Source organism: Triticum urartu, chromosome 1A, assembly GCF_056163025.1.
Source record: "Triticum urartu cultivar PI428250 chromosome 1A, HENAU_Tu73, whole genome shotgun sequence".
In the NCBI taxonomy this organism is placed as follows: Eukaryota; Viridiplantae; Streptophyta; class Magnoliopsida; order Poales; family Poaceae; genus Triticum; species Triticum urartu.
In genome coordinates, this window is record NC_141873.1 from 337,149,557 (window position 1) to 337,293,735 (window position 144,179).

A 144,179-nucleotide genomic window follows, 5' to 3' on the forward strand; every position below is an offset into this window, starting at 1 on the left:
AGTCGACTTCAACGAGCTGTGGCTTCCTGACCTGGTCTCCTTCTTCACCTATATCTCCGAGGAGCTGAGCCGTCTCTGCGCGATGGTGGGGGCTGAGCTAGACAAGGAGGGGTTGCGGGTTACCTGTTGGAAATATGCCCTAGAGGCAATAATAAATTGATTATTATTATATTTCCTTGTTCATGATAATCGTTTATTATCCATGCTATAATTGTATTGATAGGAAACTCAGATACATGTGTGGATACATAGACAACACCATGTCCCTAGTAAGCCTCTAGTTGACTAGCTCGTTGATCAATAGATGGTCACGGTTTCCTGACCATGGACATTGGATGTCGTTGATAACGGGATCACATCATTAGGAGAATGATGTGATGGACAAGACCCAATCCTAAGCCTAGCACAAGATCATATAGTTCGTATGCTAAAGCTTTTCTAATGTCAAGTATCATTTCCTTAGACCATGAGATTGTGCAACTCCCGGATACCGTAGGAGTGCTTTGGGTATACCAAACGTCACAACGTAACTGGGTGACTATAAAGGTGTACTACGGGTATCTCCGAAAGTGTCTGTTGGGTTGGCACAAATCGAGACTGGAATTTGTCACTCCGTGTAAACGGAGAGGTATCTCTGGGCCCACTCGGTAGGACATCATCATAATGTGCACAATGTGATCAAGGAGTTGATCACGGGATGATGTGTTACGGAACGAGTAAAAGAGACTTGCCGGTAACGAGATTGAACAAGGTATCGGGATACCGACGATCGAATCCCGGGCAAGTATCGTACCCATAGACAAAGGGAATTGTATACGAGATTGATTAAGTCCTTGACATCGTGGTTCATCCGATGAGATCATCGTGGAACATGTGGGAGCCAACATGGGTATCCAGATCCCGCTATTGGTTATTGACCGGAGAACGTCTCGGTCATGTCTGCATGTCTCCCGAACCCGTAGGGTCTACACACTTAAGGTCCGGTGACGCTAGGGTTATAGAGATATTAGTATGCGGTAACACGAAAGTTGTTCGGAGTCCCGGATGAGATCCCGGACGTCACGAGGAGTTCCGGAATGGTCCGGAGGTAAAGAATTATATATAGGAAGTGCTATTTCGGCCATCGGGACAAGTTTCGGGGTCACCGGTATTGTACCGGGACCACCGGAAGGGTCCCGGGGGTCCACCGGGTGGGGCCACCTGCCCCGGGGGCCACATGGGCTGTAGGGGGTGTGCCTTTGCCTATATGGGCCAAGGGCACCAGCCCCAAGAGGCCCATGCGCCAAGAGATGGGAAAAAGGGGAGAGTCCTAAAAGGGGAAGGCACCTCCGAGGTGCCTTGGGGAGGATGGACTCCTCCCCACCCTTGGCCGCACCCTTCCTTGGAGGAAGGGGCAAGGGCTGCGCCTCCCCCTCTCTCTTGGCCCTATATATAGTGGGGAAAAGGAGGAGCAAACCAATCTAAGGCCTGGCGCCTCCCTCTCCCTCCCGTGACACATCTCCCTCCTCCCGCAGCGCTTAGCGAAGCCCTGTTGGAATCCCGCTACTTCCACCACGCCGTCGTGCTGCTGGATCTCCATCAACCTCTCCCTCCTCCTTGCTGGATCAAGGCGTGGGAGACGTCTCCATTCCGTACGTGTGTTGAACGCGGAGGTGCCGTCCGTTCGGCACTAGGATCATCGGTGATTTGAATCACGACGAGTACGACTCCATCAACCCCGTTCACTTGAACGCTTCCGCTTAGCGATCTACAAGGGTATGTAGATGCACTCTCCTTCCCCTCGTTGCTGGTTTCTCCATAGATAGATCTTGGTGACACGTAGGAAAATTTTGAATTTCTGCTACGTTCCCCAACAGTGGTATCAGAGCTAGGTCTATTGCGTAGATTCTATGCACGAGTAGAACACAAAGTAGTTGTGGGCGTTGATTTTGTTCAATATGCTTGCCGTTACTAGTCCAATCTTGATTCGACGGTATTGTGGGATGAAGCGGCCCGGACCAACCTTACACGTACTCTTACGTGAGACCGGTTCCACCGACAAACATGCACTAGTTGCATAAGGTGGCTGGCGGGTGTCTGTCTCTCCCACTTTAGTCGGATCGGATTCGATGAACAGGGTCCTTATGAAGGGTAAATAGCAATTGGCATATCACGTTGTGGTCTTTGCGTAGGTAAGAAACGTTCTTGCTAGAAACCCATAGCAGCCACGTAAAACATGCAAACAACAATTAGAGGACGTCTAACTTGTTTTTGCAGGGTATGCTATGTGATGTGATATGGCCAAGGGATGTGATGAATGATATATGTGATGTATGAGATTGATCATGTTCTTGTAATAGGAATCACGACTTGCATGTCGATGAGTATGACAACCGGCAGGAGCCATAGGAGTTGTCTTTATTTATTCATGACCTGCGTGTCAACATAAACGTCATGTAATTACTTTACTTTATTGCTAACCGTTAGCTGTAGTAGTAGAAGTAATAGATGACGTGACAACTTCAAGAAGACACGATGATGGAGATCATGATGATGGAGATCATGGTGTCATGCCGGTGACAAGATGATCATGGAGCCCCAAGATGGAGATCAAAGGAGCTATATGATATTGGCCATATCATGTCACTATTTGATTGCATGTGATGTTTATCATGTTTATACATCTTATTTGCTTAGAACGACGGTAGTAAATAAGATGATCCCTCATAACAATTTCAAGAAGTGTTCTCCCCTAACTGTGCACCGTTCCTAAAGTTCGTCGTTTCTAAGCACGCCGTGATGATCGGGTGTGATGGATCCTTACGTTCACATACAACGGGTGTTGACGAGCCTAGCATGTACAGACATGGCCTTGGAACACATGCAAAACACTTAGGGTTAACTTGACGAGCCTAGCATGTACAGACATGGCCTCGGAACACAGAAGACCGAAAGGTCGAGCATGAGTCGTATAGAAGATACGATCAACATGAAGATGTTCACCGTCGTTGACTAGTCCGTCTCACGTGATGATCGGACACGGCCTAGTTGACTCGGATCATGTAATCACTTAGATGACTAGAGGGATGTCTATCTGAGTGGGAGTTCATAAGATGAACTTAATTATCTTGAACATAGTCAAAAGGATTTTGCAAATTATGTCGTAGCTCGCGCTTTAGTTCTACTGTTTAGTTATGTTCCTAGAGAAAAATTAGTTGAAAGTTGATAGTAGCAATTAAGCAGACTAGGTCCGTAAACTGAGGATTGTCCTCATTGCTTCTCAGAAGGCTTATGTCCTTAATGCACCGCTCAGTGTGCTGAATCTCGAACGTTGTTTGTGGATGTTGCGAACATCTGACATACACATTTTGATAACTACGTGATAGTTCAGTTAAACGGTTTAGAGTTAAGGCACCAAAGACGTTTTTGAAACGTCACGAAACATATGAGATGTTTTGAGGGCTGAAATTGGAATTTCAGGCTCGTGCCCACGTCAAGAGGTATAAGACCTCCGACGATTTTCTTAACCTGAAAACTAAGGAGAAAAGCTCAATTGTTGAGCTTGTGCTCAGATTGTCTGAGTACAACAATCATTTGAATCGAGTGGGAGTTAATCTTCCAGATAAGATAGTGATGTTTCTCCGAAGTCATTACCACCAAGCTGCTAGAGCTTCGTAATGAACTATAATATATCAGGGACATATATGATGATCCTTGAGATATTCGCAATGTTTGACACCGCGAAAGTAGAAATCAAGAAGGAGCATCAATTGTTGATGGTTGGTGAAACCGCTAGTTTCAAGAAGGGCAAGGGCACGAAGGGATACTTCATAAAACAGCAATTCAGCTGCTGCTCTAGTGAAGAAACCCAAAGTTGAACCCAAACCCGAGACTGAGTGCTTCTGTAATAAGGGGAACAGCCACTGGAGCAGAATTACCCTAGATACTTGGTAGATTAGAAGGCTGGCAAGGTCGATAGAAGTATATTGGATATACATTGTGTTGATGTGTACTTTACTAGTACTCCTAGTAGCACCAGGGTATTAGATACCGGTTTGGTTGCTAAGTGTTAGTAACTCGAAACAAAAGGCTACAGAATAAACGGAGACTAGCTAAAGGTGAGCTGACGATATGTGTTGGAAGTGTTTCCAGGGTTGATATGATCAAGCATCGCACGCTCCCTCTACCATCGAGATTGGTATTAAAACCTAAATAATTGTTATTTGGTGTTTGCGTTGAGCATAGACATGATTGGATTATGTCTATCGCAATACGGTTATTCATTTAAGGAGAATAATGGTTACTCTGTTTATTTGAATAATACCTTCAAATGGTCTTACACCTAAAATGAATGGTTTATTGAATCTCGATCGTAGTGATACACATGTTCATGCCAAAAGATAGTAATGATAGTACCAACTACTTGTGGCACAGCTACGTAAGTCATATCGGTATAAAACGCATGAAGAAGCTCCATGTTGATGGATCTTTGGACTCACTCATTTTTGAAAAGTTTGAGACATGCGAACCATGTCTATTGGTGTGTATGCATGAAGAAACTCCATGCAAATGGACCGTTTGGACTCACTTGATTTTGAATCACTTGAGGCATGCAAATCATACCACATGGGCAAGATGACTGAAAGCCTCAGTTTCAGTAAAATGGAACTAGAAAGCAAATTGTTGGAAGTAATACATTTTGATGTGTGCAGTCCAATGAGTGCTGAGCCATGTAGTGGATATCGTTATGTTCTTTCTTCACAGATAATTTGAGTAGATGTTGAGTACATTTACTTGATGGATCACGAGTCTGAATTATTGAAAGGCTCAAGTAATTTCAGTGTGAAGTTGAAAGATCGTCGTGACAAGAGGATAAAAGATCTATGATATGATCATAGAGATGAATATCTGAATTACGAGTTTGGCACAAAATTAAGACATTGTGGAAATCGTTTCACAACTAATACAGCCTGGAACACCATAGTGTGATGGTGTGTCCGAACATCATAACTGCACCCTATTGGATATGATGCATACCATGATGTCTCTTATCGAATTACCACAATAGTTTACGGGTTAGGCATTAGAGACAACCACATTCACTTTAAAAAGGGGCACCACGTAATTCCGATGAGATGACACCGTATGAACTATGGTTTAGAGAAACCTAAAGCTGTCATTTCTTAAAAGTTTGGGGCTGCGACGCTTATGTGAAAAATTTTCAGGTTGATAAGCTCGAACCCAAAGCGGATAAATGCATCTTCATAGGACACCCAAAACAGTTGGGTATACCTCCTGTCTCAGATCCGAAAGCAATAAGGGATTGTTTCTAGAATCGGGTCCTTTCTCGAGGAAAAGTTTCTCTCGAAAGAATTGAGTGGGAGGATGGTGTAGACTTGATGAGGTTATTGAACCGTCACTACAACTGGTATGTAGCAGGGCACAGGAAGTTGTTCCTGTGGCACCTACACCAATTGGAGTGGAAGCTTATGATAGTGATCATGAAACTTCAGATCAAGTCACTACCAAACCTCGTGGGATGACAAGGATGCATACTACTTCAGAGTGGTACGTAATCCTGTCTTGGAAGTCATGTTGCTAGACAACAATGAACCTACGAGCTATGGAGAAGCGATGGTGGGCCTGGATTCCGATAAATGGGTTGAGGCCATATAATCCGAGAGAGGATCCATGTATGAAAACAAAGTGTAGACTTTGGAAGAACTACTTGATGGTCGTAAGGCTGTTGAGTGTAGATGGATTTTAAAAGGAAGACGAACAATGATGGTAAATGTCACCATTAAGAAAGCTCGACTTGTCGTTAAGTTCTTTCCGACAAGTTCAAGGAGTTGACTATGATGAGACTTTCTCACTCGTAGCGATGCTAAGAGTCTGTTGGAATCATATTAGCGATTACTGCATTATTTATGAAATCTTGCAGATAGGATGTCAAAACATTGTTTCCTCGACGTTTTGGAGGAAAGGTTGTATGTGATACAAACCGGAAGGTTTTGTCAATCCTGAAAGATGCTAATAAGTATGCAAAGCTCCAGCAACCCTTCTGAGGACTGGAGTAAGCATCTCAGAGTTGGAATGTATGCTTTGATGATGATCAAAGATTTTGGGTGTATACGAAGTTTATGAGAAACTTGTATTTCCAAAGAAGTGAGTGGGAGCACTATAGAATTTCTGATGAGAATATGTTGTTGACATATTATGGATCAGAAATGACGTAGGATTTCTGGAAAGCATATAGGGTTATTTGAAAGTGTTTTTCAATGGAAGGCCTGGATTAAGCTACTTGAACATTGAGCATCAAGATCTATGAGGATAGATCAAAAACGCTTAATGGTACTTTCAAATGAGCACATACCTTTACATGATCTTGAAGGTGTTCAAGATGGATCAGTCAAAGAAGGAGTTCTTGGCTGAGTGGTAAGGTATGAAGTTAAGACTTAAAGTTCGACCACGGCAGAATAGAGAGATAGGGCGAAGGTTGTCCCCTATGCTTAAGACGTAGGCTCTACAGTATGCTATGCTGTGTAACGCACCTGAAATGTGCCTTGCCATGAGTCAGTCAAGGGGTACAAGAGTGATCCAAGAACGGATCACAGGACAGTGGTCAAAGTTATCCTTAGTAGCTAGTGGACTAAGGAATTTTCTCGATTATGGAGGCGGTAAAAGAGTTCGTCGTAAAGGGTTACGCCGATGCAAACTTTGACACTAATCCAGATTATTTTGAGTAGTAAACTGGATTCGTATAGTAGAACAGTTATTTGGAATAGCTCCAAGTAGAACGTGGTAGCTGCATCTAGGAGATGACATAGAGATTTGTAAAGCACACACGGATCTGAAAGGTTCAGACCCGTTGACTAAAAACCTCTCTCACAAGCAACATGATCAAACCCAGAACTCTTTGGGTGTTAGTCACATGGCGATGTGACCTGTGAGTGTTAATCACATGGCGATGTGAACTAGATATTGACTCTAGTGCAAGTGGGAGACTGTTGGAAATATGCCCTAGAGGCAATAATAAATTGATTATTATTATATTTCCTTGTTCATGATAATCGTTTATTATCCATGCTATAATTGTATTGATAGGAAACTCAGATACATGTGTGGATACATAGACAACACCATGTCCCTAGTAAGCCTCTAGTTGACTAGCTCGTTGATCAATAGATGGTCACGGTTTCCTGACCATGGACATTGGATGTCGTTGATAACGGGATCACATCATTAGGAGAATGATGTGATGGACAAGACCCAATCCTAAGCCTAGCACAAGATCATATAGTTCGTATGCTAAAGCTTTTCTAATGTCAAGTATCATTTCCTTAGACCATGAGATTGTGCAACTCCCGGATACCGTAGGAGTGCTTTGGGTGTACCAAACGTCACAACGTAACTGGGTGACTATAAAGGTGTACTACGGGTATCTCTGAAAGTGTCTGTTGGGTTGGCACGAATCGAGACTGGAATTTGTCACTCCGTGTAAACGGAGAGGTATCTCTGGGCCCACTCGGTAGGACATCATCATAATGTGCACAATGTGATCAAGGAGTTGATCACGGGATGATGTGTTACGGAACGAGTAAAAGAGACTTGCCGGTAACGAGATTGAACAAGGTATCGGGATACCGACGATCGAATCTCGGGCAAGTATCGTACCGATAGACAAAGGGAATTGTATACGGGATTGATTAAGTCCTTGACATCGTGGTTCATCCGATGAGATCATCGTGGAACATGTGGGAGCCAACATGGGTATCCAGATCCCGCTGTTGGTTATTGACCGGAGAACATCTCGGTCATGTCTGCATGTCTCCCGAACCCGTAGGGTCTACACACTTAAGGTTCGGTGACGCTAGGGTTATAGAGATATTAGTATGCGGTAACCCGAAAGTTGTTCGGAGCCCCGGATGAGATCCCGGACGTCACGAGGAGTTCCGGAATGGTCCGGAGGTAAAGAATTATATATAGGAAGTGCTATTTCGGCCATCGGGACAAGTTTCGGGGTCACCGGTATTGTACCGGGACCACCGGAAGGGTCCCGGGGGTCCACCGGGTGGGGCCACCTGCCCCGGGGGCCACATGGGCTGTAGGGGGTGTGCCTTGGCCTATATGGGCCAAGGGCACCAGCCCCAAGAGGCCCATGCGCCAAGAGATGGGAAAAAGGGGAGAGTCCTAAAAGGGGAAGGCACCTCCGAGGTGCCTTGGGGAGGATGGACTCCTCCCCACCCTTGGCCGCACCCTTCCTTGGAGGAAGGGGCAAGGGCTGAGCCTCCCCCTCTCTCTTGGCCCTATATATAGTGGGGAAAAGGAGGAGCAAACCAATCTAAGGCCTGGCGCCTCCCTCTCCCTCCCGTGACACATCTCCCTCCTCCCGCAGCGCTTAGCGAAGCCCTGTTGGAATCCCGCTACTTCCACCACGCCGTCGTGCTGCTGGATCTCCATCAACCTCTCCCTCCTCCTTGCTGGATCAAGGCGTGGGAGACGTCTCCGTTCCGTACGTGTGTTGAACGCGGAGGTGCCGTCCGTTCGGCACTAGGATCATCGGTGATTTGAATCACGACGAGTACGACTCCATCAACCCCGTTCACTTGAACGCTTCCGCTTAGCGATCTATAAGGGTATGTAGATGCACTCTCCTTCCCCTCGTTGCTGGTTTCTTCATAGATAGATCTTGGTGACACGTAGGAAAATTTTGAATTTCTGCTACGTTCCCCAACATTACCGTCGCCGTTGCCGGGCGAATCCTTTCAGGGCTTCGTCACCGGAATCCATTCGTGCCATTGGACGCCGTCTTTGACGAGCTGGCTCCCGTCGACCGGGAGCGGGCTCTGCAGGCGGTTGCACCCTGCATCACCAATGTCGTGCACCTCGAGAAGCAGAGGGACTTCGGTGGTGTTTAGGCGCCCTCTGCATGGGCATGTCCATGTCTCGGCGCAACATGATCGTTGGATCAAACTCAGGTGGTGCATATTAGTCACTGTAGCACAAAGCGTGTGGGTGTGTTTGGTTGCATTCTCATCTCAATATAGTTGTTTCCTCTTCGTGTATTTTTGTCAACCTACTAGTGTGGACTCATGCACCCTTCATGCACTTTGCCAAACACCCAAAAGTGGGTCGAGAAGGGAACTTTTGCTCCCATCCCGTGCACCCTTCATACACCCTGCCTAACACTATTCGTGCTTCATATGGTTCATGTTTCGTGGAGTACTGTAGCACCATACTCTCCGTGCGCTGCAGATCTAGTTCTGTTAACATTGACCTCACCGTTCATTCTCGACCGGACAGTTGAAAAAGTGGTACTATGTTACATATAGGAGTAGTTGACATGCACACAACATCATTTTTATCGGCATATCTTACTACACTAGCAACAAGATTGTGTAGTACTGACATATGAACCACTGCACATGCCTAGTAGTAGGAGCACTGTGTATGTTCAAGTGGCTGCCGTGTTTCACACTCCTTCGTCGTAAGAGTGGAAACGCTTGCTGTAATCATTTTTTTCTTGTGAAAAACAGTGGACACGCTCTACCGTGCGGATCCTCCTCCAACCATGCACTAAATTACTCACTTTCACCGACGCGTGGGATAGCCAGCATCGGGGTCCACCAGCCATGCACTAAATTACTCCGTAGTAGAGTGACGGTAGACTACCCCGATCGAAGCACCGCAGTAATGCCCAATGAGCCGTCAAATCACAAAACCCCCTCCTTTCCAGCAGTAAGTTGGATGGACGAAGCAACCATCATTTCACTCTTCTCTCTCAGCTTCCTTTCTACCCAACCCTCGCTTCTGCCTCATCTTGTTGCTCATTTCTTCAAGAAAACCCCGACCTGCTTCTGCCATTGTTCTTCTCTCCCAAAGAAGGAAAGGTGAGTGCATCAATGGTGTTGATTCTGGCCAAGGCCCGGTCGTGCAACCTCGAGACTGATCCTATAACTCCCTCTCTTTTCTTCTTTTGGGTTTGTTATTATGGTTTATTTTCTTTTATTTCTATTTGATAGTTTCTTGATGGACGCTGGAGCACCGGCCGAAGTGATGTCTATGGCTCCGGCCAAAACCGTCGAGGCTCATGGTACGAAGAAGCGCAAGCACCCCACCGAGACTACCGCAGACAAGCTCAAAGCCATCGCCCTGTCCAAGCCCCCCTCTCCGGGATCCCTCATTAAGCAAGTCCAGGTAATATCTCTTCTTGACGATCTTTTTCTCGATCTTGATCGTGTTTTTTCATCTAGCACGCAGTACTAGTACTAGTAGTACAACTTTCTGGGTGATCTTGCATGTGATTTTTGTGTGCCAAATGACGGTTCTAAATTCCTCTTTTTACCAAAACATGCGAGAGGTTGACACTGATTTCTTATAGATTACTTTCAACTACTCCCTTTGTCCCAAATTTCTTGTCTTAGATTTGTCTAGATACGAATGTATCTAATACTAAAATGTGACTTGATACATCCGTATCTAGACAAATCTAAGACAAGAATTTTGGGACGGAGGGAGTACTTTATGAACATCAATGCTACCTTTTAAGAAGGTATATTTGCCTCAGTAACTTGTGTTATGGATATTGCATGTAATCCCTCTGCTCCCATGCCTTTGAAGACATGTTCTAGTGTCTTTGTTCACTCATTTCTGTGCGTATATGTAGTCATATATGGAGTATAATATCGAAAATCATCTTATATCTCTGAACGGAGGTAGTAATAAAATATGGTTTATGTTTGAATTAGAACCAGGTCCGCGGTGGAGATGAAGTTCTCAAATTCATGCCGTGTGAACTGGAAGACCTGATGATGAGTTCTACTGTTGAACTATCCAGCTGCTGTGTCCTTGTCGCCACGTGTCCTGAACTAGTGTTTTCCTGTAGCATTGTTGTCAGGCGTGTTCTCGAGGCTATACTTGACCACAACAATTTCCTGGCTGTGCCTTCGATTATGAAGGGTGTGGTTCTTGTAAAGCTTCCCAACAAATCTGATGCGGCCTGTCTTCATCATCATGTTTATGAGTGGAAAGACCACTCTGTTAGGTTCTCCTAGGTTGACAAGATGGTGATGGTGCATGTAGACATCTCACATGAAGTCCATGGCCTAGTCAGTTATGTGGGGTTCATCCCGTAGGTCGGTGGTAAAAAATAGTCTACAGAGTTTAGTTAGTGCAACTTTTCTTGTCTATAGTAAGTACTATTGTTCAGTACTTGATTTGTGTTTGTGAACCCTATATTGTTTATTAGTACTGCCGCTTTTGGTGTGTGGTCAGTCCTGAGAACGGTCTATGTTAATGTCTGTCCACTCAATTCAGTCTGTATATTTTGAAGTATCCATATCATATTTTTTGTGAGGATGGTCTATCAATTATGGTTACACTCCAATATCTGTATGCATTGCAGGGTTTATCGCACCCACCAGGATTTCCAGCCCCATGGATGTTCAGTCCATACGATTTGTCACGACCTTTGGACTGTCCTGCTTATGGGAGTAGGCGGGGCCCGTGCATGCCACACATAGTTGGACGATCAATCTTCTGTTTAGTACTTCAACATAGTGATTTCCTAGTAAGGATTCACTCATGTCACATCAAGTAAATCTTATTGATTTACTGTCTAAATCTTATTGATTTAATGTCATGTTTTCTTTCTTTTCCTGCAATTTTACTATGCAGGTTTTGCCATGTGACATTCATCACAGAATAAACCGTTTGGTTTGCTCTACGATGGCTATTTTTGCAGGTTTCACTTCTTATGTCGTGTCAGTAACGAAGGCACCGTCCATCACTTATATTACTGGAAAAAATTGGATCAGTCTGTTGTCTGAGTACAAGCTGAATCCCTATGATGAACTGCAGTTTGGTTTAACAAAAACGCCACAATTAGTCCTTCTCGCGTTTAAAAGAAATGAAGAAAAAGACTGGATCACGGTCATGGATCCTAGTCAAGTTAGAAAGCTGATCATAGTAGACCAGACACGATTGCCGCTGTCTCGCACAGATCGAGCACCGACAGTTGCTCTAGAACTGATAGCGGTAGTAGCTCAGTCTAATCCAGCTAAGGATTGGGCACCGACCGTGTTAGCGGATCAGTCTGATCTACCGGAGGATCAGGCATCGACACCGGCACCTGCTCCGACACCGGCACCAGTTCTACAAGGAGCACCATCTCCGACAGCAGTAGCGGCTTCGGCACCTCCACCAACACTTGCACTTGCATCTACTCCGGCCCGTGCAGTTGCACCGGCAACAGACTGGGCTGTAGTTCGCACTTGATATACCAAAGTCCTTACAAAAACCGACATGTCCACCTTCTTGGTAAGCATTGGCCACCCAAGTGCTTCGTTCTTTTTTCTTTCCATGTTTTTTCACATGATTCACTGTGTTGATCTAACTGTTTGGGTATGTCTTCTTGTTTGCAAACAAAGAATTCCTAGAGCAACGAGGGAGTCGTTCAACAATCCGAGCGATTGCGGCCAAGTTTCTCTTACCATGCGCAGCCTTGGTGTGAATGAACCTGCTCAATATACCGTAAGTACAAAGGATGGCCGCATGATGATTGATGCTAAAGGATGGTCAAGGTTCAAATCTAAATCATATCTTGCGGTAGGGGATGATGTCAAAATCGAACTTTCTCGGCAAGGAGAGCTGGTCCAAATCAACTTTGAAATTCTTCAGTAGCAGCACGCAACTGCCGAACTGATCTATCCTCCGAGAGATTTTGATGTAATAATCTGGCATGGTGAAACAAGTGTCATGTGTGTATAAGTAGTACGACAATATTATTTATCACATGGTATATCGTTGATAGAATTGCAACTCTGATTGCTAGTTAGGAACTGTCGTTCGATTTCATTCCAACAGCTGACATGCTTTATTCAATTTTGTGTATTCGCCTTGCGACAGCATCTAAAACCAGCGCCGTACCGATCGCTTGCAATATGAAAAGCGCTGAGGAAGAACACATGGGCCCCCAAACATGCAGGGTCGGCCTGCGGCCCAAAGTCCAGAACCGAGAGCCTATCTGAGTATTATATTCTCCGCTGAACCCCCATAATGCCCGTGCGTTGTAGAGGGAGTATATTTCTCGGCAAGGTGAGCCTGTGATATAAAAGATTTGTATATTTCTTTACAGAGGGAGTATCTCTCTGTCAAAATATATATTTATGTGTAACTAGTTACTCCTGTCTTTCTACTTCCTTTCGTTGATATGTGGGGCAACCGGCAATGGGGTCCACGTGCCATATGCACAAATTAGAGTGCACAACTTCACGGTAGACACACCCCGGTCGTAGCGCCGCAGTAATGCCCAATGAGCCGTCAAATCACAACCCCCCCCTTTCTAGCTTTAGCAGTAAGCTGGACGGACGAAGCGGCAATATTTCACTGGGCATGAATCCCCTTCTCCCTCGTCTGCTTGTTCAGAGAAAACCCCCTCTCGGCGATTGCATAGGGTTTTCTCATGGAGAACCAGGTACGAATTCTTCATCCATCCCTGATGGCAGCCGCTGCTGTTGATGCATTTTTCTTCCTACTGAATCTAGTGTGTTTCATTTGCAGTGCCCAAAGTGCGAGTACCCTACAGGTTTCTGCGCCCTCGGCGAGATGCCACACCTGTTCCTTCTCATCCTAACACAGCATTTTGAAACACGCATAGTATGTTCCTAGAATCCTCTTTTCTATCCGGGAGGGTGGGGTTTTTTTGAACATGCTGTGTTCTCATATTATTTTTCCTGCAGTGTATTATTTGCTCTGCCAGAACACATGTACTCAAGATGCTCGGCCTTGCCATAACTGAATACACTAGTTTAATGGTCACAGTGAAGACAAGCCATGGATATAAGTTCCGAGTTGGGTTCATGAACCAAGAAGATCGCTGCTTTTTTTATGGCCGAACTTGGATAAACTTTCTCCAGTGTTACGGACTGAAAGTTCGTGCACGAATGTTGATGGAAATAGCAGAACCTGGTCTCATCTTCACTGCGATCTTCCACCCCGACGTCGTTCCAATTGTTCATCCATGTTAGTTTTTTATCTGGTTCTTGCTTGTTGCCTCGATTACTTCTTAATCCACCTATTCTGTCTAACTAATCACAATTTAACTTTAGAAGTAGCAACGAATCTCTCACGAAGATGCTACTTCTAACTAATATTTTCTTATAATTGGTGGCACGTGTAGGTTTTTTCAGAGTTAAGCAGTCTGCTCATTTGTTACTCTGTAATAACTCGGCTGTTACTAATGGCACTGAAGTTGACTGGATCGACATCCACAAGTTCCTACACTTTATTGATCGTCTTGAGGTCCTTGTGGGGCGTTTCAATGGTGGAAGGCCACGTGGGATATGTGTGCCACTGCTGCACTCGTTGAACAGGTCCAACTGTGTCGATAAACTTATGGTACGAGCTGTTTTCTGTTATATATGTTGTTCATAAACTATTGCTTATACACAGTTTTACAGCCGTGATCTTCTTGAAACAGGAACTGCCGAGTTCTATTGTTCCTATACAGATGCCTGACCATGGTCGGGTCAGACTTGCGCTTGGTCACAACATGATGTTTATGTCGACCTACTCAATTCCCCTTGGAGGTGAAAAGATACTTATTCATGGATTGTCTCAAATAATGAAGGCCCGTCCATCTTGGAGAATATGACAGAAGATTATGTTCATACTTTTCCATGGCTCTAAAGCGAATATCCTGTTTATTGACCATGTTGCGAGATGAAGCCGCTTTCAGAAGGTTGTGGATGCGCGGGGTGGCGCCTGGGCCTTGTCCTGGGGCTTGGCGGCCTCACCCTTGGTTAACTGTAGGCAAAGTAGCACTGTTCGAGGCGTGCTTTGTACGGTTGAACCTGTATAAGTACTCATACTACTTTCAGCTTTGGTTGTTAAGTGCCCCTGCTGGTTTCAGTTAAGGTTGTTAAGTACTCCTGCTGGTTTTACAGTCTGTCGTGTTTCTTCAGTCCTGTTTTCCTCCAGCCGCCAAAACCAAACCAGCGCCGGCGGAGCCGCCTGCTTTCGCCTCCCACGGCTGGCTGCGCCTCAGCGCACGCATCGCCGCTCCACCGTCTCCTAAATCGTTAACGCCGACGTCCTCTGCGCGCTTTGGTGCGCTCGCCGCGGCGCCGCCCTCTTGCGTTGTCAACATGGTCAACAAACAACAGGAATCGGCAGAAGTACGTGGAGAGGATGATAGTAGGGGCCCACCACGTTAGTGTATGGAAAAATAAAATGCTTCCTCCTAGTGTTTTCCTGACATCTGGGACCCACGACATTGTGAGCGTATATAGTCAATAGACAAGAGAACAACACAAGATCGGCTGACACCTGGGACGTAGCTACTCGAGCAATATTTTTTTTGTTTGGTATTGTTGAGACGGAGCAGGGTTTGAACTGGGCTGTGGCCCGTCTAGCCCAGGCTTATATTTTATGTTCACCATGTGACCAGCCCAGCTATTTTTTCTTTATGAAAATGAGCACAGTTTATTTTTTCTGAAGAATACCCAATCCAGGCCTACTTATTTTTCTATGACCTGATGGGCTGCAACTCTTTCAAGACGCCTGCAAATCTTGAAAGTAATATGAAATGGGTTGTAAATATAAAAATAGATGACAAATTGGCAATTACTTTATAATTTCTAAATTTTATTACATTTTCAGATTCCTATTTCATTGGGCATTAACCTAATTTAAATATATCTTCAAAGTACATTAAATCTCGCTGGACATTTCGGTATTAAAAATAGTTTGGAACCCACAGAAATATGCGAAATTGGCCCTGGCCAACCAAAAAAAAAACGACTGCAATAAATTGCATAAGAAGTTGCCATGAGCTATATATAAATTATTAAAAAAAGAGGGAGTGGTCTGACTTGTGGGCCTGTTTAGTTGACGCGTATGCAAGATTTTTTTAGTTATTATATACGTCAACAAACGATTCTAGCAGATGTAACCGTTGGATGTCAATCCAACGGCCGTCGTGTTTCGTCAATCTCTGATCTTCTTGCTCCAGCTGCCAAAGCAGCGCCAGCGGGACCGCCTACTCCCGCCTCCCGTGGCCGGCTGTGCTGCCGCGCAGGCCTCAACGCCCCCTACTACTCCCACCGCTGGCCAGGGCATCCCTCTACTCACCCACACACCCTGTTATTCTGCGGCGACGGCAGCCTCACACCGTAGTCGAACCGGTGAACGCTCGTACTCCTCTCCGCGTGGGCATCCACTGCCGCGTCTTCCCCGGCTCCGCGTCGTCCCCTTCCTATGCCTCGCTGTCGTCCACCGCCGTGGTGCTCTCGGCGCGGCGTGGTCAATGTGGTCAACGACCGACTTCCATCGGAAGAGTACTGTACGTGGAGAGGCTGACAGCTGGGTCCACGACAGCCGCAAGGAAGTGCCTCCTTATTACGCGGAAAATAATTATTCCTCCACCTGACAGCGGGGACCCACCGGATGGGCCACCAGTATTTTGCGAAAAAATCCGTTTCCCCCTGACTGCTGGGACCCCCCGGACAGGCCACCGTATTTCACAAAAAAAAACGTTCCCCCCGCTGTCAGCTCGGACCCACCGGAAGTGCCTCCTTATTACGCACACAAAAATGAATACTCCCCCGGCTAGCTGGGACCCACCTTGGTGGGAGGCTGACTTGTGGGCCTACTACGTTGACGGGGATGAAGGGCTTTGTCAACTTAGTCAATATGAACGATTCTAGCTCCAGTGACCGTACGATGTCCATCCAACGGCCGTAGTGCTTCTTCAACCTCTGGTCATCTTGCTCCAGCCGTCCAAAGCAGCGCCGATCGTGCCGCATGCTCCTATCTCCCGTGGCCGGCTGTGCTGCCGCGGAGGCCTCACCGCCCCTACTATTCCCACCGCTGGCCAGGCCCTGCGGCGACGGCAGCCTCACACCGCAGCCGAACCAGTGAACCCTCGTACTCCTCTCTACGCGGGCTTCCACTGCCGCGTCTTCCCCGGCTCCGCGTCGTCCCCTTCCTAGGCCTTGCCATCGTCCACCGCCGTGGTGCTCTCGGCGCGGCGTGGTCAATGTGGTCAACGACCGACTTCCATCGGAAGAGTACTGTGCGTGGAGACGCTGACAACTGGGTCCACGGCCGCAGCAAGGAAGTGCCTCCTTATTACGCGCAAAATAATTATTCCTCCACCTGACAGTGGGGATCCACCGGACGGGCCACCGTATTTCGCGAAAAAAACATTTGCCCCTGACTGCTGGGACCCACCAGCTACATCTTCGCATGCAAGGAAGTGCCTGACAGTCGGGACCCACCTGGTCGATGCGTACGTAGCGTTGTCATTCTAGTCGCGAACGTGTACATACATATATACTGGTTGATGTAGAGGCGCGCACGTGTCGTAGTAGAGGCGCACACATAGCATGTACACGACGTACAACGACCAGGGTGCAAGAAAGAAAATACGGCCACGTATGTGTACATACGGGCGGGGTCTCGAACGCCTACTCGCGCATATGTACGGCCAGGGCTCATGTACATGGCTGGGTCGGAATGGAGAAACAACGTCGTCGTGTTCATGGGGAGGCAACGGAATGCTTCGTGTTCATGGGGAGGCAACGGAATGCGTTGTGTTCATGGGGAGGCAACAAAATGCGTCGTGTTCATCGGGAGGGCTTGGACGGAACATGCGATGGAAACAAGGCCTGGCGTACCGCAGAACGGAGGAAACGGCCTTGTGTTCGACCGGCCACGTTCGAAACGGGATCCTGTTCATCGGGAGGGGTCTGGCATACCGCAAAACGGAGGAAACGGACCTCCTACGGTCGAAACGGGGGTCCTATTGATCGGGAGGGGTGTGTCGTACCACAAAACGGACGAAACAGACTTGTGTTGGAGCGCTACGGTCGAAACGGGGGTCCTGTTCATCGAGAGGGTGTGGCGTACCGCAAAACGGGACTCCACGGGATACTGTTCATCTCCATCGTCGACCCCCTCTAGCCTCCACGAGCTACTGTTCATCCACCGTCGACCTCCTCCAGCCTCCACCTGCGACTGTTCATCCACGGGCTCCTGTTCATCCAACCTCCACCGTGCGTTACTCCACCGGCTACTGTTCAACCAGCCCTCTCCACGGGCTCCTGTTCAACCACCCCTCCATGGGCTACCGTTCATCCTGCCCTCCATCGTCTACTGTTCATCTTGCCCTCCACGGGGTGGTCCTATTCATCCGGCCCTCCACGGGGTCCTGTTCATCCAGCCCCAACCAGCTCGATCGATCGGGGTCCTGTTCATCCAGAGGCAACACCATGGGGTCCTGTTCATCCACCCCCCCCCCGCAACACTCACTGTTCATCCAGAGGCAGCATCGATCGGCTTCAGTTAGCAGCAGTAGCGAAGGAATCGCTCGATCGGGTTCAGTTAACAGCCATCGATCGATCGCTCGGGTTCAGTAACGCGTAGCCTGCAGTGCAATAGCTCGGGTTCAGTTAGAGCCCAACGCCTTGCTCGGGTTCAGTTAGAGCCAACGCCTCGCACACACGCGCGTACGTGTACGAGAGAAGCGCGCATCGCTCGGCCCCCGACCTCCCATCGTAACCGGGAACTCCCCAAAATTTTCCTCGCCCTCGCTTCTACCATGGTTTTTTCCGTCATGGACGGTGTCGGTGTCAAAATAGGCGGATCTTGGGTAGGGGTCCCGAACTGTGCGTCTAGGCGGATGGTAACAAGAGGCAGGGGACATGATGTTTTACCCAGGTTCGGGCCCTCTTGATGGAGGTAAAACCCTACGTCCTGCTTGATTAATATTGATGATATGGGTAGTACAAGAGTAGATCTACCACGAGATCAGAGAGGCTAAACCCTAGAAGCTAGCCTATGGTATGATTGTTGTTCGTCCTACGGACTAAAACCCTCCGGTTTATATAGACACCGGAGAGGGCTAGGGTTACACAGAGTCGGTTACAATGGTAGGAGATCTACATATCCGTATCGCCAAGCTTGCCTTCCACGCCAAGGAAAGTCCCTTCCGGACACGGGACGAAGTCTTCGATCTTGTATCTTCATAGTCCAGGAGTCCGGCCGAAGGTATAGTCCGGCTATCCGGACACCCCCTAATCCAGGACTCCCTCAGTAGCCCCTGAACCAGGCTTCAATGACGACTAGTCCGGCGCGCAGATTGTCTTCGGCATTGCAAGGCGGGTTCCTCCTCCAAGTACTTCGTAGAAGATTTTGAACACAAAGGTAGTGTCCAGCTCTGCAAAATAAGTTTCCACATATTGCCATAGAGAGAATAATATTTATGCAAATCTAATCTGCTGACGTATTCCGTAGCGTGACATCACACCATGGCCAAGTCTTTATTCGAATCGTTTTACTGTCCCACCTCAGCATGTTTAGCGAGGCAGTTTCCTTGGCACGTCTTGTCAAAGCAGAGATCGTGTCCCCTTATTCCGGGATTCTCATCAATATGGGCGTGGGTAACCCAACCGTTCCCATTGGTATGTTTTCTCGATCAAAGGCGAGTCCCAAACGGTCACGGGGAGGGCCCTTGGTATTCAACCTCTTATAAAGAGACCAAGGCCTTACTTCTTTCTTTCAATCTCAAACGAGTTCGCCCTTCGCCTCGAGTTCCAACTCCCAAGGCTCCAGATTTCAGGTGCTTCAGACCTTTGACAATGTCCGGTTCCGACCTTCGAGGCCGATGGATGCCCTCCTCCGTCACGGAGGAGGACGTGCTAAAGTTGAGAGAGGCCAGGTTCTTGACCGGTGAAATCTCGCATAGGCTGCCTGCTCAAGGGCAGGTCATTCCCACTCCCAAGCCTGGTGAGAGTGTGGTGTTCATGTCTCACTTCCTTCGGGGGCTAGGCTTCCTGACGGATCCCTTCATGAGGGGGCTCATGTTTTATTATGGGCTGGAATTTCACGACTTAGCTCCGGAGTCCATCCTCCATATTTCCTCATTCATCATCGTGTGTGAAGCCTTCCTCCGTATTACTCCTCACTTCGGACTATGGCTCAAGACCTTCAAAGTAGAGACCGAAGATGATCGAGGGACGGCATGCGGAGTGCGAAGGTGCTTTTATAAGCAAGAATGCTGGTGCTCCATGGCCCGAGGGCTCTTTTCAAGGGGAGTCCAGCTTATGGCAACGAGAGTGGTTTTATATCACAACTCCCAGGAGCGCCAAGTGGGTGGCGCTGCCTGCTTTCCGCTCGGGTCCCCTGCCACGACTGGTGTCATGGGTCAATAAGGGGCTGGACTGGGGGCCGGCAAAGGACGTGCCCCTGTTGTAGGGCCGCACCCGAGATCTCCTAGAAAGAGACATCAGTCTGGTCGTGGTGACGCATGTTATGTTAATTCGCCGAGTTCTTCCCTGCAAACATCACCCCCTCCGCCTGTGGGAGTTCAACCCGGAGGGACCACGAGTTCTCCAACATTTTCTTGGCATGACGCCCGTGGAGATGTACAAATTGTTCTTCGGACCACAAGTAGTGTGTCCGGATTCTACGGAGGACGCAGGTCTGAGCTGCAATCGTCCGGATACTCAAGTAAGTAGCCTTGTGGCCGGACTCGCTATCCGTATATTTATCATAAAATTGCCCCTAAAAGAGCTATCCTTTAAATAGGAGTGGATAGCGAAAGCAAAGCTAATCAGGTGTCCGGCTGCCCTCCCCGAGACCATGCCGGGTCCCGTGCTAGTCAGGATGTTGGAGGTTGTGCCTTCAAAGGAAAGCGAGGGAGGGGACAAGGAAGCTACAGCCTCCTCGAAGGAGGTTGTTCGGAAGGGAGGAATCGAAAATTCCTCTCCTCAGGGGAAGAAGAGGACCGCCTCTGAAGACCCGGAGACCATGGCCTCAAAGAGGGGGAAGAAATCTTCGCCAGAGGGTCTTGTGCTGGGGGATACTTTGGCCGAATTATGCCCTCAAGGGGATCAGCCCTCCACCGAGCCGTAAGTAGAGGCGAGTTTTCTTTTTAAGAAACGAGAGGAATCCTTGCTTTATATCTGAGAAAAGTAATCAAAAATTTACCTTGTAGCTCAGACCTTAGCCCTTCTCAGCAGAGCTCGTCTTCGGGGGATCTTCTTCCGAAGATGATGGAGAGCGGAACGCCTCCCCCTGCCGTACCGCCTTGCGAGGCGGGCGACCCTGAGGTATCGTTGCGGAGGGTTTCTCCGAATCCGGCAGGGCCGGAAGGTAGTCATATGCCCCCCCCCCAAAGCCCTCCGCGTTCGGCCTTCGAAAGGGGCCATCGGACAAGTCCGACGCCGTCTGGTGCACGGTCGGAGGGGCTGAAGGATTTGCTAGGGCGAGCATCTATCTCAGAGGAGCATCGTGCATTGATGGGTACGGTGATTGAGAGGATTTCATCCGCATAGAGCGGATTGCATGAGGCCGTCAGGAGTTTGCGACAAGTTTTGAGGTATGTGAAATAATGTACCCTTTTTGGATAGTTGCGCATAAATAAGATGGGCCCTGTGTAGATAGTAGCCCCTGAGACTCTGTGCGTTGTCAAAAGTGATGGCGTGCAGATGATCATAATCTCAGGTCTAATGTGCCGCCTTCATATGTAGGTGGCGAAGTGTCCGGTGTCAAGCCGGACTGATGAATTTGCCGAGCTAAAGCGGCAACTTGATGTGGCAGGTGCCGACATCGCGCTTGTCAACAAGTGGCTTGACGAGGCCCAAGGTATGTAATTCCTCCGGCGGCACCTGGTAAGAGGATCTTTATGCCAGTATCTTACAATGTGTGCGCTTGATGCAGATGGTGCTGTTGCCATGGAGAATCTTTGGGCGGAACTTGCCCGAGCCAAGGAGCAAGCCAGGAAAAGTGATGCGGGTGCTAGAAAGGCAATCGAAGAGCTGAAAGCCGAACAGGCTGCTCACTGCCAAAGCAAGAAGGAAATGGCCGAGATGGCCGTGAAACTGAACAACGCTGCTGACCGTTGCAAGCTTCTTGAAAAAGAAGATCGGGCGGAACAGACGGACCTGGAGAAGGCCGTTTCCGATGCCAAGGATGCTCGCTCTGCAATGAGAGCTATGAAGGAGGAGCTGCGTCAGGCCGGAGAAATCGTGGCTGGAAAGCCCTTTATGCTGCGGAGGAAGTTCTGTGATCCTAAACATGCTCCGTTAGACCGGATGTGGAGTACAGCAGACACCTATCTGGATTTGACAGCGAGTGCCGCGGATGCGGCCGAACACTTCCGAGATCAAGAAGATCACGAAGTGGAAAAGCTCTTTTGGTCGCAGTTCCACAATCCGGAGCGTCCACTGTCATTAGCCGATCATTTGGCCGAATGGGCCGAGCTAAATGGGTTGTCTGGACTCGCCATGAAGTATGTCATGAGTCATCTGTGGCCAGAGAGGCCAGAGCCGAAAAGTTATTTCAACTTAGTGCAGCAGTTCCTTGGTGCGGCGCCGCATATCGATGCGATGAAGAGGTCAGCGTGCATAGAGGGTGCGCGGATGGCTCTTGCCCGTGTGAAGACATACTGGGCGGAAATGGAGGCCACCGCTGTTGCATCCCCAGACTCGGATGGAAGCTGAGTACCTGCCGAGCACTATTTTCAGGAAGTTATGGAAGGCACTCGTTTAATAGAGACACAGTGCTCGAAGGATACTATATTCGAATAGCATATATTATTGTAAAACAATATTTTGATAAATTGTAGAAGCTTTTTATACTTGTGCCTGCAAGTATTATAATACCTCTTGTGCGGCCGTTTAACATATATGTATATATACTCTGAAAGATGGCAGTCGTCGGCTTCATCCCCCACGCACATAATGCGGGGGTGTTCGCAGAAGGCGCATTTTCACACTTGATCCAACGTCTTGGTCCTACAAAGGAGGTGATAGCATAGCGAACTAGGCAATCGGACTATGATGCTTTATCACTTTCACTTAGCCATAGGAGTTTGACAATGAGGCTATTTATATAGCCCCTGGTGGCGCCTGCGCTCGCCTGAACTCGGGGCGCGTATGTGCCTGGCCGGGAAGCGGCCCTTCGTTAATGCGGAGGAATCCTAAAGATTCCAGTAAGTCATCGAGTGGTTGACCAGTCTCACGCTATATCATGACAGTCAGTTTTCGGCTTTCTCTACTGAGGTGCTCGCCTGGCCGAACTGGGGCACAATCGCAGTAGTTCTCCTGGTGCCGCCTTATCCGATAGAGCGGAACGTAAGGTAGCAAAACACAGGAGCCGGGCAAACCCAACATTTGACCAAAGACATGATTCGGAGCTGATGCATATAAGGCCAAACTCGCGACGCCGAACACTCCCTAAGGTATTCGGTCTTTATGAGGGCGGGCTGGATAACGCCCTTAGTAATAAGCCCCTAGTGTCCAGGTACGCGCAAAACTCTGACATGGCCACATGCCAAAACACCAGCCTCCTCCTTGGTTATACCAAGAAACTAGGGGATGTGTATCAACAAGAGACAGTAAAAAAGGTTTACGCAAGGTCTTAATCTGAAAAGAATCCTTGGAACGGGTCCCTGCTGCACGTCTGCGCCTGTGTCTCCGTTGTGCCGTATCCTGGACGGGCGTAGCACGGTGTTCATCTGTAAAAGAGAGGAACTTAGTTTAGGAAAGATCATGCCGAACATGAGTTATACTAAATAAACAAAGTATAAATCGAAATGGGTAAAATTGAGCTTTATTGTCTCTTGTTTTATATGCGCGGAGCCCCTAGTACAGGGGTATACGGCTATTAAGCCTTTATCAATTGTATGTTTATGCCGGACTCGTCTAATCGTGTCCGTGGTCTTGACGACCTGTTTAGGTGCTTTGGCTGGTGAAGCCGCTTTATTGTGGGGCTGTCAAGGCAGCCGCACTGTCTTTCGCGCGGGGAACACTCAATGCTTTCCCTTTAATGAGATGATGCCTCGTGGACCGGGCATCTTAAGCGTGAGAGATGCATAATGCAGTATTGCGTTAAGGCGGGCGAAAGCTTCGCGTCCCAGCAGTGCTTGATAGCTACTTGAGAATGGGGCGATGTGGAAAGTTAGCTGTTCGCGACGGAAGTTATCGGGGGAGCCAAACGTAACTTCTAGCCGGAGAGAACCCATGCAACGGGCATCTGAGCCTGGCATTACCCCTTGAAAGGAGGTTTTGCCATGGTGAATTTTTGTTGGGTCTATCCCCATGTTGCGGATTGTGTCCTGGTATAACAGGTTTAGACCACTGCCGCCGTCCATCAGGACATTTGTAAAGTGGAGTCCGCCGATTATTGGATCTAATACCAAGGCAGTCCAGCCTTCGTTTCGGATACTTCTAGAATAATCCTGATGGTCGAAGGTGATCGGTTTTAACAACCATGGGCGAGACTCCTTTGGGATAGGCCGTATGGCGCGTATCTCTGTTGGTGCCATTCTGTTCGTCGCATGAAGTAAGTTTACTGTTTTGACTTCTTGTGGGAAATCCTTTTGTTTCCTGGTGCTCTGCTTGTGGGGTTCATCGTCGTCCTCACTTGGTGTGTCGAGCCCCTTGTGTGCGGCGTTCAGTTTGCCAGATTGCTTGAAAACCCAACAATCTCTGTGGGTATGGTTCGCAGGCTTCCCGGGAGTACTGTGTATTTGACATATCTTGTCCAAGATTTTGTTTAAGTTGGATAGCTCGTCCCTATTATCCTTGAGGGGCGGCTTTCTCTGATTCTGCCGCGAGCTTTTAAATCCGGCGTTGACCGCCGTGCTCTTTGGGCTGTTTCTCTTATTCCGGTGCTGGTCCTTGTTGCATCGGGGTTTTCTGTTTCCATCCTAACTTCGGATGTACTTGGGTCGCTGGTGCTACATCTTGCCAACCAGCTGTCCTCTCCTGCGCAAAAGCGGGTCACGAGGCTTGTTAATGCGGTCATTGTTCTTGGCTTTTCTTGGCCGAGGTGTCTGGCGAGCCATTCGTCTCGAACGTTATGCTTAAAAGCTGCTAGGGCTTCGGCGTCCGGACAGTCGACTATCCGATTCTTTTTAGATGTAAAACCGGCGGATCTCGGGTAGGGGGTCCTGAACTATGCGTCTAGGCGGATGGTAACAGGATGCAGGGGACATGATGTTTTACCCAGGTTTAGGCCCTCTTGATGGAGGTAAAACCCTACGTCCTGCTTGATTAATATTGATGATATGGGTAGTACAAGAGTAGATCTACCACGAGATCAGAGAGGCTAAACCCTAGAAGCTAGCCTATGGTATGATTGTTGTTCGTCCTACGGACTAAAACCCTCCGGTTTATATAGACACCGGTGAGGGCTAGGGTTACACAGAGTCGGTTACAATGGTAGGAGATCTACATATCCGTATCGCCAAGCTTGCCTTCCACGCCAAGGAAAGTCCCTTCCGGACACGGGACGAAGTCTTCGATCTTGTATCTTCATAGTCCAGGAGTCCGGCCGAAGGTATAGTCCGGCTATCCGGACACCCCCTAATCCAGGACTCCCTCAGATGGCCCAAAGAATGTCATGCAGCTGCGTCTCCGGCCCGCCCAGGACGAAAATCCCATTTTCTGTCATAGAAGTAGGAGCCCACCACATCTATGATGATACCGGGTTTTGTCACAATTATCGTCATAGAAGTGTCATATGTATGACAGAAAAAAATTTCGTTCGGCCCAAAATGTCATGGATGTGTCTGTTTTTTGTAGTGTCCCGTGTTTGTGGGTGCGCCTCCCGTGCCTGCGGCAGCGCCATGCAGGCATAGACAGAAGCCGAGGGCGTGGAGAGCGACGAGTCGGTGGCCAGCTTCTCCGTGTCCGCCGCCATCATCGAGGAGAAGTAGAACACGGGAGGCCGCCGCCACTTGGGTCCCATGAAGGCCACTGCCGAGGCGACGACTGCGCATTCAGGTGGTTTCTTTGCTTCTTCGTCTCTTCCGAGGACCTTTGTTGACCCCGCAAAGTGTCTGCCGGACATGAGGATGACAAAGGGATCCGCGGGCGGCCATTTAGATTATGTACTCCCTCTCCAGCTGGCGGGAAATTTTTGTTCTAAGAATGGATAAATTGTATGTATCTATAACTAAAATAAGTCTAGATACATCCATTTCTAGGACAAGTATTTCCGGACGGAGGGAGTATTAATTATACCAAGAGAGCCGGATTGGCACCGCTTAGTTCATGTAAATGTAATGAAATCCATCATGTTTATATGAATATCCGACTTTTTTTATACGAAATCCTTCATGCTTATATGAAATCAGTCCGTGTTTGCACGAATTTCATCTGGTTGATTAGAGTTGTGAAAATGTATGCCGCTGGCGTTTGATGTCGTCCTCCGCGGAAGGAAGCGGGAGGAAATTTGCCGGCTGCCGTTGGAGATGCTCTTATGCTGGAAATAATAGAGTGACATCCAATCCATTTGAGTTAATTGCGTGTATGATTGTCCCTCTATAAAAAGTTAATTGCATGTACAGTGTACACGTGACTTGCAGGGTGGCTACAGCTTCATACAGAAAGTTAAAAAGAAACAAGTCCATCCTTAATCTTGTATTCTAAGTACTCTGTGGGTTCCAATGTCAGTACAGTAGTTAAAGAAGTATATATTAAATAAGTAATATATAATATAAAAATCTAAAGTTAAAGACAGAATTTGAACTCATGTCATCGCGTTGCGAGCATCCGGCGCTAACCAGTCCAGCACATTTTTGTTGTAGACCATGTTGGATATATATCTCCATGTCTACTCTTATATTCCATCCGTTCCTAAATATTTGTCTTTTTGAGATTTCAAATGGACTACCACATACGGATGTGTATGTAGACATATTTTAGAGTGTAGATTCACTCATTTTGCTCCATATGTAGTCACTTGTTGAAATCTCTAAAAAGACAAATATTTAGGAACGGAGGGAGTAGAAAACAGAGTTGGTGATGATTGTGTGCGTGCCATCCTGCAATATATTCCACCCATAGTGCTATGTCCATGGCTCACGCTCATGCATTGCATGAAGATTGAATTTTTTTTGAAAAAGTTAGAGTATGAAACAATTGCTTGGCTTGTCATCGGGGTTGTGCATGATTTAAATACGTTGTGTGGGGAAGATGGAGCATAGCCAGACTATATGATTTTGTAGGGATAACTTTCTTTGGCCATGTTATTTTGAGAAGACATAATTGCTTTGTTAGTATGCTTGAAGTATTATTATTTCTTATGTCAATATAAACCTTTGTCTTGAATCTTTCTAATCTGAATATTCATACCACAATTAAGAAGATTTGCATTGAAATTATGCCAAGTAGCACTCCGCATCAAAAATTCTCTTTTTATCATTTACCTACTCGAGGACGAGCAAGAATTAAGCTTGGGGATGCCTGATACGTCTCCAACGTATCTACAATTTTTGATTGCTCCATGCTATATTATCTACTGTTTTGGACTATATTGGGCTTTATTTTCCACTTTTATATTATTTTTGGGACTAACCTATTAACCGGAGGCCCAACCCAGAATTGCTGTTTTTGCCTATTTCAGTGTTTCGAAGAAACGGAATATCAAACGCTGTCCAAACAGAATAAGATCTTCGGGAACGTGATTTTCTCACCGAACGTGATCCAGGAGACTTGGTCCCTGCTCCAAGGAACAAAAGAGGCGGTCACGAGGGTGGGGGCCCCCCTCCTAGGGCACGCCCCTGCCTCGTGGGCCCCTCATTGCTCCTCCCGCGTACTTCTTCCTCCTATATATACACACGTACCCCCAAACGATCAGAACAGGAGCCAAAAACCTGATTCCACCGCTGCAACTTTCTGTATCCACGAGATCCCATCTTGGGGCCTGTTCCGGAGCTCCGCCGGAAGAGGGCCGTCATCACGGAGGGCTTCTACATCATCATAGCCTCTCCGATGAAGTGTGAGTAGTTTACCTCAGACCTTCGGGTCCATAGTTAGTAGCTAGATGGCTTCTTCTCTATCTTTGAATCTCAATACAAAGTTCTCCCCCTCTCTCGTGGAGGTCTATTCGATGTAATCTTCTTTTTGCGGTGTGTTCGTTGAGATCGATGAATTGTGGGTTTATGATCAAGTCTATCTATGAATAATATTTGAATCTTCTCTGAATTCTTTTATGCATGATTGGTTATCTTCGCAAGTCTCTTCAAATTATCCGTTTGGTTTGGCCAACTAGATTGGGAGAAGTGCTTAGCTTTGGGTTCGATCTTGCGGTGTCCTTTCCCAGTGACAGAAGGGGAAGCAAGGCACGTATTGCATCATTGCCATCGAGGATAACAAGATGGGGTTTATTTCATATTGCATGAATTTATCTCTCTACATCATGTCATCTTGCTTAAGGCATTACTCTGTTTTTAACTTAATACTCTAGATGCATGTTGGATAGCGGTCGATGAGTGGAGCAATAGTAGTAGATGCAGAATCATTTCGGACTACTTGTCACGGACGTGATGCCTATATACATGATCATGCCTAGATATTCTCATAATTATGCTCAATTCTATCAATTGCTCAACAGTAATTTGTTCACCCACCGTAGAATACTTATGCTCTTGAGAGAAGCCACTAGTGAAACCTATGCCCCCGGGTCTATTCTCATCATATCAATCTCCATCACTTTTATATTGTTTTGCTATTTACTTTGCCTTTACTTTTTACTTTTCATCTTTATACCAAAAATACCAAAAATATTCTATCTATCAGATCTCACTCTCGTAAGTGACCGTGAAGGGCTTGACAACCCCTAATCGCGTTGGTTGGGAGTAGCTATCGTTTTGTGCAGGTACGAGGGACTTGAGCGTGGCCTCCTACTGGATTGATACCTTGGTTCTCAAAAACTGAGGGAAATACTTACGCTACTCTGCTGCATCATCCCTTCCTCTTCGGGGAAAACCAACGCAAGCTCAAGACGTAGCAAACGTGTCCGACCCTCCAGCTCCTGAAGTGGAGGTTACCTATACTGAGGCGGCCACCAACATCAACACTGAAGCCAATGACGTAGTCATGGCTGAAGCTAATGTGGCGCCTGAAGCTAACGTCACCACCACCAACAACACTGCTGACGACACTGATGTCGTCATGCCCGAAGCCAATAATGAAGCACCTGAAGCCAATGTGGCCCCTGAAGCCAATGCTGCACCAAACATAATCATTCCTCCTGAAGCTATTGTGCCACTTGCAGCCCATGTCAACAAAAATGCCAATGCTCCTATACCCCCTCCAAGACCTCATACTGTTGAGCTGGCATTTGATCGTGGTTAGCATGTTATGGTCCGATGGCCCATTCTGGTTCCTCCACCTGCTGCGGGTCCATAATTTGACTATCATGTCGAGCATAGGCCTCAAGTCCAGAAGCCCAAGCCAAGACTTCCATGATTCCCAGGCACTGCAACCTCTCATGGGGTCTTCAATGTAAATGGCTTCGTGGCACACAACACCTTCTTCAACAGCGCCAAGAACCCTTACTCCAAACCTCGCATTTCATCGGATCGGTTCTGGAGCTATCAGCAGCGCAACTACTATTCATGCGTCTTATACAATCAGGGCGCATATTTCCACATATGCGTCTCGACACTGAAGCTATAGCTGGCCTGCCCTGTCTAGAACAAGTGTTGGATTGCTTCAGAGACGCTGGACTCCTGCAATTTGTCACCGACAAGGAACACTGGAATGAAGAGCTTCTATTACAGTTTTATGCAACTCTTCACATTCGAGGCTACAACAGGGATCCAAAGACTTGGGTCCTTGAGTGGATGACAGGCAATGTCCATCATGAAGCCAAAGCTCTTGATATCATTGAGCTCACAGCCCTGCCCACTCCTGGTGAATACTATGAACCAGGTTGTCAACAACACCAGAATGCGTTGGAGAGCATTTTTCAGAAGCCAGAACCCGACATGAGCCAAATGCTGAGCATGATGAAGCCTTTGCCTCATGCTGCTGAATACCCATCTGAATTCTTTGTTGAAGACCTAGAGTATCTGCCTCGCACCATTTACCATATCATCAGAAAAACTCTATTGCCTATCAAAGGACATTCATCTGCAGCGAAGCTTGAAGGAGCAATGAAGACTTTGGTTTTCTATATCTTCAATGGCATTAGCTTCAATGCTCAAGACTTCTTCATCAGGCAGTTGGCTGCATTTGGCTCCAACATTTTTGGTCTGAAGTTCTATGCTCCATGGGTAATGCATCTTATCAAGCTTCACTCTGCCTTCAACTATCAGCCGTCTGCGCGCAATCATCTTGTATTCTTGCCAGAGGTTGATCTGTCTGTTGAAGCTATTTACCCAGAGCCTGCTAAGGATCCAATTTATCTTCACAATGCTGATCGTCAAAGATTCACCCAGCCCATCGAAGGAGTTCAGGCAGTCTCTTGTGTTTATCCCTTGGCTGGTAACACACGTGCCCCTCGCGCTCAAACTGACGCCACTAGAAGCACCATTGCCCAAAGGCCTGAGAAGCGATCTCGTGTTCTCAATGACCGCGAGCTTCTCGTCGCGCTACATCAGAAATAGGATAAGCATCATAACTGGCTTAAGCGTCAGATGCAAAGCCTCTTGGTGGACGTCAATCGCATTCGCAATCTTGCCACCAAGAATGCCTTTGTTACACATGAAACCTGTCGGAGGTCTTGGAAGAGTTTGACATTGCTTAGTGCTGAAGCTGATCTGCAAGACGATGGCTTCACAGAAAGATTCAAGTTTGACTCAACTCCTCCAAGGAATGCTCACTTGCGTCTGACTCCCTCACTTGAAGACTCTGACTATTCGTCCTCAGCTGCGATGGTGAATGCCAGAGTCATCGATGACCAAGATGATGCCACTTCACCTCCTCCAACTTCAGCACGTATCGACACTGCACCGAGCTCTTCTACACCACCGAACCTCAACGACGACCCTGCTGCTTCGCCTGCACCCCATGGGAACGAGTAGGCACTCTATGTCTTCAAACCTTTTTGGTCCTTACTGACAAAAGGGGGAGAAGCATATGAGTTGATAGTCTTCAAGCGGGTCCATATGGGTGGTTGCTTTACTTTTTGCTACTTTTGCCAAGTGCTTACAAGTCTCGCTTTTTGATACATTTGGTTCTTTGAGTTGGAACACTTAAACTCGATGGTCGTCTGCTACTCATTTGCTATTCTGTGATGTGATGATAAATTCTGCATGTGTGATGATAACTTCCGCACTTAGGTCATTTTGCAGACGTCCATTTTTCCATTATGCATGTCATTATCTTCGTTATATCAAATCATGCATGATGAATTGTCATCATAAGTTGAAGAGGATCTCCACAAGTACAACCTACCATGTGCATTTGCATTCCAAAAGCAAATTACTTATATGCACATCTTCAAGGGGAGCCTTTGCCACTTATGAAGACAATACCCTATCCTTTACAATTTCACATATTTTATTCCCCGTTGAAAACTTCAGCCAGTTTGTCATCAATCACCAAAAAGGGGGAGATTGTAAGTGCATCTAGTGCCACCCCTAGTTGGTTTTGGAGTATTGACGACAAACCTGGTTGAGGGACTAATGTGTTTGTGAGAATTGCAGGATAACACAGGTAGAAGTCCCTCATTGATTTGGTTTTCCTACCAGAGATGACCCCTAAAAATGTATGAAGACATTGAAGTCAAAGGTGGTATGTGAAGACATTCACATTGAAGACTGTGACAGGAGAAGACATCGCGTGAAGACTATGGAGCGCGAAGACTTAGTTGTTTCATCGTTCTTTTTCTTCTTTGTTGAGTCATAGGAACCACCGTACTGTTAAGTGGGGTCCAAGTGAACCAGTCAGAATGACTGAAGTGATGCTTAACCAAAATCCTATGTCTACGAGCGAAGACAATGAGAGCAAATCTTATCCAGAGCTGGATAAGTCAGCTTTGCTTCTAGCCCAAGTAAAGTTGTCGTGTGTGTTTGAAATCTGACCGTTGGAACACGTGTCAGCTCCTTAGTGACCCAGGGTCATTTTGGACAAATCAGGTCGGGTTGCCTAGTGGCTATAAATAGCCCACCCCCTACACCATAATTTCGTTGGCTGCTCAGAGTTAGTGTACGACTTTTGTCGTTTGAGAGCAATCCACCTCAAAGCCTTTGAGAGAGAATTCCTTGCGAGGACAAAGCCCTAAACACCCAGAGCCAAAGAGTGTTAGGCATCACTGATGTCTTCCTGTCTATGTGATCTGAAGAGTTATTACACTTAAGGACTGTGAATCCTCCAGCCGGTTAGGCGTCGCGTTCTAAGCATCCAAGAGTCAATGTGGATCACTGGTGAACGAAGTCTGTGAAGGTTTGGAAGTATACCTTGAAGACTTACCAGAGTGATTGGGCGAGGACTGGGTGTCCTTAGTTCAAGGGGAATAAGGTGAAGACACGGTCTTCTGAGTTGAATCTCAGCCTCCCTAACCAGACGTACAGTTGTCACAGCAACTAGAACTGGTCCAACAAATCATTGTCTTCAACGAGCCACTGGTTCTATCCTTCCTATCTCTTTATTTGCAGATTGGTCCTTGTGAAGTCATTGCCTGTTTGCATTATCTATTTGTCTTCACTGTGTGACTACTTGTTCTGATTGGCTTCATACTATCTTCCATCCTGATCTATACTGCCTAGCTGCTATTAGTCTTTGTGCTTTCATTTCATTGAATACTTGACTATGGCTTGCTTAGTGTAGTCTACCTTCTGCTGCATGGTAATAGGTTTATTTCTATCGTTTGTCTTTGAAACTTTCATGTTTTGAAGACATTCATAAAAATTGCCTATTCACCCCCCTTCTAGTCGATCACTAGCACTTTCAGACACGAGAGCGACTGGGGAGGAAGGGGGAGTTAGTTCGGCACGCCTAGACACGCGGAAACCGCCGATGCCGAGCTGGCCGGTGCGTCCCGACGCCCAGAGCACGACCAACGCTGCCAGAGCGCGTGAAACGCCATGCCAAGGGGACAGTCACCATGGACACTGGCATGAAGAGGACAAGGGAGGATGCGAGAAATTGTCAAGTGACTAGTCCCTGCATAATAGAGGCCGAAGGAGTTGATGGATCGACAAAAGGAGCCAAGGAGAGGAGTGTGGCATTGATGCAAGTTCGCTGCATCAAACTTGGACGTGCACTGCTGATCAACAGGAACTTGATTGGGTCAAATGGTGTTGTCTGGGGTGTTTAGATAAGGAAGGACTACGATCCTGTTAAGTTTGAGGGGAAATGGATCAAAAAACAACAGGGTTGCTTTGTAACCTCATATTAGGTCCAGAAACTTGATCATGATGATGCACTCACATGGAGTATCAACTTGATCTAAAATTTGGCAAGGCCAGGTTATTTGGACATATAAAGATGCTGTAAAAATTTCATACCAATTTGATTCACCAAAATGGTACTTCATTCACACACATCCTCTCTGTCCAGAAATTAGAAATAATTCTAGAGAAATATTGGCTTGATGAATTGGTCCCAAATTTGGTGGAGGGAGCTTATAAGGGTAGGAGCACAATCTGATAATTTCTCAGAATTAATGAAGCAATAAAAATTACACTTGCTTCACAACCTGAAAATATTAGCAGAATCAGAGATTTGATGTTGTGCTCACATAGATGATAGGATGGAGCTAAAACTTGGAGGAGTGTGCTAATATGAGCACATGAAGGAGTGTGCAAAATGTCAACTCATTTGGAGACACCTAGCAAGTTCTTCCTTAACAATGCCTTCTATTTGACAGAATGTTTGAAAAATTGCCGAGGGAGATTAGCTAGGAAAATAAAGTTGAATTTTGGCATGAGGAAATGATTTGGACATAAGATAATGCCCAAAAGGTTTGGGAGCAATCAGGAAAGGATAGGTGGCACTTCCTTCACAGAAAGCCACACAGGACAAAAATGAAGAATAATTTTTGGAGAATTATTCTTGGGCTAGGACAGGAAAGTTTGGGCATAATTGATCAACATATGACCCAAAGAAATTATGAGAATTGTTTGGGAATTTTTGGAGTGGCAGAAATATAGGTTGCTTCACAACCTAAGGCAGACAGGGTTATTCCTTTAATAGAAAAGGAATATTCCCTAGGAAAGAATTTTAGGGTTGGGCTAGAATGTAAATGACATGGTCTTGGGCTAGATTTGAGGATGATGAATCACATGGGAGAGGAAATGAAGATGATTTCCCAGGTGACAAGGCCAGAGAACCACTCCAAAATGAAAAACAGAGCAAAAACCAAATAAATCAAAGGAAAAAGAAAAAGGGCCAAAAACCAGGCTATTATAAAGATTTCCCCCTTAAAGAAATATTGTCCTCGAGATTTGGTTGCTCAAGTAACAAGTATGACTTGAGGACACCGTTTCCAACTCGAGTATCCATTTCCTTTATTTATTGTTCCCCCAAGAATTTTAGATGATCAACTTACCTTGCTCAGGGGTGGTTTGCTTCACCTTTCCGAAATTCTGATAGGTTTTTGCTCATAAACCAAATCCTTTTGCTGACGTTGATTCTCTCATGTCTGCGGCGATATCCAATTGATGTGATTATAAAATTCTTTTTTCATGAAAACCTTTTACTTCTGCCATGGAGTTTGCTCAAACAAATGCATGTCTTCTGGGTACCATAAATGCTGAGAATCATGCCATTTTCTGACGGGATCTGACTGCTCATGGATGGTACTGATTTATCTTGATTTATTCCTTTGGCTCGAGCATGCATTATGTACCAAAGATTCGACTGCCTTCTGTCGGGAGCAATATGCAAGGGTATGAACTTATAGCTGTGTCATACCTCAAATATTAACAGCTTGGGGCTGTCCTGGCACGAGTGCTGGCGGGAAAATACTTTTCATGACCTGTTGTCCATGCACTTGATTCCACCATTGAATATACCTGGCCTGAGCTGATGGTTCTGCTTTTGATTTGCCCATGTTGTCGGTGTACCCATCTGTGGTAATAGATTGTGCGATGCTTTAACACTGTCGGTGAAGTCAAACTACTGAGGTTGCAAAAGAATCTTGGATCTGACAGAACAGATTTGGATATTCCACACTAACCATTTTAGGTGGGTCAGCGGGATATGAAATCCTTGCAGAACATAGTAGGCCTCTGAGGGTATGTCTTTCTTGATCCATATGTCATCATGGCCTCGAACTGACTTGGGTATCCGGGCCCTGATGGTCGTGCAAAATCATCATATCTTTGTCGTCAGTCTCATCCTTTGACGGTCATGATTTGCTTTATCAGGATACCTTCCTGAAATAGCTTGGTCACATATGTCCTTGATTCCTCGTATGACCATGGATGTCAAAATCGGCGGATCTTGGGTAGGGGGTCCCGAACTGTGCGTCTAAGGCGGATGGTAACAGGAGGTAGGGGACACGATGTTTACCCAGGTTCGGGCCCTCTCGATGGAGGTAATACCCTACGTCATGCTTGATTGATCTTGATGATATGAGTATTACAAGAGTTGATCTACCACGAGATCGTAGAGGCTAAACCCTAGAAGCTAGCCTATGGTATGATTGTGTGTTGTCCTACGGACTAAACCCTCTAGTTTATATAGACACCGGAGGGGGCTAGGGTTACACAAAGTCAGTTACAAGGGTGGAGATCTACATATCCGTATTGCCAAGCTTGCCTTCCACGCCAAGGAGAGTCCCATTCGGACACAGGACGAAGTCTTCAATCTTGTATCTTCATAGTGCAACAGTCCGGCCAAAGGATATAGTCCGGCTGTCCGGAGACCTCCTAATCCAGGACTCCCTCAGTAGCCCCCGAACTAGGCTTCAATGACAATGAGTTCGGCACGCAAATTGTCTTCGGCATTGCAAGGCGGGTTCTTCTCCAAATTCTGAATATCTGCTGAGTAGTGTCCGGCTCCCCATAAATGTTGCACTTCTTGGCTTCCGCACCCAATAAAGGCTATCTTCCACGTGTCTAGCGAATGCGAGGAGCCATGGCATTTTTACATCCGCCACCCTAGCCATGTAAGTAAACTGTCTATTAAAGAGACGGGGATTCTTAGATCCAGACCATACCATTCCCCCACGGTGAGTATCCATCGGAGCGCGCTCGGAAAAATCCATTCCAACATGGCCAGCCATCGCAGCTCCTCCTCCCGCTCCCGTAGCCCTAAGCCCGGTGATTGGGAGAAGTATCCCGTCCTGCACAACCAATTAGTAGAGTTACAGACCCAGGGATTTCTCCCTCCAGCATATATGGTCCCCGTTCGAGCCGGGCTCGCCACCTATAATGGCGGGGAGCAAGCGGAGAGCTTCCCCAATTGCTCCAAGGGGGAGCGGGTAATGCTTGTCCCTTATTTACTAAGGGGACTTGGATTTCCAATCCATCCGTTCCTCCGTGGGCTCTTGGAGTTCTATGACCTCCAGTTGCATAATTTCACCCCTGCTTCCATATTACACATCGCTGGTTATGTTGCCCTTTGTGAGCTGTTTCTGGGTTGCGAAGCTCATTTCGAGCTGTGGAAGAGGCTATTATGCCTTGTGTCCCGTACACAGGAGGGGTCAATATATCAAGTGGGCGGAGCCGAAATATGGCGCATCGCCGGGACCGGATACCTGTCCGGTACCCCGAAGAAGACATCCGAAGACTGGCCTTCGGAGTGCTTTTACATGGAGGACATCCCCCTTCTAGATCCTATTCGTATGGGTCTTCCCGAGTTCGACAATGCCCCTTTGAAGAAACGCCGAAGCTGGCGCCCACGGAGCCCTCAGGAGGAAGATAACGGAGAAGTCCTTTACCTGATGGGCCGGATAAAAGTGTTGGCTCAATCAGGATTGACAATAATCGAGGTTATGTCCATATGTATAATGCGGGGGGTGCAACCACTTCAATACCGAGGGCACCCTATGTGGCGCTTTAAGGGGGAAGATGATGCCACCCGCTGCGGGCATAAGGGGTCAGACTCAGCTGCTGCTCTAGCAAAAATTATGTCCACTTTGTTCAAGGGAGAGGAAGAGGAGTTCATCTGTATTAAGCCACGGGATGGATTTTCCATGTACACCCCTCTAAGCTGGGTGAGCTGTCACTTTTTACTCCCAACCTTCCCGCATTCTTCGTCATAAATACTCACCTTGCTGTTTCATGGAAGGAACCGCGAAAAGCTGTAAGGGAGGTCAACAGTCCACCTCCACAACCGGAGGACCCTGACCGGGCCCTCGATCCCGGACTCGAAGAGAATCCGGACATATTTGTGGAGCTGATCAACAGGACATTCTATCAATTGAGCTGCGATGATGCCATGGTGGCCATCATAGCCGACTATCCTGGGCTACTCCCTGCATCGCATGTAAGAAAAACCAGAGTCCCAACTTCCGAGAAGGATCCCCTTTTATGCACTTCATCTACCAAACACATATGGTGTTTTACAAGGAAGGCCCTCGGGATGCCATGCCGAACCCGCAGTGACTCGCCAACAAGGGACACCAAAGCCGGATAGGCTAAAAAGGAAGGTGGTTAGGACTGAGACGCCGACGCAGAGGTATGATACAGAACCTCGCTCCGTGGTTGTCGTCTTTCTTAAAATATAATGACGTACATGTTTCCTAGTAGGAAAAATGCTCGCCGGACTATATCCGGAGAGGTTGCAGATCATGCCTCCACCAGTCGGGCTCCAGGGCCGGACATAGAAGCGAAAGCTAACACGGGGCGAATGCCGGATGCTCCTTCTACAGAGGATGCGGATAGACTATCCGCTACAAATTCCGAAGTGGACAACGCCATGAATCACATGCGTCATCGGGCCGTACTCCGTGACGCTTGTTTCTCCCAAGAGGCGTTCGATGCCTTCAACTCGGGAGACGCGTACATCCGTGCTGCTCAAAACGGTCTTGCCAGAGCCATGAACCAGTATGTAAAGGATATATGGGTAAGAAAATCTGACGATTATATATATATCAGTAGCCCCTGAGACTTGAAACAGTTGACACAACTGATTTAAGGATCATTATTTGTGCAGGTTCTTACAGAGAAGAATACCCAATTGTCTCAAGAGCTGGAGGAGCGCAAAGCCTGGATACGGGCCGCAGTTGCCGCGTTGAAGGAGTCTAAGAAGGCCCCCTCAGGTATAACTTATTTCCATTGCAAAGAATGACAGGTACCAGATAGTATGCAGCATGTATGCAAATCTAACAACAGATGTTGCAGATGACTCCGGAGTGAATCCGGAGGCCATGCCGGAGAATGCGCAACATGCTAATCGACAGCTAAATGCTAGCGAGCATGTGCTTACGCGGGTCAGGCAGGAGAAAAATAATCTCCAGGACGCCAATATCCGGCTGGGCGTGGAACTGAAAGATGTCCGAGCCCAGCTTGCGGACTCCGTGAAGGAGAATAAGAGGCTTCGACGCGGCATTTTTAGTAAGTGCTTGAACGAACTTTTGAAAGAGTTCGGCGAAGAGCTGGCTAACAGAGTTATGTCTGCATGTATACTGACGGGTCATCCCGCGGAGGAGATGCCCGGGTCTGCGGGTGATCTTCTACCGGAGCTCTCACAACTGCACGAACAAGTTCGACAGGTGATGCAGGGTGTTGCCCAAGTCTTGTGGCCATCCGCCTCCCCGCCAGGAGGAATGGGGGAGCTTATAGAGAAGCTCAAGGGAGCAGCGGCGCTTTCGATTATGGAAGATATCAGCCTGCCGACAAGGTGCAAGGGAAGCCTGGGCCATGGTGAAGACGCTATATACCAAAGCTGACCCAAACCACATGGCCGAGGTCGGACCTGTGGGGCCCAATTGGAAAGAGATCCCCGTCAGTTTGGTGTATGACCAACTAGAATTAGCCGCAAAGTATTCCCAACAGGATTGTAGGCTAGACAGCCTATTGGATGGTATAGAAGAATAATTTAGTCAGTCTTAGTGACTGTGTACTTTAAGTGACATATATAATGTCCCTAGCCGGATTGTAAATCATTTGTCATGGCGGACCTTTTCGCTTCTACCTATGGACCCGATAGTCCGGAGTGTATCCAAATACCCGCTCGGTTATGTAAAAACCGGGGTATGCGTGGAAACCAGGCGTAGGGGTCATAAGTGCTTGAACAGACAAGTACCAAACTAGCTATGTTATATTACATGGATAGTAAGAAACATCTTCCAGGGAGAATAGTTCCGTTAAGGGTTCCTTTCCCTGGGTACGCATGCCCTAATGTGCATGTCCGAACTGCAAAAAGAGACGCAGGTTATAAACAACTGGGGGCATGTATCAAAATAAATAAAAGTCATCTTTTGTTCACCGACCGAATATTCCCTTAAGAATGCTAGCTTTCGGCTTCACCCAGTCTGAGGTACACATCCGGCTGACCCGATAGTAACAATCGCAGAGGTGCTCCCCTTATGCCCTAGCTAAATTAACGGGAACGTAGGGCATAAATACAAGCGCCAGGCAACCCAGCTTGGCCAAAACTTAAGTCATATCGATGCATATAATAGCGAAAAAAGGTACATGCAGAAGAATAACACATGTGTGGGGCATAAAGCCCAGAAAAATAGTTATATTAAGCTTCTGTATAAGAAGCCCCCAGGTATAATGAGCGCGGTTAACGCGTCAAGATTGCGTAGTCAAGACACAAGTTAGCCTTTTATGGCCTCGAGAAGAAGAAAAAAAGAAGAAAGAGAGAAAAGACAGATAACGGATATGCAAAAAATTGACGGGGGTAAGGAGACAAACATAGAGTCCGGTACTAGGCGTAGAATCTTCGGATTCTGGCTGCATTCCATGGGTTTGGCTCGAGTCGATTGTCCGATGCATCCCGTAGACGTACGCTCCACCGGTTAGAACCTGGTCAATAATGAAGGGACCTTCCCATTTGGGCTTGAGCTTGTTCTTTTTCTTCTTTGGCAGGCGTAGAACTAGTTCGCCAACGCTATAGGTTTTGGCCCGTACTTCTTTGCTTTGATACTTTCGAGCCTGTTGCTGATAGAATGCGGAACGGGCTTTTGCCATGTCGCGCTCCTCCTCCAGGGCGTCCAAACTGTCCTGCTGATCGAGCTCGGCCTCTTTTTCTTCGTACATGCGCACTCGAGGTAGTCATGAATTATGTCGCAAGGCAGAACCGCCTCTGCACCGTACACCATAAAAATGGTGTGTATCTGGTAGTGCAATTCGGCGTGGTCCGTAGCCCCCATAGTACAGAGTCGAGCTCCTCTACCTAGTGCATGTTTGATTCCTTTAAGGACCGCACTAATCTGGGTTTGATGCCGCTCATGATAATACCATTTGCTCGCTCGACTTGACCGTTAGTTTGTGGGTGGTAGACAGAAGCATAATCGAGCTTGATGCCCATGTTGCTGCACCAAAGTTTTACCTCGTCGGCTGTAAAGTTCGTGCCGTTGTCAGTGATGATGCTGTGGGGGATGCCATAACGGTGTACAACCCCAGATATGAAGTCTATCACCGGTCCGGATTCAGCCGTTTTAACGGGTTTGGCTTCTATCCATTTGGTGAATTTATCCACCATGACTAGTAAGTATTTTTTCTTATGGGTTCCCCCTTTGAGGGGTCTGACCATATCAAGCCCCCGGACCGCAAAGGACCAAGTAATGGGGATTGTTTGGAAAGCGGTAGACGGCATATGGCTTTGGTTTGCAAAAAGCTGGCAACCAACGCAACGTTGGACCAGATCCTGTGCATCTGCTTGGGCCGTCGGCCAATAGAAACCAGTACGGAAGGCCTTGCTTACAAGGGCCTGGGCTGCGGCGTGGTGGCCACCGAGTCCAGCATGGATTTCTGCCAAAAGCTTCCGCCCTTCCTCTTCGGAGATGCACCTTTGAAGGACTCCGGTAGTGCTTTTCTTATAAAGCTCTCCCTTGTGGACCTTGTAGGCTTTATATAGCCGTACTATGCAGCATGCCTCATTTTGGTCCTCGGGTAGTTCCTGCCTCGTTGGGTAGGCCAGGAATGGTTCTGCCCACGGGGCGATGACGACCATTATCACGTGGGCTAAAGGTGTTATTTCGATGGCAGAGCCTCCGATTGTGTCAGAGTGTTCGGTATCTGGTGTTGTGGCCGGGTCCGGACTATTGTTACCGGTGTCCCCTTCCCATATCACGGATGGCTTAAACAGCCTTTCCAAGAAGATGTTAGGTGGGATAGGATCGCGCCTAGCGCCGATACGGGCGAGGATATCCGCCGCCTGATTGTTTTCCCGAGCCACATGGTGGAATTGAAGCCCCTCGAATCGAGCTGACATTTTGAGGACGACATTGCAATATGCCGCAATTTTTGGATCCTTGGCATCGAAGTCTCCATTTATTTGAGATATTGCGAGGTTCGAGTCCCCACACACCTCCAGGTGTTGAATATCCATGGAAACTGCCATCCAGAGACCATGTAATAGGGCCTCGTATTCAGTTGCATTGTTGGAGTCTGTGTATAGTATTTGGAGTATGTATTGGACTGTATCTCCAGTGGGGGACGTCAGGACGACGCCAGCCCCCAGACCGGCCAACATTTTAGAGCCGTCAAAGTGCATGATCCAATTGGAGTACGCGGCGTACTCTTTAGGGAGTTCAACTTCTGTCCACTCGGCGACGAAATCGGCCAATACTTGTGACTTAATGGCTCGCCATGGTCTATATGTTATGTCGAACGGGAGGAGCTCGATAGCCCATTTGGCAATCCGGCCCGTGGCATCGCGGTTGTTTATTATGTCGTTGAGTGGTACTTCTGAGGCCACCGTAATTGAACACTCTTGAAAGTAGTGTCGTAATTTCCGGGATGTCATGAATACCGCGTATGATATCTTTTGATAATGTGGGTACCGTGATTTGCATGGAGTGAGGACAGTGGATACATAATATACCGGCTTTTGAAGTGGGAATTTATGTCCATCCGTATCTTGTTCGACGACGAGCACTGCGCTTACAACTTGGTGAGTTGCCTCTATATATAACAGCATTGGTTCGCCGACATTTGGTGCGGCCAAGATTGGGTTGGTGGCCAGGATGGCTTTTATTTCTTCCAATCCGGCCGTGGCTGCGTCCGTCCACTCGAAGTGTTCGGTGCGCCGAAGAAGGCGATAAAGGGGGAGTGCCTTTTCTCCTAATCGGGAGATAAAGTGTGTTAAGGCCGCCATGCATCTAGTTAACTTCTGGATTTGCTTGAGGTCAGTTGGGATAGCCAACTGCGACAGAGCTCGGATTTTAGCCGGATTTGCTTCAATTCCTCTGCTTGAAACGATGAAGCCCAGGAGCTTTCCGGCGAGTACGCCGAAAACGCATTTTTCCGGATTGAGCTTAATGTCGTATGTTCGTAGATTCTCGAACGTGAGCCTCAAGTCGTCTATTAAGGAGTCGGCGTGTCTGGTTTTAACGACCACATCGTCTATGTATGCCTCCATTGTTTTGCCGATCTACTTTTCCAGACATGTCTGAATCATGCGTTGATACATTGCGCTGGCGTTTTTGAGCCCGAAGGGCATTGTGTTAAAACATAAGGGGCCGTATGGAGTGATAAATGTCGTTGCGGCTTGATCGGACTCCGCCATCTTAACTTGGTGGTAACCGGAGTATGCATCGAGGAAGCACAATGAGTCGTGTCCTACGGTGGTGTCGATAATTTGATCGATGTGAGGGAGGGGGAAGGGATCCTTTGGGCAAGCCTTATTAAGGTCCTTGAAGTCGACGCATAGGCGCCAGGATTTGTCCTTTTTTGGTACCATTACCAGGTTTGCTAGCCAGTCCGGATGTTTTATTTCTCTAATGAATCCGGCCTCCAGTAACTTGGCTAGCTCCTCTCCCATGGCTTGTCGCTTAGGTTCGGAGAAACACCGAAGAGTCTGCTTGACCGGCTTGAATCCATTTAGGATGTTAGGCTATGCTCGGCCAGCCTGCGTGGGATTCCTGGCATGTCTGGAGGATGCCAGGCGAATATGTCCCAATTCTCGCACAGGAACTCCCGTAGTGCGGGGTTTAAATGTGCCCCGATGGATGTTGTTTTTGTGGGGTCCGTTGGATGGACTTGGAATTTGACTATTTCATCCGCTGGTTTAAAAGAGGTGGAATTGGATCTTTTGTCGAGTATCACGTCCTCCCTGTCCACTGTGGAGCGCAGCGCAGTTAATTCCTCCGCCGCGAGGGCTTCGGATAGTGCCTCGAGGGCCAGTGCGGCTGTTTTGTTCTCGGCGCGGAGTGCTATGTCCGGATCACTAGCTAGAGTGATGATTCCATTGGGCCCGGGCATTTTGAGCTTCATGTACCCGTAATGGGGTATGGCTTGGAAGATCGTGAATGCCTCCCGCCCTAGAAGGGCGTGGTATCCGCTACTGAATGGGGCCACTTGGAATGTAATTTCTTCGGACCTGTAATTCTCCAGAGTGCCGAATACCACATCTAGTGTGATTTTCCCAGCGCAACGTGCCTCCCGACTGGGGATGATTCCTCGGAAGGTCGTGCTGCTTTGCTCAATACGGTTTCTGTCTATTTCCATTTTTGAAGAGTCTCCTCGTAAATGAGGTTTAATCTGCTGCCGCCGTCCATGAGCACTTTCGTAAGCCGAAAGCCGTCCACAATTGGACTAAGGACCAAAGCGGCTGGTGCTCGGGTTGTTCGGAATTTAGTTTCGTCACTGGCATTGAAGGTGATAGCCGTGTCACTCCATGGATTTATTGCTGCCACATGGCAGACTTCAGCAAGGCTGCGGAGTGCTTGCTTATGCCTATTATTTGAGGCGAAGGTCTCGAAGACTGTCAGTACTGTATTGTTATCCACGGGATTGTGCTCTATGGTGTTTTGAATGAGGAGATCCTCACCGCTCTTGGCCACCTGCCGGAGTACCCAACATGCTCTAAGGCTGTGTGTTGGTATGGTATCCACTGTACTATGAATTTTGCAGGGCCCGTTAAGCCATCCCTCCAATACGGTTCCACGCCCTGTAGTGGGCTTTTGCTTATTTGTAATTGAGTTGGGCGACTTATGAGAGTGCACCCTTTTGGTTCGGACTGGGGGTTTTATTAGAGCCGGATTATCCCAAAATTTTGTTTGGGTTTTCCAGGCGCTTTCCAACGCACAGTACTTCCGTACTATGGCCGCCAAGTCAGCGAAGCGTGCTATGTCACGGTGACTTATGGTGTTGAGGATTCCCTTGTTCGTGCAATTGTTGCAAAAGAACAAAATTGTGTCTTCCTCACGACAGTCCTTGACCTTGTTCATTACAAGGAGGAATATGGCCCAATAGTGATGTACTGTCTCTTGGGGCTCTTGCCGAATGTGGGAAAGATTGTTTATATCTGGGTGGGTGGGTGGATTTAAGTCCAGACCTTGACCCAATCTGAGACCCTGGGGCGGGGGAGTTTCCGATCTTGGAAGTTCGTGTTGGGGAACGTAGTAATTTCAAAAAAATTCTACACACACGCAAGATCATGGTGATGCATAGCAACGAGAGGGGAGAGTGTTGTCTACGTACCAACGCAGACCGACTGCGGAAGCGATCACACAACGTAGAGGAAGTAGTCGTACGTCTTCCCGATCCGACCGATCCAAGCACCGTTACTCCGGCACCTCCGAGTTCTTAGCACACGTACAGCTCGATGACGATCCCCGGGCTCCGATCCAGCAAAGCTTTGGGGAGGAGTTCCACCAGCACGACGGCGTGGTGACGATCTTGATGTTCTACTGTCGCAGGGCTTCGCCTAAGTACCGCTACAATACGACCGAGGTGGACTATGGTGGCAGGGGGCACCGCACACGGCTAAGGAACGATCGCGTGGATCAACTTGTGTCTAGAGGTGCCCCCTGCCTCCGTATATAAAGGATGAGAGGAGGGGAGGCTGGCCGGCCAAAGGAGGAGGCGCAGGAGAGTCCTACTCCCTCTGGGAGTAGGATTCCTCCCCCCAATCCTAGTCCAACTAGGATTCCTCGGAGGGGAAGGGAGAGAGGGGGGCCGGCCACCTTCTCCTAGTCCTAATAGGACTAGGGGAGGGGGAAGAGGCGCAGCTACCTTGGGCTGCCCCTTTCTCCTTTCCACTAAGGCCCATGAAGGCCCATATGGCTCCCGGGGGGTTCCGGTAACCTCCCGGTAACCCGGTAAAATCCCGATTTCACCCGGAACACTTCCGATGTCCAAACATAGGCTTCCAATATATCGATCTTTACGTCTCGACCATTTCGAGACTCCTCGTCATGTCCCCGATCTCATCCGGGACTCCGAACTCCTTCGGTACATCAAAACTCATAAACTCATAATATAACTGTCATCGAAACCTTAAGCGTGCGGACCCTACGGTTCGAGAACAATGTAGACATGACCGAGACACGTCTCCGGTCAATAACCAATAGTGGGACCTGGATGCCCATATTGGCTCCTACATATTCTACGAAGATCTTTATCGGTCAGACCGCATAACAACATACGTTGTTCCCTTTGTCATCGGTATGTTACTTGCCTGAGATTCGATCGTCGGTATCCAATACCTAGTTCAATCTCGTTACCGGCAAGTCTCTTTACTCGTTCTGTAATACATCATCTCACAACTAACTCATTAGTTGCAATGCTTGCAAGGCTTATGTGATGTGCATTACCGAGAGGGCCCAGAGATACCTCTCCGACAATCGGAGTGACAAATCCTAATCTTGAAATACGCCAACCCAACATGTACCTTTGGAGACACCTGTAATGCTCCTTTATAATCACCCAGTTACGTTGTGACGTTTGGTAGCACCCAAAGTGTTCCTCCGGCAAACGGGAGTTGCATAATCTCATAGTCATAGGAACATGTATAAGTCATGAAGAAAAGCAATAGCAACATACTAAACGATCGGGTGCTAAGCTAATGGAATGGGTCATGTCAATCAGATCATTCAACTAATGATGTGACCTCGTTAATCAAATAACAACTCTTTGTCCATGGTTAGGAAACATAACCATCTTTGATTAACGAGCTAGTCAAGTAGAGGCATACTAGTGACACTCTGTTTGTCTATGTATTCACACATGTATTATGTTTCCGGTTAATACAATTCTAGCATGAATAATAAACATTTATCATGAAATAAGGAAATAAATAATAACTTTATTATTGCCTCTAGGGCATATTTCCTTCAGTCTCCCACTTGCACTAGAGTCAATAATCTAGATCACATCACCATGTGATTAACATCGATAGTTCACATCATCATGTGATTAACACCCATAGTTCACATCGCCATGTGACCAACACCCAAAGGGTTTACTAGATTCAGTAATCTAGTTCACATCGCTATGTGATTAGCACCCAAGGAGTACTAAGGTGTGATCATGTTTTGCTTGTGAGAGAATCTTAGTCAACGGGTCTGCCACATTCAGATCCGCATGTATTTTGCAAATTTCTATGTCAACAATGCTCTGCATGGAGCTACTCTAGCTAATTGCTCCCACTTTCAATATGTATCTAGACCGAGACTTAGAGTCATCTAGATTAGTGTCAAAACTTGCATCGGCGTAACCCTTTACGACGAACCTTTTTTTTACTTCCATAATCGAGAAACATATCCTTATTCCACTAAGGATAATTTTGACCGCTGTCCAGTGATCTACTCTTAGATCACTATTTTACTCCCTTGCTTAACACAGTGTAGGGTATACAATAGATCTGGTACACAGCATGGCATACTTTATAGAACCTATGGCTGAGGCATAGGGAATGACTTTCATTCTCTTTCTATCTTCTGCCGTGGTCGGGCTTTGAGTCTTACTCAACTTCACACCTTGTAACACGGGCAAGAAACCTTTTCTTTGACTGTTCCATTTTGAACTACTTCAAAATCTTGTCAAGGTATGTACTCATTGAAAAAACTTATCAAGTGTCTTGATCTATCTCTATAGATCTTGATACTCAATATGTAAGCAGCTTCACCGAAGTCTTTCTTTGAAAAACTCCTTTCAAACACTCCTTTATGCTTTGCAGAATAATTCTACATTATTTCTGATCAACAATATGTCATTCACATATACTTATCAGAAATGCTGTAGTGCTCCCACTCACTTTCTTGTAAATACAGGCTTCACCGCAAGTCTGTATAAAACTATATGCTTTGATCAACTTATCAAAGCGTATATTCCAACTCCGAGATTCTTGCACCAGTCCATAGATGGATCGCTGGAGCTTGCATATTTAGTTAACACCTTTAGGATCGACAAAACCTTCTAGTTGCATCGTATACAACTCTTCTTTAGTAAATCCATTAAGGAATGCAGTTTTGTTTATCCATTTGCCAGATTTCATAAAATGCGGCAATTGCTAACATGATTCGGACAGACTTAAGCATAGATACGAGTGAGAAAAACTCATCGTAGTCAACACCTTGAACTTGTCGAAAACCTTTTGCGACAATTCTAGCTTTGTAGATAGTAACACTACTATCAGCGTCCGTCTTCCTCTTGAAGATCCATTTATTTTATATGGCTTGCCGATCATCGGGCAAATCCATCAAAGTCCATACTTTGTTCTCATACATGGATCATATCTCAGATTTCATGGCCTCAAACCATTTCGCGGAATCTGGGCTCATCATCGCTTCCTCATAGTTCGTAGGTTCATCATGATCTAGTAGCATGACTTCCAAAAAAGGATTACCGTACCACTCTGGTGCGGATCTTACTCTGGTTGATCTACGAGGTTCAGTAGTATCTTGTTCTGAAGTTTCATGATCATCATCATTAGCTTCCTCACTAACTGGTGTAGGTGTCACAGAAATAGTTTTCTGTGATGTACTACTTTCCAATAAGGGAGCAGGTACAGTTACCTCGTCAAGTTCTACTTTCCTCCAACTCACTTCTTTCAAGAGAAACTCCTTCTCCAGAAAGTTTCCGAATTTTAGCAACAAAAGTCTTGCCTTCGGATCTGTGATAGAAGGTGTATCCAATAGTTTCCTTTGGATATCCTATGAAGACGCACTTCTCCGATTTGAGTTTGAGCTTATCAGGATGAAACTTTTTCATATAAGCATCGCAACCCCAAACTTTAAGAAACGACAGCTTAGGTTTCTTGCCAAACCATAGTTCACACGGTGTCGTCTCAACGGATTTAGATGGTGCCCTATTTAACGTGAATGCAGCTGTCTCTAATGCATAACCCCAAAACGATAGTGGTAGATCGGTAAGAGACATCATAGATTGCACTATATCCAATAAAGTACGATTATGACGTTCGGACACACCATTATGCTGTGGTGTTCCATGTGGCATGAGTTTGTGAAACTATTCCACATTGTTTTAACTGAAGACCAAATCGTAACTCAAATACTCTTTTCCATGATCAGATCGTAGAAACTTTATTTTCTTGTTACGATGATTTTCCACTTCACTCTGAAATTCTTTGAACTGTTCAAGTGTTTCAGACTTATGTTTCATCAAGTAGATATCCCCATATCTGCTCAAATCATCTTGTGAAGGTCAGAAAATAATGATACCTGCTGTAAGCCTTAATATTCATCGGACCACATACATCAGTATGTATGATTTCCAATAAATCTGTTGCTTGCTTCATTGTTCCGGAGAACGGCGTTTTAGTCATCTTGCCCATAAGGCATGGTTCGCAAGCATCAAGTGATTCATAATCAAGTGATTCCAAAATCCCATCAGCATGGAGTTTCTTCATGCGCTTTACACCAATATGACCTAAACGGCAGTGCCACAAATAAGTTGCACTATCATTATTAACTTCGCATCTTTTGGTTTCAATATTATGAATATGTGTATTATTAAGATCGAGATCCAATGAACTATTTTCATTGGGTGTGTAACCATATAAGGTTTTATTCATGTAAACAGAACAACAATTTATTCTTTTACTTAAATGAATAACCGTATTACAATAAACATGATCAAATCATATTCATGCTCAACGCAAACACCAAATAACACTTATTTAGGTTCAACACTAATCTCGAAAGTATAGGGAGTGTGCGATGATGATCATATCAATTTTGGAACCACTTCCAACACACATCGTCACTTCACCCTTAACTAGTCTCTGTTCATTCTGCAACTCCCGTTTCGAGTTACTACTCTTAGCAACTGAACTAGCATCAAATACTGAGGGGTTGCTATAAACACTAGTAAAGTACACATCAATAACATGTATATCAAATATACTTATGTTCACTTTGCCATCCTTCTTATCCGCCAATCACTTGGGGTAGTTCCGCTTCCAGTGACCAGTCCCTTTGCAGTAGAAGCACTTAGTCTCAGGCTTAGAATCAGACTTGGGCTTCTTCACTTGAGCAGCAACTTGCTTGCCGTTCTTCTTGAAGTTCCCCTTCTTCCCTTTGCCCTTTTCTTGAAACTAGTGGTCTTGTCAACCATCAACACTTGATGTTTTTCCTGATTTCTACCTTCGTTGATTTCATCATCACGAAGAGCTTGGGAGTTGTATCGGTTATCCCTTGCATATTATAGTTCATCACGAAGTTCTACTAACTTGGTGATGGTGATTAGAGAATTCTGTCAATCACTATCTTATCTGGAAGATTAACTCCCACTTGATTCAAGCGATTGTAGTACCCAGACTATCTGAGCACATGCTCACTAGTTGAGCGATTCTCCTCCATCTTTTAGCTATAGAACTTGTTGGAGACATCATATCTCTCAACTCGGGTATTTGTTTGAAATATTAACTTCAACTCCTGGAACATCTCATATGGTCCATGACGTTCAAAACGTCTTTGAAGTCCCGATTCTAAGCCATTAAGCATGGTGCACTAAACTATCAAGTAGTCATCATATCGAGCTAGCCAAACGTTCATAACGTCTGCATCTGCTCCTGCAATAGGTCTGTCACCTAGCGGTGAATCAAGGACATAATTCTTCTGTGCAGCAATGAGGATAAACCTTAGATCACGGATCCAATCCGCATCATTGCTACTAACATCTTTCAACACAATTTTCTCTAGGAACATATCAAAATAAACATATGAAAGCAACAACGCGAGCTATTGATCTACAACATAGATATGCTAATACTACCAGGACTAAGTTCATGATAAATTAAAGTTCAATTAATCATATTACTTAAGAACTCCCACTTAGATAGACATCCCTCTAATCTTCTAAGTGATCACGTGATCCAAATCAACTAAACCATGTCCGATCATCACGTGAGATGGAGTAGTTTCATTGGTGAACATCAATATGTTGATCATATCTACTATATGATTCACGCTCGACCTTTCGGTCTCCGTGTTTCGAGGCCATATCTGCATATGCTAGGCTCGTCAAGTATAACCTGAGTATTCTGCGTGTGCAAAACTGGCTTGCACCCGTTGTAGATGGACGTAGAGCTTATCACACCCGATCATCACGTGGTGTCTGGGCACGACGAACTTTGGCAACGGTGCATACTCAGGGAGAACACTTCTTGATAATTTAGTGAGAGATCATCTTATAATGCTATCGTCAATCAAAGCAAGATAAGATGCATAAAAGATAAACATCACATGCAATCAAAATATGTGACATGATATGGCCATCATCATCTTGTGCCTTTGATCTCCATCTCCAAAGCATCGTCATGATTTCCATCGTCACCGGCATGACACCATGATCTCCATCATCTTGATCTATATCAATATGTCATCACATGGTCGTCTCGCCAACTATTGCTCTTGCAACTATTGCTATCGCATAGCGATAAAGTAAAGCAATTATTTGGCGCTTGCATCTTATGCAATAAAGAGACAACCATAAGGCTTTTGCCAGTTGCCGATAACTTCAACAAAACATGATCATCTCATACAACAACTTATATCTCATCATGTTTTGACCATATCACATCACAACATGCCCTGCAAAAACAAGTTAGACGTCCTCTACTTTGTTGTTGCAAGTTTTACGTGGCTGCTACGGGCTTAAGCAAGAACCAATCTTACCTACGCATCAAAACCACAACGATAGTTTGTCAAATAGACTCCGTTTTAACCTTCGCAAGGACCGGGCGTAGCCACACTCGGTTCAACTAAAGTTGGAGAAACAGTCACCCGCAAGTCACCTATGTGCAAAGCACGTCGGGGAAACCGGTCTCGCGTAAGCGTACGCGTAATGTCGGTCCGGGCCGCTTCATCCAACAATACCGCCGAACCAAAGTATGACATGCTGGTAGGCAGTATGACTTATATCGCCCACAACTCACTTGTGTTCTACTCGTGCATATAACATCAAACCATAAAACCTAGGCTCGGATGCCACTGTTGGGGAACGTAGTAATTTCAAAAATTTCCTACACACACGCAAGATCATGGTGATGCATAGCAACGAGAGGGGAGAGTGTTGTCTACGTACCAATGCAGACCGACTGCGGAAGCGATCACACAACGTAGAGGAAGTAGTCGTACGTCTTCCCGATCCGACCGATCCAAGCACCGTTACTCCGGCACCTCCGAGTTCTTAGCACACGTACAGCTCGATGACGATCCCTGGGCTCCGATCCAGCAAAGCTTTGGGGAGGAGTTCCACCAGCACGACGGCGTGGTGACGATCTTGATGTTCTACTGTCGCAGGGCTTCGCCTAAGTACCGCTACAATACGACCGAGGTGGACTATGGTGGCAGGGGGCACCGCACACGGCTAAGGAACGATCGCGTGGATCAACTTGTGTCTAGAGGTGCCCCCTGCCTCCGTATATAAAGGAGGAGAGGAGGGGAGGCTGGCCGGCCAAAGGAGGAGGCGCAGGAGAGTCCTACTCCCTCTGGGAGTAGGATTCCTCCCCCCAATCCTAGTCCAACTAGGATTCCTCGGAGGGGAAGGGAGAGAGGGGGGCCGGCCACCTTCTCCTAGTCCTAATAGGACTAGGGGAGGGGGAAGAGGCACAGCCACCTTGGGCTGCCCCTTTCTCCTTTCCACTAAGGCCCATGAAGGCCCATATGGCTCCCGGGGGGTTCCGGTAACCTCCCGGTAACCCGGTAAAATCCCGATTTCACCCGGAACACTTCCGATGTCCAAACATAGGCTTCCAATATATCGATCTTTACGTCTCGACCATTTCGAGACTCCTCGTCATGTCCCCGATCTCATCCGGGACTCCGAACTCCTTCGGTACATGAAAACTCATAAACTCATAATATAACTGTCATCGAAACCTTAAGCGTGCGGACCCTACGGTTCGAGAACAATGTAGACATGACCGAGACACGTCTCCGGTCAATAACCAATAGCGGGACCTGGATGCCCATATTGGCTCCTACATATTCTACGAAGATCTTTATCGGTCAGACCGCATAACAACATACGTTGTTCCCTTTGTCATCGGTATGTTACTTGCCTGAGATTCGATCGTCGGTATCCAATACCTAGTTCAATCTCGTTACCGGCAAGTCTCTTTACTCGTTCTGTAATACATCATCTCACAACTAACTCATTAGTTGCAATGCTTGCAAGGCTTATGTGATGTGCATTACCGAGAGGGCCCAGAGATACCTCTCTGACAATCGGAGTGACAAATCCTAATCTCGAAATACGCCAACCCAACATGTACCTTTGGAGACACCTGTAATGCTCCTTTATAATCACCCAGTTACGTTGTGACGTTTGGTAGCACTCAAAGTGTTCCTCCGGCAAACGGGAGTTGCATAATCTCATAGTCATAGGAACATGTATAAGTCATGAAGAAAAGCAATAGCAACATACTAAACGATCGGGTGCTAAGCTAATGGAATGGGTCATGTCAATCAGATCATTCAACTAATGATGTGACCTCGTTAATCAAATAACAACTCTTTGTCCATGGTTAGGAAACATAACCATCTTTGATTAACGAGCTAGTCAAGTAGAGGCATACTAGTGACACTCTGTTTGTCTATGTATTCACACATGTATTATGTTTCCGGTTAATACAATTCTAGCATGAATAATAAACATTTATCATGAAATAAGGAAATAAATAATAACTTTATTATTTCCTCTAGGGCATATTTCCTTCAGTTCAGGCTCCGGGATGTTGCCACGCAGGTTCGGCATGCAGCCTAATTCTAGGTTCAGGGTTAGGGCGATTTCTTCCCGTGGGCGGCTATCCGGCTCGGAGAGCTCGGGAATCCGGACATAGTTCGTCCTTAGGATAGAGGGAGAATCACCGCATTGCTCCTCCACCACTACTATCTGATGGGTGACCGGCGAAGAGTTAATCTCCCTTTGGTCGGGTTTAAGCCCAATCCGATCATAGTCCGTAGCGACTCCCAGAGTGGCAATGCGATCCAAGAGCTCGTTCAAAGAGGAGAGCTCCATTGGATCCATCTACTCGGTGAATTTCGAGCTGATGTGGAGGCTATTTTCGATGACCCAAGAAGTCATCGTCGGCGCAGCGGCCAAGTGGGCGGTTGTAACATCCCAAAATTCTAAATTTCGGAATGTTATATTTAATAGATAGATTTGATTGGTTGCTTGATTGTTGTGTGATTGATTGAGTGAAATTCGAAACTTTTTGAAAGTTAAATGAGAGGGAATAAAAGGACTTTCCCAAACTTTCACCTTTTGCATTTTGATCTCCGGGAATTCAAATTCTTTTCACCACGAAACCTTGGAGAGATTATGACATGACTTCTTCCATTTATTTAAATGACAAGGGGTGTTGAAAATATTTGAATTTCATTTGAGAATATTTCCAAATCTGAAACTTTATGCAACTCAATGATTTTCACGAGCGAAGATAAAATGACTTCTTCAAATTATATGAAATATGAGTTGGGAGTTTCAAAGGATCAATTTCAAAGTCCTTTTGGAATTATTTTTTTTCAATTTGGATTTATTTGAGTTTTATTCAAATTATTTTTCTCCAAAAATAAAATATATGGAAATTAGGGTAACATGATTCCCTACATTAGAAAATTGGAGAAAAATTAAATTGAAATCATTTTGGTATTTTTTAGAATGCTTTTTGTTGGATTTTAATAGACCAGTAGCACTCTTTGATTTATCTGATTTTGTGTGAATTTTATTTGGCATATTAAAAATGTCCATGTTGTAGAAAATCTTTTTCTGCAAATTTTGGTATATTATATGCCTATATAATATTTTAGTTATTTTGTTGTATTATTTAGTTCTCTGAAAAAAATGTGTAAAAAAAAAGTTTCCCTCCGCCGAACTGGGCCGGCCAAGCTCCTGCCAGGCCAAGGCACAGCTCCGCGCACCGCCATCGTCCCCGTCGCCGAGCCGGACTCCGGCCGGAGTCCGAGCCGCGCCCGCTGCCGCCTTGCCCCTTCCCCACGCCTCCCGAGGCCACCCCTCCTCCTTAAATACCGGGCCAACCCGGCCCCCTCTCCCTTCTCTCTCCTCGTCGCTGCCGCATCTCACCGCAACTGCCGCACCGCCGCCGCAGCTCCCGCCGCCGCCACTGCTCCGCCCGCACCGCTGCCCTGCGACGCCTCCCGCCGCTGCCGCCTTGCCCCGCCGCCTGCAGCGCCGCCCGCGCCGCATAGCCCCGACCTCGCCGGAGATCGCCGGAAACCGCCGCCGCCGGTTTTTTGCCGTAAACCGCGCCGAACCGCCCTAGCCGGCATAACCGCTATAAAACCCTCCCCAGTTTTTCTTTAGTTCGGTTTTCTTTTAAATCTGGTTTTTTTAGGTTTTGTTAAATAGCGAGCGTTCACCTGTTTAGATCTGTAGCGAACGGTTTTCGTTCTTTAGCGTTCGGTAGCGAACGTTCATTTGATAGGATTTTTTATTTTTCTTTTTAATTTCGGCCAAGGACCCATCCGTGAATATTTTCTTTACAGACCAGCCCCTGGTTTTCAAACAACTATAACTTTTTGCTCGTTAGTCGGAATTAGACGAAACCAACGCTCACTTCTTCATTATGATCTCCTCTATCCAGTAATCCAACTCAAACATGTTTTTGAAAATTTTAAAATTTGAATTAGATCAGATTTGAATTCAAACTTCGTTTGATCATAACTTGAGTTTCGTAACTCCGTTTGAGTTGATTCTTTTTGCAAATCGAAGCTCTTGACCTAAACTTTCTGATAAGGCCAAATTCATATAATTTTGGTACTGTTAGAACTTGTTTTATGTTGCAAGAGTTATTTGCTTGGTTTTGATGTTTTCCGAATTGTCTTCTTCGATCTTTCTGATCTTTGAGTGATTGCTTATGTGTGGTTACTATTGCTTGCTTACGATAGATTGACTGGAGTGAGACAAGTAGATCTATCAAGAGTTTTGAGTGCGAATCATCTTCATCAACATTGCAAGCAAGTTCACACTTTGATCATATCCCCTTTCATACCCAGTTTTTATGCATTAGTTTCACCCTCAAACATTGCATGAGTAGGATTGATAACAGGTGGGTATTGGGAAGTAGTTGATGAGGTAGGAACCTATTGCCCTGCATTCAAACCTTGGGAGTTACTATTACGTTATGCTTACATTGCCATGCTATGCTCGTAGACGTGGATTGGGTTTGAGAGTATTTCATGACAGATGTGAGATTGTTAATTAATGGTTCAACTTAAGGTGGCAACTTTAATACACATCTGGGTGGATTGCTAGGGGCACCCTGGGGATATACCAGTGGACTTGCCCGGACACCTAGGGAAATACCAGTGTTGTCCTAGGAGATCCCGGGGATATACCGTGTGATCATCCTATGGTCTGCCACCCAGGCTCAAAGGGATCATAAGATTATTCATGCTAGAAGCTTCCGTGTGCAGCCACAAGCTATTATGGGCTCTAGCATAGTTGATTAAGTCGTGTGAACTCTTACAGTGGTAGACTAGCAGATGTAGGGGTTGTAGGTGGAACGGTCTACCCATCGTAAGGTGCAAACGCTTCTGAAAGACTATGTCTCGGTCATCCGTTTCTCAAACACCTTGTAGTGCGAGAAATCCAACGGAGGAGATCGGGTCTTGTTGGGAAAAGTGTGCAAACCTCTGCAGAGTGTACAAACTAATCACGATTAGCCGTGTCCCCGGTTATGGACATCTTGAGTCTCTGGTACCTGGATTATCCTGTTGATCTCATCACGTTACTTTAAATTAAGTTTGTTGGGTTTAATGATGTTATTTAATTGGGATTGAGAATGCTGTCAACCATTCTCAATGTTCAACAACCACCATGATAGTTAAATAAAATTTATTCCTTTGTAGTAGGGAAAAATTGGCTTTTTGCAAAAACTATAACCATAGAGCTTTTCCACCAGCCAAATATGCATGTATTGATAGCCTTTGTTCATCATTCTCTATGGTGTGAATTTGCCAGTACATTCAATGTACTGACCCTTTATGGCTGCAACGTCTCATGTTGCAGGATTTCTTACGACGAGTAAGTGATATGTTAGGGTTACGATTTCTACACTCAACTTTGCCGTTGGTGTTGATGGGAATCCACAACCTTGTTACTTCCGCTATTTTGGATTGAGGTAACAGTATTTACGTTACTTTTATATGTGATTTACCTCTGTTATAAATCCTCGAGTACTGTGTGTGTCAGCATACCGATCCAGGGATGACACTTAAGCACAGAGACTTGATCCATTCGGGTCGGGTCGCTACAAGATGGTATCAGAGCACATGTTAACTGTAGGACGTGACCCCTAGAAACTGGCAAGCCCATAGGAAATATTTTCTCTACAACTTTCTTTTCAAAAGGATCTTTTACCTCTCTTTTCTTCTGAGCTTATTCAAATATTCCCTTTTAGTTAGACCATACCCCTTTCCCCTTTTGACCAGACGAGGGTTCAACTAATGAGACCACTCCAAGAAGTACAAGATATCGGACAACTGAGACCATTCGGAATGAAGAGTATTTTCCATGCATATGAATAACGGAAACTACAGCGGTTGAAGACCGAAGACAAGTAGAATTTGAAGGCTCTGAAGAATTCCTAGATTTGTATGACCTAGGAAGGCTACCCTTATGGAACTTGACAGATTATGGAAGTTGTCAATGCCCGAGATCAGGGTGTATCGAAGAAAGACCGGAGCATGGAGAGTTAAAAACTTAAAGTTCTGTCAAGGAAAACCCTAAGGCAGGAGATATCACCTGTGGAGAGATAGCTCATGGAAATGACAAGAGCAGAACCACGACTATCCATGAGGTTATCGCCTGCTTATGATATTTTTCACCGTGCTGAGTTAAGCATGCATATGCATGGAAGGATTAGATGGTAGAAGGCTGATGGTGCACCTATCAGCAAGAGATGAAGTTTTAACCTTAGCCGGTGAATCACTAGGACCTGGAGTGTTACATCAAGAATTTAAGATGGAGCTACAAGAAGCCGTATTTTGACAAGGAGCATATCGTGAAGAACTTAGGAACCAGAAGTTGAAGTAGCCAAGCTGGAGGAGCTACAACCTCGAGATACCGAAGATTTGTCAAGAACTGAAGAACAGTAGGACCATGGCTCATGCCAAGGATGTTGAAACCCAGAAGTTTGGAACGCAACTCCAGAATATTAAAGGACGTCACAAGAGACTTCGCGTCAATAGAGTTGATCTGGCAAAAGAACTTGAGAAAGACAAGCATGATCGGAAGAAGCCATTGGAGGCATGAACAAGGCTTGAAGAGTTGGAGACGTTGAAGATTTATTGACCTCTAGAAGACCAAACCCCTGTTATATACCTACGTTAGATGCGATGGTTGTGAGCTATCATTTGTTTGATGTTTTTCCGACAGCCACAATAAAATCTGCCTTTTCAAAACCTTTGTTTATATTGTGTGCATCTCTCTCGATCTCTCTTATCTCACCCCATAACCCATGGACCCAATAGATGATGAATGGAGACGAGCTCGTATTTTCTAAACCGATGAGTCAATTGGAGACAGACCGATGGATTCAGAACATGGAGGATCACATGGAGAACAACCCTATTGTTGGAAATGATATGACCCAGCATGCTCTTCAGTGCTTTGAAAGAGGTGCTGCTACTTGGTGGAGGATGTACCAAACCATCAATGGATGGCAAGGAGTAACCACTTGGAAAGAATTTAAGTTGACTCTGCCAAAGTCTCAGCTTGTGTCCCAGAAGTTGAAGCCTTATGGAAAGGATATGAAGAAATCTTGTGCATGCAAAATTTGTGGAGAAATAGGACACACCCATAAAGAACACAAGGATGAATGTCCTAATTGTGAAGGAAGTCACCCAGTTGAAGAATGCCCAACTAGGTCGATTACTTGTTTCTTATGTGAAGGGACTACCCACTATCCTGCTCAGTGTCACATTTACCCCATGGTACAACGAACCATCCAGCAGAAGAAGGAAGTAAAGGAAGGAGCCCTTATGGAAATTTTAGAAGAACCTATGATGAAGGAAGAGATGGAGGACACGCCCAAAGAAGAACCAATTAAACCCTGCACCAAGTCATGCTATTCATGTGGAGAAGAAGGACACGTCTCCCAAAATTGTTTGAATGTGGATCTAGTAGAATTCCCGACAGAGGAAGTAGAATATGACCCACAGGAGATAGAAGCCCTGATTGGAATGGAAAAGTCCAGGAAGAGAAGCAGGTTGGATTCCAGGAAGGACCTGAGTCATCCTGTTACAGGTGCAAGGAGTCAGGGCACTACCTCAACAATTGCCCAAAAAGGAAACCTCGATACTCGTCAGAAGTAATATGTTTTAGTTGTAATGGAGCAGGGCACTTTGCCAGAGAATGCCCCAAGGAGAAGGAAACTTGTGCTAGATAGTTGAGTTTGCAACAAAAGAAATGGAGTAGTAGAAGTGAGAACATTTTCTTTTATATTGAGGTGTTGAGTTGAGACATGTAATGGAAAAGCAAGAGATTGTAATCATTGGAGAAGCAATAAAGTTAGCATCGTTGGTACAGATATGGATTTTATGAGTTGTTACTCTATGAAGAAGAATTTTGGCCATTCTGAGGATATGAGAAATATGGTCTAGGGAAGATTTGTGCATTTTAAGGGTGGTAGTACCCTGTAAGAACCCTTGACCCCTGGAAAAGATAAGGATACTCCACTGAGTGGATTTCGGACAAAATGAATACGAGTTTTGTCTCGATATGTGTGATACCCCAAGAGTATGTGGGATGAAGTTGGAGACTGTCAGTTGTTTGGACCAAATGTGATCAAGGAGTTAGAAGAGAATGTTAAGTTGATTCGAGATAGACTGAAGGTAGCTCAGTCCAGGCAGAAGAGTAATGCAGACAAAAAACGCCAGGAGGTAGTCTATGAAATTGGAGATAGAGCATGTCTTCGTGTGACCCCTCTGCGAGGAGGTAAACGATTTGTAGTTAAGTGAAAGTTAGCCCCGAGATTTGTAGGACCATACTGAGTTTTGGAGCGTATGGGAGAAGTGGCCAACAAGTTGGAGTCACCCGAAGGACTGTCAGGAGTTCAAGACGTGTTTCACGTTTCCCAGTTGAAGAAGTCCATGCAGAGATGGCCAATATTCCCCTGTAAGGACGCTTGACCCCGGAAAGGATAATGATGTTCCACGAAGTGAATATGGAGTTCATAAGTATAGGTTTCTATCTCGGTATGAGGGATATCCCACGAGGATGAAGAGATAAATTACTATTGGATATAAAGGAGGTATGATGTCGGAAATATGGATCAATGGAAACTCCATGATGAGTCTGAGTAATCATGTCCTAGTTTGGTGCCAATAGAAGGAAGGAAGACAGTACAATTGGATGGACTTAAGAATACTAGGAAGTTGGAAGTTGGAATAATGATCAGTTGCCCGATGATAAGTTCAAGGACTACAAGTTATGAGATGGGCCATAACCCACAGGCCCCAGGACCTGCCAAGAAGCTAGCACATTTTGCTGAAGGAAAAACCCCGGAGGAAGATACGACGTTTAACGACAGACAATTTTATAGGAGTAACGCAAAATCTGAGAGTTGTGAAGGAACGATAGATGTTTGTTTGGCTTGCAGAATCAATGGATTATTCCGAACGCAGTTCGTGGACAAGAGAAATTCTGCAATGCTTGTGAGGATGACCGAGTGTTAGAACGCGAGATTCACTAAACCATATACAAGGTAATGATTTGGGTGCGGGATGGATTGATCACCATACCGACTTACTCTTGTTACCCGCCTTGCTATATGGGATGGTAAATCTGAGTGAATTACCCATAGTAGAGCGACGACGATCGAAACCTTGTTTAAGCCTTAGAATGGTATAGGTATTTTTCCCTTGTACAAGGCAGCTTTGCCAACCGTAGGTTATACGGTGAGGATCAACCCAGACCAATTTCATGCAGGATAAACCATAAATTGTTGACCACCACGAGATATCGATAGTCGTTTAGTTTTGGCGCCAGACCCGTCAGCTAAGAAGACCCAATCTCGGAATAACCTTACCAAGAGGAAAGACAGAAGAATTGAGGAAAAGGTTATGCCACTCCCGGAAGAGCTGAGAGAAGGAATTTTCTCGAGGATCTGAGAAGACCGACACTGTTAAGAATAAGGGTGGAGTATAGGAGTTTTGATGGAACCGTAACCATGCTTCTAAGGGTGGTAGCACCCCGGACCCCGATGATGATCGATGGATTTTGAGGAGACCCCAAACCTAACCTATTTCTTTCTAGCCTCTCCGAATCTCGAGGACGAGATTCATTTTAAGGGTGGTAGGTTTGTAACATCCCAAAATTCTAAATTTTGGAATGTTATATTTAATAGATAGATTTGATTGGTTGCTTGATTGTTGTGTGATTGATTGAGTGAAATTCGAAACTTTTTGAAAGTTAAATGAGAGGGAATAAAAGGACTTTCCCAAACTTTCACCTTTTGCATTTTGATCTCCGGGAATTCAAATTATTTTCACCACAAAACCCTGGAGAGAAGATGACATGACTTCTTCCATTTATTTAAAAGACAAGGGGTGTTGAAAATATTTGAATTTCATTTGAGAATATTTCCAAATCTGAAACTTTATGCAACTAAATGATTTTCACGAGCGAAGATAAAATGACTTCTTCAAATTATATGAAATATGAGTTGGGAGTTTCAAAGGATCAATTTCAAAGTCCTTTTGGAATTAATTTTTTTCAATTTGGATTTATTTGAGTTTTATTCAAATTATTTTTCTCCAAAAATAAAATATATGGAAATTAGGGTAACATTATTCCCTACATTAGAAAATTGGAGAAAAATTAAATTGAAATCATTTTGGTATTTTTTTAGAATGCTTTTTGTTGGATTTTAATAGACCAGTAGCACTCTTTGATTTATCTGATTTTGTGTGAATTTTATTTGGCATATTAAAAATGTCCATGTTGTAGAATATCTTTTTCTGCAAATTTTGGTATATTATATGCCTATATAATATTTTAGTTATTTTGTTTTATTATTTTAGTTCTCTGAAAAAAATGTGTAAAAAAAAGTTTCCCTCCGCCGAACTGGGCCGGCCAGCTCCTGCCAGGCCAAGGCACAGCTCCGCGCACCGCCATCGTCCCCGTCGCCGAGCCGGACTCCGGCCGGAGTCCGAGCCGCGCCCGCTGCCGCCTTGCCCCTTCCCCACGCCTCCCGAGGCCACCCCTCCTCCTTAAATACCGGGCGACCCCGGCCCCCTCTCCCTTCTCTCTCCTCGCCGCTGCCGCATCTCGCCGCAACTGCCGCGCCGCCGCCGCAGCTCCCGCCGCCGCCACTGTTCCGCCCGCACCGCTACCCTGCGCCGCCGCGACGCCTCCCGCCGCTGTCGCCTTGCCCCGCCGCCTGCAGCGCCGCCCGCGCCGCGTAGCCCCGACCTCGCCGGAGATCGCCGGAAACGGCCGCCGCCGGTTTTTTGCCGTAAACCGCCCCGAACCGCCCTAGCCGGTATAACCGCTATAAAACCCTCCCCGGTTTTTCTTTAATTCGGTTTTCTTTTAAATCTGGTTTTTTTAGGTTTTGTTAAATAGCGAGAGTTCACCCGTTTAGATCTGTAGCGAACGGTTTTCGTTCTTTAGCGTTCGGTAGCGAACGTTTGTTCGATAGGATTTTTTATTTTTCTTTTTAATTTCGGCCAAGGACCCATCCGTGAATATTTTCTTTACAGATCAGCCCCTGGTTTTCAAACGACTATAACTTTTTGCTCGTTAGTCGGAATTAGACGAAACCAACGCTCACTTCTTCGTTATGATCTCCTCTATCCAGTAATCCAACTCAAACATGTTGTTGAAAAGTTTAAAATTTGAATTAGATCAGATTTGAATTCAAACTTTGTTTGATCATAACTTGAGTTTCGTAACTCCGTTTGAGTTGATTCTTTTTGCAAATCAAAGCTCTTGACCTAAACTTTCTGATAAGGCCGAATTCATATAATTTTGGTACTGTTAGAACTTGTTTTATGTTGCAAGAGTTATTTGCTTGGTTTTGATGTTTTCCGAATTGTCTTCTTCGATCTTTCTGATCTTTGAGTGATTGCTTATGTGTGGTTACTATTGCTTGCTTACGATAGATTGACCAGAGTGAGATGAGTAGATCTATCAAGAGTTTTGAGTGCGAATCATCTTCATCAACATTGCAGGCAAGTTCACACTTTGATCATATCCCCTTTCATACCCAGTTTTTATGCATTAGTTTCACCCTCAAACATTGCATGAGTAGGATCGATAACAGGTGGGTATTGGGAAGTAGTTGATGAGGTAAGAACCTATTGCCCTGCATTCAAACCTTGGGAGTTACTATTACGTTATGCTTACATTGCCATGCTATGCTCGTAGACGTGGATTGGGTTTGAGAGTATTTCATGACAGATGTGAGATTGTTAATTAATGGTTCAACTTAAGGTGGCAACTTTAATACACATCTGGGTGGATTGCTAGGGGCACCCTGGGGATATACCAGTGGACTTGCCCGGACACCTAGGGAAATACCAGTGTTGTCCTAGGAGATCCCGGGGATATACCGTGTGATCATCCTATGGTCCGCCACCCAGGCTCAAAGGGATCATAAGATTATTCATGCTAGAAACTTCCGTGTGCAGCCACAAGCTATTATGGGCTCTAGCATAGTTGATTAAGTCATGTGAACTCTTACAGTGGTAGACTAGCAGATGTAGGGGTTGTAGGTGGAACGGTCTACCCATCATAAGGTGCAAACTTTTATGAAAGACTATGTCTCGGTCATCCGTTTCTCAAACACCTTGTAGTGCGAGAAATCCAACGGAGGAGATCGGGTCTTGAGGGGAAAAGTGCGCAAACCTCTGCAGAGTGTACAAACTAATCATGATTAGCCGTGTCCCCGGTTATGGACATCTTGAGTCTCTGGTACCTGGATTATCCTGTTGATCTCATCACGTTACTTTAAATTAAGTTTGTTGGGTTTAATGATGTTATTTAATTGGGATTGAGAATGCTGTCAACCATTCTCAATGTTCAACAACCACCATGATAGTTAAATAAAATTTATTCCTTTGTAGTAGGGAAAAATTGGCTTTTCGCAAAAACTATAACCATAGAGCTTTTCCACCAGCCAAATATGCATGTAGTGATAGCCTTTGTTCATCATTCTCTATGGTGTGAATTTGCCAGTACATTCAATGTACTGACCCTTTATGGCTGCAACGTCTCATGTTGCAGGATTTCTTACGACGAGTAAGTGATACGTTAGGGTTACGATTTCTACACTCAACTTTGCCGTTGGTGTTGATGGGAATCCACAACCTTGTTACTTCCGCTATTTTGGATTGAGGTAACAGTATTTACGTTACTTTTACATGTGATTTACCTCTGTTATAAATCCTCGAGTACTGTGTGTGTCAGCATACCGATCCAGGGATGACACTTAAGCACAGAGACTTGATCCATTCGGGTCGGGTCGCTACAACGGTCATGACGAAGCCGCCTAGTCGGAGAGTTTGGCCTACAGCCAGGGCTCCCCAGAGGTGATGTTGTTCTTGACAACGAGACGAGCCATCCCACCTTATAATGACGACACAGTGCAACTCTCAATGAAAGCACCAATGTCGGTGTCAAAACCGGCGGATCTCGGGTACGGGGTCCCAAACTGTGCATCTTAGGCGGATGGTAACAGGAGGCAGGGGACACGATGTTTACCCGGGTTCGGACCCTCTCGATGGAGGTAATACCCTACGTCCTGCTTGATTGATCTTGATGATATGAGTATTTCAAGAGTTGATCTACCACGAGATCATAGAGGCTAAACCCTAGAAGCTAGCGTATGGTATGATTGTGTGTTGTCCTACGGACTAAACCCTCCGGTTTATATAGACACCGGAGGGGGCTTGTGACAGTGTCCTGGACTAGGGGGTACTCACCACGTCGTCTCCCGGTCAGTTAGATTGGGCCGAGGACCCCCATGGCCATATACTCATGGGCCAGTTTGGACAGCTGCCGCATACAAGGAAGATTCCACAAGACTTTGTGGTCAAGACAAGGACTCCTCCCCCACCGGGGTATTTGGCTAGGACTCTTGTTACCCTAGGCCTCTCGTGCATTATATAAACGAGGGCCAGACTAGTCGATAGATAGACATACAATCATACCATAGGCTAGATTCTAGGGTTTAGCCTCTACGATCTCATGGTAGATCAACTCTTGTAATACTCATATCATCAAGTACAATAAAGCAGGACGTAGGGTATTACCTCCATCAAGAGGGCCCAAACCTGGGTAAACATCGTGTCCCCTGGCTCCTGTTACCATCCGCCTTAGACGCACATTTTGGGACCCCCTACCCGAGATCGGCCAGTTTTGACACCGACATTGGTGCTTTCATTAAGAGTTCCGCTGTGTGATCGGCAAAAGGACCGATGGCTCGTTTGCAGGTCAACTGCTATGCCGGCATCTTCGTCGCCGGCTCGACTGGTCACCTTGGCTCGACTGAGGACCGTGCTCCATCTCCGATCGTCATGTTCGGACGAGGGCCTTCATCAACATCAACTCCGATCTCTAACAAGATCATGGAGGAATCATCCATGGAGCTTGGGGGCTCAACGTCAACATTGCCCTCGGGCGACCGTGCTGTTTTTTCGAACAAAGAACTTGTATCCGCTGCCACCACCTTTTAGAATGTCGCTTTGATGACCCCTTTGGTGGAATTGTGTGGAATTGAGTCTACAACAACCATGCAAAATTTTGTCGAGTTCCGATGGAGGAATCTCCGGCAATCTACGATATACCGGAGCCCTGTCAAATCTGGGCGGGAATCTAGACGAGTTTAGGGCGTTGTCTCCAGCACCTAGCTCGGACGTCCTTTGGAAGATCCAACCGTTGATCGGCTGCGAAATTCCTATATCTAACACCCCTCAAAATTTCAGCTCGAGCCGACCGTCTAAACTCCGGGAACCTTCTGATTAGTGCATCACTTTTCAGATCTGTTTTCTGCGTGAATACGGATCCGACCTGAATTCATGTTTATTTATGAACGTGATATGGGACAACCTTCTTAAAGGAATTTTCTCCTAGGGTATTGTGCGTTGTTTTTAAACACGTGCCCATAAAATTTTAATCCTCCTCTGAGGTAATCTTCACTATCATGTTGGTGTCAAACCAGTCCGGCAATATTGCTCCACGGCTGCCGACCTGCGCTAGACACATCGTCGCCTTTTGAGCCGAACTCAACTTCTTCAGATCATCATCTCGGCGAGCGAACAAGAGTTCGGAATCAACAAGGATAAATCATCACCAACATGGCCGCCCCACGGATTACACGGAGCAGGCACACCGGCATCGCCGCATGGTCACTGTATCAAACCAGCATTGGCCGCATGACAAGTTACGACCTGGGTTGGCATGGCCACACTATTGCTTCTTCGAGCCAAATGTCCATCACGCCAAACTACTTCAACACCTCGGCTGACATGGCAGCTACAACAACTCCTCACCGGCCTGCTCCGTCACCTCGGCTAGACCGAGGACTTGGCTATTTTTTCATCAACATACTCCGGTGACTTCGGCGTCACCAGCCGACGAGCTTCGTCACGTTAGCTGGACCGAGGGCTTCGCCTCGCAAGCCAACCTTTGCCAGCATCACCAGGCCATCGCTTTATTGCCCATCAGGCAATGGGTGTGCGGATCGATTCCTGATTTTGGGAGTCGCTTTTCTTCGGAATGCTACAACAAATAAACCAGGTGCAATTAATCAAAACAATTTTTGCTTGTTGGGTTTATTTTTCTTAAGAAATTGTTACTCTTGTTTGTTCCATCATCTGTACACAGGTCTATCAAATGGCGGCCACATTAAAAATGGTCGCATGGTGGTTGGATCAGTTTCCGTACATAGTTCGGCGAACGCCGCATCCGGAGCCCGGACCGCCCTGCAAATTCAGGCTTTGTCATTCCTTCACTGCGTCACGCTGACGCCCTGCATCGACATTGACTTCGGCACCAGGCCACATTTCTTTAAATAAATTATTTTTGCGTAAAGCAATTATGCAAGGATTATATATATATATATTATTTCCTGGACCACACTGTTTTATGTGTGCAGGTAATCGATTTTGACTGCGTTAGGTGGTCACTACTCCGAAGTGCCGAACTCCTTGCTCGGACACCTTGGGCCTGGGGGTTGGGACCTCTGCCATGTCGAGGACTGCGAACCTTGTCGGATCTGTCACAGATCAATGGGCATCTTCGTCCCGCCACAAGCCCGAATCGCGTCATCAACACCGAGCACATTAACCAGCTAAGTTGCTTTCATGCTCAAAAACATTCAGTTTTAAATTTTGTTCGGTTCGACCAAGCATTATACATTTCGGCACAAAGTTGTTTGTGACAAAGTTCCTTGTCAAAACTTTGTTTGTGACGCGCATGTTCAAATACCCCATTTATTTGGGGGCTCCCTTGATGGAGCTTTTCCTCTTGCATATGATTATACTTGTACGGCTTCGTTCCTTGTTCGTGTATTACGCCACAATATGCACCATATTGACCTAAGCGATTTGCAAGCTGGGTTGCCTGGCTCCTGTGCTTACCCCTACGTTCCCGATTGTTCGGCTAGGGAGTAAAGGGAGCACCTCTGTGATTGTCACGACCGGGCCATCCGAGCTCTGACCTCAGACCAGGTGAAGCCGAAAGCTAGCGCTCTTATTGTTTTCAATCATGTTCGGCACACAACGGAACTCATGAGTACAAAAAATCTATTGCAAAAGTCTCATAGTAATAATGAGCACCGAAGAAAGGTATCGGTGGGGGTACTATTTTCTTCGAAGATCCTTCTTACACTTTGTCAGTAATATAGCATAAGTTCCCTTAGCGCGCTTTGTCTGTTACAGCCTTATGGCCTGATTGCCTGGTCATCGGAAACACCGTCGATACTCTCGACAGGTGGAGTTGATACGTCTCCAACGTATCAATAATTTTTGATTGCTCCCTGCTATATTATCTACTGTTTTGGATGTTTATGGGCCTTATTATACACTTTTATATCATTTTTGGGACTAACCTATTAACCCAGAGCCCAGTGCCAGTTTCTGTTCTTTACCTTGTTTTAGAATATCGCAGAAAAGGAAAACCAAACGGAGTCCAATTGACCTGAAACTTCACGGAACTTATTTTTGGATCAGAAGAAGCACGAGAGACTTGGAGTCCACGTAAGGGAATCTTCAAGGAGGCCACGAGGTAGGGGGCATGCCCACACCCTGGGCGCGCCCTCCACCCTCGTGGGCCCCTCGTGGCCCCCCTGACGTACTTCTTCCGCCTATATATCTCCATATACCCTAAAAACATCCAGGAGCATAATAGATCGGGAGTTCCGCCGCCAGAAGCCTCCGTAGCCACGGAAAACCAATCTAGACCCATTTCGGCACCCCGCGGAGGGGGAATCCTTCTCCGGTGGCCATCTTCATCATCCCGGTGCTCTCTATGACGAGGAGGGGGTAGTTCTCCCTCGGGGCTGAGGGTATGTACCAGTAGCTATGTGTTTGATCTCTCTCTCTCTCGTGTTCTTGATTTGGCACGATCTTGATGTATCGCGAGCTTTGCTATTATAGTTGCATATTATGTTTCTCCTCCCCCTCTACTCTCTTGTAGTGAATTGAGTTTCCCCTTTGAAGTTATCTTATCAGATTGAGTCTTTAAAGATTTGAGAACACTTGATGTATGTCTTGTCGTGCATATCTTTGGTGACAATGGGATATCACATGATTCACTTGATGTATGTCTTGGTGATCAACTTGAGGGTTCCGCCCATGAACCTATGCATAGGGGTTGGCACATGTTTTCGTCGTGATTCTCCGGTAGAAACTTTGGGGCACTCTTTGAGGTCCTATGTGTTGGTTGAATAGATGAATCTGAGATTGTGTGATGCATATCGTATAATCATACCCACGGATACTTGAGGTGACATTGGAGTATCTAGGTGACATTAGGGTTTTGGTTGATTTGTGTCTTAAGGTGTTATTCTAGTACGAACTCTAGGGCTGTTTGTGACACTTATAGGAATAGCCCAATAGATTGATTGGAAAGACTAACTTTGAGGTGGTTTCGTACCCTACCATAATCTCTTCGTTCGTTCTCCGCTATTAGTGACTTTGGAGTGACTCTTTGTTGCATGTTGAGGGATGGTTATGTGATCCAATTATGTTATCATTGTTGAGGGAACTTACACTAGCGAAAGTATGAACTCTAGGCCTTGTTTCCTATCATTGCAATACCGTTTATCCTCACTTTTATCACCTGCTACCTTGCTGTTTTTATATTTTCAGATTACAAAAACTATTATCTACTATCCATATACCACTTGTATCACCATCTCTTCGCCGAACTAGTGCACCTATACAATTTACCATTGTATTGGGTGTGTTGGGGACACAAGAGACTCTTTGTTATTTGGTTGCAGGGTTGCTTGAGAGAGACCATCTTCAACCTACGCCTCCTACAGATTGATAAACCTTAAGTCATCCACTTGAGGGAAATTTGCTACTGTCCTACAAACCTCTGCACTTGGAGGCCCAACAACGTCTACAAGAAGAAGGTTGTGTAGTAGACATCAAGCTCTTTTCTGGCGCCGTTGCCGGGGAGGTGAGTGCTTGAAGGTATATCTTTCGATCTTACAATCGAGTCTTTTAGTTTCTTATTTTATCACTAGTTTAATTTATGAAATAAAATTAAAAAAATGGAATGAAGTTTTCCTCATACGCTTTATCTTTTTAATATCTATCGTGAGAATAAGGATTCCGATAATTGTGCTCAAGTGCTAGAAGAAGAATGCATTACAATGTTTGGCACTAAATCTTTAAATGATGATCATGATTGCAATGTTGTTAGTATGAATTCCTTGAATATCCATGATGCTAATGATATGCAAAGCCACAAGCTTGGGGAAGGTATGTTTGATGAAGATGATATTTTTTGTCCCCCAAGTTTTGATGAGCAAATTTATTATGATGAAAGCATGCCTCCTATCTATGATGATTATTGTGATGACACATATGCTTTAAAGAATAATGATAACCATGAAACTTGTCATCTTGATCTTAATTTTCAATCACATGATAGTTATTTTGTTGAGTTTGCTCCCACTATTATTCATGAGAAGAATTTTGCTTGTGTGGAGAGTAGTAAATTTTCTATGCTTGTAGATCATGGAAAGAATGCTTTAGGTGCTGGTTATATTGTTGAATTCATTCATGATGCTACTGAAAATTATTATGAGGGAGGAACATATGCTTGTAGGAATCGCAATAATATCAAGTTTCCCCTCTATGTGCTTAAAATTTTGAAGTTATGCTTGTTTTACCTTCCTATGCAAGTTGACTCTTGTTCCCACAAGTTGTTTTCTCACAAAATCCCTATGCATAGGAAGTGTGTTAGACTTAAATGTGCTAGTCCTATTCTTCATGATACTCTCTTTATGTTTCAATTCCTATCCTTTATGTGAGCATCATGGAAATCATCATGCCTAGCTAGGGGCGTTAAACGATAGCGCTTGTTGGGAGGCAACCCAACTTTATTCCATGCTTTTTGCTCCTGTTTAGTAATAAATAATTCATCTAGCCTCTGTTTAGATGTGGTTTTATGCTTTTAATTAGTGATTATGCCAAGTAGAACCTTTGGGAAGACTTGGGGAAAGTCTTGTTGATCATGCTGTAAAAAACAGAAACTTTATCGCTCACGAGAATTGTTGCCATTTTTATTTTGAGAGTGCTATATAGTTAATTATTTTTTCAGATGATTAATAGATAAATTCCTCACGTCCAGAAATTTATTTGAGAATTTTATGAGTTCCAGAAGTATACGTTTGATCCAGATTACTACAGACTGTTCTGTTTCTGACAGATTCTGTTTTTCATGTGTTGTTTACTTATTTTGATGAATCTATGGCTAGTAAAAGAGTTTATAAACCATAGAGAAGTTTGAATACAGTAGGTTTAATAACAGTATAAATAAATAATGAGTTCATTACAGTACCTTGAAGGGGTGATTTATTTTCTTATACTAACGGAGCTTACGAGTTTTCTGTTAAGTTTTGTGTTGTGAAGTTTTCAAGTTTTGGGTAAGGATTCGATGGACTATGGAATAAGGAGTGGCAAGAGCCTAATCTTGGGGATGCCCAAGGCACCCCAAGGTAATATTAAAGGATAGCCAAGATCCTAAGCTTGGGGATGCCCCGGAAGGCATCCCCTCTTTCGTCTTCGTTCATCGGTAACTTTACTTGGAGCTATATTTTTATTAACCACATGATATGTGTTTTGCTTGGAGCATCAATTTATTTTGTTAGGATTTGCTTGATGTTATTTAGAACAATGTTTTGCATCTTTTATTTCAATAAAAGTGGCATTGATAGCCTTTACTATGCCTATTTTAGAATTCCACATGTTGCTGTTTGAAAACAGAAAGTTTACCGCTGTTGCAATAATTCCCTAGAAAAGTCAGAATGTGATAAATGTTTAAACCTTTTGCATATTAAGCTTTGATAAATTTACTACAGTGGGAATTTTATTTCATAATTTTTGGAGCTAGGGAAGTATGGATCTTGCTGCACTCTTTACAGACTGTCCTGTTTAGGCAGATTGCTGTTATGTTTGCATTGTTTGCATATGTTTGCTTCTTTAATGATTCTATTTGAGGATAGGACTATTAAATATGCAGAGGAATTTATTATGCAATGTTGAATAATAATTTTAGTGATTTGCTACTGTTGGGGAACGCAGTAATTTCAAAAAAATTCCTACGCACACGCAAGATCATGGTGATGTATAGCAACGAGAGGGGAGAGTGTTGTCCACGTACCCTCGTAGACCGAAAGCGGAAGCATTAGCACAACGCGGTTGATGTAGTCGCACATCTTCACGATCCGACTGATCAAGTACCGAACGCACGGCACCTCTGAGTTCTTCACACGTTCAACTCGATGACGTCCCTCGGACTCCGATCCAGCCGAGTGTTGAGGGAGAGTTTCATCAGCATGACGCCATGGTGACGATGATGATGTTCTACCGACACAGGGCTTCGCCTAAGTACCGCTACGATATGACTGAGATGGATTATGGTGGAGGGGGGCACCGCACACGGCTAAGAGATCCAAGGGATCAATTGTTGTGTCTATGGGGTGCCCCCTGGCCACGTATATAGAGGAGTGAAGGAGGGGAGGGGCCGGCCCTCTCTATGGCGCGCCCTAGGGGAGTCCTACTCCCACCGGGAGTAGGATTCCCCCTTTCCTAGTAGAACTAGGAGCCCTTCCAAGTAGTAGGAGTAGGAGGGAAGGAAAGGGAAGGGAAAAGGAGAAGGAAGGAAGGGGCGCCCCCCTCCCTAGTCCAATTCGGACCAGCCCATGGGGAGGGGTGCGACCACCCTTTGAGGCCTTTCTCTCCTTTCCCGTACAGCCCATTAAGGCCCAATACGTATTCCCGTAACTCCCGGGTACTCCCGAAAATACCCGAATCACTCGGAACCTTTCCGATGTCCGAATATAGTCGTCCAATATATCGATCTTTACGTCTCGACCATTTCGAGACTCCTCGGCATGTCCCTGATCTCATCCGGGACTCCGAACTCCTTCGGTACATCAAAACACATAAACTCATAATATAACCGTCATCGAACTTTAAGCGTGCGGACCCTACGGGTTCGAGAACTATGTCGACATGACCGAGACACGTCTCCGGTCAATAACCAATAGCAGAACCTGGATGCTCATATTGGCTCCTACATATTCTACGAAGATCTTTATCGGTCAAACCGCATAACAACATACGTTGTTCCCTTTGTCATCGGTATGTTACTTGCCCTGAGATTCGATCGTCGGTATCTCAATACCTAGTTCAATCTCGTTACCGGCAAGTCTCTTTACTCGTTCCGTAATACATCATACCGCAACTAACTCATTAGTTGCAATGCTTGCAAGGCTTATAGTGATGTGCATTACCGACTGGGCCCAGAGATACCTCTCCGACAATCAGAGTGACAAATCCTAATCTCAAAATACGTCAACCCAACAAGTACCTTCGGAGACACCTTTAGAGCACCTTTATAATCATCCAGTTACGTTGTGACATTTGGTGGCACACAAAGTGTTCCTCCGGTAAACGGGAGTTGCATAATCTCATAGTCATAGGAACATGTATAAGTCATGAAGAAAGCAATAGCAACAAACTAAACGATCGTGTGCTAAGCTAACAGAATGGGTCAAGTCAATCACATCATTCTCCTAATGATGTGATCCCATTAATCAAATGACAACTCTTTGTCTATGGTTAGGAAACATAACCATCTTTGATCAACGAGCTAGTCAAGTAGAGGCATACTAGTGACACTCTGTTTGTCTATGTATTCACACATGTATCATGTTTCCGGTTAATACAATTCTAGAATGAATAATAAACATTTATCATGATATAAGGAAATAAATAATAACTTTTCTATTGCCTCTAGGGCATATTTCCTTCAGTCTCCCACTTGCACTAGAGTCAATAATCTAGTTCACATCGCCATGTGATTTAACACCAATAGTTCACATCACCATGTGATTAACACCCATAGTTCACATCGTCATGTGACCAACACCCAAAGGGTTTACTAGAGTCAATAATCTAGTTCACATCGCTATGTGATTAACACCCAAAGAGTACTAAGGTGTGATCATGTCTTGCTTGTGAGAGAAGTTTAGTCAACGGGTCTATCACATTCAGATTCGTAAGTATTTTGCAAATTTCTATGTCAACAATGCTCTGCATGGAGCTATTCTAACTAATTGCTCCCACTTTCAATATGTATCCAGATTGAGATTTAGAGTCATCTGGACCAGTGTCAAAATTTGCATCGACGTAACCCTTTACGACGAACCTTTTGTCACCTCCATAATGGAGAAACATATCCTTATTACACTAAGGATAATTTTTACCAATGTCCAGTGATCTACTCCTAGATCACTATTGTACTCCCTTGCCCAACTCAGGGCAGGGTATACAATAGTCTGGTACACAGCATGGCATACTTTATAGAACCTATGGCTGAGGCATAGTGAATGACTTTCATTCTCTCTCTATCTTCTGCCGTGGTCGGGTTTTGAGTCTTACTCAACTTCACACCTTGTAACACAGTAAAGAACTCCTTCTTTGACTGTTCCATTTTGAACTACTTCAAAAACTTGTCAAGGTATGTACTCATTGAAAACGTATCAAGCGTCTTGATCTATCTCTATAGATCTTGATGCTCAATATGTAAGCAGCTTCACCGAGGTCTTTCTTTGAAAAACTCCTTTCAAACACTCCTTTATGCTTTGCAGAATAATTCTACATTATTTCTGATCAACAATATGTCATACACATATACTTATCAGAAATGCTGTAGTGCTCCCACTCACTTTCTTGTAAATACAGGCTTCTCCAAAAGTCTATATAAAACCAAATGCTTTGATCACACTATCAAAGCGTTTATTCCAACTCCGAGAGGCTTGCACCAGTCCATAAATGGATCGCTGGAGCTTGCACACTTTGTTAGTTCCCTTTGGATCGGCAAAACCTTCTGGTTGCATCATATACAACTCTTCTTCCAGAAATCCATTCAGGAATGCAGTTTTGACATCCATTTGCCAAATTTCATAATCATAAAATGCGGCAATTGCTAACATGATTCGGGCAGACTTAAGCATCGCTACGGGTGAGAAGGTTTCATCGTAGTCAATCCCTTGAACTTGTCGAAAACCTTTCGCAACAAATCAAGATTTGTAGACAGTAACATTACCATCAGCGTCAGTCTTCTTCTTGAAGATACATTTATTCTCAATTGCTTGCCGATCAACGGGCAAGTCAACCAAAGTCCATACTTTGTTCTCATACATGGATCCCATCTCATATTTCATGGCTTCTAGCCATTTTGCGGAATCTGGGCTCACCATCGCTTCTTCATAGTTCGTAGGTTCATCATGATCTAGTAGCATGACTTCCAGAACAGGATTACCGTACCACTCTGGTGCGGATCTTACTCTGGTTGATCTATGAGGTTCGGTAGTAACTTGATCTGAAGTTTCATGATCATTATCATTAGCTTCCTCACTAATTGGTGTAGGTGTCACAGAAACCGGTTTCTGTGATGTACTACTTTCCAATAAGGGAGCAGGTACAGTTACCTCATCAAGTTCTACTTTCCTCCCACTCACTTCTTTCGAGAGAAACTCCTTCTCTAGAAAGGATCCATTCTCAGCAACGAATATCTTGCCTTCGGATCTATGATAGAAGGTGTACCCAACATTTTCTTTTGGGTATCCTATGAAGATGCACTTCTCCGATTTGGGTTTGAGCTTATCAGGTTGAAAATTTTTCACATAAGCATTGTAGTCCCAAACTTTAAGAAACGACAGCTTAGGTTTCTCGCCAAACCACAGTTCATACGGTGTCGTCTCAACGGATTTAGATGGTGCTCTATTTAACGTGAATGTAGCTGTCTCTAATGCATAACCCCAAAACGATAGCGGTAAATCAGTAAGAGACGTCATAGATCGCACCATAACTAATAAAGCACGGTTACGATGTTCGGACACACCATTACACTGTGGTGTTCCAGGTGGCGTGAGTAGTGAAACTATTTCACATTGTTTTAACTGAAGGCCAAACTCGTAACTCAAATATTTTACTTCTGCGATCATATCGTAGAAACTTTTATTTTGTTATGATGATTCTCCTCTTCACTATGAAATCCTTTGAACTTTTCAAATGTTTCAGACTTGTGTTTCATCAAGTAGATATACTCATATCTGCTCAAATCATCTGTGAAGATCAGAAAATAATGATACCTGCCGCGAGCCTCAATATTCATCGGACCACATACATCAGTATGTATGATTTCCAACAAATCTTTTGCTCGCTCCATTGTTCCGGAGAACGGAGTCTTAGTCATCTTGCCCATGAGGCATGGTTCGCAAGCATCAACTGATTCATAATCAAGTGATTCCAAAATCCCATCAGCATGGATTTTCTTCATGCGCTTTACACCAATATGACCTAAACGGCAGTGCCACAAATAAGTTGCACTATCATTATTAACTTTGCATCTTTTTCCTTCAATATTATGAAAATGTGTATCACCACGATCGAGATCCAACAAACCATTTTCATTGGGTGTATGAGCATAGAAGGTTTTATTCATGTAAACAGAACAACAATTATTCTCTAACTTACATGAATAACCGTATTGCAATAAACATGATTCAATCATATTCATGCTCAACGCAAACACTAAATAACATTTATTTTAGGTTTAACACTAATCCCGAAAGTATAGGGAGTGTGCGATGATGATCATATCAATCTTGGAACCACTTCCAACACACATCGTCACTTCACCCTTAACTAGTCTTTGTTCATTCTGCAACTCCCGTTTCGAGTTACTACTCTTAGCAACTAAACCAATATCAAATACCGAGGGGTTGCTACGAACACTAGTAAAATACACACCAATAATCTGTATATTAAATATACCTTTGTTCACTTTGCCATCCTTCTTATCCGCCAAATACTTGGGGCAGTTCCGCTTCCAGTGACCAGTCCCTTTGCAGTAGAAGCACTTAGTCTCAGGCTTAGGACCAGACTTGGGCTTCTTCACTTGAGCAGCAACTTGCTTGCCGTTCTTCATGAAGTTCCCCTTCTTCCCTTTGCCCTTTTCTTGAAACTAGTGGTCTTGTCTACCATCAACACTTGATATTTTTCTTGATTTCTACCTTCGTTGATTTCAGCATTACGAAGAGCTTGGGAATCGTTTCCCTTATTCCTTGCATATCATAGTTCATCACGAAGTTCTACTAACTTGGTGATGGTGACTAGAGAATTCTGTCAATCACTATCTTATCTGGAAGATTAACTCCCACTTGATTCAAGCGATTGTAGTACCCAGACAATCTGAGCACATGCTCACTACTTGAGCTATTCTCCTCCATCTTTTAGCTATAGAACTTGTTGGAGACTTCATATCTCTCAACTCGGGTATTTGCTTGAAATATTAACTTCAACTCCTGGAACATCTCATATGGTCCATGACGTTCAAAACATCTTTGAAGTCCCGATTCTAAGTCGTTTAAGTATGGTGCACTAAACTATCAAGTAGTCATCATATTGAGCTAACCAAACGTTCATAACGTCTGCATCTGCTCCTGCAATAGGTCTGTCACCTAGCGCTGAATCAAGGACATAATTCTTCTGTGCAGCAATGAGGTTAATCCTCAGATCACGGATCCAATCCGCATCATTGCTACTAACATTTTCAACATAATTTTTCTCTAGGAACACAATAAACTGGGAGCAACATCGCGAGCTATTGATCTACAACATAGATATGCTAATACTATCAGGACTAAGTTCATGATAAATTAAAGTTCAATTAATCATATTACTTAAGAACTCCCACTTAGACAGACATCCCTCTAATCTTCTAAGTGATCACGTGATCCATATCAACTAAACCACGTCCGATCATCACGTGAGATGGAGTAGTTTCAATGGTGAACATCACTATGTTGATCATATCTACTATATGATTCATGCTCGACCTTTCGGTCTCCGTGTTCCGAGGCCATATCTGTTATATGCTAGGCTCGTCAAGTTTAACCTGAGTATTCCGCATGTGCAACTGTTTTGCACCCGTTGTATTTGAACGTAGAGCCTATCACACCCGATCATCACGTGGTGTCTCAGCACGAAGAACTTTCGCAACGGTGCATACTCAGGGAGAACACTTATACCTTGATAATTTAGTGAGATATTATCTTATAAAGCTACCGCCGAACTAAGCAAAATAACATGTATAAAAGATAAACATCACATGCAATCATAATATGTGACATGATATGGCCATCATCATCTTGTGCCTTTGATCTCCATCTCCAAAGCATCATCATGATCTCCATCATCACCGGCATGACACCATGATCTCCATCATCTTGATCTATATCAATGTGTCATCATATGGTTGTCTCGCCAACAATTGCTCTTGCAACTATTGCTATCGCATAGCGATAAAGTAAACCAATTATTTGGCGCTTGCATCTTATGCAATAGAGAGATAACCATAAGGCTTTTGCTTGTTGCCGATAACTTCAACAAAACATGATCATCTCATACAACAACTTATACCTCATCACGTCTTGACCATATCACATCACAACATGCCCTGCAAAAACAAGTTAGACGTCCTCTACTTTGTTGTTGCAAGTTTTACGTGGCTGCTACGGGCTTAGCAAGAACCGTTCTTACCTACGCATCAAAACCACAACGATAGTTTGTCAAGTTGGTGTTGTTTTAACCTTCGCAAGGACCGGGCGTAGCCACACTTGGTTCAACTAAAGTTGGAGAAACTGACACCCGCCAGCCACATGTGTGCAAAGCACATCGGTAGAACCAGTCTCGCATAAGCGTACGCGTAATGTCGGTCCGGGCCGCTTCATCCAACAATACCGCCGAACCAAAGTATGACATGCTGGTAAGCAGTATGACTTATATCACCCACAACTCACTTGTGTTCTACTCGTGCACAACATCAACGCATAAAACCTAGGCTCGGATGCCACTGTTGGGGAACGCAGTAATTTCAAAAAAATTCCTACGCACACGCAAGATCATGGAGATGCATAGCAACGAGAGGGGAGAGTGTTGTTCATGTACCCTCATAGACCGAAAGCGGAAGCGTTAGCACAATGCGGTTGATGTAGTCGTACGTCTTCACGATCCGACCGATCAAGTACCGAACACACGGCACCTCTGAGTTCTGCACACGTTCAACTCGATGACGTCCCTCGAACTCTGATCCAGCCGAGTGTTGAGGGAGAGTTCCGTCAGCACGACGGCGTGGTGACGGTGATGATGTTCTACCGACGCAGGGCTTCGCCTAAGCACCGCTACGATATGACCGAGGTGGATTATGGTGGAGGGGGGCACCGCACACGGCTAAGAGATCCAAGGGATCAATTGTTGTGTCTATGGGGTGCCCCCTGGCCACGTATATAAAGGAGTGGAGGAGGGGAGGGGCCGGCCCTCTCTATGGCGCGCCCTAGGGGAGTCCTACTCCCACCGGGAGTAGGATTCCCCCTTTCCTAGTAGGACTAGGAGCCCTTCCAAGTAGTAGGAGTAGGAGGGAAGGAAAGGGAATTGAAAAGGAGAAGGAAGGAAGGGGGCGCCCCCCTCCTTAGTCCAATTCGGAACAGCCCATGGGGAGGGGTGCGGCCACCCTTTGAGGCCTTTCTCTCCTTTCCCGTATGGCCCATTAAGGCCCAATACGTATTCCCGTAACTCCCGGGTACTCCCGAAAATACCCGAATCCCTCGGAACCTTTCCGATGTCCGAATATAGTCGTCCAATATATAGATCTTTACGTCTCGACCATTTCGAGACTCCTCGGCATGTCCCCAATCTCATCCGGGACTCCGAACTCCTTCGGTACATCAAAACACATAAACTCATAATATAACCGTCATCGAACTTTAAGCGTGCGGACCCTATGGGTTCGAGAACTATGTAGACATGACCGAGACACGTCTCCAGTCAATAACCAATAGCGGAACCTAGATGCTCATATTGGCTCCTACATATTCTACGAAGATCTTTATCGGTCAAACCGCATAACAACATACGTTGTTCCCTTTGTCATCGGTATGTTACTTGCCCTGAGATTCGATCGTCGGTATCTCAATACCTAGTTCAATCTCGTTACCAGCAAGTCTCTTTACTCGTTCCGTAATACATCATACCGCAACTAACTCATTAGTTGCAATGCTTGCAAGGCTTATAGTGATGTGCATTACCGAGTGGGCCCAGAGATACCTCTCTGACAATCGGAGTGACAAATCCTAATCTCGAAATACGCCAACCCAACAAGTACCTTCGGAGACACCTGTAGAGCACCTTTATAATCACCCAGTTATGTTGTGACGTTTGGTGGCACACAAAGTGTTCCTCCGATAAACGGGAGTTGCATAATCTCATAGTCATAGGAACATGTATATGTCATGAAGAAAGCAATAGCAACAAACTAAACGATCGTGTGCTAAGCTAACGGAATGGGTCAAGTCAATCACATCATTCTCCTAATGATGTGATCCCGTTAATAAAATGACAACTCTTTGTCTATGGCTAGGAAACATAACCATCTTTGATCAACGAGCTAGTCAAGTAGAGGCATACTAGTGACACTCTGTTTGTCTATGTATTCACACATGTATCATGTTTTTGGTTAATACAATTCTAGCATGAATAATAAAAATTTATCATGATATAAGGAAATAAATAATAATTTTATTATTGCCTCTAGGGCATATTTCCTTCAGCTATAGTATAGTATGATAAGGTCTTTGCAATGGTTTATACTAACTTATCTCACGAGTCCTTGTTGAGTTTTGTGTGGATGAATCTTTTGAGATTTAGGGAGACCGTGATATGAGAGGAATTAAGGAGACACAAAAGAACAAGCTTGGGGATGCCCAAGGCACCCCAAGATAATATCTCAAGAAGTCTGAAGCGTCTAAGCTTGGGGATGCCCCGGTTGGCATCCCACCTTTCTTCTTCAACAACTATCGGTTAGTTTCGATTGATCCTAAGTTTTTGCTTCTTCACATAATGTTTGCCATTCTTAGAATGTCATTTTATTTTGCTTTGCTTGCTATTTGAATAAAGTATTAAGATCTTAAATTCTTAAATGTTAGAGAGTCTTCACATAGTTGCATAATTATTCAACTACTCATTGATCTTCACTTATATCTTTCGGAGTAGTTTGTTGTTTGCTCTAGTACTTCACTTATATCTTTTAGAGCATGGTGGTAGTTTTATTTTGAAGAAATAGATGAACTCTCATGCTTCACTTAGATTATTTTGAGAGTCTTAATAGCATGGTAATTTTCTTAAAATCCTAATATGCTAGGTATTCAAAGTTAGTACTCCCTCCTTTCTGATTTACTCATCGTGGTTTTAGTTCAAATTTGAACTAAGACCACGACGAGTAAATCAGAACGAAGGGAGTAAAATTTTCTTAGGATTGTTTTGAATACTAAGAGAAGTTTGATACTTGATGATTGTTTTGAGATATGGAGGTAATAATATCAAAGTCGTGCTAGTTGAGTAGTTGTGAATTTGAGAAATGCTTGTGTTGAAGTTTGCAAGTCCCGTAGCATGCACATATGGTAAACGTTATGTAACAAATTTGAAACATGATGTGTTATTTGATTGTCTTCCTTATGAGTGGCGGTCGGGGATGAGCGATGGTCTTTTCCTACCAATCTACGCCCCTAGGAGCATGCGCGTAGTGCCGAGGTTTTTGATGACTTGTAGATTTTTGCAATAAGTATGTGAGTTCTTTATGACTAATGCTGAGTCCATGGATTATACACACTCTCACCCTTCCATCCTTGCTAGCCTCTTCGGTACCATGCAATGCCCTTTCTCACATTGAGAGTTGGTGCAAACTTCGCCGGTGCATCCAAACCCCGTGATATGATACGCTCTTTCACACATAAACCTCCTTATATCTTCCTCAAAACAGCCACCATACCTACCTATTATGGCATTCCCATAGCCATTCCGAGATATATTGCCATGCAACTTTCCACCATTCCGTTCATCATGACACATTCATCATTGTCATATTGCTTAGCATGATCATGTAGTTGACATAGTATTTGTGGCAAAGCCACCATTCATAATCCTTTCATACATGTCACTCTTGTTCCATTGCATATCCCGGTACACCGCCAAAGGCATTCATATAGAGTCATACTTTGTTCTAGTATCGAGTTGTAATCATTGAGTTGTAAATAAATAGAAGTGTGATGATCATCATTTTCTAGAGCATTGTCCCAAGTGAGGAATGTAAAAAAGGAGAAAGGCCATAAAAAAGAGAACGGCCATAAAAAAGAAAAAGAAAGGCCATAAAAAAAGAAAAGGCCCAAAAAAATGAGAGAAAAACAGAGAAGGGACAATGTTACTATCCTTTGCCACACTTGTGCTTCAAAGTAGCACCATAATCTTCATGTTAGAGAGTCTCTTGTTTTGTCACTTTCATATACTAGTGGGAATTTTCATTATAGAACTTGGCTTGTATATTCCAACAATGGGCCTCCTCAAGTGCCCTAGGTCTTCATGAGCAAGCAAGTTGGATGCACACCCACTTAGTTTCTTTTGTTGAGCTTTCATACATTTATAGCTCTAGTGCATCTGGTGCATGGCAATCCCTACTCCTTGCATTAACATCAATCGATGGGCATCTCCATAGCCCATTGATTAGCCTCGCTGATGTGAGACTTTCTCCTTTTTGTATTCTCCGCATAACCCCCATCATTATATTCTATTCCACCCATAGTGCTATATCCATGGCTCGCGCTCATGTATTGTGTGAAGGTTTATGAGTTTGAGATTACTAAAGTATGAAACAATTGCTTGGCTTGTCATCGGGGCTGTGCATGATGAGAGCATTCTTGTGTGACGAAAATGGAGCATGACTAAACTATATGATTTTGTAGGGATGAACTTTCTTTGGCCATGTTATTTTGAGAAGACATGATTGCTTAGTTAGTATGCTAGAAGTATTATTATTTTTATGTCAATATGAACTTTTATCTTGAATCCTCCGGATCTGAATATTCATGCCACAATTAACAAAAATTACATTGAAATTATGCCAAGTAGCACTCCGCATCAAAAATTCTGTTTTTATCATTTACCTGCTCAAGGACGAGCAGGAATTAAGCTTGGGGATGCTGATACGTCTCCAACGTATCTATAATTGTTTATTGCTCCATGCTATATTATCTACTGTTTTGGATGTTTTTACCTTGTTTTAGAATATCGCAGAAAAGGAAAACCAAACGGAGTCCAATTGACCTGAAACTCCACGGAACTTATTTTTTGATCAGAAGAAGCCCGGGAGACTCGGAGTCCATGTAAGGGAAGCTTCAAGGAGGCCACGAGGTAGGGGGCGCACCCTCCACCCTCGTGGGCCCCTTGTGGCCCCCCTGACGTACTTCTTCCGCCTATATATCTCCATATACCCTAAAAACATCCAGGAGCACAATAGATTGGGAGTTCCGCCGCCAGAAGCCTCCGTAGCCACCGAAAACCAATCTAGACCCATTCCGGCACCCTGCCGGAGGGGGAATCCTTCTCCGGTGGCCATCTTCATCATCCCGGTGCTCTTCATGACGAGGAGGGAGTAGTTCTCCCTCGGGGCTGAGGGTATGTACCAGTAGCTATGTGTTTGATCTCTCTCTCTCTCTCGTTCTTGATTTGGCATGATCTTGATGTATCGCGAGCTTTGCTATTATAGTTGGATCTTATGTTTATCCTCCCCCTCTACTCTCTTGTAATGAATTGAGTTTCCCCTTTGAAGTTATCTTATCGGATTGAGTCTTTAAAGATTTGAGAACACTTGATGTATGTCTTGCCATGCATATCTGTGGTGACAATGGGATATCACGTGATTCACTTGATGTGTGTTTTGGTGATCAACTTGTAGGTTTCGCCCATGAACCTATGCATAGGGGTTGGTACACGCTTTCGTCCTGATTCTCCGGTAGAAACTTTGGGGCACTCTTTGAGGTCCTATGTGTTGGTTGAATAGATGAATCTGAGATTGTGTGACGCATATCGTATAATCATACCCACGGATACTTGAGGTGACATTGGAGTATCTAGGTGACATTAGGGTTTTGGTTGATTTGTGTCTTAAGGTGTTATTCTAGTACGAACTCTAGGGATGTTTGTGACACTTATAGGAATAGCCCAACGGATTGATTGGAAAGAATAACTTTGAGGTGGTTTTGTACCCTACCATAATCTCTTCGTTCGTTCTCCGCTATTAGTGACTTTGGAGTGACTCTTTGTTGCATGTTGAGAGATGGTTATGTGATCCAATTATGTTATCATTGTTGAGGGAACTTACACTAGAGAAAGTATGAACCCTAGGCCTTGTTTCCTATCATTGCAATACTGTTTATCCTCACTTTTATCACTTGCTACCTTGCTGTTTTTATATTTTCAGATTACAAAAACTATTATCTACTATTCATATACCACTTGTATCACCATCTCTTCGCCAAACTAGTGCACCTATACAATTTACCATTGTATTGGGTGTGTTGGGGACACAAGAGACTCTTTGTTATTTGGTTGCAGGGTTGCTTGAGAGAGACCATCTTCATCCTACGCCACCTACGGATTGATAAACCTTAGGTCATCCACTTGAGGGAAATTTTCTACTGTCCTACAAACCTTTGCACTTGGAGGCCCAACAACGTCTACAAGAAGAAGGTTGTGTAGTAGACATCCGGAGTACATGACACTTTTTGGCCCTTGGCCGAAGAGGGAGAAGCCGACGGTCGGTTAAGACACGTTTAAAGTTCGGGTGAACACAGATATGATATAAGTACTTCGGTACATACAATCATTATACATAAAATTCTTTTACCCAAGTCACTTGGGGGCTCTTAAAATTTATATGAGCTATTTTATAGTAAATGTGTTTTCTTCTTGGTCATTGCAAAGTCTTTTTCTACCGCTCCTTTTTCGACTCGAGTTTATGGTCAATAGCCGGATAGCTTGTCTTCTCTCTGAAAGCCGCTTGAGTTTAGTTTGCTAAACTGACCTCGGAGAAGTACTCCGCGTGAAGTCTTGAGATCGAATGTGTCATGTTAAAGCACGACAGAAGCACAATTTTTTTCCAATTTTTGGATTGGCACCAAGCACTTGATCTTGTTCGGACGTCAAGTTTTTACTGACGTTTTTGGTTTTCCAAGCTTATGGCACTTTCAAACTATTTGTGTGTTTTCAGCACAAGTCTCACAGTGCAACATCGGACACCTTTAGAGATTCGGCAAAACATTCTCGGATATTGCTATATATGCATAGGTTTCGAATTGGGTCTTCGGTCAATAGTTGGGTTGCCCGGCTCCTGCACTTGCCTCCTACATTCCGCTTTGTTCGTCTAGGTGTGCAAAGGGAGAACCACTGCGATTGTGCTTCCAGCTCACATGGTTAAGCACCTCAGTGGAGAAAGCCGAAAACTTACTGTCACAATAAGCGTAAACTGGTCAGCGATCCGATGACTGTGTTAAATGACGGGCCATTCATAACATTGGCCGATGTGTTTACGGCTTGACCTCGACTGTCGCAGAACACTACGGGGGGCTAGTAACTGGCCTCCCAAACTAAATCCTCAATATTTTGCTCTTATATTAGAGCCGAGGTTTCATGATCATGCTTAGCATGACAACCCAAAGAAAGGAACCGATAGCGGGACTATTTTCTTTGGAAGACATTTCTTATGTTAAACAGTAATATAACATATCTCTCTGCGTACCTTTGTTTACAAAACCGTATGGCCAGATTGCCTTGTTTGTCGTAAATCTTTGCCCTCATAAAGGCTTTATAAAGTAGGACAAACACTCCTCGGCTACTGGCCGAGGAGGTGGAAGCCGATGGTCGGTCAACAAAGTTTTGTACAATGCGGATCTGAGCATTAATGACGTAAATTACTTGGATACATAGAGTCATTACACATAATTTGTGATTTTACTATGGATATCGATCCTTAATTCGGCCTCCCGTGCCCGCATTAAGGCTCGGGGGCTACTGGGCTTCGGGCTTATTATTTACAAATATTAAAGGGGCACATCGATCCCCTGATCTGGTGTTGCCACCCGACCAGTGTCTCGGGGGCTACTGCATTGCATGTTCAATGCATAAAATTTTAAGTGCAATGCAGTTTTCGAGGAGATTTTGATCCTCAGGTTGGTCGGCCGCACCCAACCTGAGTCTCGAGGACTGAGCACACCGCTTTGTGTGTCCCGAAGTATTCTGCCGAGCTAGGACTTGATCCTCAGGCCGATTTTGCAAATCAACCTGAGTCTCTACGGCTACTGGGATCAGCGGTCTTATGTCATCCTTCAGGTGCATCTCGGGTTTTAGACCGATACACACCTTCAGGGCTACTAGCTATATATCTCAGTAGAGAATAAATTGCACCAATCAAAAATATTGACAAAAAATTGGCCCGCAGTCGGGGTGGTGCACCACCTCGGAAGCAGTCCGACATAAAGCTCGGGCGCTAGTGGCTGGCTCCATAGAGGGCATTTCCGGCATTAAGCTCGGCTAAACTCCAACTTTTTTGAACCAAGGTGATTCATGACACCTTGGATACAGTCCGGCGTTGAGCTTGGACATAGTCCAGCGTTGGAGCTCGGATACATTCCGGTGTTGGAGCTCAGAAGCGGTCCGACGTTGGTGCTCGGCTGCAAAAGATACCTCGAATGCAGTCCGACGTTGGAGCTCGGACGCAAGAGGGCACTGCCTCCCGGGAACAACTTCAAAACCCGAGGTGTGGCATAAAAATAACAAGGCATTGATAAAGGCCGGAAACTTAAAGGGGCTCCTTGGATACCCGACGTGTAAACTCTTCAGATGCACTTCGGCGATCCTCAAGATCGAAGATGGGAAGATTTGTTGAACCAGTTTTCAAGACCGACGCCGGAAGACAAAGAACAGTTCGGAAGAACCGAGGAGCGTCCCCAACTTGAAGACCGGCTCAGGGGGCTACTGACGGTGTCCTGGACTAGGGGGTACTCACCACGTCGTCTCCCGGTCAGTTAGATTGGGCCGAGGACCCCCATGGCCGTATACTCATGGGCCAGTTCGGACAGCTACCGCATACAAGGAAGATTCCACAAGACTTGGTGGTCAAGACAAGGACTCCTCCCCCACCGGCGTATTCGGCTAGGACTCTTGTTATCCTAGGCCTCTGGTGCATTATATAAACTAGGGCCAGGCTAGTCGATAGATAGACATACAATCATACCATAGGCTAGCTTCTTGGTTTAGCCTCTACGATCTCGTGGTAGATCAACTCTTGTAATACTCATAACATCAAGTTCAATCAAGCAGGACGTAGGGTATTACCTCCATCAAGAGGGCCCGAACCTGGGTAAACATCGTGTCCCCTGCCTCCTATTACCATCCGCCTTAGACGCACAGTTCGGGACCCCCTACCCAAGATCCGCAGGTTTTGACATCGACAACTAGGGTTACACAAAGTCGGTTACAAGGGAGGAGATCTACATATCCATATTGCCAAGCTTGCCTTCCACGCCAAGGAGAGTCCCATCCGGACACGGGACGAAGTCCTCAATCTTGTATCTTCATAGTCCAACAGTCCGGCCAAAGGATATAGTCCGGCTGTCCGGAGACCCCCTAATCCAGGACTCCCTCACTTGCTTTCTGTCATGGGTCCGCACACATATGACATATGTTCAGGGCTTGTAGATGTACAGTGCTAATTATTGAGGCCAACCATACAAGAGGGTGGCAAGAGTTCAAGATATCTCCTTGTCAGTTGCGGGAATAATGACCTTGATGACCCTTGTCAAGATTATTGATCCTATGATGTCATCTCCAGATCTTGTCGATCCTTATATTACATAGGATGTGTATCTCTGCTTATCTTCATTTGCATGGCTCATGAGGTTGTTGAATCCATACCTTTCTTAGGTATATATGCTTGATCATTACCATATCTCGTATGAGTGAATGATATGAATGGGGATGCATGCTCGCCATATACATAAGAACAATATGCCACCGACACTCGATCCTTACGGTAGGCATATGCCTTGATTGAATTGTACTTCTGACAAAATTATTGCAAATCTGATCCTTGAACCGCACTGTCATATACTGCTTGCTCACTATGTCATATCTTGTAACAATACTGAATACGACATGCGGTGTCGTACTGAAGATGGCAAGGTGTCGTGGGTTGAAAGTTATCCGAGTAACTTGTATGTCCGGGGATACATCCTCACCATATATGTGGAAATATGTGTAGCCGAACACTTGATTTCTGAAGCAGACATGTGCTTTGACTGACTTGCACTTTTGACCAAAAGTATTGTTGATCTGACTCTTGAGATGTGCTGCCATATACTGCCAACTCACCCATAATATCTGAGGACGGTGCGATAGTGTGGTACTGACGTGGACGGAGTGGCTTACGAGAGAATCCATCCGAGTAGCTTGCTGAGGAATGCTCGTTAGCTTCTGCTCGAAGCTTTTGTCTGGGTAGCGTGAAGAAGAAGGCTCGATAGCTTACACATGAAGCTTGACTTGAGTACTGTGCTGGAGAAGCCTGGGTTCGGTACTTGAGAAGCTTCTCCTCGGTTGGCTTGTTGGGAAAGATTTGTGCCCGTCTGTCAGAAGCTTTGCTGTGGAAGACTGAGTATCTGGAACCTAAATATGTCCATATATTGCACTGACAAAAATTTGGGGAGCCTTGCATTATCTGCTTCTTCTGATGGTGTGTGGAGGAAGACTGAGCTTCTCATATCCAAAGCTTCACACTGTGATATGCAGACTGAAATCCATACTCTTACCCATAATATTCTGAGGCGGATTACTTGCATGAGAAAATTTGTTTGACTGTCTTCCTTGACCATATCTCATTCTGCCTTTCTTTTAGAGTATAACATATTTCAAGCATCATTCCTTGCTGAGCCAAAACTTTGTATCTGATCCATACCTTTGACTGAAAATATTCCATTGGTCTTGCAACTGACTTGTCTTTTTGCTGGCTTGATCATTACCGCTGTGATGATTTTGTACTGATGTAGACTCGATTTATCCATACTATTGTGAGGAGGGCGCACTAATGCAAAATTGATCATCATCATCAAGATCAAATATTCCCCATTTCACTGCATGCGGCTGAGAATTCCATTTTGTTTAGCTGAGTTTCCAAATATTTGAACTCCTGGCTGATATTCAATCCAAGACACCATTGGTATTCTGAGCAGATATTAATGCGGTTGACTGGCCAGACCATATTGTTTAGCTGAGCTTCTTCCAAATATTTGAAATCCTTATTGCTTCTTCGAGTCCAGTGTCGGTTGACGAGCAACTTTAATAAGGGGAAAATATGTAACACCGAGGGACCAAAAAGCAAGAAACAAGAGAAAACTCAACTAATCAAAATCACACAACAATCAATTTGCACACAAACAAAGTCACATTTTACTGCTAGTCACACAATATGCAGGCCTACTTAAGCACACAAATCTCGCGGGATCTCTGGTACTACGATCGAACATGCTGTGATGGTGTGCATGAGGATGAAGTATGGTGTGGAAGGATTGGCGTAAGCATCGTTACACCAAGTGCTGGTTTAGCTAGGTAGCAACCTTGACTAGCTCGGAGACGAGGACGTACTTGGTAACCATGTAGCGGGACACGAATGGTGTGACCACATTATTATCAAGCGGACGGAAAGGATCCGTACTCGCCTAAGAAATAGGAATAGTGAGGAAAAATGAGTCGGCTGGCATTGCCCTTTTTATGATGACTGAGACCATTAAGGGTTGCCAACACGACAAGATAAAAAGGATGATCCGGGGTAGCAACGTATCTACCACCGAAACGATAGGTGAGGCCGAAAGAAGGATATCGGTGCGATGGCTCAGCACCATTTTCCGCAAATAGTCTCGAGATCACTTGGCATCACTCTGCTAGGACAGAAATGACGCCAAACACCGAAGAATGAGCAAGAAAAGAAACAGGAAGAAATGCAGGGGCTCAGCTGTAGGCGACTGATACGTCTCCGTCGTCTCTACTTTCACAAACACTTTTGCCCATGTTTTGGACTCTAACTTGCATGATTTGAATGGAACTAACCCGGACTGACGCTATTTTCAGCAGAATTGCCATGGTGTTATTTTTGTGCACAAATAAAAGTTCTCGGAATGACCTGAAAATCAACGAAGATTATTTTTGGAATATATAAAAAATACTAGCAAAAAGATCCACGTCAGGGGGCCCACACCCTGTCCATGAGGGTGGGGACGCGCCTACCCCCTGGGCGCGCCCCTGCCTCGTGGGACCCTTGACGCTCCACCAACCTCAACTCCAACTCCATATATTCACTTTTGGGGAGGAAAAAATCACAGAGAAGGATTCATCACGTTTTACGATACGGAGCCACCGCCAAGACCTAAACTCTCTCGGGAGGGCTGATCTGGAGTCTGTTCGGGGCTCCAGAGAGGGGAATCCGTCGCCATCATCATCATCAACCTTCCTCCATCACCAATTTCATGATGCTCACCGCTGTGCGTGAGTAATTCCATCATAGGCTTGTTGGACGGTGATGGGTTGGATGAGATTTATCATGTAATCGAGTTAGTTTTGTTAGGGTTTGATCCCTATTATCCACTATGTTCTGAGATTGATGTTGCTATGCCTTTGCTATGCTTAATGCTTGTCACTAGGGCCCGAGTGCCATGATTTCAGATCTGAACCTATTATGTTTTCATGAATATATGTGAGTTCTTGATCCTATCTTGCAAGTCTATAGTCACCTATTATGTGTTATGATCTGTTAACCCCGAAGTGACAATAATCGGGATACTTACCGGTGATGACCGTAGTTTGAGTAGTTCATGTATTCACTATGTGTTAATGCTTTGGTCCAGTACTCTATTAAAAGGAGGCCTTAATATCCCTTAGTTTCCAATAGGACCCTGCTGCCACAGGAGGGTAGGAAAAAAGATGTCATGCAAGTTCTTTTCCATAAGCACGTATGACTATATTCGGAATACATGCCTACATTACATTGATGAACTGGAGCTAGTTTTGTGTCACCCTATGTTATAACTGTTGCATGATTGATCACATCCGACATAATTATCCATCACTGATCCATTGCCTACGAGCTTTTCATATATTGTTCTTCGCTTATTTACTTTTCCGTTGCTACTGTTACAATCACTATAAAACCAAAAATATTACTTTTGCTACCGTTACCACTACTATCATATTACTTTTCTACTAAATACTTTGCTGCAGATATTAATTTTCCAGGTGTGGTTGAATTGACAACTCAGCTGCTAATACTTGAGAATATTCTTTGGATCCCCTTGTGTCGAATCAATAATTTGGGTTGAATACTCTACCCTCAAAAACTGTTGCGATCCCCTATACTTGTGGGTTATCAAGACTATTTTCTGGCACCGTTGCCGGGGAGCATAGCTCTATTCTTTGAGTCACTTGGGATTTACATCTGCTGATCACTATGAAGAACTTGAAAGATCAAAGAACCAAGATTTTTCCCTCAACTACGATGGGAGGTAAGGAACTGCCATCTAGCTCTGCACTTGATTCACCTTCTGTTTTGAGTAAACTTGCGACACCTACTGCTGCTATTGATTCCGATAGGTCGCACGTTATTGATGATGCCACTTCTGCTATGCGTGATATTTATGATGAAACTACTTCTATGCTTGATAATACTATGCCACTAGGTGAATTTCTTGATGAACAACTTGCTAGGGCTAGAGAGAATGAAATTATTGAATCTGATAATATTGATGAAAGCGATGATGAAGATTCTCCCCCTAGATATGAATTTCCTGTAGTGCCTGAGGGTTATGTTATGGATGAAGAAACTGCTAGAGACTTTGTTGCTTGCAATGATAGATCTGATCTTAAGAAATTATTAGCTAAGCTTAAATAAAAGTCTTTGAATGCTAGAATGAAATATGACCCTGCTTTTGCTACTTCACCAATCTTTATTACTGGTAAGGATTATGATTTCTCTGTCGATCCTGAGTTAATTACTTTGGTTGAATCCGATCCTTTCTATGGCTGTGAATCTGAACTGTTGTGGCACATCTTACTAAACTGAATGATATAGCCACCCTGTTTACTCATGATGAGAAAACTCGCTACTACTTTATCCTTAAATTGTTTCCGTTCTCATTAAAGGGTGATGCTAAAACATGGTTTAATTCTCTAGATCCTGGTTGTGTGCGTAGTCCCCGGGATATGATTTATTACTTCTCTGCTAAATATTTCCCCGCTCATAAGAAACAAGCTGCCTTAAGGGAAATATATAATTTTGTGCAAATTGAAGAAGAGAGTCTCCCACAAGCTTGGGGAGGCTTCTCCAATTACTTAATGCTTTGCCTGATCATCCTCTCAAGAAAAATGAAATACTTGATATCTTTTATGATGGACTAACCGATGCTTCCAGAGATTACCTGGATAGTTGTGCTGGTTGTGTTTTCAGGGAAAGAACTATTGATCAAGCTGAATTGCTATTGAATAATATGTCGACTAATGAAAATAATTGGACACTTCCTGAACCAACCCCTAAGCCAACTCCGAAGAAAAGGGGTATTCTATTTCTCAGTCCTGATGATATGCAAGAGGCCAAGAAATCTATGAAAGAAAAAGGTATTAAAGCTGAAGATGTTAAGAATTTACCACCTATTGAAGAAATACATGGTCTTGATAACCCGACACGGGTAGTAAATGTAAATTCTCTCTATAGATTTGATAAATGTGAAATCCCATTTCCTAAGTTTGCTAGCCAATGTTTGGATGAGTTTGATGACTTTATGGTTAAACAAGAAAAGTTCAATGCTTATGTTGATAGACAATTGAAATGCAATGGTGATATGCATGAACAGTTGAGTGATTATATGTCTAGAGTTGAAGGTGAACTTAAACTTATTATTAAACATGCTTCTATGGTTACCACTCAAGTAGAACAAGTACTTAAGGCTCAGAATGATTTGCTCAATAAATTAAATAATAAGAAAAATGATAATGCTGTTAGAGTTATGACTAGAGGAGGTAAAATAACTCAGGAACCTTTGTATCCTGAGGGCCACCCTAAGAGAATTGAGCAAGATTCTTAGAGAACTAATGTTGATGCACCTAGTTCTTCTAAGAAGAAGAAAAGGAAAAATGATAGGACTTTGCATGCTTCTAGTGAACCTGTTGTTGACACACCTAAGAATCCCAATGATATTTCTATTTTTGATGCTGAAACACAATCTGGTAATGAACATGAACCTAGTGATAATGATAATGATGATGTTCATGTTGATGCTCAACCTAGCAATGACAATGATGTAGAGACTGAACCTGTTGTTGATCTTGATAACCCACAATCAAAGAATCAATGTTATGATAAGAGAGACTTTGTTGCTAGGAAGCACGGTAAAGAAAGAGAACCATGGGTTTAGAAAACCATGCCTTCTCCTCCTAAACCATCCAAGAAAAAGGATGATGAGGATTTTGAGCGCTTTGCTGAAATGATTAGACCTATCTTTTTGCGTATGCGTTTGACTGATATGCTTAAAATGAACCCTTATGCTAAATACAAGAAGGATATTGTTACTAACAAAAGAAAGATACCGGAAGCTGAAATTTCCATCATGCTTGCTAATTACACTTTCAAGGGTGGAATACCAAAGAAACTAGGAGATCCAGGGGTACCAACTATACCATGCTCCATTAAAAGAAACTATGTTAAAACTGCTTTATGTGATCTTGGAGCCGGTGTTAGTGTTATGCCTCTCTCTTTATATCGTAGACTTGATTTGAATAAGTTGAAACCTACTAAAATATCTTTGCAAATGGCTGATAAATCAACTGCCATACCTGTCAGTATTTGTGAGGATGTGCCAGTTGTGGTTGCAAACATTACTATTTTAACGGACTTTGTTATTCTTGATATTCCCGAGGACGACAGTATGTCGATTATCCTTGGTAGACCCTTTTTGAATACTGCAGGGGCTATTATCGATTGCAACAAAGGCAACGTCACTTTTCATGTTAATGGTAATGAGCATACGGTACACTTTCCGAGGAAACAACCTCAAGTCCAGAGTATCAATTCTATTGGAAAAATTTCAACAATCACTATTGGGGGGTTTTGAATTTCCTCTTCCTACTGTCAAGAAGAAATATGATATTCTTATTGTTGGGGATGTGCATATCTCCGTTGAGGTAACCTAGTGTTATTCGAAAATTCTCTGGTTTCATGTTATTCGAAATGAGTTTGTTAACAAGACATGATCAACCTTGTTAGTGGATTCCTTTTGATGAGCATGAGATGGATGAAGTTAGAAAACACAACTCTTTGTACCCTCTTTTTACCCGTTATTTATGTTAAATAAAGCAAAATAGTATTTTCTGTCTGTTTTCTGAATAATCCATGCAATAAAAAATACCCTAAAATAATAGTTCTCCAAATGCCATGAAAATGAAATATGATTTTTTCTAGAATATTTGAGGATTTTAGGCACTGAGAACACAACAGGGGGAGCAGCCACGTGCCCATGAGGGTGGAGGGCGCGCCCACCCCCCTGGGCGTGCCCCCTGCCTTGTGGACCCCACGTGGGTCCTCTCCACTTATCCTTTCACCCACACACTTCGTCTTGCTCCAGAAAAAATCACTAGCCAGCTCAAACATGAGTTCTAGCTCATCTTGCTGCCATTTTCAATCTCCTTGCTCAAAGCTCCTCTCACAAAACTTCTTTGGGGGATTGCACTTCGGTATGTGACTCCTCCAATGGTCCAATTAGTTTTTCTTATAGTGCTTTAATTATTGCAATTTTTTGCTGCTTAGGTGACCCTGTTCTTGAGCTTGCATGTCAAATTTATGTGGTCAAAAGTGGATTTAATGCATGATATAGCCTCTAGGCACTTGTGGGAGTAGTAGCTATCAATTTTGTTGAGTTTGGTTCACTTTATTTTTTAGTTACTAAAAATTTTAGAAATTTTTCAGAGGAAGAAATATGTTTAGGAAAATGTACCAAGGTGTTTCCTCAAGGAAGCAAGGCCCAAGGCCCACAATACGCGAGCCGGACAATGAACTACCAAGAGATGCTCAAGTGTGGCCTTGTGAATGGCCGTCAGAGGACTTCATGGTTCGGGCAGGAATTAAGGAGGAATTTGAAGCATATGTGCGTAACGTCGATCTTGAGAGCTTCATGGCAGATAAGTGTCGTCAGTACCTATATTTAACTGACTCATTTGTGAGAAGGTTTAAATTTACATTGTCACGCAATTCTCAAACTGTCGTATTTGATCTTTATGATAAATCTTATACCACTATTGGTCACTGAAAGGTCATGGTTTTTCATTTGTGACCTTTTTGTGACCAAAAACAGAAGGTCAAAAGCTGGCGGTCATAAACTGACTATAGCGACCTTTCTTCTGGAATGGTCGAAGACGTTTATGACCAAAATACGTCTACTGTGGCGTTTTGGTCACTAGCAACCTCCCCAGGCCACGTAGGCATCCAGCGTGGCAATCTGACATGGCACAAGATTCAGCCCGGTCCAATTCGATTTTCTACATGGGCCTAGCCCAACAATTCGGCCTATTTGTGTTTTTTTCTCATATTAATTTTGGCTAGGTAGATGGGCCAAGCCCAACAATTAAGCCTTCTCATTTTTGGGTCGTGGCCTTTTCCGCTAGAAAGTTTTAGTTTTTTTGTAATATAAAAAAGGTCCACTAGTCAAATGGGTCCCAGATGTCAGGTTCAGGTACGTGGGACCCAGCTAGCAAGTTCATATTCTTCATATTTCAATTTAACAGTAAATAAATAACCAGTATTTAAATTGGCACAAACAAAACACACACATAATACTCCAAATATCATCAGCCAGATTCAGTACAAAGCTCCTATTGTACAAATAACATATACTTTACAAGCTCTACACATAATAAGCTCTAACATATACAAGCTCTACAAGCTCTACACGTGATACAGTGCCCTGGTGTTAACCCTGTAGCTCTACAAGTGTCTTCAATCTTCTTCAACATGGAGCTCCTTCGGTAGCAAGCACAAACTGGGCACCTGCATCATCACAGGAAGGCAATTTTAGATCATAAAAACGAATGTTCCAAGCACAATTTAGAGAAAAGAACCAAGTAAATTTGCCCTCAATCATACAAACAAAGTTTAGAGAAAACCAAACATGAACAAGCACTTATTATGCAGGACACATACATACACATCTCAGGAAAATCTCGGAAAGAGCAAGGTGTCAGAGCATGATGTTATCGAAAGCATGATTTACAAGTTTGTCTCTGACATACGATAGGTGCTTTTCATAGAAGACAGAATAAGTAAAACTATTCATGTTTGCCAACCCAGACTCTAAGCAAGACTCTAACCAAGACCATCCAGAAGTGACCCGAAGAGCGACCCAATATAGTGACTGCTACAGTTCATATTTTGATAGTAAAACTGATGTGTAATCATATAGATAATAAAATACATGGCACAATATCAGTACATCTCCAAACAGCCAATAAATCTCATAGTACCACAAGGACATGCACCTGCAGTACATCCTGCATTGCAGGTTCACATCAACAGCTCATAGCAAGGCTATCAGTTCAACAACACTAATACCACCTCAAGCATCATCAATTAAGAAGAATGAGCACCAAAACAAAAGGGCAGTAGATACCTCTTCAAACTTTTTTTCAAAAATTAGCTCATCCTCATGACCGCTCCAGATATCGTCCATGTGCATTGCTCAGGAAATTATAAATTCTGGTATAGCACACAAGAAAATATCATAGTAGAAAAGTGGCATAGAAACTACCAAAAAAATTCTCATGCTTATTGTTATTGCAAGAAGGCATCGATCAGATTTTGAAGCTAATAATAATTAACATGTACTTATCACTTGTTGGAGTTGGTTCTGTTCAATTAATCAATAGCAGCGTGAGCATAAGCATTAAATCAGCAGCACAAGTGCACACTTCTTCAAGCAAGTAGCAGCCCAGCAGGCTAGCAGCAAAAGCATTCAAACAACTAGAGAAGCACAGTACAGCAGCACAAGCATTCAAAGAGCAGCAAGCCAGCAAGCACCATCCATCAGACCGGTAGCTTAATGGAAGAAAAATCTGAAGAATAAAAGATGTATAGGTTGAGGAAAGATGAGAGGATGCTGGGTTGCTTGTGAAGCTACGACTGCGAGGCTAGCAGGCTAGGGCTATCACATGCCATATCTTACAAACTTAGGCAAGTGTTCTCTGGTTATCCTTAACATCATGCACTAACTTGGGTAATTAGCATCAAACAATACATATCAGTACAAGGCTAGGCAAGATAATAAAGACTTGGGAAAAGATAGCAGAGTTAAAAAATGATATGTGCCCTTAAAGAGAGCGTAGTGTCAAGTGCGGCCACATACATAGGCATTAGCCGCACCCACGACCCCTGGACACTCTCACAACCGAAGAGGAGGTGCCTTGCGTATGATCTCCTTCGAGTCTGCGAGAGAAAGAACAAGGTGAAGGTCAGTACGCGCATCAAGGATGCTGCTGTTCTGGGTCAAGCTAAGTCAAGGGCATAAGAGAATTTAGTCAAAAAATAAAATAACATGTGAACATCTTACACAAACTATCATCATTTATAAAAAATACAAAACAAATATGCATAAAGCTGCATCTCATACTTATACTATATCAGGCAATAGCATTTAGCATATTCCAATATGTACTCAACATATTCCAATAAGACAGAAATGCACACACATGGATTCGCAATTAGACTATGCCTCTCTCTCACTGATCTTGCAGTACTATAATGCAGTACTATATGATATGTTCTGGGTCAAGCTAAGTCAACAACATACAAACTAATTAGCAGTACTATATATGATGCAGCATACAAACTAATTAGACCAACGACATACAAACTTATTTATAATGCAGTACTATATATGCCTCCGAAAAAACTGGTCGCCGATCTTGAACTCGTGTTTCTTTCTGTGGTTGTGTTGGACATGCAACTCAATTTCTGTTTGTTTAAGACTAGCAGACCAACATGGTATCCAATGGAAAGAAGCAAACATGGAAAACATTTTAGAGCAGCACAGTCACACCACATTTTTTTAGTGAATTACAGTGCTCGAATTGCCACTGACATTGGACACAAGCAGCTGCACAACTAATGCATCAGCAGACAAATAATGAACTAGCATACGCCCTTTTATGCATATTAATGCACATTAAGGAAACATCAATGGCAAAATACCATGACAAAAGCGTAGAAGTCTTTGTGATACTTCTAGAATTATCATACGAAAAGAAGGATTGCGTAATACTCAGAACTCAATCAGCAAAACTCTTGTATCAAACACATGTGCATACCCACTTCCTCCCCCTCCTTTGGTTCTCTCATCCTCCCAGCTTGGTACGCCAGCCACTACCCAGTGCCTCTTGAGCACAAGTGCTCCCACAATGCATAGATAGAGTAACGACATGAACCAAGTGTAGAAATGAATAGAAGGTGAAAGCAGACTGTCTCATCTCAGAGTTACTGAAGCGCAGACAGCGGGTAATTAACTGAAACAAGAGTTACTGAAGCTAGCTTACCAGGCTCTACAAAAGAATGGCCGTGGAGAACACACAAGCAAGTCGAGCGAGCCTGCAATCAATCATGCAACACATCAATTCTGTGAGTGAGAGAAAACCAAACAGTCGAGTAGTTGACTGAAGCTGACAAACAATCGAATAATGGATGGAGTTACACTGTGAGCAGAGCACACAATAGCATCATCATCAATCACGGAGGACAAGGAAAGCCTTCGACTACCTAAAGAGCATCTTCAGGTTTTTAGGAGGATGGCGCGGAAAAGGAAAGCAGGGGGAGGATGGCGCGGAAAAGGAAAGTAGCGGGCTCACCGAGATGACGAGGATGGCACGGAGGCCGCTGCCCTTCTTGGTCCAAGAGAGCAGGTCGCGGGCCGAGTTCCTGGAGGCGTCCTGCAGCCATGGCGCGGCCTCACAGGTCCCCGCACGGAGGCACTGCAGCAGCGGATCCCCGCCGTCGCCGGGTGGCCAGACGCCGCGACGGGACTCGCCATGGCTTCGTCGGGGCCGGATCTAGAGCGCAGGGAGGGCGGGGAGGAGGGGAGCAGTTGCACGAGGGGAACGAGCCACCGGAGACCCGATGATCCCGTTGACGTCGTCGCCGTCTTGATTGCCGGAGGCCCGTGGCCGGCGTGAAGCACGCACGCGCGCGCCGGCAAGAAAGCCGACCGCGATGCCATGGTCGTGCCTGGACTGGTGGATCTGGGGGGTGAAGGCTAGGGGAGAGGGTCCGTGGTGGAGACAAGGTCGGCGGTGGTTGGTGGGGGTGGCCGGGGACGGGGAGGAAAGGAGGCCGGGGACAGGGAGGAGGTGGCGGTGGCGGCGAAGAAACGAGGACGAGGGAGGAGACAGGCGGCGGCGGGGGAAAAGGGAGCGGGAGCGGCAGCGGCAATGGGGATAAGTGAGCTAGGGTTTTCGAGGGTGTATGAGGATGAGAGGGAGGGGGAGAGCGACGAGGGGGGGTGTGTGGGCTGCCGTTGGATCCAGGCGCATCCGACGGTGCTAATCCATGATCCACGTGAGATGGTTTTGGACCAATCAAAACACAATACCCCTTTGATGATTTTAAGACCATTTAAATTGGTCATAATTGATTGAAAATAAGATGTTAAAACATGTCTGCTATTTGATGGCCTAGAAAATTTATAAAAACAAATAGAAATCAAAAACTTTGCATTGTGTCACCAAGTGTAACCTACTTTTCAGTAAGAACAAACTTTGAATAATGCAAATATCATAAAAAAGTGTTCTAAGGTCGTTTAATGTTGCAAATTTGGGCCACATCAATTTTATAAAATCTTAGGTCGTTTAATGTTCAGTTGACCAAATGTTGCCTAAGGAAGTTTTCATTTTCTTTAGACAAAAAATTCATTTTCCATTTTTTCGAGTGCCCAAAATGAGTTTTTTTGTGAAGGTCCTACCATATATTTGATGCAAAATTGTACCTAATCAATTTTCTAAAATACTAGGACCTATTTAATGCACAATTGACCAAATGGTTGGGTGTAAAAAGTTTTGATCCACCTCTCGTGAAAAAGACAAATTTCCACCGATTTAGGTGGAAGCGGGTCAAATTTGAACTGTAGCTACCACATAGTTTGCTCTTTATTTTTTCCAAAAATAATTTCTAGGTACATAAGTATCTATTTAATCATAGAAACACCAAAAAAATTCCAAGATTCAACCACTAGCTAGGAACGGTCAAGCCCGCCGTTTTGACCGCATTTTGAAACGGGCATAAAAAATTCAAAAAAAATCAAAAAATTGGAAAACCTTCGCATTGCGTCATCATATGTGACCAAGTTACCAGGAAAAATAATAAACTTGTAATACGACAATTATTTTTAAAAAAGTGTCCTCAGAAACGAGCTATCAAGTGTGAAGATTCATGGCTTTCAAGCCAAATGATCAATCTTATGGCCACATTCATGACATAGTTTTTTCAAATGATCTCATATTGTGCACAAGGGTGCATATTGGAATGGCAAACAATGTTGCCTAAGGAAGTTTTCATTTTCTTTGGACGAAAAAACAATTTTCCATTTTTCGAGTGCCCAAAAGAAGGTTTTTTTGTGAAGGACCTCCCAAATAATTGTTGCAAAATTGGACCAAATCATTTTTCTAAAATACTAGTACATATTTAATGCACAATTTACAAAATGGTTGGGGTGTAAAAGTTTTGATCCACCTCTCGTGAAAAAGACAAATTTCCGCCGATTCAGCTGGAAGCGGGTCAAATTTGAACTGCAGCTGCCTCATAGTTTGCTATTTATTTTTTCCAAAAATAATTTCTAGGTACATAAGTGTCTATTTAATCAGAGAAACACCAAAAAAATTCCAAGATTCAACCACTAGCTAGGAACGATCATTCCCGCCGTTTTGACCGCATTTTGAAACGGGCATAAAAATTTCAAAAAAATAAAAAAATTGGAAAACCTTCGCATTGCGTCATCATATGTGGCCAAGTTCCCAGGAAAAATAACAAACTTGTAATACGACAATTATTTTAAAAAAGTGTTCTCAGAAACGAGCTATCACGTGTGGAGATCAAGGGCTTTCAAGCCAAATGATCAATCTTATGGCCATATTCATGGCATAGTTTGTTCAAATGATCTCATATTGTGCACAAGGGTGCATATTGGAATGGAAAATAATGTTGCCTAAGGAAGTTTTCATTTTCTTTGGACGAAAAAACCATTTTCCATTTTTCGAGTGCCCAAAAGGAGGTTTTTTTGTGAAGGACCTCCCAAATAATTGTTGCAAAATTGGACCAAATCATTTTTATAAAATACTATGACATATTTAATGCACAATTTACAAAATGGTTGGGGTGTAAAAAGTTTTGATCCACCTCTCGTGAAAAAGACAAATTTCCGCCGATTCAGTTGGAAGCGGGTCAAATTTGAACTGCAGCTGCCTCATAGTTTGCTATTTATTTTTTCCAAAAATCATTTCTAGGTACATAAGAGTCTATTTAATCAGAGAAACACCAAAAAAATTCCAAGATGCAACCACTAGCTAGGAACGCTCATTCCCGCCATTTTGACCGCATTTTGAAACGGGCATAAAAAATTGGGAAACCTTCGCATTGCGTCATCATATGTGGCCAAGTTCCCAGGAAAAATAACAAACTTGTAATACAACAATTATTTTAAAAAAGTGTTCTCAGAAACGAGCTATCACGTGTGGAGATCAATGGCTTTCAAGCCAAATGATCAATTTTATGGCCACATTCATGGCATAGTTTGTTCAAATGATCTCATATTGTGCATAAGGGTGCATATTGGAATGGAAAATAATGTTGCCTAAGGAAGTTTTCATTTTCTTTGGACGAAAAAACCATTTTCCATTTTTCGAGTGCCCAAAAGGAGGGTTTTTTGTGAAGGACCTCCAAAATAATTGTTGCAAAATTGGAGCAAATCATTTTTCTAAAATACTAGGACATATTTAATGCACAATTGACAAAATGTTTGGGTGTAAAAAGTTTTGATCCACCTCTCATGAAAAAGACAAATTTCCGCCGATTCAGTTGGAAGCGGGTCAAATTTGAACTGCAACTGCCTCATAGTTTGCTATTTATTTTTTCCAAAAATCATTTCTAGTTACATAAGTACCTATTTAATCATAAATACATGCTTTGGTGGCGATACGTCGAGGTTTGGACGGTGGCCGAGGGCTCCAACTCTAGAGCGCGTAAACTCGCATGCCCGTCGCGTGGTCACCGCGTGACCGTGGCGTTGCCATGTGTTCTGGGCGGCCTAGGCATGTCTAGTGGGTTGGGAACTCCCCAGGTAGGTGCTAGGAAGAAAATTTCAACATAAGATTCTCACGAGGAGACCGATCGATGCTCAAACATGAATTAGCAGCCAAGTGTTTGATTAGCGGTACAGGAAATGTACATGGCTAATGGGCGTGTGTTTTGGCTGAGGATGATCAGTTACTAAGAAGACCGTCTTCACAAATTTTCAGCTCAAAAGGAGGAGCCTAGGTGGTACTTGCTTTGCAAAGTACCACACTAGACATAAATACGAATGTTGAAGCTGGGCTCAAAATAATGAATGGATTGAGCTGGCATTTGGTGGAGGATGGTTATTTGGGCATAGGAAAGCACTGTAGAAAATGGATACTATTTGGACATGCCAAAGTGGTACTTCCTTCACAAACTGTTGTTTTGAACAGAATAGGAAAATGAATATTTTTGAATTATTTTTGAATTAGGCAAGGAAGGTTTTTACATATTTGACGAAGATATGACCCAAAGAATTTATGAGATTTTTTTGGGAATTTTGGGAATGACAGAAATATAGGTTGCTTCACAACCTAGGGCAAAAACTGCCACATGGACATGACACATAGGCAAAACTGATGAGGTGGCGCCTAGTCATAGCAACCCACCACAATTTACAAGGCTATGACCATCTATATTGGTCGTTAACGACTAGAAATAAGGCAGCGGACTAGCGCTGTTTGCTTTATGACCATTTCCTCTAATGAAATTATGACCTTTCTGACCAAAATGGTCGTTATGGTTTAGGGTTTAGAGCCCCCCAGACAGCTTTTGACCAATTGGTCTAAAATGGTCATAAATTTATGATCAATTCTTCGAGGGTCACTGATAGAAGGTCATAAGTTGACATATTTCTTGTAGTGGTAGTGGGGTAATGTTAGTGAACCTCGCAAATATGAATTTAAAGAATTTCTTGCTAGTATCACTGTGGGGGAATCTAGAGAAATAACACAAGCTACCATAGGGAGCATTCATTTTCCTGCCATACATTATTTTGCTCTCTTCGTAGGAAGATGCATTAACGGTAAGGATGAAGCATGTCACATGTGTGTTCCTGATCTTAGTGTTCTCAAGAGTGCTGTATTAGGAGATAGACAATATAACTTGGGGGCCATTGTTGCACGTAGGTTGCATAATAATAGTATTGATGGAGATTTCTTTGGTGGAATTTATGCAGCCCGTTTAGCTGATTTTCTTGAGATACCCATACGCGGAGATGAAATTGAGTTGCCTCCTGCTTATTTAGATTATAATGCCATGGTTCGTCATTAGTTTGTTGAGAGAAACAATCAGTTCCTCTACTACCGACTAATCTTTGACATACGACGCACCTATCACATCGCTCTCCCTGCTCCTACTTTCTTTGACTTTCAGGTAAAAGGGAGATATATATGTTATAACCAGGGAGGAGGCGAACGAGTACGATAGGAGGACGGAGGTAGCTCGCCTCCAAGCTGCAACTCTTTGAGCAGTAGCTGATGCATCTCAGTATAACCCCAGCTTCAACTTCGGATACCCACCAAGCCAGCCTTGGCCATATACCAACTTAGGCCAAAAGCCTAAGCTTAGGGGAATACGTACTTCTCACCGACATTACATTCATGTTCACACACTCATGCCAGTTGTCGGTGCTCACACTTTTTCATTGTATCATCCATGCTAGTTTATTTTCCTTTTAAGCATTCTTCTTGTGTGTTTGAAAAACCTTAATTAAAACCATAAAAAATTAGTTGTAGCTTTTAGCTAGTTTACCTTCCATGCTTGTAGTAGTAGTAATTAAAAGAAAACCAAAAAAAAGATTTCTCGTTCTTCTTTTGCTTGTTGGGAGCTTTCCTGTGTAAATAGTTTTATTTCTTTTTTTTGTTCTTTGGGGGTCGAGAGGAGAAGACCATAATGAAACTGTTGAGTGGCTCTTATATGCATTATTGATCTAACAAAGATCCCATATTACCTTGTCTTCTCTCATGAGTTGAATGCTTGCAGATTCCAGCTTAGTCCAAGGCACATGCACTATTATTATTATCCACACTATTCGGTTGTGCAAGTGAAAGGCAATAATGACGACATATGATGAACTGATTGAGATGAGAAAAGCTGGTATGAACTCGACCTCTCTTGTTTTTGTAAATATGATTAGTTCATCGTTCCTGATTCAGCCTATTATGAATGAAAATTAGAGATTATAGTTGCTTATGCCATGCTTAATTTGCTAGGAGTCTATAATGGTTTACCTTGCGTGCCAACATGCTATTAAAATGGTTGTGATGTGGTATGATGGGGTGGTATCCTCCTTTGAACGATTCGAGTGGCTTGACTTGGCACATGTTCACGCATGTAGTTGAAAATAAATCAACATAGCCTCTACGATATTTATGTTCATGGTGAATTATATCCTACTCATGCTTGCATTCAGTGTTGATTAATTTTAATGCATGTTCATAACTGTTGTCGCTCTCTAGCTGGTCGCTTCCCAGTCTCTTTCTAGCCTTCACTTGTACTAAGCGGGAATACTGCTTGTGCATCCAATTCCATAAACCCCAAAGTTATTCCATATGAGTCCACCATACCTTCCTATAAATGGTATCTACCTGCAGTTCCAAGTAATTTTGTATGTCCCAAACTCTAAACCTTCAAATAAACATTCTGTTTTGTATGCCCAAATAGCTCATGTATCAACTAGGGCTGTCTGTATCTTCCATGCTAGGCAGGTTATTCTCAAGAGGAGTGGACTCCGCTCCTCATTCATGAGAAAATGGTTGGTCACTGATAACCCACAAGTATAGGGGATCGCAACAGCTTTCGAGGGTAGAGTATTCAACCCAAATTTATTGATTCGACACAAGGGGAGCCAAAGAATATTCTCAAGTATTAGCAGTTGAGTTGTCAATTCAACCACACCTGGAAACTTAGTATCTGCAGCAAAGTGTTTAGTAGCAAAGTAATATGATAGTGATGGTAACGGTAACAAAAGAGTAACGAAAGCAAAGTAATGTTTTTGGTATTTTGTAGTGATTGTAACAATAACAACAGGAAAGTAAATAAGCGTAAACCAATATATGGAAAGCTCGTAGGCATCGGATCAATGATGGATAATTATGCCAGATGTGGTTCATCATGTAACAGTCATAACATAGGGTGACACAGAACTAGCTCTAATTCGTCAATGTAATGTAGGCATGTATTCCGAATATAGTCATACGTGCTTATGGAAAAGAACTTGCATGACATCTTTTTTCCTACCCTCCCGTGGCAGCGGGGTCCTTACGGAAATTAAGGGATATTAAGGCCTCCTTTTAATAGAGAACCGGAACAAACCATTAACACATAGTGAATACATGAACTCCTCAAACTACGGTCATCACCGGTAGGTATCCCGATTATTGTCACTTCGGGGTTAACGGATCATAACACATAATAGGTGACTATAGACTTGCAAGATAGGATCAAGAACACTCATATATTGATGAAAACATAATAGGTTCATATTTGAAATCATGGCACTCGGGCCCTAGTGACAAGCATTAAGCATAGCAAAGTCATAGAAACATCAATCTCAGAACATAGTGGATACTAGGGATCAAACCCTAACAAAACTAACTCGATTACATGATAAATCTCATCCAACCCATCACCGCCCAGCAAGCCTACGATGGAATTACTCACGCATGGTGGTGAGCATCATGAAATTGGTGATGGAGGATGGTTGATGATGACGATGGTGACGAATCCCCCTCTCCGGAGCCCCGAACGGACTCCAGATCAGCCCTCCCGAGAGGTTTTAGGGCTTGGCGGCGGCTCCGTATCGTAAAACGCGATGAAATCTTCTCTCCTATTTTTGCTCCCCAAAAGCAGTTATATAGAGTCGGAGTTGGAGTCGGGAGGTCTCCAGGGGGCCCACGAGGTAGGGGGGCGCGCCCTAGGGGGGTGCACCCCCACCCTCGTGGCAAGGGTGTGGGCCCCCTGGTCTTCATCTTTGGCGAGGATTTTTTATTATTTATTGTAAGATATTCCGTGGAGTTTCAGGTCATTCCGAGAACTTTTGTTTTCTGCACATAAAACAACATCATGGCAATTCTGCTGAAAACAGCGTCAGTCCGGGTTAGTTCCATTCAAATCATACAAGCTAGAGTCCAAAACAAGGGCAAAAGTGTTTGGAAAAGTAGATACGACGGAGACGTATCAACTCCCCCAAGCTTAAACCATTTCTTGTCCTCAAGCAATTCAGTTGACAAACTGAAAGAAATAAAGAAAAACTTTTACAAACTCTGTTTGCTCTTGTTGTTGTAAATATGTCAATCTAGCATTCAAGTTTTCAGCAAAGATTATAACTAACCATATTTGCAATAATTCTTAGGTCTCATGATTACCCATATCAATAGCATAATCAACTAGCAAGCCATAATAATAAATCTCGGATGACAACACTTTCTCAAAACAATCATAATATGATATAACAAGATGGTATCTCGCTAGCCCTTTCTGAGACCGCAAAACATAAATGCAGAGCACCTTTAAAGATCAAAGGCTGACTAGACATTGTAATTCATGGTAAAAGAGATCCAATCATAGTCATACCCAATATAAATTAGCAGTGATGAATGCAAATGATAGCTGCGCTCTCCAGCTAGTGCTTTTAATAAGAGGGTGATGACTCAACATAAAAGTAAATGGATAGGCCCTTTGCAGAGGGAAGCAAGGATTTGTAGAGGTGCTAGAGCTCGGTTTTGAAATAGAGGTGAATAATATTTTGAGCGGTATACTTTCATTGTCAACATAACAACCAAGAGATGGCGATATCTTCCATGCTACACACATTATAGGCGGTTCCCAAACAGAATGGTAAAGTTTATACTCCCCCTCCACCAACAAACATCAATCCATGGCTTGCTCGAAACAACGAGTGCCTCCAACATACATCAGGTCCCAGGGGGAGTTTTTTGAAATTATTTTTGGTTTAGTTTGCATAAAGCATGGGACTGGGCATCCCGGTGACCAGCCATTTTCTCGTGAGTGAGGAGCGGAGTCCACTCCTCTTGAGAATAACCCGCCTAGCATGGAAGATACAAGCAGCCCTAGTTGATACATGAGCTATTCGAGCATACAAAATAGGATGATTATTTGAAGGTTTAGAGTTTGGCACATACAAATTTACTTGGAACGGCAGGTAGATACTGCATATAGGAAGGTATAGTGGACTCATCTGGAATAACTTTGGGGTTTAAGGGATTGGATGCACAAGCAGTATTCCCGCGTAGTACAGGTGAAGGCTAGCAAAAGACTGGGAAGCGACCAACTAGAGAGCGACAACAGCCATGTACATGCATTAAAATTAATAAACATTGGATGCATGCATGAGTAGGATATAATCCACCATGAACATAAATTTCATGAAGGCTATGTTGATTTGTTTCAACTAAATGCGTGAACATGTGCCAAGTCAAGTCACTTAAATCATTCGGAGGAGGATACCACCCTATCATACCACATCATAACCATTTTAATAGCATGTTGGTACGCAAGGTAAACCATTATAACTCATAGCTAATCAAGCATGGCACAAGCAACTATGATCTCTAATTGTCATTGCGAACATGTTTATTCATAACAAGCTGAATCAAGAACGATGAACTCATCATATTTACAAAAACAAAAGAGGTCGAGTTCGTACCAGCTTTTCTCATCTCAGTCAGTCCATCATATATCATCATAATTGCCTTTCACTTGCACGACCGAACGATGTGAAGAATAATAAGAGTGCACGTGCATTGGACTAAGCTGGAATCTGCGAGCATTCAATAAACAAGAGAAGACAAAGCAATATGGGATCTTGGTTAAATCAACAATAAAGCATATAAGAGCCACTTCAACAATTTAAGCATGGTCTTCTCCTACTGACCTCCAAAGAAAAGAAAAGAAATAAAACTATTTACACGGGAAAGCTCCCAACAAGCAAAAGAAGAACAAGAAATATTTTTGGGTTTTCTTTTTAATTGTTACTACAGCAAGAAAAGTAAACTACTACTATTTTTTGGTTTTTCTTAAGGTTTATTAAACACACAAGAAGAAAGCATAAAAGGAAATAAACTAGCATGGATGATACAATGAAAAAGTATGAACACCGACATCTAGCAATGAGTGTGTGTGAACATAAATGTAATGTCGGTGAGAAATACGTACTCCCCCAAGCTTAGGCTTTTGGCCTAAGTTGGTCTATGGCCACGGCTGGGCTGGCTGATATCCATAATAATAGTCATTGGGGTCGTACTGTGATGCAGCAGCTATCGCCTGCTGTGCTGCAGCATGGCGACGAGCAGCCTCTTCTATCCTCTCGTACTCATCTGCCTCCTCTCTGGTAATAGTATATCCTCCTCTTGCCTGATAATCAAAGAAAGCAGGAGCAGAGAGAGTAATACGGACAGCACGGCGTCTGTCAAAGATTAGTCGGTACTAGAGAGGTGATTCGTTCCTCTCGACAAAATGGTGAGAAACCATAGAATCAAAATCTAAATAAGCAGGAGGCAACTCCATGTCTCCTTCACGAATGTCTATCTCAAGAAATTTAGCTAAGTGGGTTGCATAAATTCCTCCAAAGAAATCTCCATTATATCTATTATGATGCAACCTACGAGCTACAATGGCTCCCATATGATAAGATTGGTCTCCTGACACAGCACTCCTGAGAATGCTAAGGTCAGGGACACACATGTGACAAGCTTCATCCTTAGCATTTATGCACCTACCTATGAAGAGAGCAAAATAATGTATAGCAGGAAAGTGAATGCTCCCTATGGTAGCTTGCGTTATATCTCTAGATTCCCCTACAGTTATACTAGCAAGAAAGTTTCTAAATTCAGATTTAGGGGGATCCCTAACACTACCCCATTGTGGAAGTTTGCAAGCAAAAGTGAAATCCTCTAAGTCCATGGTATAAGATTTGTCATAAAGATCAAACATGACTGAAGGAGAATTACGCGAAGATGAATACTCAAACCTCCTCACAAAAGAGCTTGTGAGATCATGATACTGGGGGCATTTGTCTGCCTCAAAGTCCTCAAGACCGGCATTACGCAAATATGCGTTAAATTCTTCTTTAATTCCTGCTCGATTCATAAAGTTTTCAGAAGGCCACTCACAAGGACGCACTGGAGCGTCTCTTGGTGGCTCTTCGTCAACATCACGCATTGCAAGCCTGGGTCCTTGCTTCCTTGAAGAACCACCTTGGAACATTTTCCTAAGCATTTTTCTTCCTCTGCAAAATTCTGAAATTTTTTAGTAACTTCAAAATAAAAGTAAACCAAACTCAATAGTATTGATAGCAACTACTCCTACAAGTGCCTAGGGCCTATATCATGCATCAAAACTACTTTTGACCATATAAATTTGACATGCAAGCTCAAGAACAGGATCACCTAAGCAGCAAAAATTTGCAATGAATAAAGCACTAGAACAAAAACTAATTGGACCAATGGAGGAGTCACATACCAAGGAACAATCTCCCCAAGCAGTTTTGTGAGAGGTGCTTTGAGCAAGGAGATCGAAAATGGCAGCAAAGAGGGCTGGAACTCGTGCTTGAGTTGGTTTTTCGTGTTTGTGGGAGGAAGAAGAAGAGGATGGGTGCAGGAATAAGTGGAGGAGGGCCACTGTGGGCCCACAAGGCAGGGGGCGCACCCTAGGGGGGTGGGCGTGCCCTCCACCCTCGTGGCAAGGTGGTTGGCCCCCCTGGTGTGTTCTTTGTTCCATAAATCCTCAAATATTCTAGAAAAAATCATATTTAATTTTCAAGGCATTTGGAGAACTTTTATTTTCGAGGTATTTTTATATTGCACGGATAATCAGATAACAGACAAAAAATTATTTATTTATACTTTATTTCAACTAAATAACAGAAAGTATAGAGAGGGTACAGAAGGTTGTGCTTCTAGTTTCATCCATCTCATGCTCGTCAAAAGGAATCCACTAACAAGGTTGATCAAGTCTTGTTAACAAACTCATTCCGATTAACATGAAACCGGAGAAATTTCGAATAACACTAGGTTACCTCAACGGGGATATGCACACCCCCAATAATAAGTATATCATATTTCTTCTTGACAGTAGGAAGAGGAAATTCAAAACCTCCAAATATAATCGATGGAATTTTTCTGATAGAATTGATACTATGAACTTGAGGTTGTTTCCTCGGAAAGTGTACCGTATGCTCATTACCATTAATATGAAAAGTGACATTGCCTTTGTTGCAATCAATAACAGCCCCTGCAGTATTAAGAAAAGGTCTTCCAAGAATAATAGACATACTATCATCCTCGGGAATATCAAGAGTAACAAAGTCCGTTAAAATAGTAACGTTTGCAACTACAACAGGCACATCCTCACAAATACCGACAGGTATAGCAGTTGATTTATCAGCCATTTGCAAAGATATTTCAGTAGGTGTCAACTTATTCAAGTCAAGTCTACGATATAAAGAGAGAGGCATAACACTAACACCGGCTCCAAGATCACATAAAGCAGTTTTAACATAGTTTCTTTTAATGGAGCATGGTATAGTATGTACTCCTGGATCTCCAAGTTTCTTTGGTATTCCACCCTTAAAAGTATAATTAGCAAGCATGGTGGAAATTTTAGCTTCTGGTATCTTTCTTTTATTTGTAACAATATATTTCATGTACTTAGCCTAAGGATTCATTTTGAGCATATTAGTCAATCGCATACGCAAAAATATAGGTCTAATCATTTCAGCAAAGCGCTCAAAATCCTCATCATCCTTTTTGTTGGATGGTTTGGGAGGAAAAGGTATGGGTTTCTGAACCCAAGGCTCTCTTTCTTTACCATGTTTCCTAGCAACAAAATATTTCTTATCATAACGTTGATTCTTTGATTGTGGGTTATCAAGATCAACAGCAGGTTCAATTTCTACATCATTATCATGACTAGGTTGAGCATTATTATGAACATCATCATTAACATTTTCATTAGGTTCATGTTCATTGCCAGATTGTGTTTCAGCATCAGACATAGAGATATCATTTGGATTATCAGGTGGTTCAGCAATAGGTTCACTAGAAGTTTGCACAGTTGTATCATTTTTCTTTTTCTTCTCTTTAGAAGAACTAGGTGCATCAATTTTATTTCTCTGAGAATCTTTCTCAATTCTCTTAGGGTGGCCTTCAGGATACAAAGGTTCCTGAGTCATTCTACCAGTTCTAGTAGCCACTTTAACAGCATAATTATTTTTCTTACTATTCATCTCATTGAGCAATTCCTTTTGAGCTTTAAGTACTTGTTCTACTTGAGTGGTAACCATGGAAGCATGTTTACTAATAAGTTTAAGTTCACCTTTGACATTAGCCCTATAATCACCCAAGTGTCCAAGCATATTTGAATTGTATTTTAATTGTCTACCAAAATAATCATTGAAGTCTTCTTGCTTAAACATAAAATTATCAAACTCATCAAAGCATTGACTAGCAATTTTAGCAGGAGGGATTTCAGCTTTATCATATCTATAGAGAGAATTTACCTTTACTACCTGTGTCGGGTTATCGGGGTCAGGAGGTTCTTCAATAAATAAAGGATTAAGATCATATGTTTCTTCAGCAGGCGATAAATTAAGACCATGTATTTCTTCAATAGGATGTAAATTCTTAACATCTTCAGCTTTAATACCTTTTTCTTTCATAGATTTCTTTGCCTCTTGCATATCTTCGGGACTGAGAAATAGAACACCTCTCTTCTTCGGAGTTGGTTTAGGAATAGGATCATTAATTGGAGCAGGAGCTGGCTCAGGAGGTGCCCAATTATTTTCATTTGTCAACATATTATTCAATAAGATTTCAGCTTCATCCGATGTTCTTTCCCTGAAAAGAGAACCAGCACAACTATCCAGGTAATCTCTAGAAGCATCGATTAGTCCATTATAAAAGATATCAAGTATTTCATTTTTCTTAAGAGGATGATCAGGCAAAGCATTAAGTAACTTGAGAAGCCTCCCCCGAGCTTGTGGGAGACTCTCTTCTTTAATTTGCACAAAGTTGTATATTTCCTTTAAAGCAGCTTGTTTCTTATGAGCAAAGAAATATTTAGCAGAGAAGTAGTAGATCATATCCTGGGGACTACGCACACAACCAGGATCAAGAGAATTAAACCATATTTTAGCATCACCCTTTAATGAGAACGGAAATATTTTAAGGATATAAAAGTAGCAAGATCTCTCATCATTAGTGAACAGGGTGGCTATATCATTTAATTTAGTAAGATGTGCCACAACAGTTTCAGATTCATAGCCATGAAAAGGATCAGATTCAACTAAAGTAATTATATCAGGATCAACAGAGAATTCATAACCCTTATCAGTAACACAGATAGGTGAAGTAGCAAAAGCAGGGTCAGGTCTCGTCCTAGCATTTAGAGATTGCTTATTCCATTTAGCTAATAACCTTTTGAGTTCATATCTATCTTTGCAAGCTAAAATAGCTAAAGAAGCTTCTTGATCAAATAAATAACCCTCGGGAATAACAAGTGATTCTTCATCATCACTTTCATCATCATAATCAGATTCAATATTTTCAATCTCTCTAGCCCTAGCAAGTCATTCCTCAAGAAAATCACCAAGTGGCACAGTAGTATCAAGCATAGAAGTAGTTTCATCATAAGTATCATGTATAGCAGAAGTAGCATCATCAATAACATGTCACATATCAGAACGAATAGCAGAAGCAGGTTTAGGTGTCACAAGCTTACTCATAACAGAAGGTGAATCAAGTGCAGAGCTAGATGGCAGTTCCTTACCTCCCTCATAGTTGAGGGATAAATTGTTGTCTTAGCATCTTTCAAATTCTTCATAGTGTCCAGCAAATATAAATCCCAAGTGACTCAAAGAATAGAGCTATGCTCCCCGGCAATGGCGCCAGAAATTAGTCTTGATAACCCACAAGTATAGGGGATCGCAACAGCTTTCGAGGGTAGAGTATTCAACCCAAATTTATTGATTTGACACAAGGGGAGCCAAAGAATATTCTCAAGTATTAGCAGCTGAGTTGTCAATTCAACCACACCTGGAAACTTAGTATCTGCAGCAAAGTGTTTAGTAGCAAAGTAATATGATAGTGATGGTAACGGTAACAAAAGAGTAACGAAAGCAAAGTAATGTTTTTGGTATTTTGTAGTGATTGTAACAATAGCAACGGGAAAGTAAATAAGCGTAAACTAGTATATGGAAAGCTCGTAGGCATCGGATCAATGATGGATAATCATGCCGGATGTGGTTCATCATGTAACAGTCATAACATAGGGTGACACAGAACTAACTCCAATCCGTCAATGTAATGTAGGCATGTATTCCGAATATAGTCATACGTGCTTATGGAAAAGAACTTGCATGGCAACTTTTGTCCTACCCTCCCGTGGCAGCGGGGTCCTTACGGAAACTAAGGGATATTAAGGCCTCCTTTTAATAGAGAACCGGAACAAAGCATTAACACATAGTGAAGACATGAACACCTCAAACTACGGTCATCACCAGTAAGTATCCCGATTATTGTCACTTCGGGGTTAATGGATCATAACACATAATAGGTGACTATAGACTTGCAAGATAGGATCAAGAACACTCATATATTGATGAAAACATAATAGGTTCAGATCTGAAATCATGGCACTCGGGCCCTAGTGACAAGCATTAAGCATAGCAAAGTCATAGCAACATCAATCTCAGAACATAGTGGAAACTAGGGATCAAACCCTAACAAAACTAACTCGATTACATGATAAATCTCATCCAACCCATCACCGTCCAGCAAGCCAATGATGGAATTACTCACGCACGGCAGTGAGCATCATGAAATTGGTGATGGAGGATGGTTGATGATGACGATGGTGACGAATCCCCATCTCTCGAGCCCCGAACAGACTCCAGATCAGCCCTCCCGAGAGGTTTTAGGGCTTGGCGGCGGCTCCATATCATAAAACGCGATGAAATCTTCTCTCCTATTTTTTTCTCCCTGAAAGCAGTTATATAGAGTTGGAGTTGGAGTCGGGAGGTCTCCAGGGGGCCCACGACGTAGGGGGCGCCCCCCCACCCTCGTGGCAAGGGTGTGGGCCCCCTGGTCTTCATATTTGCCGAGGATTTTTTTATTATTTATTGTAAGATATTCCGTGGAGTTTAAGGTCATTCCGAGAACTTTTGTTTTCTGCACATAAAACAACATCATGGCAATTCTGCTAAAAACAGCGTCAGTCCGGGTTAGTTCCATTCAAATCATACAAGCTGGAGTCCAAAACAAGGGCAAAAGTGTTTGGAAAAGTAGATACGACGGAGACGTATCAGTCACCGGGATGCCAAGTCCCATGCTCAAATCAAATCAAAATAATTGCAAACAAAACTCCCCCAGGATTGTTGTTAGTTGGAGGCACCTATTGTTTCGGGCAAGCCATGGATTGATGCTTGTTGGTGGTGGGAGAGTATAAACTTTACCATTCTGCTTGGGAACCGCCTATAATGTGTGTATCATGGAAGATATCGAGATCTCTCGGTTGTTATGTTGACAATGAAAGTATACTGCTCAAAATATTATTCATATCTATTTCAAAACCAAGCTCTGGCACCTCTACAAATCCCTGCTTCCCTCTGCGAAGGGCCTACCCATTTACTTTTATGTTGAGTCATCATCCTCGTATTAAAAAGCACCAGCTGGAGAGCACCGCTGTCATTGCATGTATTACTATTAGTTTACATTGAGTATGACTTGACTAGATCTCTTTTACCATGAATTACACTGTCTAGTCAGTCCTTGATCTTTAAAGGTGCTCTGCATTTATGTTTTGCGGTCTCAGAAAGGGCTAGCGAGATACCATCTTGTTATATCATATTATGATTGTTTTGAGGAAGTGTTGTCTTCTGAGATTTATTATTATTGCTCGCTAGTTGATTATGCCATTGATATGAGTAAACATGAGACCTAAATGTTATTGTGAATATGGTTAGTTCATAATCTTTGCTGAAAACTTGAATGATGGCTTTACATATTTACAACAACAAGAGCAAAGAGAGTTTGTAAAAGTTTTTCTTTATCACTTTCAGCTTATCAACTGAATTGCTTGAGGACAAGCAAAGGTTTAAGCTTGCGGAGTTGACACGTCTCCGTCGTATCTACTTTTCCAAACACTTTTGCCCTTGTTTTGGACTCTAACTTGCATGATTTGAATGGAACTAACCCGGACTGACGCTGTTTTCAGTAGAATTGCCATGGTGTTATTTTTGTGTAGAAATAAAAGGTCTCGGAATGACCTGAAAATCAACGGAGATTATTTTTGGAATATATAAAAAATACTGGCAAAAAGATCCACGTCAGGGGCCCACACCCTGTCCATGAGGGTGATGCGCGCCCCTGCCTCGTGGGCCCCCTGATGCTCCACCAGCCTCAACTCCAACTCCATATATTCACTTTCAGGGAGAAAAAAATCAACGAGAAGGATTCATCGCGTTTTATGATACGGAGCCGCCGCCAAGCCCTAAACTCTCTCGGGAGGGCTGATCTGGAGTCCGTTCAGGGCTTTGGAGAGGGGAATCCGTCGCCATCGTCATCATCAACCTTCATTCATCACCAATTTCATGATGCTCACCGCCGTGCGTGAGTAATTCCATCATAGGCATGCTGGACAGTGATGGGTTGGATGAGATTTATCATGTAATTGAGTTAGTTTTGTTAGGATTTAATCCCTAGTATCCACTATGTTCTGAGATTGATGTTGCTATGACTTTGCTATGCTTAATGCTTGTCACTAGGGCCCCGGTGCCATGATTTTAGATCTGAACCTATTATGTTTTCATGAATATATGTGAGTTCTTGATCCTATCTTCAAGTCTATAGTCACCTATTATGTGTTATGATCCGTTAACCCCGAAGTGACAATAATCGGGATACTTACCGGTGATGACCGTAGTTTGAGGAGCTCATGTATTCACTATGTGTTAATGCTTTGGTCCGGTACTCTATTAAAAGGAGGCCATAATATCCCTTAGTTTTCAATAGGACCCCGCTGCCATGGGAGGGTAGGACAAAAGATGTCATGCAAGTTCTTTTCCATAAGCACGTATGACTATATTTGGAATACATGCCTACATTACATTGATGAACTGGAGCTAGTTCTGTGTCACCCTATGTTATAACTGTTGCATGATTGATCACATCAGACATAATTATCCATCACTGATCCATTGCCTACGAGCTTTTCATATATTGTTCTTCGCTTATTTACTTTTTCGTTGCTACTATTACAATCACTATAAAACCAAAAATATTACTTTTGCTACCGCTACCACTACTATCATATTAATTTGCTACTAAATACTTTGCTGCAGATATTAAGTTTCTAGGTGTGGTTGAATTGACAACTCTGCTGCTAATACTTGAGAATATTCTTTGGCTCCCCTTGTGTCGAATCAATAAATTTGGGTTGAATACTCTACCCTCGAAAACTGTTGCGATCCCCTATACTTGTGGGTTAGCAGGGATCCGGACCGACTACACTCCCCAGAAAAATTGTTAGTAACAAAATAATAAGTCTATATGCATGCTATGCAGCAACCAAATGCAACAAACAAGGCAGACTCTATACTACCGATTTCTACCGGTTCTACCGCTCGCGCTGACTAGGGCATCCTATAGCCAGACCTGCTCTGATACCAAGTCTGTGGCACCTCGGCTCAGAGAAATCGGAACGCCCCGTATTCTAGCCCAGAGATCGAGGAGAAGTCTCTAGAATACGGCACTTCTTGACATAGAACAAATCAGCTCTTATTACAAAGGATAAATACATGGGTCTGATGTTACAAAAGATCACATCAACAAGGCGACACTACGCCTGTGATACTACACTTCTCTATGCTGGCAGCGAAACAACTCGTAGCAGCGGAATACTTCTAGCAGTGGAACAATGACGAAGGTGGTGAACTCCACTCCGCAGGGACTCTGGCTGGGACACGATCTAGCTCGCAGGAAAGGACACCTCGACAAACAATCAAGCAATCACGGCATCACCTGCAATCTGGCATGACATGCCAGGTCAGTACATTGAATGTACTTGCAAGCTCACAACAACCAAAAGCATCAAGGCAAAACAACAACATAGCATTAGCAGGTTAATTAAATTTACAGCTACCATGATATGAAAGCAACTACTAAACATGATATGAAACTTCTAAGATGCTGATAAACCAACATCCTAATCCCAATGAACCATCTCACGCTTGGCTATCCGGCCAAGTAATATACCATCTCGATCACCTCGTGATCACATCACAAATTGAATGATCATCCTTGAGATCATCCCAACATCATTATCTGCATCCTGCCAAACTGTTACATCTCACAATATCAATAACATATAAATCACCTATAAGTCATTCTGTCATGTGAGTGTTGATCGAACAGTGTGACCTAGTACAAACTTATGCCTATGACCGAGGACGAGGCTATCGGTAGAATAAACACACACACTCTGCAAAGGTAGTGCACTGTACCCACACCACGGAACCCATGGCCTCGCACTCCCATTCGGGTGGACCAACGGCGTTCCGACAAAACTGATCTACTGCCATGACATCTCCCGACCACTCCGACCAACACCCTCTCAGGGTTCAGTCCTGGGTGGCCCCGTGACTACCAAAGGCACCAACGGCCACCGTCGTGGCAAAACAAAAACGGTCCCAAACGAGGACAAGAGCGCTCAAACCAACATGGGCACACAAGGTTATGTACGCTTATCGGGCCAGAGTAACGCACGCCCATAACCTTCCCTCATTGGAGGCATCGGCGAGAGACATGACAATAGACCGCATTGGGGCCTTCCCATGAAAGGCAAATGTGGCTGCACTGGAAAAAAGCCCGGTTCAGTGGCACCTGACCAACTTAATGACGGAATTTATCCCCAAAGATATATCTTACGAGAACTGATACTCCGATGTCATATATCCACCTGTAATGAAAGCCATAGCTATATCCAACAAATAATCTACAACATAATATCATCCTACCAAAATACTCCGAGGATAGCATAACACTACTATCATGATAAATCCAAGAACAATAATATTACTACTCCATAACATCAACTAGCATCATCAATAATAGCCACTAATAATCCAAAGGCAACATGGCATCCAAAGTAATACTCCAAAGCATATATCAAATACCATCATGAAAACAATCATAATAGCCACTAAGAATCCAAAGGCCACATGTCATCCGCGCAAGCTGCAAAATAATTATCCTAAAACTCCAAGCAATATCATGGCAATAGCAGGATCAAAATAATACTCCAAGAAATGCCATGAACAAGATCACAAGTAGCTAAAACAATATTTTAAACCAGTTCAAATAATTTAAACCATGTCACTGCATTGCAGTCATGCAAATGGAGGGTGTGTCTTGCCTGGGGTGGAAGGATTCACTGGGAAGAAGTGCGAGAAACTCGCGGAAAGAATCGCCCGAAAACGTTCTCTCTCGGAGGGGGCTAATTTAGTGCAAGGGCAAAATGGTCATTTCATAATGTCAAACCATAGTGAAAATGATACCAACAGAACGGGCTCAATGATACGAAGAAGTGGGCTTTGGAATCACCTCAATCGGAGTTGTGGTTGAAAAGATACGGCCGATTGAATGATAGGGACTAATCTGTAAAATAAACATTCACAGACAGGCCCCTGGCGGTTAAAACAGAAAGCGCACTAAGGAAAAGTACGTTTTCAGAGAAACGAAAGCATATTACTGACCGAAGGGAAACAGAGTACATTTTCAGAAAGCGAAAACGTATTACTCTATGAAGGCACGACGAAGTACGCTTTCAGAACATGAAAACGTACTCACCGCAGGGCATCTCCACTTACCCAGGTCAGCAGTCCAGGTCAACCCCTGGGTGGCTGACGTGCGGGGCCCGCCTGCAGGCCTTCGTCCTCCTCCTCGCACGTGCCTGCAGGGAGGCAAGGACGTTGTCGACCGGTGATTCCCGACGCCACAGTGGGTTTCCGGCGACGCTCCGCCTATGGATGGACTCAGGAGGAAGAGGCGCATCCAACCGTACCACTTAGAGCCGCCGAGGTGGACCGAGGCGACGATGACTTCGACGTCGGCGGGCGGTGGTCTTCGGTCGGAGTTGGGCACTGCGCTCCGGTGACGTAGGTGTGGGGAGAGCTCTGGGGCGAGGTCTAGGATGGTGGTGAGGGCCCCTGGTGGAGAAAAGAGAGGGAGAGGAGGCTCGGCCCGAGCCAATTTAGCCGGCAGGGTCCGGCAGCCATTGGAGGCTAGGAGAGTGGCTCGAGCTCGTTTGAGTGGCTACCGGGAGGTAGAGGATTGAGTGAGGTCAAGTGGTGAAGTGAGACGTGGTCAGGGAGGCCTTAAATAGGCGCGGCCGAAGTCTCCCGAGCCGGTTGCCGCCGCTCGAGTCCGGCCAACGCTCTGGCGCGCTCAGCAGTCACGGGGAGGGGTGAGATCACGATGAGGAGGAGCGGACGAAGGTCACGGAGTAGCGCAACGCCAAGAGGCAACAGAGGAAGAAGAGACGAGTGCATTTAAGGCCCTGTCGGCCACTATATGTCCGTGGGCGCACGGCGTCTAGCTCCGGCGAGGAGGCTTCGAGAGGGGGCAGAGACACGAGAGCAACGGGAGAGGAAGGGGGATTCAGGTCGGCACGCCCAGACGTGTGGAAACCGCCGATGCCGAGCTGGCCGGTGCGTCCCGACGCCCAGAGCACGACCAACGCTGCTAGAGCGCGTGAAACGCCATGCCAAGGGGACAGTCACCACGGACACTGGCATGAAGAGGACAAGGGAGGCTGCGAGGAGTTGTCAAGTGACTAGTCCCTGCATAATACAGGCCGAGGGAGTTGATGGATCGACAAAAGGAGCCAAGGAGAGGAGTGTGGCATCGCTGCAAGTTTGCTGCTTCAAACTTGGACGTGCACTGCTGATCAACAGGAACTTGATTGGGTCAAATGGTGTTGTCTGGGGTGTTTGGATAAGGAAGGACTACGATCCTATTAAGTTTGAGGGGAAATGGATCACAAAACAACAGGGTTGCTTTGTAACCTCAGATTAGGTCCAGAAACTTGATCATGATGATGTACTCACATGGAGTATCAACTTGATCTAAAATTTGGCAAGGCAGGGTTATTTGGACATATAAAGACGCTGTAAAAAAAACATACCAATTGGATTCACCGGAATGGTACTTCCTTCACACATGTCCTCTCTGTCCATAAATTAGAAATAATTCTAGAGAAATATTGGCTTGATGAATAGGTCCCAAATATGGTGGAGGGAGCTTATAAGGGTAGGAGCACAATCTGGTAATTTCTCAGAATTAATGAAGCAATAAAAATTACACTTGCTTCACAACCTGAAAATATTAGTAGAATCAGAGATTTGATGTTGTGCTCACATAGATGATAGGATGGAGCTAAAACGTGGAGGAGTGTGCTAATATGAGCACATGAAGGAGTGTGCAAAATTTCAACTCATTTGGAGACACCTAGCAAGTACTTCCTTCACAATGCCTTCTGTTTGACAGAAAGTTTGAAAAATTGCTGAGGGATATTGGCTAGGTAAATAAAGTTGAATTTCGGCATGAGACAATGATTTGGACATAAGAGAATGCCCAAAAGGTTTGGGAGCAATCAGGAAAGGATAGGTGGCACTTCCTTCACAAAAAGCCACACTGGACAGAAATGAAGAATAATTTTTGGGGAATTATTCTTGGGCTAGGACAGGAAAGTTTGGGCATAATTGATCAACATATGACCCAAAGAAATTATGAGAATTGTTTGGGAATTTTGGGAGTGGCAGAAAATGTAGGTTGCTTCACAACCTAAGGCAGACAGGGTTATTCCTTTAATAGAAAAAGGAATATTCCCTGGGCTAGAATGGAAATGACATGGTCTTGGGCTAGATTTGAGGATGATGAATCACTTGGGATAGGAAATGAAGATGATTTCCCAGGTGACAAGACCACAGAACCACTCCAAAATGAAAAAGAGAGCAAAAACCAAATAAATCAAAGGAAAAAAGAAAAAGGGCCAAAAAACAGGCTGTTACATGAGTCTGACTCAACTTCACACCTTGTAACACATGCAAGAACCCTTTCTTTGCTTGATCCATTTTGAACTTCTTCAAAACTTTATCAAGGTATGTGCTTTGTGAAAGTCTAATTAAGCGTCTTGATCTATCTCTATAGATCTTGATGCCCAATATATAAGCAGCTTCACCGAGGTCTTTCATTGAAAAATTCTTATTCAAGTATCCTTTTATGTTATTTAGAAATTCAATATCATTTCCAATCAACAATATGTCATCCACATATAATATCAGAAATGCTACAGAGCTCCCACTCACTTTCTTGTAAATACGGGCTTCTCCAAAAGTCTGTATAAAACCATATGCTTTGATCACACTATCAAAGCGTATATTCCAACTCCGACATGCTTGCACCAGTCCATAAATGGATCGCTGGAGCTTACACACTTTGTTAGCACCTTTTGGATCGACAAAACCTTCTCGTTGCATCACATACAACTCTTCTTTAAGATATCCATTAAGGAATGCAGTTTTGACATCCATTTGCCAAATTTCATAATCATAAAATGAGGCAATTGCTAACATGATTCAGACGGACTTAAGCATCACTACGGGTGAGAAGGTATCATCGTAGTCAACTCCTTGAACTTGTCGAAAACCTTTCGCAACAATTCGAGCTTTGTAGACAGTAACATTACTGTCAGCGTCAGTCTTCTTGTTGAAGATCCATTTATTTTCTATGGCTTGCCGATCATCGGGCAAGTTAACCAAAGTCCACACTTTGTTCTCATACATGGATCCCACTCAGATTTCATGGCCTAAAGCCATTTTGTGGAATCTGTGCTCATCATCGCTTCTTCATAGTTTGTAGGTTCGTCATGGTCAAGTAACATGGCCTCCAGAACAAGATTATCATACCACTCTGGTGCGGATCTTACTCTGGTTGACCTATGAGGTTCGGTAGTAACTTGATCAGAAGTTTCATGATCATCATCATTAGCTTCCTCACTAATTGGTGTAGGAATCACTGGAACTGATTTTTCGATGAACTACTTCCCAATAAGGGAGCAGGTATAGTTACCTCATCAAGTTCTACTTTCCTCCCACTCACTTCTTTCGAGAGAAACTCCTTCTCTAGAAAGGATCCATTCTTAGCAACGAATATCTTGCCTTCGGATCTGTGATAGAAGGTGTACCCAACAGTCTCCTTTGGGTGTCCTATGAAGACACATTTCTCCGATTTGGGTTCGAGCTTATCAGGTAGAAGCTTTTTCACATAAGCATCGCAGCCCCAAACTTTAAGAAACGACAACTTGGGTTTCTTACCAAACCACAGTTCATATGGTGTCATCTCAACGGATTTCGATGGTGCCCTATTTAACGTGAGTGCAGCCGTCTCTAAAGCATAACCCCAAAACGATAGCGATAAATCAGTAAGAGACATCATAGATCGCACCATATCTAATAAAGTGCGATTACGACATTCGGACACACCATTACGCTGTGGTGTTCCAGGTGGCGTGAGTTGCGAAACTATTCCACATTGTTCAAATGAAGACCGTTGTGGTGTTCCAGGTGGCGTGAGTTGCGAAACTATTCCGCATTGTTTCAAATGAAGACCAAACTCGTAACTCAAATATTCTCCTCCACGATCATATCGTAGAAACTTTGTTTTCTTGTTATGATGATTTTCCACTTCACTATGAAATTCTTTGAACTTTTCAAATGTTTCAGACTTATGTTTCATCAAGTAGATATACCCATATCTGCTCAAATCATCTGTGAAGGTCAGAAAATAACAATACCTGCCACGAGCATCAAAACTCATCGGACCACATACATCAGTATGTATTATTTCCAATAAGTTTGTTGCTCGTTCCATTGTTTCGGAGAATGGAGTTTTAGTCATCTTGCCCATGAGGCATGGTTTGCAAGCATCAAGTGATTCATAATCAAGTAATTCCAAAAGCCCATCAGCATGGAGTTTCTTCATGTACTTTACACCAATATGACATAAAAGACAGTGCCACAAATAAGTTGCACTATCATTATTAAACTTATATCTTTTGGCCTCAATACTATGAATATGTGTATCACTACTATCAAGATTTAGTAAAAATAGACCACTCATCAAGGGTGTATGACCATAAAAGATATTACTCATATAAATAGAACAACCATTATTCTCTGATTTAAATGAATAACCGTCTCGCATCAAACAAGATCCAGATATAATGTTCATGCTTAATGCTGGCACCAAATAACAATTATTCAGGTCTAAAACTAATCCCGAAGGTAGATGTAGAGGTAGCGTGCCGGCGGCGATCACATCGACTTTGGAACCATTTCCCACGTGCATCGTCACCTCGTCCTTAGCCAATCTTTGCTTAATCCATAGCCCCTGTTTCGAGTTGCAAATATTAGCAACAGAGCCAGTATCAAATACCTAGGTGCTACTGCGAGCATTAGTAAGGTACACATCAATAACATGTATATCAAATATACCTTTCACTTTGCCATCCTTCTTATCCGCCAAATACTTGGGGCTGTTCCGCTTCCAGTGACCAGTCCCTTTGCAGTAGAAGCACTCAGTCTCGGGCTTAGGTCCAGACTTGGACTTCTTCACTTGAGCAGCAACTTGCTTGCCATTCTTCTTAATGTTCCCCTTCTTCCCTTTGAACTTCTTCTTGAAACTGGTGGTCTTGTTGACCATCAACACTTGATGCTCCTTCTTGATTTCTACCTCCGTAGCCTTTAGCATTGCGAAGAGCTCTGGAATTGTCTTATCCATCACTTGCATATTATAGTTCATCATGAAGCTTTTGTAGCTTGGTGGCAGTGATTGAAGAACTCTGTCAATGACACTATCAATTGGAAGATTAACTCCCAGCTGAGTCAAGTGATTGTGGTACCCAGACATTCTGAGTATGTGTTCACTGACAGAACTATTCTCCTCCATTTTGCAGCTATAGAACTTATTGGAGACTTCATATCTCTCAATCTAGGCATTTGCTTGAAATATTAACGTCAACTCCTGGAACATCTCATATGCTCCATGACATTCAAAATGTCGTTGAAGTCCCGGTTCTAAGCCGTAAAGCATGGCACACTAAACTATCGAGTAGTCATCAGCTTTGCTCTGCCAGGTGTTCGTAACATCTGGAGTTGCTCCTGCAGTAGGTTTGGCACCTAGCGGTGCTTCCAGGACGTAATTCTTCTGTGCAGCAATGAGGATAATCCTGAAGTTACGGACCTGGTCCGTATAGTTGCTACCATCATATTTCAACTAAGCTTTCTCTAGGAACGCATTAAAATTCAATGGAACAACAGCACGGTCCATTTATCTACAACAACATAGACATGCAAAATACTATCAGGTACTAAGTTCATGATAAATTAAAGTTCAATTAATCATATTACTTAAGAACTCCCACTTAGATAGACATCCCTTTGATCATCTAAGTGATCACGTGATCCATATCAACTAAACCATGTTCGATCATCACGTGAGATGGAGTAGTTTTCAATGGTGAACATCACTACGTTGATCATATCTACTATATGATTCACGCTCGACCTTTCGGTCTCAGTGTTCCAAGGCCATATCTGCATATGCTAGGCTCGTCAAGTTTAACCCGAGTATTCTGCTTGTGCAAAACTGGCTTGCACCCGTTGTATGTGAATGTAGAGCTTATCACACACGATCATCACGTGGTGTGTCGGCACGATGAACTGTAGCAACGGTGCATACTTAGGGAGAACACTTATACCTTGAAATTTAGTGAGAGATCATCTTATAATGCTACTGTCGTACTAAGCAAAATAAGATGCATAAAGGATAAACATCACATGCAATCAATATAAGTGATATGATATGGCCATCGCCATCTTGTGCCTTTGATCCCATCTCCAAAGCATTGTCATGATCACCATCATCACCGGCTTGACACCTTGATCTCCATCATAGCATCGTTGTTGTCTCGCCAACTATTGCTTCTACGACTATCGCTACAACTTAGTGATAAAGTAAAGCAATTACATGGCGATTGCATTTCATACAATCAAGCGACAACCATATGGCTCTTGCCAGTTCCCGATAACTATGTTACAAAACATGATCATCTCATACAATAAAATTTAGCATCATGTCTTGACCATATCACATCACAACATGCCCTGCAAAAACAAGTTACACGTCCTCTACTTTGTTGTTGCAAGTTCCGGTGTCCAAACATAGCCTTCCAATATATCAATCTTTATGTCTCGACCATTTCGAAACTCCTCGTCATGTCCGTGATCACATCCGGGACTCTGAACTATCTTTGGTACATCAAATCACATAACTCATAATACATATCATCATCGAACATTAAGCGTGCGGACCCTACGGGTTCGAGACTATGTAGACATTGTCGGTGTTCTGGGAACGGGGGTCCCCAGACTTACCTGCCTGTGGCCTGCGGCGTGGCTCAAAGGGGGGCCCAGCACGGCCCATCTTCATCAACACAGAACCAAGCCCCTCGCGAGGGGCCAAGCCTCGCGGGGCGGATGACATGGAGCTTCCTCAGGCATGGCCTCATCAGTCTGGCTCGTGAGGAGGCGGAGAGATCAAGGCGGGGTACCTCACGAGGTGCCCGTGACGCAAGCCATGACGACCAAGGGCGCCAGGCGGGTGCCAGCCCGCGCAGTATCCTTTCCTCTTTGGTGCAAAGGGGGGCAAGCGCAGCCGCGGAGTGCCGAGGCATCAGGCAAAGGTTGCCATTTCGGTGCAACAAGACCAAGACCAGGAAGACTGCAAGACAGAGGTCATCGTGGAGCCCAGGACGGCGTCACCACCAGAGCTTTGTGCAGGCGAAGACTACTTTTGTCAGGGTAGCTAGTACTAGCTGTCCCCCTTCAAATTAGCCCGCCATTGTTGGCTCCCTTCCCGCTCGATATTTGGGAAGAGGACCAGGGCCTCTATAAATAGGACCAGCCACCCACAGAAGAAAGGGGTCTGGGGGTTCGGAAGAGGAGGTTCAGAGGGGTTCTATCAAGGAGAGAGAGAGAGAGAGAGAGAGAGAGAGAGAGAGAAGGGTGGCTGAACTCCTCCCAGCAGTTCATCGCCCCAGCCTAGAATAGACCCTCGCGAGGCTGTTCTTCCTTGTATCATTCATCATCATCAGCCCAAGAGGCAATCCACCACACCACAAACTGGAGTAGGGTATTACACCACAACGGTGGCCCGAACCAGTATAAACCCTGTGTCTCTTGTGCTGTTCTTTCCATAGCTTAGATCTTAGCGAGGCGGAGTGGTGCAGGTAGGTAGGAAGCGAAATCTCCGCGCGCACCCCAGTGTTCGAACCTCAAGGGTCTGCCGGAACCCGAAATCCAACATTTGGCGCGCCAGGTAGGGGTGCACCGCAATTCGTCTTCCACCGCCCCGTTCTCCTCCGACCATCGCACCCATGTCCGACGCTCGTCGGGCCCGCGCCGAGCGTCGGGCCGCTCTTGCTTCCCGCGTTGCCCAGACGGCTCCTGTCGGCGGGCATCCTCACCGTTCCCCGTCACCTGCCGTTAACGCTGCCACCGGCCCGGCGGGGGACGAGCAGCAAGCATCATCTCAGCATCCGTCCGTGCGGCAAGACGGCCGCACCGCAACTCCCTCGTTCCCCCCAGCTGGTTCTTCATCCCGCGTGCTCCGTGCACCCATGGAGGCTCGAGCTGCGCTCATCGCGGCAAACGAGCTCCTGCGCTACCGCCCCATCGACGATGTCTACGAAGAATGGCTCCACCGCGTCGCCGAGCTCGTCCGCCGCGGGGGGCTCTCCTGCGCCGTCTATTTCACTGCACCGCACCCCGCCCCACGCGGGCGACGAAGCTCCGGCGGCGCCCCGGCCGCCTCCTCCTCAAGAAGGCGCCATGGCTCCAAGGCGCATGGCCCCTGGGTGGAACCCACTCCGTCAGGTGCCAGCGCAGTAAGAGCAGAGCTGCCAGGAAGTCCCTCGCCCGCAAGAAGCTGCATGGGCGCTCCCTGCTCCAGCACGTCGCGACCATGCTCCTGCTCCCGCATGTCAAGACCCAGCTGCAGCGCATGGGGACATGCAAGACCAAGCTCTCCGTCACCCAAGGCCTCCCGTGGCCACAGCAGGCTACCGTGCCTTCACCTCCGAGCTACGCAGTGTCGCGTGGCCCGGCAAGTTCAAGCCAGACCTGCCTCCTTGCTATGATGGCACGGCTGACCCTGCAGAGCTCCTCCAGCTCTACGAGCTGGGCATCGAAGCTGCCAACGAAGATGAGAAGGTCATGGCGAACTGGTTTCCCATGGTGCTCAAGGACGGGGCGCGAACCTGGCTCCTGAACCTGGCTCCAGGCACGATCTCCTCCTGGGACGAGATGCGCACCCGCTTCATCGCCAACTTCCAAGGTACTCGCGACCGGCCACCCGCCGTGAGCGTCATGCGCCGCATCAAGCAACAACCCGGGGAGACCCTGCAGAAGTACATCCAGCACTTCAACAACGCACGCCTCAAGATTCCCAGGGTGACTGAGGAGGCCATCATCTCAGCCTTCTCCGACGGTGTGCGCGATGTCAAGATGAAGGAGGAGCTGGCGATGCATGAAGACTTGTGCACTTCTTTGGAGTTGTTCAACTTGGCAACCAAGTGCACCAGGGCTGAGGAAGGGCGTCTCTCCCTCCTCGAGCTGCCTACCGCGGACCTGGAAGAGAAGAAGCCCAAGGCCAAGGATGTGAAGCGCAAGGGGGCTGCCGTGCTCGCGGCAGAACCAGACACCAAGCGGGGCAGAGATCAGGCCGAACCTTCCAAGGGCAGCCGGTACTGTGTGTACCACGACCTCCACACCCACAACACCAACGAATGTCAAGAGCTCCGAGCCGTGCGAGAAGGAAGGATCGGCCGTCGCCCCGACCATGGTGACCGGGGTTACGGTCGAGGAGGAGGAAGGAATGCAGGACACTGGGAAGACCGTGGCCCGCACCAAGGGTGGCGCGATCAACCTCACAAGGATCGCTAGCAAGACCCGCCTCACGAGGGAGACTGGAGGGGTCGGCCTCACGAGGATTGCCCGCAAGGCAACGCAGGCCTCCCTCCGCTGCCGCCGCAACCAAGGAGAAACGAGGACCGCCACCAGGACGAGGAGGCTGGGGGCTCCCAGGAGCCGCGCACGATCGCCTGCATCCTGGGCGGGGCTCAAGCCCCAGCCTCTCAACGCATCTTCAAGCAGTTCGCCCGTGAAGTGAATGCAGTCCTCCCCAAGCTCGAAGCCACGCGCCCTCTCAGGTGGTCGGCGTGCACCATCATGTTCAGCTCAGCAGATCAGCTCAAGTGTGCGGCTACAACCGGAGTCCTCCCGATGCTTTGTTCCCCAATCATCAGCAACGTGGTGGTCACCAGGACCCTCATCGATGGCGGGGCAGGGCTCAACGTCCTGTCCATGGAAACATTCAACAATCTCCAAGTGCCCTATAGCCAGCTTCAGCCAACCAAGCTTTTCTCTGGAGTCACCGACGGCTCCACGGTCCCGATTGGGCAGGTCCGCCTCCCTGTCACCTTCGGGGCACGCGACAACTACCGCACCGAGCTCATCGACTTCGACGTCGCTCACATTCGCCTACCGTACAACGCCATCCTCGGGTACCCAGCGCTGGCCAAGTTCATGGCCATAACTCACCACGGCTACAACGTCCTCAAGATGCCAGGAAGTGGCGGAGTCATCACGGTGCCCTATGAAGAGAAGGATGCGGTGTGTTCCCTGGAACGAGCCTTTCAGGCCGCGTCACTGGAAGACCCGGATCGCGGAAGCAGGAGGCTTCCCGAGACCGCCCCCAAGAAGAAGAAGAAGAAGACATCGTCCGGCCCGGCTCCTCAGGAGGCAGGCCCCTCAGGGCCTGTGCCTGCCCAGGGGGAACCTCCTTCCATCGCATAGGAAAGCGCGCCCGGCGCCCTCCTCAGGCAGGGCTCGCGGGCTCTCCCCTGGAGGGCCACCGACCTAGCTAGGGTCACGAGGGAGGCGCTTGGGCACCACATGGAGGCGTGTTTCGAAGCATGTCTCCCTCAAGAAGGAGTAAGGCAAGGAGAGCCAGACCCTCAGCAGTTCGTCAGCAAGGCCATTCAGGAGCTACAGGAGTCGAGAGTCATGAAAGGCGGCCGCCGTCTACCAGCAGTGGCTCCCCATCCAGGCGAGGATGGCGGGCTGCGCGTCTGCATCGACATACCAGGGCTCAACCGAGTCGCCTCCCTGGAGCACCTCTGGCCCTCGCGCGCGGGGTGCTGTGGAGGTCCACCCCACAGCTACGTTCACATGCCTTACGGCTTGCCGAACGCGGCTGCCACGTACCAGCGCCTCATGAGGGGCATCATGGAGGCACAAGAGGCCAGGCGTTCCGCAGCCCTGGTGGAGATGGAGATGGTCCGTGGGGAGCCGCCAGCACCTCTGGAGCCTCCCGAGGCCCCCGGGCCTGGGGGCTCGTGAGGATCGGCTTCCGCAGCCCACCGAGTCTGCTACACCAACACCCCTTCGTCCTCAACGTAATCAGGTAACATCTTTCAAGTTTCACTTCCAGCTGGGAGCGCCCCCTTAGGGCTGCATTACTCCCAGGCCGCGTGGGTCCGTCCCTGCGGCATGTATCCCTTTTATTTCATGTTGTTAGCTTACCTTATTGGGGGCGCCCCTCGAGCTGCATGATCCCCAAGTCGCTCGGGCCAGACCCAGTGGCATGTGTCCCATTTGCTCTTATTCCCGGTTATGCGCTATACCCACCATGCTTGATTATTTGATGCTGGTCCACGGCACCTCTTCTTCTCCATGCCGACCACTTGCACGTTAAAGGGGGGTACCTGAGCATCGCGACTCAGGGCTCTTACTGGCTCTCCAACCCTCACCCTCTGGCCTTGTCCACAGCATCGCGACCTGGCATACCAGCGACGGCTGAGACCAGCTCGAGGGCCGGGACCCGAGGACGTAGAGTGCTGACATCTAACCGAATTTGTAGGGACACATCACAAGATAGGGCCCAGTGCCAGGCGCAACCCGCCTAGAGGTAGGGCCCCGTGAGTCCCGCGCTGGCTCACGGGTGCCCAGATACACCTCGCCAGGCCCTACCGTGCCAGCCACGTGTCAGGGCGGGGCTGTACACGCCCCGGGGGCTCCTTCCGGAGGGCCCCCCCCTCCCACGTACCAGTGGAAGCACCATGCTCCGCGCTGGCTGACGACACTGCCGTGGAGCGGCTATGCCCGTACACATACGGAAGCGCTATGCTCCGCGCTGGTGATAAACAACTAAGGGTGGCCCCCGGGCCACATCAACCTCAGGGAGCCCAGAGCTCAGTGTCTAGCCTCATCGCAACACCTCCCCTCGAGAGTGCCGCGCGAGGGGGCTGGGCACGGGGGCTGCGCCTGGGTCACGCCCAGACGCACGCCGCCCAGCCCCCCCCCCCCGGGGCCTGGTTCGTCGCGCGTCTCTCCCCGAGCGGAGCCAAGGTACGAAGGCCATTTGAGCATCAAGGGGGACTTGTGAGCATCGCGACTCAGGAGCCTAACTGGTCACATAGCCCCTCACTCCTTGGCCCCGTCCTGGTTTCCGGTCGGGACTATCGCCGGGTGAGGTATGCGCGTGGCCGGGCTCTGCAGACGTAGAACGGTAGATCCACCCACTTCACACCTCCCTACTTGCTGTTCGTGCGCCAAGGGGGACTCCTGAGCATCGCAACTCAGGAGCCTAACTGGTCGCGTAGCCCCTCACTCCTTGGCCCCGTCCTGGTTTCCAGTCGGGACTAACGCTGGGTGAGGTATGCGCGCGGCCGGGCTCTGCAGACGTAGAACGGTAGATCCACCCACTTCACACCTTCCTACTTGCTGTTCGTGCACCAAGGGGGACTCCTGAGCATCGCGACTCAGGAGCCTAACTTGTCACGTAGCCCCTCACTCCTTGGCCCCATCCTGGTTTCCGGTCGGGACTAACGCTGGGTGAGGTATGCGCGGGGCCGGGCTCTGCCGGCGTAGAACATAAGCAAGTAGGAAGGAAAAGCGCAAATTTCAAGGAATTCAAGAGCAAATATTATAGTCCACACTGTTATCTCAATGCCAAACGCAAGTTTAAATGCCTCCCCGAGGCATGATACATGTGCAGGAATTAAAGGCAGGACAGGAGCCACGACGGAGTCACTTGTCGGTGGAGGAGCAGCGCGGAATGGGTTCGCCTTACGGAGCAGTGGGGTCGGCAGCGCCTTGCTCCGGCTTGGTGCTGAAGGCCCGGAACTTCCCTAGCAAAGCCTCCGGCGACCCTTCACGGCCTCGGCAGTGGCAGCGGCACGCTCGCCGCTTACTGGCTCCAGCAGGCTGTCGAGGTCGACGCCGGGATCGCGAAGGTAGATGTGGGTGAGAACCCACGTCCGTGCTGCAGAAGACAGGACACGCGCCTCGGCCTCAGCCGTGGGCCAAGGCCAAGGGCGACATCTTCGAGAGCACGAACTAGGAAGGGAAGCAGCTTGGCGGGGCCGTCCTCGGTGCCAGCCAGCGGGCTCTCTAGGCCGCTGTCGTAAAGCGTCCTCTGCGAGGAGCGAGCCTTCGCCTCCATCTCCGTGAAGGCCACGCGGTCCTCAGCAAGAACCAGGGCCTTGTCGTCCAGCTCGGCCTTCCTCGCCCTCAACCCCTGCTCCAGCGCGCCTAGGCGGTCGCAGAGCTTCCCGAGCTTGGCCTCCCTCTCCTTGACGGCCGCCTCGCGAGCCTTCACGCCTTCTTCCTGCTCTTGGCGAAGGCGGGCCTCTTTCGCGAGCTCGTCCCGCAGGCATTGCAGCTCGTCCTCCAGCGCCTTGCAGCGACCACGGGCGTTGACCGCCTCCCCCAGGGCTGCGTCACGAGCAGCCTTCGCCTCAAGAACGACCTGTTTCTCCTCATCGCAGGCCGTCGAGGCCTGGACCAGCGCCGCCCGAATCAAAGCGTCGGAGCGAACCCATCCTGAAGCCAGCTCCAAGCGCCTCGGAGTCAGGCCCTCTTTCCCGCTCCCCTCCTTCCCCCTCTTCGCTGGAATCGTCGGAGGGCACGTCCACCGGTTCCTCGGGAGTTTCCATGGGCACGGGCCCATCCCCTTTGAAGACGGGCATGGACTCCACTACCTGCTCCCAGTCGTCGCGGAGGAACAAGGGCGTAGGAGCACCCTCCAACCTCGCCACATCGCCCCCTACCAGAGATTGGAGGACCACAGCCAGATCTCCATCGGCCCAGGCCGCGGGGCTCGGATGGGGCCTCCACATCGGAAGTGAGTACCGCCGAAGCGGAGCCAGCTGGTGCTCCAGAAATTCCCTCAGCAGCGACGCGCCAGTCAGCTTCGCCGCCGCCATGTTGGCCGGCCTCAGATCCGCGTCCATCTTCTCCAGCACCAGCTTCGCGCGGGGGTCCGCGAGCTCAGCTCGACCCCAATCGCTGGAGCTCGTGGGCTGCTCCGTGGGCAAGATCAGCCGAGGGTGGATGCGCCCAGCATCCACCAAGATCCACTTGCTCCTGAAGCCCTCAATCCTTTTCCCGGGGTTCGAGATGGCAATGGCGCCACCGTATGCGATGAAGCTCGCGCACGCGGAAGCAGGACCGCGAGAGGTCCGGAGGTAGAAGTAGTGGCGCAGCAAGGCCACTGAGGGCTGCACCCCCACGTGAGCCTCGCAGTAATAGGCGAAGATTGCCAGGAGAAGGACAGAGTTGGGGTGGAGATGCAGAGCCTGTAGCTTGTAATGGCGGAGGACAGAGAAGAAGAACTCAGAGAAGGGAGGCACCAGGCTGGCGGCAATGGCACTTATGAAGAACGGATAGAAGGTGCTCCCTTGGCCTTCCGGGGTGGCGGAGCCGGCCTTGAGCGCCTTCACCCCGTTGATGCCTTGCGCCGCCGCCATCCGGTGCAACCGGGCAAGGCTCGCCTCCGACACGTTTGGCGAGTCTAGGGCAGACGAGTACCAAGCTCCGGCCGGGGACTGACGAGGCGCCATGGCTTCCTAGGTCACGCGGTCGGAGTAGATCTGGAGATTTTGGAGGAAGGAAGGAGAGGCGTAAGAAAGGGGATCTGAGCAGCAACCGGAGAAAGCAAAAAGCGAAGCCTGGGCAGATGCCGCTCCCTTATCAACTCGCGCGGTTGCTGAGGCGCCCACGTCCAATCAACCACCACGCGGCGCCCAAGACCGCAGGCTGTTAGGGCCCGCGGCGCTTCGCCCTTGCCCTTCTGCCTCCCTGCACGGCCAAGTCCGGGCGCGCCTTGGGCCCTGGGGCTACTGTCGGCGTTCTGGGAACGGGGGTCCCCAGACTTGCCTGCCTACGGCCTGCGGCGTGGCTCAAAGGGGGGCCCAGCACGGCCCATCTTCATCAACACAGACCCAAGACCCTCGCGAGGGGCCAAGCCTCGCGGGGCGGATGACACGGAGCTTCCTCAGGCACGGCCTCATCAGGCTGGCTCGCGAGGAGGCGGAGAGATCAAGGCGGGGTACCTCACGAGGTGCCCGTGACGCAAGCCATGACGACCAAGGGCGCCAGGCGGGTGCCAGCCCGCGCAGTGTCCTCCTTTCCTCTTTGGTGCAAAGGGGGGCAAGCGCAGCCGCGGAGTACCGAGGCATCAGGCAAAGGTTTCCATTTCGGTGCAACAAGACCAAGACCAGGAAGACTGCAAGACGGAGGTCATCGTGGAGCCTAGGATGGCGTCACCACTAGAGCTTTGTGCAGGCGAAGACTACTTTTGTCAGGGTAGCTAGTACTAGCTGTCCCCCTTCAAATTAGCCCGCCATTGTTGGCTCCCTTCCCGCTCGATATTTGGGAAGAGGACCAGGGCCTCTATAAATAGGACCAGCCACCCACAGAAGAAAGGGGTCTGGGGGTTCGAAAGAGGAGGTTCAGAGGGGTTCTATCAAGGAGAGAGAGAGAGAGAGAAGGGTGGCTGAACTCCTCCCAGCAGTTCATCGCCCCAGCCTAGAACAGACCCTCGCGAGGCTGTTCTTCCTTGTATCATTCATCATCATCAGCCCAAGAGGCAATCCACCACACCACAAACTGGAGTAGGGTATTACACCACAACGGTGGCCCGAACCAGTATAAACCCTGTGTCTCTTGTGCTGTTCTTTCCATAGCTTAGATCTTAGCGAGGCGGAGGGGTGCAGGTAGGTAGGAAGCGAAATCTCCGTGCGCACCCCAGTGTTCGAACCTCAAGGGTCTTCCGGAACCCGAAATCCGACAGACATGACCGGGACTCATCTCTGGTCAATAACCAATAGCGGAACCTGGATGCTCATATTGGTTCCTACATACTCTACAAAGATCTTTATCGGTCAAACGCATAACAAAATACGTTTGTTCCCTTTGTCATCGGTATGTTACTTGCCCAAGATTCGATCGTCGGTATCATCATACCTAGTTCAATCTCGTTACTGGCAAGTCTCTTTACTCGTTCCGTAATGCAACATCCCAGAACTAACTCATTAGTCACATTGATTGCAAGTCTTATAGTGATGTGCATTACTGAGAGGGCCCAGAGATACCTCTCCGAAAATCGGAGTGACAAATCCTAATCTCAATCTATGCCAACTCAACAAACACCATCGGAGACACCTGTAGAGCATCTTTATAATCACCCAGTTACATTGTGACGTTTGATAGCACACTAAGTGTTCCTCCAGTATTCGGGAGTTTCATAATCTCATACTCATAGGAACATGTATAAGTTATGGAGATAGCAATAGCAATAAACTAAACAATCATAGTGCTAAGCTAATGGTTGGGTCAAGTCAATCACATCATTCTCTAATGATGTGATCCCGTTCATCAAATGACAACTCATGTCTATGGTTAGGAAACTTAACCATCTTTGATTAACGAGCTAGTCAATGTAGAGGCATACTAGTGACACTCTGTTTTTCTATGTATTCACACATGTACTAATTTTATGGTTAATACAATTCTAGCATGAATAAGAAACATTTATCTTGATGTAAAGAAATATAAATAACAACTTTATTATTGCCTCTAGCCTCTAGGGCATATTTCCTCCAGCATGCCCCCGAGCTCCCTTACTTTCCCCTCCATATCCAGGTGGTGCCCGCATTGCTTTAACATCCCCTTCCCCCAAGCTCTTAGTGTGCTGCTACACTGTTGGGAGAGTCACCAACGGTGGCTCCAGGCCCAGTCCCTTGGCTCACCATAATGTATCTGGTACGTGCTTTGGGTAAAATCCTTACTCACCCAATGTGTGAGTCGACCACGACGATGGCACAAGACGTTGTATACCTTGGTGGAAGAGTGCTCTTTGATCCATACCATATATATGGATCTACTCCGGATAGATGTTCTTAGGCGGTTGAGTTGAGGCGTGTGCTCCTGGAGAAATCCATGCTCGATATCGTTTTGGGTGACCCCGATGACTCTTATGCATGGTAAACCTCCTTGGAGGTGTTGCCTTGGAGATGCACATGTCCTTGGAGTGGCTCCGAATGAACGACGACAATGTTCGTTGATGTCGTCCTCCTTCTTGAAGGCGTCGTTCATGAACTCGTGCCCTTTTGTGTGAGCCCTTTGATGTCTCACAAGTGCATAAGTGACGGTGTCTTGGACTAGGGGGTATTCACCATGTCGTCTCCCGACCAGGTGGATTAGGCCGAGGGCCCCCATGGCGGTTCACTATTGGGCCACTTCGGGCAGCCCATGAAATATGCGAGGAAGATTCCACAAGACTTGGTGATCAAGACAAGGACTCCTCTCCATCGACGTATTCTACTAGGACTCTTGTTATACTAGGCCTCCTGTACAATATGTAAGCCAGAGGGTTTAGCCCGTAGAGGGAGACACGTCCATACACCAATTCATCATACCCCTAGGGTTTAGATCACAACTTATGATCTCAAGGTTGATCAAACTCTATACTTCGATACCTTCATAATATAAACAAGAGCGGGATGTATGGTTTTATCTCCATAGAGAGGGCCCGAACCCGGGTAAACCTCCCTCCCCATGTTATTCTCCTATTACCCACCGATCTGATCTAATAGCCCGCCCCCCCTACCCGAGATCTGCTGGTTTTGACACCGATGTTGGTGCTTTCATTGAGAGCTTGTTGTTGGATCACCAAGGATTGATGGCTCGTCCGCAGATTGACAGCAGTTTTTCTGAACAATGGATTCATGTTCGCCATCCCCTTCTCCTTGAGCTTTGCTTTTACGATTGCTTTGATGGAATTGTGCGGAATTGAGTCTACAACAATCCTGTAAAATTTCTTCATGTTCCGATGGTGGAATCTCCAGCTATCTCTGATATATCAAAGCCCTTTAGAATCTGGACAAGAATATGGATGAGTTTGGAGCGTGGGGCTCAGCGTCCAGCTTGGACATTCTTTAGAAAATCCAACCATTCATCAGCTATGGAATTCCTATATCGATCACCCCTTAAAATTTCAGCTCAGTCTGACTATTCAAACTCCGGGAAACGTCCGATGAGTGCATCAATTTTCGGATTTGTTTTTTGCGCGAAAACGAATCCGACCCGAGTTCGTCTTTTTCATGAACGGGTTATTGGATATCCTTTTTGGAGCAATTTTTTCTAGGGTATTATGTGTTGTTCTCAGGCACGTGCCTACAAATTTTAAAGTCTTTTTCGAGGTAATCTTCATTGCCGCGTTGGTGCCAAACCAGCCCGACATCATTGCTCCACGGATGCCGACCTACGCTAGACAGATCATTGTTTCGTCGAGCCGAGGTCAACATCATCGGATCATCACCTCGACGAGCCGACCAAGAGTTCGGCATTGTGAGGGCCCAATAATCATCAAGAGAACATCATCGCTCCATGGATTGCACGGGGCTGGCACACCGGCATCACGGCGCGGTCACTTCATCAAGCTGGCATCGACTGCGTCACAAATTTTGACCTGCGTCGACATCGCCATGCCACCTCTTTTTCAAGCCAACATCCAACACGCCGACCTGCTTCGGCACGTCATCTGACATGGGGGCTTTGCCATCTCTTCATCAACCTACCATGGGGACTTCCGCTCACCAGCCGACCAGCTTCATCGCCTCAGCTAGACCGGGGGCTTCACCTCGACATATCGCAGTGCTGTGTTGTCACTTCATCAAGCCGACCTCTTCGCTCTGGCACCTTGAGACCGGCTTAGCGGCTGGGACCTCGGCTTGCTGCAAGCTCGGCCCACGTCTGATGTCTACTATGCAACTTTATTCTTGTAGACACGTGTTGGGCCTCCAAGCGTAGAGTTTTGTAGGACAGTAGCAATTTTCCCTCAAGTGGATGACCTAAGGTTTATCAATATGTGGGAGGCGTAGGATGAATATGGTCTCTCTCGAACAACCCTGCAATCAAATACAAGAAATCTCTTGTGTCCCCAACACACCCAATAAAATGGCAAATTGTGTAGGTGCACTAGTTCGGCGAAGAGATGGTGATAAAAGTGTAATAGTGATGGTACAAATATATTTTTATAATATGAATAAATAAAAACAGCAAGGTAGCAAATAGTAAACTGGCACAAAAACAGTATTGCAATGCTTGAAAATGAGGCCTAGGGTTCGTACTTTTTGCTAGTGCAATCTCTCAACAATGCTAATATAATTGGATCTAATAACCACCCCTCAAAGTGCAACGAAGAATCACTCAAAGTTCCTATCTAGCGGAGAACATAAGAAGAAATTAGGGTACAAAACCACCTTGAAGCTATACTTTCCGATCGATCTATACCCAAGAGTTCGTACTAAAATAACACCAAATAATTTTAGATTCATAATACTCAATACAACACAAAGAACCTCAAAGAGTGCCCCAAGATTTCTACTGGAGAAACAAAGACAAGAACGTGCATCAACCCCAATGTTACCTCGGGAATCCGCTAGTTGACTGCCAAAACACATATCAAGTGAATCAATATAATACCACATTGTCACCCTGAGTATTCATATGCAAGACATATATCAAGTGCTATCAAATCCATAAAAGTATTCAATCCGATAACAATGAAATCTCAAAGGGAAAAACTCAATTCATCACAACAAGATAGAGAGGGGAAAACTCCATATGATCCGACTATATTAACAAAGCCCGTGATACATCAAGATCGTGACATCACAAGAACACAAGAGAGAGAGAGAGATTAAACACATAGCTACTGGTACAAACCGTCAGGCCCGAGGGTGGACTACTCCCTCCTCATCGTGGTGGCCGTCGGGATGATGAAGATGGCCACCGATGATGATTCCCCCCTCCGGCAGGGTGCCGGAACGGGGTCTAGATTGGTTTTTGGTGGCTACAGAGCCTTGCAGCGGCGGAACTTCTGATCTAGGTTAACCCCAAGGGTTTTGGGATATTTTGGAATTTATAGGGTAAAGAGGGGGTGCGGGAGGCCATCGAGGTGGGCACAACCCACCTGGGCGTGCCTGGGCCCCCAGGCGCGCCCTGGTGGGTTGTGCCCCCCTCGAGGCACCCCCGAGGTGTTTCTCTGGCCCACTGGATGTCTTCTGGTACATAAAAAATCCACAAAAAGTTTCACGGTGTTTGGACTCCGTTAGATATTGATTTCCCGTGATATAAAAAACAAGCAAAAAATAGCAACTAGCACTGGGTCAATAGGTTAGTCCCAAAAATGATATAAAGTTGCTATAAAATGATTGTAAAACATCCAAGAATGATAATATAACAGCATGAATACTTCATAAATTATAGATACGTTGGAGACGTATCAGCATCCCCAAGCTTAATTCCTACTCGTCCTCGAGTAGGTAAATGATAAAAGAAATAATTTATGAAGTGCGAATGCTAGCAAAGTGCACAAGTTTGATCAACAACAATTTCAATCACTTTTCCTAGCATCATAACAACAATTCTTTCTCATAAAATTTCTCATGTTAAAGTAGCAACCAATTCACATATTAAGGTTCAAACAATGAATTCTCTTGAAACTCAACAACCTAGGTTCTCACTCACCAAGCAACTACAATTCAGTTTATTCAACAGAGTCTAAGTAAGAGATCCACATACTCAACCGTCATTTAGTCTTCTATGATTGCTAACACTCACCGCATACACATGAGCAAAATGTTTCAACCGGACACATAGGAAGATAAGGGCTTATAATTTTGCCTCCCAACGTATTCACCTCAAGGGTGATGTCAACAATAATAACTCATGCTACCCATATCCAATTGGATATACACTACAAAAAAAAGACACATCCGTGACATTTTGGGCCGAACGAATTTTTTTCTGTCATACATATGACACTTCTATGATGATAATTGTGACAAAACCCGGTATCATCATAGATGTGGTGGGCTCCTACTTCTATGACAAAAAATCATGACAGAAAATGGGATTTTCGTCCTGGGCGGGCCGGAGACGCAACTGCATGACATTCTTTGGGCCGTCCATGACGAAAAAAAACCGTGGTAGAAGCGAGGGCGAGGAAAATTTCGGGGAGTTCCCGGTTACGGTGGGAGGTCGGGGGCCGAGCGATGCGGGTTTCTCTCGTACACGTACGCGCGTGTGTGCGAGGCGTTGGCTCTAACTGAACCCGAGCGAGGCGTTGGGCTCTAACTGAACCCGAGTGATTGCACTGCAGGCTACGCGTTACTGAACCCGAGCGATCGATCGATGCCTGTTAACTGAACCCGATCGAGTGATTCCATCGCTACTCCTGCTAACTGAAGCCGATCGATGCTGCCTCTGGATGAACAGTGAGTGTTGCGGGGGGAGGGGGGTTGGATGAACAGTTCCCAGTGGGGGTGGATGAACAGGACCCCGTGGTGTTGCCTCTGGATGAACAGGACCCCGATCGATCGAGCCGGTTGGGGCTGGATGAACAGGACCCCGTGGAGGGCTGGATGAACAGGACCACCCCGTGGAGGGCAGGATGAACAGTACACGATGGAGGTCAGAATGAACAGTAGCCCGTGGAGGGGTGGTTGAACAGGAACTCGTGGAGAGGGCTGGTTGAACAGTAGCCGGTGGAGTAGCGCGCGGTGGAGGCTGGATGAACAGGAGCCCATGGATGAACAGTCACAGGTGGAGGCTGGAGGAGGTTGACGGTGGATGAACAGTAGCTCATGGAGGCTGGAGGGGGTCGACGATGGAGATGAACAGTATCCCGTGGAGTTGCGGTACGCCACACCCCTCCCGATGAACAGGACCCCTGTTTTGACCGTAGCGCTCCAACACAAGTCCGTTTCGTCCTTTTTGCGGTACGCCACACCCCTCCTGATCAACAGGACCCCCGTTTTTACCGTAGGAGGTCTGTTTCCTCCGTTTTGCGGTATGCCATACCCCTCTCGATGAACAGGATCCCGTTTCGAACATGGCCGGTCGAACACAAGGCCGTTTCCTCCGTTCTGCGGTATGCCAGGCCTCGTTTCCATCGGCTGTTCCGTCCAAGCCCTCCCGATGAATACGACGCATTCTGTTGCCTCCCCATGAACATGATGCATTCTGTTGCCTCCCCATGAACACGACGACGACGCTGTTTCTCCGTTCCGACCCAGCCATGTACACGATCCCTGGCCATACGTATGCGCAAGTAGGCGTTCGAGACCCCGCCCGTATGTACACATACGTGGCTGTATTTTCTTTCTTGCACCCTGGCCGATGTACGTACGTGTACATGCTACGTGCGCGCCTCTACTACGACACGTGCGCGCCTCTACTACGACACGTGCGCGCCTCTACATCGACCAGTATGTACGTACACGTTCGTGACCAGAATGACAACGCTACGTACGCTTTGACCAGGTGGGTCCCGACTGTCAGGCACTTCCTTGCCTACGAAGATGTACCTGGTGGGTCCCAGCAGTCAGGGGGCGAATTGTTTTTTTTGCCCGGACGCACTTCCTTGCGTGCGAAGGTGTAGCTGGTGGGTCCCAGCAGTCGGGGGCCTGGTGGGTCCCAGTAGTCAAGGGGGCGAATCGTTTTTTTCGGACGCACTTCCTTGCATGTGAAGATGTAGCTCGTGGGTCCCAGCAGTCAGGGGGCGAATCATTTTTTTCGCAAAATACGGTGGCCCGTCCGGTGGGTCCCTGCTGTCAGTTGGAGGAATAATTATTTTGCACGTAATAAGGAGGCACTTCCTTGCGGCTGCCGTGGACCCAGATGTCAGCCTCTCCACGTACAGTACTCTTCCGATGGAAGTCGGTCATTGACCACGCCGCGCCGAGAGCACCAGGGCGGTGGTCTGGACAACAGCAAGGCCTAGGAAGGGGACGACGCGGAGCCGGGGAAGACGCAACAGTGGAAGCCCGCGCGGAGAGGAGTACGAGGGTTCACTGGTTCGGCTGCGGTGTGAGGCTGCCGTAGCCGCAGAATAACATGGGGTGTGGGTGAGTAGAGGGATCGCCTGGCCAGCGGTGGGAGTAGTACGGGGCGGTGAGGCCTCCACGGCATCGCAGCCGGCCACGGGAGGCAGGAGCACGCGACACGACCGGCGCTGCTTTGGGCGGCTGGAGCAAGAAGAACAGAGGTTGAAGAAGCACTACGGCCGTTGGATGGACATCGTACGATCACTGCAGCTAGAATCGTTTATATAGACTAAGTTGACAAAGCCCTTGGTACGCGTCAACTTAGTAGGCCCACAACTCGGATTTGGCAGAGAACATATAGCTCATTTGCGATTTGTAAGAATGTACATCCCATTTTTTAATTCTAATGGAATTTACTACAGCCCATTTACAATTTGTTAAAAGTACAACCCAACTTCTAGCTAGGACAACGATTAATAATTTCAAACAACCGCTCAAAACAGAATTCAGAAAAAATTCCCACATTTTGATGGGATCCGAAATATTTTTATCCGAAATTTCTAGTCAGGTTAAATATAATTTCAAAATAAAGTTGTATTACGTTAAAATCCAACGAAATATTGCGCACGCAACAAGTAATGAAATTAAAAATTTCAAAATCCAAAAATAATATATTTTTCAAACTAATTACGTATTTGGTGGATAGTAACTATCCAGTTATTATAATTACATCCCATTTATTATTTCTTAAAGTCCATTTTCTTGTTAAGCCTAATGCATACCTCCTAGGAAAGTTTGCAGCCCACCGGGGCGGAGAATAACAAGTTAACCCGGATATTGTGTACAAATGTCGGCCCAGTTGCATTGCTGATGTTCAAAAAAGCTATTTTTTATACACACATTTAAAAAAATGTATAGATAAGGAACATTTTTATACACACATTTAACAATTTTTAAATACATGATTAACACTTTTTAAAACATATTTTTTAGTCAACAGTGGGCCCACAGCGAGCGGAGGAGGTCAAATACACATATTTTTTAAATACATGATTAACACTTTTGCAAAAACAATTAGCCCACAGCGAGCCAATTAGCTCCAGTCGGCCCACAGTGGGCCGACACGGGCTAGTCGGCCAGCTGTATGCCGACTGGAATCCAATCGGCCTGCTGTGGGCCGCCTAGGCCCAGTCGGCCTGCAGCGGGCGGACGGTGTATTATTTTTGAAAAAAATTTACCCAGCGTAATATTTATGAAAATTAATAAAAAATGTATTATTTAAAAAAATAGCAAAAAAAGGCCTGTGTAGTAGAGTACAACCTAACATGGTTACTCAGCCCACATTCAGCGACGCCGGAAAGGCCCAAACAAGGCTTCTGTACAACTTTTTGAAGTCACTGAGCTCAGTTAATAACTTAAGAAAAAAGTTAGATTACAGTGGAACCTAATTAAAAGCCGTCACGAGAAAATAAATAATTCAACGGGTCCCACTTGTGCGTGTGCGTGTGTGTGTGAGAGAGAGAGAGAGAGATAGAGAGAGAGAGAGACCCATCAGCTGATGCTCGTAAATACATCTTTCAGCCATATGCATTGCTGATGCTCAGTAAAAACTTATATAGTAGACACAATCATATAGAACATCATAGCACACTGAACTTGCATACAAAAATTTCACGCAGGCGGCACAATCAGGATGGAAGCAGTGGATCGCTACGAGAAGGGCTATGTTGAAACCAACGAAGCCGTACATAACGGTTCATCGTCTTTATCAATGACGGGGAAATCTCTTGAATGTTGTGCAAAGAAAACAGACAGACAACACAATAAGTTCTCCTAGCACATTAAGTTGACGTACAACCCTTTCTAAAAAAAGTTCAGGTACAAAATTAGAACAAGTCACAATCAAATGTACTGGCATATCAGTGCTTCACACCCATAGCTCGGATTTAACTAGTATCTGACAAGATTCAGTTGTTACCTCAAATTAGAGCACATCCAGGCAGCCAGCCCTGCCTCTTCTCCCAAAGAAGCAGTGGCCTCCACCGCGCGATGCAGTAGGCCCTGTGCCATCTATCGTTCCGAGCAACACGGGGAAAGTCTGACGTTGACTCCTGTAATGGACGTCGTCGATGGACCCTGGCACCAGCGGCGGCGGTAGGACTTCGATTGATGGATTGACCACTTCTTCGACATGCACGAACACTCGATACAGGTACATCCCTAACATGGTCCGCGGCAGCCTTGGTGGCGACGAATTGTACAACCCCAGTTCCTGCACCAGTATCTTAACACCAATCACCTTCGGGATGGTGGACGGCTTCTTCATCCATGCCATAACCGTCAGAGCCCAGCTGTCTGGAGGAACAAACATACTTATGAGCTCACCTCCAAGGTCGTTGATAAGATTGTTCATGGACTCGCTGTTCCAAGCACGTCGAGGCATGCCGTGGAAGGTAAGCTTTGTTAAAAACTCAAGCTCAGAGGGCACCGAGCCCCATCCTGGGTGCCACCGATCAAAGCTCACCAGTGCACCATCGCAGAACAAACGCCGGGAAGATCCGAACACACGACTGCAGTCGAAAGTTGTCCGGAACCTGACGAAGAAATCAGCCGGTGGCGGACATACTTTGACGAGCAAGTCACTTATTTGGATGCCGTGCACAATGCCAAGAGCTTTGACAAGGTCATCCGGCGAGACGGGAGGCCGGTCGTCGTTGATGGTTACCATCAGCACTTTGCCAGCAAACTGGTCGTCAAGCGCCGCCATGCCACTGTTGAGCGACAGCACGCAGCGACCGAAGGCAGGACGGACCTCGGGATCTCCGGCTCGGAGATCCGCGTTGACCGGCGACATGATAGTGCGCTTGAGTATAGGGAGTACAGGAGGGGGATTTGGGGGAACTGGAGTACGAATCGAGATTCCAGAGGTGGGGGAGGGGCGGGAGACTGCGGATGAAAAGGTAGCATGAATTTCGAGCACGCGCCAATATGCTCTCGGCGCGCACGAAAACACCGTTGGCGCCCACATGTCGGCCTAAGAGTCCTTATTCATTCTTTTTTGGAGAGCCCAGCCTTTTTTTTCAGGATCTTTTGAGAGCCTGGCCTGAGAGTCATAATTGACCTGTTTGGCACTGCGTTACTACTCGGCCCATATTCAACGACACTTCACTGGCCCAAACAAATGTACATCATCGAAAAGACACCGAGCTCAAATTATATAACTTGAAAAAAGGAGATATACTCTGAACACTATAGAATGGTGATGCCCTCATTTAGCCCACCAGTAGTTCGAGACAATAAACAGTTTGAAACAACGATATATACAACATTCAAACACTGACTAGTGACTACTACTGACATAAACAACAAGACATGATAGTTCATAAGAAGTCTTGCTACACCACCAAAACGCACCCATCTGCAGCGCTCAGACTCTCGTGATCCAGACGAGAATGACATTCTAAACAGAAGCAACTATTACATAGTAAGAGTGACATAGACAAGGATGACCAAATGACAAGGAATATGCATAACACAAGAAAGAACTACCCATCCAGAACCAGCAGCAAAGACAACAAAGTCATTCGAAGAGATAATCCAACACCATCATAATTTGCAGCCCCGCTTCAGCGACCAGTGATCCGGAGACACCAGTACTCCACCCTTTCGATGCAACAGCCCAATTACCTATCAACCTGAAGGCTCGAACCACATCACCTCCTGTCGTAATTGAGACATCCAAGGATCAAAGTTAATCCGGATGCCTTTG